Here is a 121,896-nt window from a genome sequence, read left to right as displayed (position 1 = left end):
AGGCAGAAGGAAACCCCCAAATTTGGAGCTGAATAGAACCTGTTACTAGAGATTTAATAGAGGCTTCAAGAATGAAAGAAGAAATAATAGTACAAGCAGTTGCCTTAGGACAGCTGCTGTCTAGAAAAGAAGAGAACTCCTCTGCCTTGTTTTTACTGAGCACCCATTATGTACCAGGGACGTGCTGAGAACCCAAGTGACAGCAAGGGAACTAGTCTACTGAGTGAAAGGAACTTTCCAAGTTGTCTCATTTTCAAAATAATGCTACAAAGTAGGTATGATTATCAGTATGATTGTGCCATGTTATAGATGAAAAAAACTGAGGTTCAGAACAATGAAGTGACTTGCCCAGGATCCCACAGCTGGTGCGGGGTGGAAGTGGATGGAGTTTGAACCCATGTCTGCCTGACTCCAAATGTCTCTTTTAAAAAAAAATTATTTACTTTTAGACACAGGGGAAGGGAGGGAGAAAGAGAGGAAGAGAAACATCATTGTGAGGTCGCCTCTCACGCAACCCCCACTGGGGGCCTGGCCTGCATGCAACCTGGGCATGTGTCCAGACTGGTAGTCAGACTGACGACCCTTTGGTTCACAGGCTGGTGCTCAATCCACTGGCCCACACCAGCCAGGGCTGACTCTGAGTGTCTTTAAATGCACCGTGTTTCAACAGTAGGAAAGAAAAGATGTGACAGATATGACATTCAAATTCATTCTATTTCTTCATCGTTGTTGTTTAAATAAAATTTAAATAATTGAACACCAAATGGGTACACATCCACCAAAAATATTTCTTCAAACATCTTGGAGCATATATAGCTTTGTCCTAATTTAGCATCAGTTCCTTGAAATTGATTCCCAAAGAGGAATTCCTGTGTCAAAAGGCCTAGACATTATTTAAGACTTTGATGCATATTGCCAAGTTGCTTTTTAAAAGATTTTTACTGAGTCATTGTCCTTCCAGCAATGTAGAAGAATCCATTGCTCACACTAACACAGCTTTGGTGTTACCAGTTTTTTAAACTTCAAGTTTAAAAGGTTATAAATAAGCTCTTTCAGTTTACTTAGAAGGTAGAAATTGTCCTGTGTTTATTGTGTCTCATCTGTTTCCTTCGACCATTTATTGTGTCCTTAGTCTGTTTATTACCAATTTTATGTGTCCTTCACATAACAGAAATATTAACCCATTGTGTACCAAACATTTCCTCAGTCTGAAGGTCACTTTTTACTGTTGGCTATGATTTTGGAGTAGCGTATGGGTATTTTGGGTTGTTTTTAGCAACAGAAAGTTAGAGAATGTTTTAATGTTTTATAAATAAACCTGTCCTTGTTTCCCTTGTGACTTCTTCCATTTTCCCTAATCTTAGAAAACCATTCACTCCTTCAGTGGCTTATTTTCTGTCAGGTTCAAGGGAAGATGGAAATGGCGGTGTTGCTTTGTTATCTTTTTAATAGCAGAAGAGAGAATAAGATTATTTCCTTTTTCTCTTCATCAATTTGATCCTTCTTGACTCACTTTTTGTTTTAGTATCTTGATACATGCTCATTGGGTGGGGAGTGGAGGCAGCAGGAAGTAATGTGTGTGTGTGTGTGTGTGTGTGTGTGTGTGTGTGTGTGCATCCCCAAAGGTCCAGAAGAATAAGTACTGCAGAATATTAACACTTGGTTATTTCTGGTTGATGAGAACAGGGCTGGGGTGGGTTTGTTATTATGCCTGCCCAGCACCCCTCCCTATTTCCTTTGGGCCAGATACCCCTCTTCATTCCTTGTGACTCTGGTGTGGCTGCCCACGGCAGTACATTTGCCCAATATAGTCCCTGATTACCCTGGCAACAGTCTTGGGGGCCAAATGCAGGCATCCAGCAGAGTCCTCCCCTGAGCATACAGTTCTCCTTCTGCTGGGTTTCCCGGGAAAGCTGGGGCTGCCTCACACCCTGTTTCCTGCCAGGCAGAGATCACTCTGCAGAGGAAAGGAAGCCAGTGTGCAGAGACATCGAGACGCGGAAAGAGGAGAGAAAGCAAATGCCGTGAGTACTGGTGCCTCCGCTTCCAGTCTCCAAGATCTCCCAAGATCTTGATCCTGCTGTTTTTCTTTCAATCTTGTGCCAGCTGTTGTGAGCCATCGGTTCCTCTGGCTTTGGTTGGGTTTCTGTTCCTTGGCAAATGAAGGAATCTGGTCAGCGGCAAAAATGGTCTGATGTGTGTTTTTAGTATTTTATGTAAATTTCTTGCAATGATCATGTATTACTTGTTTAGTAGAAATACTTTTTAAAAGAAAAAAATGTGTTTGCTAGAAAAAAGAAAGCATAAGTACCCCCCCAAACTTGCTTAAAAGTAGGCAAAATGTGAATAAAACCGGAGTGTAAAAATCATACAAGTCCTCAGGAGGATGGAGGCCACCTTTCACCTTGAGAATGTTAATGAGATAAACAGGAATTTGAGTGAGACAACCTCAGTTCAGGGGGTATGTTGGGTGGGTGTAGGGAGTGGAGATTAGGGGCTCAGCCCTGGGCACAAAGTATGTTTTTTCATGGACTAGATAGTTTGAGATACCAAGATTTGGGAGAGGAAAATTGCCCCTTAGCCCTGACCCTGGACAAATCAGGTCCCTTGTCTGAGCTACACTAAGTCTAGCTCTGATATTTTGAATCCCTAGAGACACTTCACATCCATCATCTCAGAATTTTCAGGAGAATTGAGTCGGTCATCAACATTCCCATATTCCAGATGAAGAAACTGAGGCTCAGACAGGTAAAGAGTGACCTAGGTAATTCGATCTCTAAGGCCTTTTTAGGAGCCTCAGCCATCTCCCTCACTCATCTGCACACTGGACATAATAAATGGACCGCCCTCTGACACAGTCCAGAGAATTAAGAGGAGAAGGCCAGTTGAAACTGAGTTGCAGTAAGCATTGTCTTCTTCCCATCTCCAGCCGGAATTCAGGAAGGGGGAGAGGGCACCGGGAGGTGACTGAGGTGGAGTGGGGCTGGGGTCTGAGGCAGTGTGCCCCCCTTGCTGGTCACAGTCCAGCCCTACCCCCACTTCCTGCGAGCTGCTCCCCCTTCCTTCGCTGCACACCAAATTTCTTCCCAAGGAAGGCCTTGCGAAAGAGGACCTCGGTCAGGTCCCTTGGCCGCCTGCCTGCCGCCCCAGGAGCGGTGGGGGCCCCTCCGCTCCAGCCATCAGCCCCTGGCGCCTGTCCAGTCACGTGGCACTTGGTCCTCTCTCCAGCTTCCTCCAGGATCCTTATTTAACTCCGCCAACTGCCCCTTGCCTCCCTAGCCCGTCCTTCTGGGCACCACCCTGAGGTGTAGGGAATTGGGGCGTCAGCTCTGCCTTGCTGAGGGAGGTCCCTTATTTTTTCCACTTGTCAAGTGGGATCGCCACCCGTTACGACCGCCTCGATTCTCTTCATTGCCTCTTCTTTCCCTACTTACTGCCCCATCGCCCCGTCCTCGACAGTCTCCTGAGCCCTGTGAGGGACCCAGCTCCCTCCCGGGCACCGGGGTGGGGGTGGTGGCGAGGGGCGGGGAAAGGGGCCGCTGGGCCCTACGGGCGCTCCCGGAGCCGTCGGACAGAAGCGCTACGAGGACGGAGGGAGACGGGCCAGCCGCCGGCGTCGGCCAGACCTGCGCTCGCATTCGGCTCTGCCTCTGACCAACTGCTGATTTTGAACCCTCCATCTCCTTGGGCCTCAGGTTGCCTCCTCTGTGAAATGGGGGTCCTACGGGAGGCAAAGAGCGGGAGGGCCCGGCGGAGGGTCTGACCTGTGCCAGGGGCGCCCCCCCCCCCCGCCCCGCGCGCCTCTCCCCAGCCGGGGAGCCTCGCCTCGCCTGCGGGTTCCTCGTCCCCGTCCCTCCGCCCCAGGCTCCTCCTCTACTGACATCAGAGCCGCAGGCGGGCGGGGGGAGCCAGCTGAGCCCAGCCGAGCCCCAGCGAGAGAGCGGGCGGGCGGCGGACCGTGGCGGGATCTCAGGGTCAGCCGCCTCCAGCCTCCCGACCAGCCCCGCGGCGGGGCAGCCACAGGTACAGCCGCGGGACCGTCCCGCCTTCGCCTTGCACGTCTGGGAGGGCGGCCGGACCCCGCGGCCGCTGGATGCCCTCCCCCAAGGATGAGAGGGAGTGCTAGGGTGGGCTGGACTCTGGACGGGCAGGGCTGGGTGGGCCTTTTCCCGTGACCGCTGCCCCAGACACAGCAGGTGTCAGGCGGGCTGGTGGGGAACTGACTGGATAAATAGAGGAAGGTGGGGAGGGCTGTGTGCGCGTGTGCGCGCGCGTGCGAGCAGCTGGGCCCGAATGGAAGGACCGGGCATTTGAAGGTAGAGATGTGTGGGGGCCGGGTTGGGGGTGTGCTAATGTTAGCACAGGCATGCGGATCATATGCAGAGTAGTGGTGTGCTGGTGTGTAAGTGTACCCTTATGGGCGGGGATGTCTGGGAATCAGTGTTTTTGTTGCAGATATGTGTCCAGGTGCTGTGCATGCTGGTATCTGGCTCAAAAGATCGTACGGGGGGCGGTATATGGTTGTGTACTGAGGATGTTTGAAGTAAGGCGTGTAATTTGTTGGGGTTCGGTTTGGAGTGTAGGAGCTTCTAGGGTGTACAGGAACTGGAGGGTAAAGGGTATGAGTGAATCTGGGATATCCGGTATACAGGTGAGGGATATGTGTGTGTTTCTGGGTGTCATCTGGTCTAGGTATACACAGATGTGTGCTGCAGGGTGTGAGAGGGATCTGTGGGAGTGATATTTAGGTGTGAGGCTGTCTGGGGGATTATGTGTTTGGACATATGTGCTGATGTTTGGGTGTACCGATATTACAGGGTGTCAGGGCTTCTGAGTACGGAGGGTGCTGGATCTGAAGGCAGGTGTTTGCACTCAGAGGTGTGGGTGGGGCTTGAGGTGGTGTGTCTGGGTGCAGGGATATGTAAGGAACTATGGGGGTTGTATATATGAGACCTCCAGGTGGATTTGAAAACTCTGCCTCTAGAGCTTACCATCAAGTCTAATTTCCTGAAGGGGTGGCTGGTGCTGAGGTCCCACCATGGCCTGCCACTGCTGCATACCAGGCCAGGCCCCCATGAAAAGGAGGTGCCATCAAAAGAGAAGGATCTCACACCAGGAACTCTAGTCAGAGCACCTTCCCCACGTTCTTCTGCAAAGGAAAGGGAGAAGGAAAGTGCCCTCTCTGAAGTCACACAGCATGCTGAGCTCTGTTTTAACCTCACCCTTTGTGAGCCTGGGATGGGGTTGCGAGGCTTTGTTTTCTGAATGGGCCCCAGTAAGGCTGCACATTAGAAGGACCAGTGGAGGGCAGTCTTTCCAATATAGGAAGGAGCCCTCTAAGGCTTTTGCTCTTAGAAAACTTTGTTGGGGCCCTAGTGAGGGGTCATTTGGGAAACTCTAGACAGAGCTCCTGCTCATTGCCAGCCTCTGTCTCCCCATTCACCATCTGATAAATGGAGAAAGCACTCCCACCCTCTCCTGCTGAGGTCTCAGTGGAGTAAGGTATAGGCCAGATCAGAGTAAGGTGAAGTTTCTGACTCTGATCGAGAGGGGATAGGCTGGGTGGGACCATTTCTCAGACTGCTGAGAGCCAGATAGGGAGTCAGGTGGGAGGGGGAAAGTAGGAATCCTGGTGAGCTCCAGCTGTGGCTGCTGTTGCCGTGGCAACAGTAAAGAACGAGCTATTTAAAAACGTGGCTGAGATATTGCTGGAAGCCCAGGCTGCCGGAAGCCTGATTTTCGAGAGGCTGGGCGGTGTGAAGAAGGAGGAGGGAGACGCCCCTGCAATTCCCGGGGCGGGGCTGGAACGTTGCTGGTTCTGGGGACAGGGGATCCTCCTGGGCTTTGTGCTTCTACAAGCTGCTCTGGGGTCTTTTCTGTTGTCCTTTGAGAGGCCAGAGTCTCCTGGGGTATTTGGATTTAGAGAGGGAGAAACTGGGAGGTAAGCTGAATAAAATGAATGAATGAGTGAATGACTTCGTTGAAGAATTTTGCTGCTGCCATGAAGAATTTTCCTCTAGCCATAAGAATTTGCTAAATGAATAAATGACTGAATGTTTGTTGAGTTATTTTGTCATGTAAACGAATCAGAGAATGAAAAAATGCAAGCTGAATGACTGAACAGGTCTACCAGTAAGTTACCACATAGAAGTTTGAGCCCTACTGAGTTTTATCCCTCCATTTCCCTTTCCAGGAGCCCTGGCTACGGCCAGGGGGCAGTGGGCCATGCCTGGGGCAGTGGAAGGCCCCAGCTGGAAGCAGGCGGAGGACATTAGGGACATTTACGACTTCCGTGATGTTCTGGGAACGTGAGTCTCAGGGCAGGAGAGAACGGGGGCTGTCCCTGAGCTGAGGGGCGAGGTTGGGAAGGTCCTTACTCTTGGACTTGGCTAGCCGGGGAGGCTGAGTCCAGGGTGGTGCTTCCTCTGGCCAGTTAATCACTACTTCCTGTTTCCTATAGCCCAGGCCCTCTGGCAGCCTTGCCATGGCCAATACTGGCTTTTCATTTCTGGTGACAGTGGATGGAACCGGAGCTGCTCTTGTCACAGCTTTGGGTTCCTATGAAAAGAAGGAAGTAGGGAAGAGTGAAGGAGTCAGTTTATTCAACTCGTTTCCAAGAGCTGGGAGTTCTGGCCTACGTCTAGGGATGGATGCTGGCCAAGGCTCTGTTCTTAGTGCTGGGAGTCCAGAAAAAGCTGAAACCTAGTCTTTGCCCTCATGTTGATCCCAGACATGTGAGGGAGACAGACACATGGAAAATGACAGCAGGGTACATGGTAAGCTCCAATTAAAGAAGGGAATGAGGATTCCTTAGAGCCCAGATAGAGCAGTGGCTTCTGCCGGGGGGAACACTTTATGGAGAAGGAAGCATTAGAGCTGGGTATTGAAGGATGAGTAGGAGTGCACTTGTCAGAGAAAGAGGAGGACATTCCAGGCAGAAAGATAGCATAAGCAAAGGCTTAGAGGTGTAATTTGTGTGGAAAGGGGTAGAGTCAGGTGGAGCTTATAGTCAGAGGCTGGGAAAGAAAGGGGAACTGGTCATGCAAGGCCTTGAAAGCCAAGCCGTGGAAGCTGGACTTTATCCCACGGGCCATAGAAAGATGTTGAAGACTTTTTCGCAAGTTTGCAATTCAGGACAGTTACTCTGGCCCTGGTAAGGAGGGTAAACTGGAGAGGGACAGGACTGAAAACCAGCAATGAGGCTACACAGTCACGAGCTATTTTGATGACTGAGATTTCACCATGGGAGATGCTTTTGACTTATGACCTCTTATCTAAAAGTAACAGAAGGAATACTCTAGCCCTGGCTGGTGTGGCTCAGTGGATTGAGCCCCGGCCTGCAAACAAAAGGTCACCAGTTTGATTCTCAGTCAGGGCACATGCCTGGGTTGTGGGCCAGGTCCCTAGTTGGGGGCATGCGACAGGCAACCGATGAATCTTATGCACTCTCTTTAAAAGTAAATAAATAAAAGTAAATAAAATCTTTATAGTGTAGTAAACCCTCCTTAATCAGTGAATTTCAGTGCAACTGAGTTTAATTTGTTCCTTTCTAAGAGCCTGTTATAAAGCACTGCTTCTCAAACTTCAGTGAGCATACACATCATCCAAGGATCTTGTTAAAATGCAGATTCTGGTTTAGTAGGTCTGGGGTGGGGCCTGAGATTGTGCATTTCTAAACAGTTCCTAGGTGATGCTGATGGTATTTAAAGGTTCTCAAGGGTGTTAAATTAGTCACGAATCAAATTGGCTTTAGCAGAAAAAGAAATCAATCAAGCACATAATAAAAAAAACCCAGGGTGTGAACTTCAGGCATGGCTGGACCCAGGGGCTCACATGATGTTATCAGGAAATTGTCTTGGACCATTTCCCCGATTTCCTTTGTGCTGGCCTCTTTCTCGACCAGGTTCTCCCCAAGTGGTGGCAAAGATGATTACCATAAACCCCAGGTTTACATTCTACCAGCTTAGCACAAAAGAGTACCTCATTTTCAAAGTGCCAATAAACTGGCTTGCATCACATGACCCCATTATTGTGGCCAGGGCACAGACTATTCTGATTGGCACCAGAGGATGGATTGAGTGATGAAGGGAGGCTCATCCCACCTCCTTTGGTCCTGAGGTGGTCACACAACCCACAGGGAAAAGAGGAAAGGCTGGAGGAAATTTGGGGTTCCAGTTCATTGCCTCATGAATCCCCTCTCCATGCAGGGGGGCCTTCTCAGAGGTAATCCTGGCAGAGGATAAAAGGACTCAGAAGTTGGTGGCCATCAAGTGCATCGCCAAGAAGGCTCTGGAGGGCAAGGAAGGCAGCATGGAAAATGAGATCGCTGTGCTGCACAAGTGCGTGAGCCATAGCCTGCACTTGCCCAGGCTGACCCTGCCCTGACCCTTCCCATTCTCATCCAACCCCTGCTTCGGGCAAATCATCTAACCTCTCTGAGCTTCAAATTATTCACTGATAAAATGGGGTAATAATCTCCACTTGTCAAGGTTGTGACAAGCATTAGCAACCCTTTATTTCAAGTGCCGGGCACAATAGCTAACATGACAGATGTCATTGATATGTCATTGCTTATTTACAGAGGTTTAATCTGTTCAATCAGGTCTGAAGGTCAATCCTTGAACAGGGCTTGAAATCATGCATCTCAACTGGTGGTATTGCTAGACATGCCTTGTTCCCCCATGTAATAAACCTCTCAGCAAATTTGAAAATGCCTATGTGCTAACTAACTAAGTCAGCACCACCTGGTCTATGAATTGTTCATGCCGATATGAAACTTGCTGCCTCACTGGAAAGTTTATAGAGAATCTTCACTTTCAGTCTCTTTCCTGAGCTTTCCAACCATCCTGCAGGGACGAAACGATCATTTCCACTATTGGTGGTAGGGGTGGGGGAACTGAGGCTCAGAGAAGGCAGAGGACTTGTCCAGGGTCACATGGCAAGTCTATGGCAAAGCCATCTTCCATCAAGGTCAGTACCGTCATGGTTAGTTTACTGAGTATTTACGATGTGCCAGGCACTATATGAAGCATCTTACTTACTTACCTGTTTATTATGTCATGCGATCCTCACCCCAGTTCTTTGAGGGAAGTACTATCATTGGCTTCATATTATAGATGAAGAAACTGAAGCTCAGAGAAGTTACACTCAATTCAGTGAGTACTCGTGACCCCCTCCTCTGCCCCAGGTGCTGGAGGAACAGTGGTGAGCAGGATAAAGCCCCTGGTCTTGTGCAGGCTGACAGATTTATCAACACAGAAAAAAAATTTAAATCATACTGATCAGCACTGCGAGGTGAAACACTTGCCCCCAAATAGCACATGGCAGAGGCAGGTTTGGGCCCAGGTCTAGTTACTAAGAGTCTAGTGTTTACCTCTGTGCTCTCCACCTTGGAACACGTTGTAATCAATTGTGGTACCTCAGCTTTTTGCCTTTGGGATCCAGATCCTTGGTGCGTCCTACCCAGGATCTGAGGCGGTGGTCCTTCAAGGTGAGGGTGGGAAGGGAGCTGAACTGTTCTCAGCTCTGAACCACCTCTTTTCTCCACTCAGGATTAAGCACCCCAACATTGTCGCCCTGGATGACATCTATGAGAGTGGGGGCCACCTCTACCTCATCATGCAGCTGTGAGTAGCCCACCTGCATCTGACCCTTCCTCACACCTCTCCCTGCCACGCCCTCCCTACCTTTCCTGCTTCTCTTGCTTCTTTGGCCAGACTGTCCTGTCCCTTGCTGCAGGGTGTCAGGAGGGGAGCTGTTTGACCGCATCGTGGAAAAAGGTTTCTACACGGAGCGGGATGCCAGCCGCCTTATATTTCAGGTGCTGGATGCTGTCAAGTATCTGCACGACCTGGGCATCGTACACCGGGACCTCAAGGTGGGGTGTGAGGGTGTGGTGACCTGGGGCACCCAGGGATGAGGGCTCTGCACACTCCTCACTGTGTGGCCTTGGGTAACTCTCACCCCCTCTCTGAACCTTCGCTTCCCATCTACAAAGAGGAGCTTGTAAACTTTAAATTGCCTCCTCCCACTCTGGTTCGGGCATGCAAATGGAAACAAAGGTGAACTCTACTGTCATGTCATCCAAGTAATATCTTGTGTCTTTTTCTGATAATAAAAGTCCCACTTGCTCTTTGTAGAAAACTTGGATGTTGTAGCACATCTCATTCCAGTCTAGAAGACCAGATCTGGGGTGAGACAGAACTGAGTTTGAATCCTGACCCTGTTACTCCCTAAGTGTAGGTTTTCAGGCAAGTCACTAGGTATAGACTTTCCTCTCAAGACATCAGTTTCCTCATCTTAAGGTAGGGATGTGGTAAGACCAAAGTGAAAGCAAGTGCTAGTCAAGTTGGGGCACACAGTAGGTGTTCCAAAATTATTTCTTTAGGGTTTCGCAATAAACACCTGAGGTTTATAGAAAATTCCCTCCCACATCTTCGTAGCCCTGTCCTTTCTGAAACTTTTAACCTCCTTGAGAACTTCCTTGAGTTTCTTGTGATAGTATCTGTGAAGCCACAGCGGCTTTTGGGGTCCCATTGTTTCCCAGGGGTGCTTGGGGAAACAGAAGGTTTGGACAGCCTCTGACTGTGCCTTCCCCTCCCTCCCGCCCTTTAAGCCAGAGAATCTGCTGTACTACAGCCTGGAGGAAGACTCCAAGATCATGATCTCCGACTTTGGCCTCTCCAAAATGGAGGACCCCAGCAGTGTACTCTCCACGGCCTGTGGGACCCCGGGATACGTGGGTGCGGAAGGACCTGGGCTGAGGCCATGGGAGGGGGAGGAACCAGGAGCTGCAGGGCAGATCTGTCACCACCATGTCCTCTTCCCCCACAGCCCCTGAGGTCCTGGCACAGAAGCCCTACAGCAAGGCAGTGGATTGCTGGTCCATCGGAGTCATCGCCTACATCCTGTGAGTGGGGGCTCCGCCACTGGGGTGTATGGTTCCAGACTTCTCTCCCCTACTCTGTGTTCTCTTCCTCCCCTCTGCTATTTCTTCCTTCCTGCCATCTACATTTTTATCTACCAATTAATGGCTAATATTACTTCATTCAATAGATACTATGTTTCAGGCACTGTACCTAGCACTGAAGATTTAGCAGAGAACAAAATAAAGTTTCTGCCCTCAGGAAGCAGACATTCTAGTAGGCGAGAGAAAAGTAAATAAACAAGTAAATAAATCCATAAAATATTGTCCGGTGGTTAAAAAAGTACTATGAAGAAAAATGAAGTAGGGTAGAGAGAGGGGAATGGATGCCATTTTAGATGAAAAGGTTAGGGAAGTCCTCTCTAAGGAGGTGACATTTGACTGGCATCCTGAATGAAGTGAGGGAGCCAGACATAAACACCAAGTGCAAAGGCCCTGAGGAAGAAAACATGGTGACATATTAAGGAACAGAAAGTGGAGCTGGACAAGAGTGAATAAGGCAGAGAGGGGTAGATCTACCAAACCCCCTTTGTAAAAGGGAGAACTCTTTCCTGTGGGTCTTGCCTGACCCCTGGGACTGCCCTAAAGCTCCATTGGGAGCCAGTGTGTACACGGAAAATGGAAATGAGGATGAGTTTCTCCCTGCCCAGGCTCTGCGGTTACCCCCCCTTCTATGACGAGAATGATGCCAAACTCTTTGAACAGATTTTGAAGGCCGAGTACGAGTTTGACTCTCCTTACTGGGACGACATCTCTGACTCTGGTATTTGGGGCTTTGCCTTCTTCCCCTGGGCCCTGCCTCTAGTGCTTTCCTCACGCTTTGGGGGCCTCCTCACTGCCTTCCTTCAGTCGGCTCCCCGGCCCGAGACTAAGAGCTGTCTGAGGCACCCACCCCAGTTCCTCCCTCTGCCTGGCCCTGATCTGAGAAACCTGTAGGTATTCATTCATTCTGCCTTCAAACATAGTATTTTTGAAAATACTTCCCCCATGGACTTCCTAATGCCTAAAATACCACATAAGTTTTCATGTGTCCTTTTGTGCCTCCTAGTAGGAGGCAACCCTGTGAAACCCTTATTAATCATTTACACATCAGTGTGAATGCACTGAGTAGAACCTTTTCTAAGAACAAGTTTTTCTTAAGGGAAAAAGGAGACAGCTGGAAGGCTGGGGTGGATGGAGGGCTTAGAGAAGAGAACACGTCGGGTGGGGCGGTGCATGGACAGGTCTGGCCTCCCGTCTTGCTTGGATACCAGGCCAGACCTGAGGAGGTAGGTTCTGCTTTGGGGCTGTCTGCAGGCACTGCCATGCTCTTTCCGTCTTTGCTTTTGTCTTGGGGGTTCAGCCAAAGACTTCATCCGGCACTTAATGGAAAAGGATCCAGAAAAGAGGTTCACCTGTGAGCAGGCCTTGCAGCACCCATGGTGAGAACTCTGATGACCTGTGAACTGGGGTGGGGCCCAGGGCCCCAGTCCTGCTCTGCCTTCACAGAGAAACTTCCACACACCCTTACCCTAGGATTGCAGGAGATACAGCTCTGGATAAGAATATTCACCAGTCGGTGAGCGAGCAGATCAAGAAGAACTTTGCCAAGAGCAAGTGGAAGGTGAGCCCATGTCCCTAGTCCTGGGTCCCAGCCTACCCAGAACTCCTCCGCACCCCCAACCAGGCCTTAGCTTGCACAATACCTAGCACCAAGTTGGGCACAAAGTAACTGCTCAAGAATGCTTACTGAAGAAATTCTTTCTTTTTAAAGATTTTACTTATTTTTTAGAGAGGGGAAGGGAGACAAAGAGAGGGAGACATCGATCAATTGCTTCTTGCACTCCCTGAACTGGGGAGCTGCTCTGCAACCCAGGCATGTGCCTTGACAGGGAATTGAAGCAGTGATCTTTTACTTTGAGGGACAATGCCCACCAAGCAATGCAGGCCAGGGCCGAAGAACCTGTTTCATCCATTCATTCAATGCTCCCTATCACCTACTGTATTCCAGTGAGGGTTCCTGACCTCCAAATCTAGAGGGAGAACAGTGTATAATTCTTAAGGAGACATCAAATCCAACCCACAGGGTCCTAGAAGGGGCATAAAGACCTGGCAGCTGGGTAGGAATTAGCCAGGCACAGTAGAATAATGTCTAAGGCAGAGAGGACCAATGTACAAAGGGCCAAGGGCAAGAGAGTGTGGCCATCCAAGGATGTGCCAGCGCTAAGCCTGACTGGACTGGAAGGGCTTTGGGGGCAGTGGGGACTGAGTGACTGAGGCAGGAGCCCAGGCTGGATATGCAAATAGGGGCCAGGCTGCTCAGGGTCTCAAGTGCCACAATGGGGCCCTGACTTAATCATGATGATTGAGCCCCAGGATTTTCAGCAGGAACTTGCCCTTTAGAAAAGGCTCTCAACCAACAGAGAGAGGCACAGAGAGAAGGCCAAGTCCCCTTAGGAGGCTGTGGCAGAGGTGCGGGCAGGAGACTGAAGGCTGGACCAGAACAGGGGCAACAGTAACAGAGAACAGTGGCTGATGTAGGAGTTGGTTAGGAGGTAGAATTGACAAGAACTGACGACAGAATGGATGTTGGGCTAGGGATGTCAAGGCTGGCCCCAGATTTTGGTTGAAGAGAGGGTGGACAGTGGTACCGTCACTGAGATGGAGATCCCAGGGGCATAAACTTATCTTTGGGGGATGACTCTGGTTTTGGATATGGTGAACGTGAGGAGTGGATGGGGACATCTACTTGGAGATACTGAGTAATATACAAAATCTGGGCAAGTTACTTAACCTCCCTGTGCCTGTTTCCTCCTTTGACAGGGATGATACTAACAGGACTCCCCCCAGAGATGTCTGTGAAAATTAAATGAATTAGTATGTAAAGTGCTTAGAATGATGCCTGACACAATACTATAGTTTGCTATCATGTGAATATGAATTAATTATATATAAAAAGCTACATAGCCCTGGCTGGTATGGCTCAGTGGATTGAGTGCTGGCCTGTGAACTGAAGGACTGCCAATCTGATTCCTGGTCAGGGCACATGCCTGGGTGGTGGGCCAGGTGCCCGGCTAGAGGTGTGCAAGAGGCAACCAATCTGTTTCTCTGAAACACTGATGTTTCTCTCCCTTTCCCTCTCTAAAAAAAAATAAAAAATTGAAAAAGTTATGTATCTGTTAATATATACTATTTATATATGTGCATATATATATATATATATATAATATGGCTGCATTTAATAAAGCCTTGCAGATATTTCAGGTGGTTTTAGGGGATCAATCTTTAATACCTAAAAAAAGAAGGAACCACTGCAAGAATTGCCCTGCCAGACACTGCCCCATGGTCTCCCACTTTTTCAAAAGTCCCTTCTTCCCCCTCTCCCCACAGCAAGCCTTCAATGCCACGGCTGTGGTGCGGCACATGAGGAAGCTACATCTGGGCACCAGCCAGGAAGGGCAGGGACAGACTGCGAGCCATGGGGAGTTGCTGACACCAGCAGCTGGGGGTGAGGACCAGGGCTCTGTGGAGGGGCGTGCGTGGTCCATGAGGAGGCGACCAGGTTGGAGTGGAGGGTCTGCTTCCACAGCCAAGTTTGTTTTCTCTTCTCATGTAGGGTCAGCAGCTGGCTGCTGCTGTCGAGACTGCTGTGTGGAGCCGGGCCCGGAAATGTCCCCCAGACTGCCCCCTCACCTCTAGGACGCTGGATCCAGGGTCAGGATCCCCTGTGTGGGGGAGATGGGGGCAGCCTACTCCCCTTCCCTCCTTGAACTGGGGTTACCCTGCCCTACCCCACCCTTTCCCTACCACGCCTCCACTGCATTTTCCATACAAATGTTTCTATTTTATTGTTCCTTCTTGTAATAAAGGGAAGAGGATAAAACCACAGGTACCTTTGTCTGACCAGATAACCCCCACCCCACACTATTGTGCAAATTGCTCAGTTTGAGGGTTCCTGCCCCCTGAGGTAGTTGCATGGACCCCTCTTCCCAACATGAGGCTGGATGGAGAATAATGGGTAATAGAGGGAAAAGGTATTGGGAGAATCCCTTTGTCCGGTGCCTCCCACCTAGTCTTCAGGCCCTGTGGATCTCTTTCTGCGCTTTGCTGGTGGCTCATGGTAGAGATGGCGCAGGTCAGCACTGAAGAGCACCTGGGGACAGGGGGAAGTCTGTGTTGGGAGAAGGTACACTGAGGTTAGGGAGAGTGGGGCCAGTGGTAGTGTGAGGGGACACAGAGTTCCTAGGGAGCAGGCCCAGGATAATGCAAGTCCACTAGAGTCAGGGCTGGGAACAAAGGGTAGAAAATCCTTTAGGGTCACCTGGGTCAGGGCTGGGGGAGAAGTTCTATGCGGTCTGGACTGAGGAAGAGAGAAAGCATAGGTATACTCACTGCTTGGGCCCAGCCAGCATAAGGGCCCCACAGGCTCCGGAAAAAGTTTCCTAAATCAAAAGTAACAAAGCAAAATAAATTTTGCCCCTCCCACTCCCATCCACAGGGGTGGGGTTTTCGGGAGAGGTGTGAGAAGTTCCCATTGACTCAGTCTACTGTCAGCCTTGGCATCTCCCCATTTACCCAGTTCCTTGTTGGCCCGGGGGCTTGGACCCTTGGCCTGGGTTGTGGTAGGATGCCAGCTGTAGTCACGCTGGGCGATCTGCCACATGTGGACATCCACGGGCACGGCCTGGGGCTTGTTTAGGGACATCAAGCAGATGCAGTCAGCCACCTTTGTGATGAACACAAAGTGAGCCACAGAGGAGGAATGATAGGATCCAGGCAGCATCCTCTTTCTAGCCCCAAAGCCAGCTACTTCCTCCTCCACTTTGAGGTTACTATTATTCTATAATCTCAATATATGTCATATATTAGTAATTTTCAAAATGCTGTGATGAGATTGCTTCTACATGAACATCTATGTAGGCCAGGTTCTCATCACAACCTGAAAAGAAGCTCGTACTATATTTCATTTTGCAGACAAGAAAACTGAGGTTCTGAAGGGTGAAGGAACTTGGCCCAAGTTACATGGCTAGGAAGAAGCAGAACAAAGATTTAATGTTAGAGTGAAGTTCAGAGCCCATTAAAAACAGTTCCTTAAGTAAAAATTCATTTCTTAAACTACAGAGAAGTATACAGAAGAAAACAATAACTGCCAGATTCCCAATTATCTTGATTCTAGCTAACCCTGTTAAGATTGAACAAAAAGATTTATAAGTACATATAATTTCAAGAAAGAATAAAATGAAAAGTAGAAATATCTTCCAATTTGTCTTCCCAAAGGTAACCACTACTGTTTCCTGTGGTTCCTTCTAGAAATTTCTGCATACATATAGCAGTGTATGGATGTACCTGACCTTTCTACAAATGCATTCAAAGGGCAGTGTCCTATACACCCATTTTGCATTTTCCCTAATAAAATATCTGCTTGTATCCTTTTTCCTTCTTGCTCCACCTTCAGAAGCTGAGCCTGCACCCAGCTCTCAGGTCTGCCTTGTTACCCTCTACATGGGTAGTAGCCTGCACCCAGCTCTCAGGCCTACTCTGTTACTTTCTACATGGGTGGTAAGGGTAGCTCCTACCCCACTGAGGCCTCACCTTGGTACCCACCCCAGGAAGGGTGCAGAGGGCCCTGTGGGCCTCTTCGTAGGGGGCCTTGCGCAGCTGCTGAAGCCAGGGAAGCCCGCCGTATTCTTCAAGGATGGTTCGGGCACTGGCACTCACGAAGCGGGCACGGTACCCAAGGCCCAGCTTCCTGAGCTGAGCCTCCACCTCTGGCCCTGGGGGGGGGAGTTCGGGTAGGGAAGGAAGCAGGTGTCAGGTACCTTCAAATCCTTTATGTCCTTAAGCTAGTGCGAGCCTTCCATGCCAAATGAATGCTCTCCCTTAGCACCCTTTTCCCACGTCACTATTTTTTGGAGATACTTGTCTCTGTAAAAACTTGTCTCAGTTAGTTAGAGCATTGTCCCCAGATGCCAAGGTTGCAGGTTTGATCTGGGTCAGGGCACATACAAGATACAACCAATAAATGCATAAATAAGAGGAACAACAAATCAATGTCTCTCTCTTAAAAAACAAAACAAAACTTGCTTCACAGGGTTGCTGTGAAGAATGTATGTTCTTGGACACAAAACTGTTGGGTTCACTATGGAGACAGCAACTTGAATTTTCTGCATATTTCTCATATACCAAGCACTGTGCTAGGTGCAGTATGTGCATTCCTTTACCTAACCCTGTGGCAACTCTGATAGGTTATTCTCCCATTCAACAGATGAAGAAACAGGCACAGAAAGGGTAAATAAGTACCAGAGCCAAGATTCAGACTCAGGCAGTCTGTTTCTAGAACACATGTGCAGCAGTTCTCTCTATGGAGCATGCCTGTACTTTTCCCTCCCCGAAAAGCACATTTTTCTTGCCTCTTTCTCCTAAGCTCCAAGCACCCTTATTTTGCCTCTGGAACTTGTTCCCTGAGCTCATTTCTTATACAGCTCACTTGTTCTACCTCTGTGACTTTTTCTTTTAAAGATTTTATTTATTTTTAGAGCGAGGGGGAGGGAAGGAGGAAGAGAGGGAGAGAAACATCAGTGTGTGGTTGCCTCTCTTGCACCCCCTGCTGGGGACCTGGCCCACAACCCAGGCATGTGCCCTTGACTGGGCATTGAACTGGCAGCCCTTTGGTTCACAGGCCTGTACTCAATCCACTGAGCAACACTAGTCAGGTACCTCTGTGACTTTCTAAATAATTTCTCTTAAAAAAAAAAAACAAACACGTGCATTTAACCCCAAAGTACTGTACATTAAATATGGATGTTTTTCTGAAGTGGCATTAAACCATGGGGCAAAAAGCACAGAGTAGTGAAGTCATTTCAGGGACAGATAGGGAGGGTAAGGTATGACTGGGACTGATCAGACAAAGCAGGGTGATTCTGGATGAGGACAGGCTTTGGGAAGGCAGGAAACTTTGAGATGGGAGATGAGGACCATGGGAGAACTAAATAGACCTTGAAAGCTGTTAGTGAGCCTTGGGGCAGAGACCCATTTACTCACCAGCCAGGGCCTGTAGGCTGGGGAAGCCATGGTAGGTGACATCATCAAGCTGGACAAGTCGAGGTCCGAAGGCCTGGCAGAGCCGCTCTACCATGCCAGTGATGCGGGCAATGTTGTTGTTGGAGGAACAGATGAAAGAGAAAAGGCACTCGATGGGGTCCTGTTGTAGGAGTCGAACACCTGGAGGTAGGAAAAGCAGGGGTAGGAGAAGGATCTGCTGTCAATAGTGACTTCTGCTCACCTTCAGATCTTAGGCACCAGAGGGAATCCCCTGATTCTGAAGGTGAATCAGAATCACCCAGGGGAATGAGAGACAGCACTGGTAAGGAAAGCAACACCAGAGCTCTCATTCCTCACAGCATGTTCAGAAATGGGTCATCGTCAAATTCCACAGATAAAAAAGCCACAATGTAAGCACTATAAGGGTAGGGATTTGTGTCCATTTTGTTCACTGCTGTATTCCCAGCGCCATAGCAGATGCTCTGTAATATTTATGGAATGAATGATGTCACCTGCTCTCAATCACACAGACTCCATGATGGTGATCAGCAGGACAATAATAATAGTAAAAATAACTACTATGTGTCAGGCACTATTCTAAACACTGCACATGTATTAGCTCCTTTAATACTCATAAAATCCTATGAGGTAGATATAGTCCCCATTTTACAGATGGTGGAACTGAATAACCTAACCAAACTATGAGAACCCCAACCCCTGCCCCAGGTTCTGTACTCACCTTGGAATTTCTGAGCCACCTCTTGGAAGTGGGAGTCCACACAACTCCAATGGCTATATAGTTGAGCCAGGCTGACATCCAGCTGCAGGTACTGGCGTAGGGCCTCCAACTCTTCTCCCGTGGGCTTCCCAGTCTGGCCTTTTCCCCCTCGGTACACAGTGCAGTAGAGCTTCTCCTCAGTCTGGGTCAGTGTCCATACCTGGTCGGCCAGCACACCACTCCAGTGTGCAGGGTTTTGCTCCCTCCACCTGAGCCCCCACATACAGGGCAGCTGTAATACTCAGTTTCCCTTCCTGCACCCTTTGGGGCCCTCCCATCTTACAACCTCTCCACATACAAAACTGATTAATGAACTACAAAATAAAAGTGCTTCAGTTATGTCATTTATCCTTACAATAATACTGCACAGGCTTACTACGTCCACTTTATAAAAGAGGTAATAGGCGACAACCATCTTTCCACCCCTCCAACAATTACCGGATTGTTAAACATTAAAAAATGGAGCTAACAGGCTCTACAACCGTGCCTCCGTTTCCTCTTTTGTACCCTAAGGTTTCTTCCATTACACCCAACATTCCCTTGCACCCCAGGCCTGCAGTGCTGAGGAGTCAGGAGCCACGGTCACTCACCGGAAGGATTGTCCGGAAGCCAGAACCAAGTCCAGGCGTAGTTCAGAGCGTGGACAGGGGATGGAAGCCCATAGAGACGGAACAGAGTATAGTGTACGATGTCCCATGCTACCGAGCAAAAGAGAGCAGGCTAATATTTCCTTATCAGTCTCCGCCCCATAATGGCCACAGCCACTCAGAACCAGCTCAACACGCCACCAACAGACCACTCCCACCAAGATCGAGAACTTGAAGGCTTACCCAAGTTCTTAATCTGTTTGAAGTCTGCCCAATCTCATTTAATTCCTCCACTTCCCGCAGGCCCCGCCCCTCAGTCGTCACTAAAGGCGCGTTCCTTCCCTTCGGTCCCACGTCCTGCCCTAAACCTCCCCTCCTCCACGACCCCAGGGTGCTCGCTCCCCTACTACTGTACCACCAGGTTGCCGTAAGAGGTATCTGCAAACATACTCTTCCGGCTTCTCCGGAGCCAGACCTCGCTCTTACAGGAAGCAGGGCTCAGGCCCGGTTTATTGAATCCAGAGGTAGCCAATCCGCGTGGAAATTAGAGGCGCCAATGAAAACGGGCGCGGCTGGGGTGGGTGGGTCTTCTCTCGGCTCCGCGGCGGTTAGCGCGCGCTGGGCTCGCTGCGGGTTCGCTCTGGGCCTTTCCTTTGCCCTAGGTAGGCCGGCTTGTCCCCACAGACCCGGTTCAGAGTGCGCCCTCGGGCCCCTGTCATCATGGCCTGAGGTCCTCTGAGCCCTAAATTCCTCACGCTTGCCTACCCACCCAACCAAATCCAATCCCTCGCCATTTTCAGAGAGCCCTTCTCCCCCGAGCCTCTCCAGTCTGCTATTCGCCCACCTCAGCCCTCCTCCCATAAACCCCTGTTCACAGAGAATCCAACGGGCCCCGAGCGCAGCTCCGGCCCACCCAGCCCCTGCGAAGACTCTCCACAGCGTCTGCCTCCTGGGGATTCTGTCTTCGCGCTCACCTTCGTAGGCCTCCTCAGACTTCACTCCTGAGGCCTGACTCCTCAGATCGTCCAGCCTGGCCCGTCGCCTGCACCTGTGTCTCTGGTCTCAGCTTTCCTTCAGTACTCCGCCACCTAACACTGACGAGCTGAAGACGGCCTGTAGAGGGGCTTTCTCTGGGAGTGGGAAAGGCAATTCAGAATGCAAGGGAAGTGTGTGGCCCTGAGGCAGCCCGTCTGCCCAGCCCCGTTGCCAGGGCGGGCTGCCAGGCCCAGGAGAGATGTATTATGTCATGGCTTCTCTTCTGGAGAAACTCGCAAAAAGCTAGGAGACCTGCACCTTTTTCTGGGTGATTTTTTAAACTTTCTACCATAGTGATTTTTGGTTGCCTTATTAGATTGCAAATTCCTTAGGGGCAAGAGTTGCAGCTGATTTATCTTTGTGCCTCCCACACACTACCTAGTGGGGAGTACCAGGAATTTGGTATCGTCAGTCAAATGCAGTGGTTATCTCAGTTATACTCCCTCAGTGGCTCTGAGACCCTTGGTAACTGCTCCCTGTGATTGTCTCATCCACTGGCACATCAGCCCACAGGTACCTAGCACTTGGAAGGCTTTCCTTCAATGAATGCTTGAATCGGAAAAGAAGGTGCCAGGATTGGGAATGAAGAGAAATCCTCTACATTCCTGCTCAGTCCCCAGTTAAGAAGGGGAAGGTCACTCACAACTACAGTGACTCTGAAGCACTTTGACCATCATCCTACTGGCAAAGAACTGAAAGTATCTGAAGTTCATGAAAGAATGGGCAGTAGACTCTTCCTCCAGCAGTTCAGCATAGTTACGGTTAAAGAGTCAGCTCTGCAGACAAACAGACCTGAGTTAAAATCCTAGCTCTACCACTTCCTAATTGTGAGAACTTAAGCAAGTTAATTTTTCAAACCTGTGACTGTGCAGATAACCTACCAATTATTAACTTCCCCTATAGTTAATGTGAAGATTACATGAAACTGTATCTAAAAGTGCTCAGTACAGGTACAGTCGCTCAGTAAGTGCATGGGAAATGGGAGCGGTCCTATTATCTTTGCTGTTGTCTTACAAATGCAGTATGAACAGCAGCCTGCAACCACTTGGGCCCAATTATGTGCCATCCCTGGGGGCAAAACCTCCCTTTGCTCTGGAAGAAGGCAAGAACAAAGAATTCCAAACAATTTATTTTGTAAGAATCAATATATTTTCTTCTTTTGAAATAAATACAAACCAGCTTGAAAGGTGGGGAAATCAATGGGAAGAGGGGAAGAGGGGACAGGCCCCAGTCTTTTTAGTACCAAATGACTCTGGCGCGACCCGGAAACGCAGTTACAAATGAGAATAATTTAAATTCTCCGCTAATTACAATATTTACAACAGCAGGGGAGGGGGGTCACCTAGTGCCCCTCTTCTGGGCTGGACAGACATCAATCCCACTGTTAGGCTGGGCAATGCCTGTTCACCTCACCACCTGCACGGCCTCAGGCCACTAGGCAGTTATGGATTCTGGCATGAGCAGGCACAGGTGGTGGGATGGCCTGTTTTATGCAGTGTCCTAACCTTGGCCCACCACCCTGCACTACAATGCTATGAGGTCTCTGGAGCTTTCTGGCCTGTGGGACCTCCTCTTTCTTTGCACAGAGCCACCATGGGCCCTTGGAGTGTTCTGTACAGTCCAGCTGCACTCAGGGCAGGAGGGACCTCCCCCACCCAACTTCCCCTGAGACTGGCCCCAAGACCAGGAATGAGTCAGTGCAGAGGCCGGTGCCACTCCAGGACAGTGAACAAAAAGGAGAGAGGTGGCAGGGCACTGTAGGTTGGGCTGTGCTGGGCAGTATCAGTCACTATCACTGGTCTCGCTGCTCTGCTCACCCTGGACCTTGCTGCGGTGCTGCAGAGCCCTATGATAGGCGATCTGCACTGACTTGCGGATGTTAGACTTGCGGCCCTCCAGCATCTTCTCCTTGTCGAGGTCCTGGTTCACACCCAGAGGAACCAGCTTAGTTCTAGGCAGCCACTGCCTATAAGATGAGGTGAGGAATAAGTCAGTCATCTCTAGGAGAGCAACAAGCACCAGCCTTCCTCACTCCATTCATTCAAAAATACCTCTTGAAAGCCAGGCTGTGGTGGGTACGGGGGTTACAGAGACCAAGAGACATAGTCCCTGCCCTCAAAGTGCTCACAGGAGGAGCCCTGACCTAACCTGAAAAAGGTACCCTGTCCCATAGGCTGCAGGCAGTCTTTACTGATATTAAATATCCTCTGCAGACAAACAAAAAGATTATGTATGTAAATGAGACAACAGGGATTCAGAATCTGAATGTTTATGCCTGCTTTATCCCCATCCTGTCACTATGGAGGTAGAAGTGGGAAAACTCAGAGTCTGGGTGGAGAACTACTTTCATATTTGTCACAGTCACCGATGGTCCTTTGTTTTCCAGCTATGGTGTTTGTGAGCTGCTGCCCACTCAGTCACTCAGACTCATGGCCAACACAACAGTTTTGCTCAAAGATCTAAGTCCCTCTCCAATGATTTGTGATAGCTTAGTCTGACTGTTGAAAGAATTTCCTGGCAGCCTATCCCCATACCCAGGGTTGTATTTGTGGATGTAAGTCACCAAATACCCCCTTCTCCCTTACCAGGTTCTCTTGTTGTCAAAGAAGAGGACGAGGTAGAGATGCTCTCGGGCTTCCTGGGTCATCTGCTCCCCAAGTTTCAGCACCTCCAGTGGGGGCACAGGAATGGGAACCCCATGGTGGAACATACCTTCCCGGGGCATCTTTGGATCAATGATCTGAAGGAGTAATAAGACCTTGGTTTTGTTCAGGCCCTTTCTTCCCCACGAATTTGGAGACTCCTTTGCAGTGGGGACATAGAAAGGTTATTATGCCTCCAGGACTGCAATGTTGACCTTCCTGAACTATTTCAGAGCCCAAGGGGTAAAGAAAAGGGAGAGATGAATAAACTAATTGGGGACCTCTGTCTATCTGCCAAAGACCCTTGTACTCTGCAGCTCAGCAAAACAGTAAAAGTCTGGTAATTGTGAGTCTGCATTCTGGGGTTGACAGGCAAGGGATATGACAAGAAAAGCAGAAGCCTACCAGAGCTGGGTATGATGGATACCCTCGGCATTTGGCCCACACCAGGTCCAGAGCATCCAGAGGGGAGTCCTCATCCTCCGACAGCCAGCCAGTTCCCCGACCCAGACTCTTCCTAACCACTTCACAGGAATGGGAGAGAGGGGGCAGATCAGCAGACAGGGGGCTGGCAAGGCCCGGATACTGGGCCCCCAGCATCCCTGGCCTTGGGTAACAGTACTTACTGCTGTGGCCCACACTGCGGCCAGTGCCCACGGAGTAGGCCTCATTCTCAGTGCCTGAGGTATCTTCACTGCTATCCTCTGGAAACGTGCCCCGAGAAAAGGAGGGCTTGCCCCTGCCTTGTTTTGAGGGTGTTGTGCTGTAGACAAGACAAGGGGAGCTTAGCTCAAAGGAGAAGGGTGGAGAATGGTGTGGTGGGGTGTCCTTTCTTTTTTAAACCCTTAGCACCTAAAACTTTTGGAAAGCAAAAGTCACTTAAAGAATTTCAAATCCAAATGCCCTCTTTTGGGACTAGGCAATAATTTGACTGATGTGGGTTGGATTTAGCAGTGGCGGTGTTGAATGCATGCCCTGTCTAAAAGCAATACTGGCCAGATTTGCCAGATCTAATTTTTAAAAAATTAGAGGAGTTTTATGTGGCATTTCTGGATTCATTAAAAAGAAAAAAATACCCCACCATGCTGGCCAAACAAAGTATGTCTTCGGCCAAATCCAGGCCACAGAAGGCATCAGTTTATACCCTCTGCTCTAAAACATCAGGTGAACCCAGTATGGTTCCTCCATTCCATTATGGTGAAATTCACATCTATTCCATTATTTTGCAGAGAACCTTGGGTTTGAGCCATCTTAATCTAGGCTGAGATGGCTGCTGCCCCATCTCCCATAGGGAAACCCAGAAGAGCAACCCAGAGGCAGGCTTTGATCTGGAGGGCTGGTACCTGGTTCGGTCTGAGGCAGCACTGCTGCTGCTACTGCTGCTGGACTCAGAGTCTGAGCTGCTCCGGGGAAGGCTGCAGTCATTACGATATACCAAGAAGCTCTTCTTCACTGGCTGGTTTCCACTGCTGAAGCCATTGGCTGGTAAGTCTTGGTTGGGGGGAGGAGGAGGGGGAGGAGGGAAGGAATCGGTCAGGAAGATGTAGATCAGAGATGGCATAGGGGTCAGAGGTACTTAGAGCCTTGCTTCCCCTTCTGTGCTGGAAAATTCCTCCAACCTTGGCCAGCAGAGCTAGCTCTGGGCAGTGTCCACCACAGTTGGCCACAGTTCTGCCCCACCCCTTACACTTCCCTTGGCAGTTATAGACCTTAGGACACACAAGGCTTAAAGGGCAGGAGATCCCCAAAGGAGGGTGAAAAGAGAAGAAGTGAAGTGATACAATGGAGGGGGCCCTGGATGGGAATCTAGCTGGATCAGTGTCTTTGGGTTTCAGTTTCCCAGTCTGTAAAATGAGGGGATTGAATTAAAGGATTCCTAAGGGCCCTTCTAGCTTTGACATATTATGGGCAAATGAAGGGATAGGTGGAAGTTATGTTGGGAAGGATGGCAGCTTTGCTCACTCTCTTGGGGGACTGGGTGATGGTGAGGCTCACCCATTGGGGGATCTTCTGTGGATTTATCACTGTCGCTGTCTGAGCTCGAACTGGGCCGGGGGCTCCTACCCCGCTTGCGCTGACGGAGGGAGCCCATGATGGGGAGCTGGGGGGGCCCCACAGGACTGCCTCCATGGCTGGGGGTCATCTGGCTCTCCCGGTTTTTGGGGGGCCGGCCCGGCCTCTTGGGCGGTCCAGCTGTCTTCGGGTTCTTTTTGGAGAACAGAACTGAGGTTCTCCTGCCCACCTCATGTGCGGGGGTTGAGGACATGTTGGGACCCAGGCCTGGAGCAGAGAAAGAGAGAAGGAGAGTTCGTGAGGGGCCTGATGTGGGAAAGGTAAATGTCCAGGATATGCCCTGGGTGTATAGGACCATTATTCCAGCTATTGTTGGGGAGATGAGTTGGGGATCATGGAACTGGGAACGGTGTTTCTTACACAAATAGCCACAGAGGCAGCTAAGAGGCCCCTGACTGGGGAATGAGGGAGAAAGTACAGCTAGCTATACAGGAAAGACCTCTGCCTAGGGGATGGCAGGGGCTAAGTGTGTGCTTCAGAGTCAAAGTCTGATTTGTTTTGGGGTCCACCTTGCTATGGGGTTCAGACCTTTGCTTGTCTCCTGGCTGCTGCTCTCCTCAGCGGCACTGTCTGTCTGCCCATCTTTGTCACAGGCTGCTGGGTGGGGTGTCAGGCTGCCCCGGATAGAGGGGCCATGACGGTCAGGCCCATCCCTTCCAGTTTCCCGCTGATGGGCAAGCTTCCGCCGCAGTGCTGTCATCTCTTTCTTGATCATCTTTGCTCGCCGTGAGCGGCCCACACTCTGCTTGCTGGCATTCACTTCATCCAACCGCTCCAGCAACAACTTCAGCTGCTCTTCCACTGGCAGGTGCTTCTGATTCTCCAGCAGGACCAGCCGTTCTTCCTCCGCTGCTAGGGGGCGATGAGGGGAAAAGATCAGACTCAGGGCAGTTCTCTGGGCCCCTTAAATCTTGAACAGTCAGCAAGAAACCCACTCTTCTCCCCTCAGTTTCCCACCAGAAACAGCCATAATATAGCAGCACCAAGAAGTGGACTGGCAGACATTGCTATCCATTCACCGAATCTGGCTTCCTGGGGAAAGCTTGCCACTGCTCAGCCTAACTGCTTCCTGCCTATACTGCCTGCTCCCAGGGTGGGACTTTTGCAAAACTGTTCATCCTTAGCATTGGCCTCTATGTGTGTGTGACTCATCACCCACCATCTTCAGTGTGGTGTGGGGCCTCTTCTCCAGTCAGGTCGTGGGGGACATGCATGCCCGTCTCAAAGTCGATGCCCATTTTTTCTGCCTGGCGCCTGGCCTGGCGGAGCACAGCACCACCCTGCTCACGGAGCCGCACTGCTGCCCGGTAGAAGATGGTGTCCTTGGCGTTATACTTGAGGCAGTTGCTGACGATGAGGTTGAAGTCTTCCTCAAAATCATCAAAGTTCAGGTAGCGGTAAGCCTCCAAGTTCTGCTTCATGGTGAAAAAGTCCATGGGCTTTTTGATGTGGTCTAGATAGTCAGGTACCTAGGAGAGCAGGGTAGGTGTGGCTAAGTGGAGATATGCTTCTCATTCCCCCTGAACCTCTGCTCCTAACGCCACCCCTTGAAAAGCATCCAGTAACCTCCTCCCACCACAGAGGTAGGCATATAGCACAGAGGAAAGGAGGGGTGGATTCAGTCTTGACTTTACCAGTCACAAGCTGTGTGACCTTAGCAAGTCTCTTAACCTCTCTGGGCCTTCTTTTCCTGGCCTGGAAAAAGTGATAAAATTACTGCTAAATCCTCCTCCTAGAGCCATATGAGGCTTCAATAAGGAAACAGCTAAGGGTGTCCTCTGGAAATAACACCACCTTGCATTCCTATAGCTCATTTTTGCTTATCATTAAAACTTATAAGGAGGCTACTGCCTCAGGCCTCTCATTTTATACTTTTTAGAGAGAAGAGTCTGTCAGTCAGGACCTTTAGGTGCTGAACCTTCTAAAGTCTCCGTTCTAGGGTTCAGCACCCTGAAAGTGTCTTCCTGCCTTGTGATTATTCATTTGGCAGACTCAGTCCCTGCCTCTGGGGAGAGAATTCAGATTGCCTCCCATTCTGGGCCCTTGGGGGATGACAGGGACAAGACAGAGTCCAGGTAATACATGTAACTCCAGTTGTCCTGGAGCTCCAGGGCCACCAGCCCCTCTTTTCAAGGTCCTGTCCTAGTCCCTGGCCCAGACCTGCAGCAGGGGTCCAATTGGGAGAGGAACAGAAAGAAGGCGGAGTGAGGGGAAGGGATTCTTACTTCGTCCAATTCGGTTACCTCAGACAGAGGGACCGGCTCGCTGAAGATGTTGCCTGTGTCCTTCTCTTGGAGCTGCTCCAAGGTTTTGCGAAGGAGGATGAGGAAAGGGGTTAGCTGCATCTCCATGGCAATCTGCTGGACCTTGATCTAACAGAGAAAGGCTCAATCAGCCAGGCCCAGGTCAGTCCTCCCTTGGCAGGGAGGTCTGAGGAGATGGTCGCAGCTGGTATAGAAATTTCCTTCTTTCCCACCCCCAATAGCTGGGTGTACTAACTCAGGTCTACCTTCTACAAGGCACCACCCAGTGAAACAACAACTACTCTGGCCTTTCCCTTCTTAATTGAACTTACAGCACTAGTTACCTATATCAAATAATTCGGAGTTCCATTCATACTCTCCTGTGACAGTCTGCTTCTCAGGTGGGCCCAAGAGCACACTGTGCACCAGGAGACCTGACTCCAACATCAGCCTTGTTGGTTACTGGCTAGGTGACACATGCTTTTCCTTCTCCCGGATATGTTCTTTCCTCTTTAAAATACAGCTGGCCCAGGAGTACTCACCGTCTCCCTTTTGAGTTTCTCTCGCTTGCGGATCAGCTCCACCAGCAGCCGAGCCCGCTCTAGGTCATGTCGGAGTCGCTGCCAGGACTTGAGTTGTTCTTTGAGGGCCCAGTTCTTATCCTCAGAATCTCTCTGTAGAAGCAAAAAGGGGTCAGGAGATGATAAGGGAGCCAAAGGAAAGGCTAGAGGGGAGGACAGACCAGGAAACTTGGGTTCAGGTAAAGCCAAAGGAGGGTGCACACGAATTTACTGGCAGGTTTGCCAGCTCCAGTGGGAGCCCCTCAACCTAAGTGTCTCCTATGTCAAAGCTTGGTATACACTTGTGGAATGAATGGATGAACACACAGGAACAGTACCCTTCTACAAGGATAATCTGTAAGGATTTCTTCCTGGGTCTGGTTAGAAGGCTATCTTAATTAAAAAAAAACAGCTTATGCCTTCAGACATTGACTGCTATAGTCATAAATCTCAATTCTTATCCCCTGGCCCTAGTTCCCAGAGCCCACAGGGAACATGACACAGTACCCCGACTTGGTCACAGTTCCTCTGAGACTGCAAGTGTGTCTGCAGACGACGTAACAGTGGGACCCCATTCCGTGACTGCCGCTTCAGTGTCCAGTAGCTATGCAGCCTCTGCATGAACTGGCTCTTCCTTTGAATGGTTAGGCGGTTGGTGATTTTACTGAGCCTGAGAAGCAGAAAAACAAGTTTTCTTAAGTAAAACAAGGGCCTCTGGCTAGTTGAGAGTGTCTGAATGGGGCTGAATAGGGAATAAGTCTACTGTCAATGGCACCTCAGCAGACTGGAAGCCGAGCTCCCAGCACTAATCCAGATCTCTAACCCTGTTCACCAGGGGCTTAGGGAGTTTGGCTCCTAAGACCGCTCTTGTCACTACAGTCCAGAGTAGCACTTTACCCTGGGATACCCAGTTCAGACTGAGTCTTATCAGGTTTTAAGATAAAGTATAGTAGTAAACTATAGGAAATCAACTAGGGACATAAGAGAGTTAAAAATAACTGATCATGGCCCTCATTTGGACTTACTGGTGGCAGTATCTACTTTGTGACTTCTTAAGCATTTCCTTCCCCCTTTTCATTCCATTTCTCCCTTAAGAGTCAGACTATTTCTTCTATTGTGGCTGGTAGCTATTATATCCTTTCTTCATTACTTGAACCACACCATCAAATGAAGGTCAGTTTAAAATACGTTAGGTCTGCCAGATGAAAATAAAAGTTTTGGGCTCCTAATGTAAAAGTCAGGTGACCTGTTAGAGCTCATCACTTTTGGATTTTTAAAAACTTCTATATAGCTCCTACTAAGAAGAAGATAACCTAACCCTGTCACTCCACTCTCGGGGCTGTCAATCTTCCAGAGGGCTTGTTCTTCCCTTACCAACCTGTCCACCTGCTCCCCACATACCTGTGTGGTGGGATGCAGGGCACTGACACCACAGGTGCAGCTGCCCTCTTCTCTGCCAGGATCTTCCGCGCCTTCTTCATCTTGATCCGGGATTTGGCCTTGGCCTTCTTGACTTTCTCTGAACTCCAACTCTTACCCTCATCCTCCTCCTCATCCTCTTCCTCCTCACCCTCACTGTGGGACATGGCAGGCAGGCGGCGTGCTGAACCAGGTGGTGTATGGATGTCACAGTAGGCTGTCTTACGAACGCTGAATGAGGTGCCGTTGGCACCTGTCTCCCGAACTGGCTCCATCTTCATGTAAAGGCCGGCCTGCTGGGCGCACGTCACGTGGAAGGCCGTGTAGCAGTTAGCCTTGTGGCACTGGATGCAGGCCCCTGAACCCCGCTGTTTGCAAATGTAGCAGGTCAGCTTCCAGCGAGCTGGTGGGATGTGCTCAATGCTGTCAATTGGCTCCAGGAAGACTGTGTTGGCAAAGCAGACCTCAGGAATCCACAGGGCACACACCACATGGGCCCAGCGCCCGTCATCTGTCTGCTTAAAGGCACCACCCTTGTTGGGGCACAGGGCACAGTCCACAGCACGGGAGGGTGATTGTAGGCAGCGGCGGCACAGCCACTGGCCCTCAGGGATATAGGGGACACCATAGCACTCCTGGTGCACAGCCAAGTTGCACATGTCACAGAAGAGGATGACATTGCTGTTCTGGCATTCACCATCATTACAGATACAGCACACAGCATCCTCGTCCACTAGTGCATTGGGGTCGCCTTTATTGTGGCTCTCAAAGTAGGACTCCTTCTCCAGCCGGTCCATTAAGTACTCAAAGATCTCCTGCGGGATAGGACTCACACCCTCCGTCTTCCGTCTCTCATTCATGATATCCAACCAGATATAGTCCTCTTCATCCATGTCATACTCTACCTCCTCATCCAACTCCTCTGCTGACTTCTCGATGTACCTGCAGTGCACACAGGCAGCTCGGTATCATATGGCTGAGATTTTCCTCCCTTAAAGACAATGAGTTACATTTGCCAAGCACTTACTCTAAGCCCCCTATACATATGTTGTCTCACTCCACCCTTACCTATAGGTCCTATAATCATTTCTGTTTTGCAGAAAAGGAAACATAGGTTTGGAGAGGTTACTTCACCTGCCCCAGCTCCCTTTTGAGGTGGTAGAACTGGGATGTGATATTAGGCCTGCTAACTCCATACCTTATATCCTAGATGCTACACCCCTCCCTTGGAGTGCAGTGGCTCCTAAAGCGAGAAGGATGGGGCAGCTAGGACCCACTGGGATGGTCTGGATGATGGTGCAAAGAGTCAGGGGAAGGAACGTCTTCAGAAGTCACCTGAAAATTATCTATAAGTTATTTTAGCACCAGCTAGCAGTGTCCTGAATGAGCTGCTGTGGGTCTTGTCAGCCGTGCCAGCACAAGCTCAGGGCTCCCTCAAACTATAGGTACTGTGTGGTTGTCTGGTTAGTCTTGGGAGAGAACACTCAGAACAACTAAGATTTACTGAGCATTTACTGTGAGCCAGGCATTGTGCTAAGTTATCACATTTACTGTCAACATAGCCATAGGGTCAGTGTTTTTATTGCTCTAATTTTGCAAAGGAGGAAATGCAAGCTTTGAGAAGTTAATTGCCCAACACAGAAAGGTCACACAACTGGGAAGTGGCAGAGCCAGGATTCACACTCCACAGCACTCACTGGACCAGCAGAGCAGGCTCCCGTGCCCTAACCATGCTCTAGGTCACCTGGACTCTAGTACTGTAAAGCTACAGAGAGCTTCAATGGAAAGAATGGGGCTTTGGCTTCTAACAAACCTAAATTTAAATCCTGGCTCTCCCATTTTGTGACCTTCAGAACATCACTGCTGTTTTCTAAACCTGGTTTTATTGACAATAGAATTAAGATAATACTACTTATTCCCAAAGATGCTGTCAGGATTAAATGGAATTACAAAAATGAATGGGCCAAATCAAATGGCCCATAGCTGGCTGCCCATCCTCTCTCAAAGGGAATGGGGTCCTGGTGCTAAACCAGGCCAGGCAAACATAGGTTCTGGAACCATGCTTTGTATGATAGCAGGCAAGTGAGCTGACTGACCTCCCCGAGCCTCGGTTTCCTCATCTTAAAGTGATGATGCTAACATGAACCTATTTCATGTAGCTATTGTGAGCATTAAATAAGTTAATACAGGTAAAGTACTCAGGAACAGTACCTGCCATGCAGCAAGTATTCAATAAATGTTAGCTTTATTATTAGCTAACATTTGTCTTTTGCACAGCCCTGACCCACCACCTTGCTTTGTATTATACCTGTTTATGTGTTGAGCTCCTCCACTACAGGCTAGAGAGGCAAGAACCACAGAGAAATAGGTTCTCAGGGTTGTTCATTTGAAAGGTATTTTGAGGGTGGAAGAGAAGACATTAAAATGCTATGTCTATCTGAAGCAGCTTATTCCTTAGTGCTTTACCTCTTCTCCAAGGTGGCTGCAATGACCTCATCCTTGAAAAAGGGTGTGACTCAGGGCTACTGTGAACCACAAGGCCCCTTCCAGACCTTGGCAAGAGCTCTAAAACTTTTCTTTGCCGTGACACACATAACACATTTCCACAGTGCACCCAGATTACAGGCTTGCTACAGCACAGATAAGGTATGCTACGTGTCATACACAATTCCTGGCACACCACCCTCCCACTCCCCCTCAGACAGATCAGATGCAAACAAGAAAAGTGGTGTTATTAGAGAGGTGACCTCGAATCTTCTCTTTTCCAAAACTTGGGCAGTTTTGCTAACAGTAGTAATAAATTATACCCAACACACCTCCAAACTGATGGCAGTGCGCCAGCTGAGAACTGCTGCCCTGGAGAATAGCCTGGTTCCCCAGGAGGAAAGAGTGAATCTGAGTGGAGGGAGGGAGAAAGGGAGCAGAATGAGTTGGACTGAGCTGCCCATCAAAGCAAAGAGTGCCATTATGAGGGAACTGTTAGGAGAGCAGACAGGCCCCAAGAGGGGTCTCTGTGCTGGAGATGGAAATGACAGTCAGTGCCACCAGATGGAAAGCCAGAAGGAGGCGGAGCTAGGCTGGTCAGACGAAAGAATGGAAGAGGGAAAGGAGACCGGCTAACATGGGAACAGGGTAGAGAGAAAAAAGTGACATACTAAGCCAATTTACTTGGGTTCCCATAGATTCACTTTTATGAGATTTAGTGTAACATCACATGGATTATACTTTTGGTAAAAACCTTTATAAGTCTTTCTTAGAGATCAGACCTTCTGATTAGTTGGCACCAAAGACTGCACCTTAACTAACTCATCAGAATGCTCTTCTTCCCTTGGATGCCAAGATTCTTAGAGGCAAGTTGTATACTTGATTTTTGCACCATCCTTCGGCTAGCCTTTCTGTATGTAATTCTACCACCACCCTGCCCCCAATCCTTTTTTTACCTCATGTTAAAGAAATTTAGCCTATGCCTGTGACTTTATTAGGAGCCACTGTAATTACTTTTTGGGAGGAAGTGGATTGCCAAGGAACAATTAAATGAACTAAAGAAAAGGGCCATTGGAGGAGTACAAAATACAGTTGATGGACATATTGATTAGGCATGCTGAAGGATGGGTGACAAGAAAGGAACGAACAGTGGGAAAATTACCTCTGTGATTTACAAGCTGCTTTTAGGACCTTAAAAATCAGTGTTCCTTGTCTTCTACCTTTAGGCAGGCAGAAGAATAGTAAACCTACTCTACAGATGGGGTCCTAGAACACCAGAAGCCAGATGCCTTTCCCAAGGTCACACAGTGATGGAGTGGAGAGGGTCAGGAACCAGAGAAGGGATCCTTTGATAAAGTGGAAATAGTGCAGCTCTGGAGTCAGAGGAACCTAGGGTTGAATACCGGTTCAGCTACCTACCGGCATGTGACTTTTGGCATGTGTGGCCCCTTTCTGAACTGTGGTGTCCTCATCTGTTGAATGAGAACAGTATCTACCCGAGTGAGTTGTGAGAATAGTATGTGGGGGAAAAAAGAAAATTAAAAAGAGAATAACATGAAGGAGTAGTTACAGTAAATGCCACCATCATTAGCTGGAGTACTGTTCCTCTCACTGCCCTGACAGGACTAGTGTGCTCCTGTTATCCTTTATCCCTGCTACTCTCCTATCTGCTGCCTGTCTCCTCAGCCCTGTTTGACCAGCATTCCAGAGTTGGGAGGCAGAGGCGGCCTTACCGATAATAGGAAGTTGGCCGGGGAGGGGCATCAGGGGTGTCCTGCTCCAACTCCCGGTATACAACCTCTGGCAACTTGGGAGTGGTGCTGGCAGAAGCATTATGGTGGTGGTGATGGTTGGAATCCTTGCGCTTCTCCTTGTTCTTATGCTTGCCTGACTTGGGAGTTGCAGCTGGTGTCTCTGTGTTCTCTTTGTTGCTGCCATTTTCAGGGGCCTCCTCGGGGGCCTCCTCATCCTCTGACACCACATCAAGGTTGTCAAAGATGCTGATGCGATGGACACGGCCGTGCAGGTCCACCTCCACCATGCGCTGGGCCTGTGCGTAGCTCATCACCTCACGGCCCGGTGACTGTGATACCTCTGAGGGGGTGGGTGACTGCTTATTGGCTGGGCGTGACTGGCGCCCCTTCTTCTTGTGCTTGCGAAGTGGAGTCTGCTGAGGAGGTGGTGGGTTGTCGTGGTCATAATGGTACAGGTGGTACTCAATACCACTGTAACTCTTGTAGACCTTGCGGCAAGTCTCCACAGGGCACTCATATGGTGGCTTAGTTGCCCGCAAATTGTGGCAGAAAGTCTTCACGTCAAAGTCCACCCCCATGCTGTCACATCTAGAATGTACAGATGAGTTAACAGAGGCCTAGGAAGGGTTCCTGGCTACCCACTCCACTCCCTCCAACCCTTTCTCTTTTCAAGGATCCTGGCCAGCCCACCTCTACAGCATCTCTAAGTATCATCTCCTCCACACCATGGCCACTGTGTGGGCCTTCTCACCTCTTGCCTAGTTGCTCTGCCCTCTTCCTCAACCTTCTAGCCTAATCTTGCATAATGTGGTCAGAGTGATCTTTTTACCAAGTAGCAACAGTCATTTCAATCTCTGATTAAAATCTTTCTGATGTTCCCTACTTCAGGATAATATCCAAATTCCCTATGTCGACATTCAAAGGCTCTTTTCACTGTCTGGTCCTAGTCCTCCTTTCCAGACTCTTCTTTTCACCAGTTACAGCTGTGCTTCTGTCTATCTAGGGCGGCTTGCCATTTCCTGAAAGTTATAACCTCTCATTCTTGCAAGATGACCTCTATTTGGAATGCCTTCCATCCTCTCTTATTGGTGAGCTCCTACTCATTCTTCAAAACCCAGACCAAGTGTCACTTCCTTTGGTATGACTTGTCTCTCCTATGGGGAGCTGTTTTCATAGCATTCCATTCTCAGCTTTGTCTCCTCCCCACCAGACTGGAAGCTGTGCAGTGCAGGCAACAGAGCCCACCTCTATATCCCCAGTACCACAATAGCTGAATGAGATCATCAGATTTGGAGCTGAGGGAGATGGATGAAGACTAGTGTTAGCCCATGTAGAAGCCTGAATGGGTAGCCAATGATGTAGACCCAGACTCCAGCAGAAATCACTGGATCACAGAATTAGTTCACTTCTGAGGTCTTTAGGGAGAGTCTATCCCCTGGCCCTCGCAGTGGTAACAAGCCCTAAGTGTACAGACAGGAACAAGGCAATCCAGGCACACTCAATTCCTTGCTGGTCTTCAGGGCCCTCCCTTTCTCCTCTCCAGTGTTCCTGGGTGAATGAAGACAGCAGATGGCACCAACCCCCAGGAAGCCCAGCTTAGTCAGAGACTGCCCCAATTTCTCCAGGCTTAGTTGAGTTTAACAATTCAGCTAGGGGCTTGGCACCATTCCAGACAGTGCCACCCTGAGCTCCCTGACAAACAGTGACCCCTCTAGGCCTCTATCTTCCTGCAACATAACCAAGCAAGTGGGTTGCTTCAGTGTCTGTCAAAGCACCTGACTTTCACATCAGTGACGCTACTACTTCAATTCCAGCTCCCTCCTACTTCCTACCTGCTTCTGTGCCTTTAAAAACAGACCAATGGCAAGCATAAATAAGCTCTCCTCTTTCAATGATGGGTCCCTGGTGAACGCAACAGCTCTGCTGCCCTGACTCCCTGGCTTCCTAAGTAGCACAGAGCCCTGGGCAGATGTCCCGCTGGGAGTCAACGGCAGAGGCAATAGGGGAGGGAGCCGAGAACTCAGATCTGAAAGCCCGTGGGTAGGGCTCAGGGCCCAAGGGTAAGGCGGCCAAGCTCAGGGGTCTGGAGGAAGTAGGGGGCGGGAGCCGGAGGGATCAGGCCAGGCCCAGGCGGTGCCAGCAGCCCTCTCCCGGATGCGTCGACGTTTCCCTTTTGTAGAGGTGTAACAAGTTAAACAAGACTCTCCTCCTGGGGTTGACTTTGGTAGCCCCCGAAGGATACATTGTTGCCCTGAGATGCCCGCTGGGAGCGAAGTCACTGTCAGTTCTCCCGGAAGGAAGGGCCCTAGGGGCAGCTCAGTGTGCTCCCCACAAAAGTAGTCAAACCCTTCCCGTTAGCCACTCCCGCCCTGGTCCCCCGCCCGCACTCACCGGCCACCTCGAGTCCGGGCTCATGGCCGGGGCCGCCCGCCGGGGCTCCGACTTCACTTGGGGAGGCCGGCAGGGAAAGATGGGCTGGGGAGGGGGAGCTGTAACTTCGGAGACCTCAGACCTCGCCACCCCGGCCCCCTGCCGCCCCACGCTCTGGCCCCGGCTCCCTGGGATTCCCGCGCTGACCCCCTCCGCTCCCGGTCCTGCCAGCGCCCCGGTGTCCTCTCAACTCTCGGCTGCCTGTCGGTTCGAGATCCCCTAAGTTGCCCAGCGTCCGAATCCAGCACTGCCGGAACAATGGAGACTCCTGGAGGCAGCGCGGGGACTGCGGCCGCGGAGACGGTGGCGGCAAAGGAAGGGACAGCAGCGGCGGCAGAAGCGGCGGCGACGGCGTCTGCGCAGGGTAAACGTGGTGCCGAGGCGCTGCCAAGCTGCACTTTCGCCATAGATCCCCGCCCGCCAGCTGAGCCTCGAGAGACCATTCTCTGGCATTCGTAAGGGTCCCTGAACACTCCACAGGGCTTCTCTAGCACCTGTATCTTAGAGGTGAGTTTATGGAGACTGAAGTCGCAGTACTCGGGACGCGGAATTGTCAGGCCGACTGTGTCGAATCTGCGGTTGCTAACATGGGGCTGGGGTTGAGGAGCCCGCCCTTCTCCCTTCCCCCTCTGTCTCCTCCCTCCCTTCCCCCTCCCCACTGCTGGCGCCGCGGCTGCGGTAAAGACCTGGCCTTGGTCTCCTAGGAAGGCAGCGAGGCGGAGCCGGAGCTATGGGGCGGGGCTGGAGGCTTGGCCGAGAGCAAGAAGGACGTGGGTTTGAACCTAAGGAAGGTCGGTATTTAGGGACAGAGGCGGGGCGGGGCTGGAAGAGAATTAACTAGTCTATGGGGCGGGATTTGGGGGAAAGGGTGGGGCTCAGTGAAGGGGGCGGGGCCATCTCTAAAGCAGGTCTTACCATGGAGAACAGGGACTTAACCCCGGCAAATAGTGGGGCTAAACTGAAGAGTGAGCTTCAGGAAATAAAGGGCTGGGGTTTGGGTTGACCTGGAAGGTGGAGCTGGGTGGGCTAGCGAGAAAGGACAGACCTGGGAAAAGCAATCTAGGCTTCAAGGGAAGGGAAGGGGCGGGGCTTTGGAAAGGTGAAGAAACGGGACTGGACAGCAAGGAAAGGTGTGGATCCAACAGAAGGGGCCGGATTTGGGGAGGTGCAGAAGGCTGTTGGGTTATGAAAGGGCATATCTACTGTAAAATGGGATTCAGGTGCCTGGTATCTTGTAGTTTGGTGGGGAAATATATCATTGCTACGGTTTGCCACTTGGAAGATGGTCTCAAAACAGACAGCTGGTTTTAATGTAGCTAGACCACTTCGTAGCTGTGCGAACTAGGGCAAGTTGTTAAATTCTTCCTACCTCAAACTCCTTATTTGTACAACAGAGCTCGAAAGCTTTATGGTGAGTTCTTGGGGACTTTGGAGAACCTGGGTACTAGGGAGAGTTCACTTGTTAAACATGCTTGTAGCTGAGCCTCTCCAGTTTTGTCATCAAAGAGGTATGAAAGGATCTTTCAATGTTCTGCGGCAAAGCCCAAAGCACCTTGAAGCTTCCATTTTATCTTAATGCAACCTTGCATTCGACCCACTATAATGTGTGTTTTCGTATAGTGTCTTAAGAAAAAACCCAAAACAACACCCCCCATCTTTATCTTAATAAAATCGACACCCCAGCCATGGCTAGTGTAGCTCAGTAGATTGAGCGCCAGCCTGAGAACCAAAGGGTCACCAGTTTGATTCCAGTCAGAGCACATGCCTGGGTGGTGGACCAGATCCCCAGCAGGGGGCGCGCGAGAGGCAACCACACATTGATGGTTCTCTCCTTTCTCCCTTCCCCTCTGTCTAAAAATAATAAATAAAATCCTTAAAAAATAATCGACACACTCCAGGAAGAAGATTTCTGGTTAAATTCTTGGAATCTGGAGTCAAACTGGTAAGTTCTCTTCAATAAGTGACTTACTCTCTCTCTGAGCTTCAGTTTCCCCATTTGTAAAATGGAGATAAAACACAGTGCCTACCTTACAGGATTGCTGTGAGAATTAAATAGATGATGCTTGTAAGTCGTCTAGCATAGTGTGTGATATGTAATGAATACAAAAAGAAAATACTAGTTGTTTTTATTATTCTCATTCAGACAAATCAAAATAAATGAGAGCAGAGTACTACAATCATCCTAAAGTTAGCCTCTTTTGAGGTCAGGAGCCCTATTAAGAGTTGGATAAAAACTATGTGTGGCCTCTCTCTTCTCTCAGAAAAACACAAGCACAATTGTACTTGGCACTTCTCAAAGTGTTTGAAGAATGTCTAAAGAAATGATTGGATGATTGTTTAATAGGATGGTAATAAATCCTACCTGAAGCCATCCTCCCTCCTCTTGGTATACCAAGCCCTGGGTCCCCTAGTCTCCTTCCTCAAGACCCAAGAGACAGAAGTGGGGTAATTATTATTATCAGCTTTATTACTGGCATGAAGGTAGGGAGGTGGTGACAGTGCCAGGCCCATCTGTGGGTGAGGGAGTGGAGACCTTGACACCCAGCACTGATCCTCCAAGCTGGCCTCCCAATGAGTCACCGGGCTTTAGGTACCTCTGGCTTTCAGCAGAAGCAGTGGATGGGTGGGTGGCAGATTACAGGCATTGGATAAGTAGGCTTCTTAGGGTTGCTCTGGAGCTGGGGTTGAACTGGGGTTGGTAGGTGGTGGGGGGCGAGGCTGGATGTCCCTGGTTCGCATATAGGACAACAGTTGCTCTGGGATCTCTGCGAGCACATCCTTGGCTAGTCGGGCCATGCTCAACACTTGGTTCCCTGATCGGTCGACATAGTCTCGGAATGGGACGAACTAGAACAGAAACAGATAATCAGGTGTGAGTGGTGGCTAGCAGAGAGGGGAGTGGGGAAAGGGGCAGTAGGGAGGCTTCCTCTTTGACCCCTAACCTCTCTTTCTAAATATCCTCCTATCCTAGACAGCTTCCTGCTTTTGCTTTCTCTACCCATTTTTTTTTACCTTCTATTTACCCTCAGCCTACTCCAGTTTGACCTCACACAGTCTACTGAAACTGCTTTTGGTACTGTTGTCAATAGCCCCGTGTTCCCAAATTAGTCCAGTGGGTAGGACTTGTTTGTCCTCATCTTGTTTCTCTTTCCATTACATTTAACCATAATCTTCCTAGACACATCCTACTCTTGATGCACCACCCTGCTGGAGTTTCTCCTCCCTTTCTGGGTGAGCTTTTCCCCCAGCCATTCCTCTGGGGGTCTATCTGATCACTAAACCTGGTCCTTTCTCTCGATTCTCTTTCAGGATGATTTTATACACGTCTACAGTGCCTGTATCACATCTTCATTCAGTTGTTTTAGATACCTCAACTCCAGTGTGTTCACAACTGAATTCTAACCCTTTCTGCCAAATCTGCCCCTCCTTCAGTAAAATGGGACTACCACTCATCCAATTGCTTAAGTTAGAAAACTGAGAATCAACTTCTGGCCAAGATGGAGGTGTAGGCAGAAGCACTGTGCCTCCTTGCACAACCAAAATAAGGACAATTTAGAAACAAAAAAACAACCAGTACCGACAGAAAAATTGAACTGTGTGGAAGTCTGACAACCAAGAAGTTAAAGAAGAAACATTCATCCAGACCAGTAGGAGGGGTGGAGTCTGGCAGCCAAGCAGAAAGGGGTCTGGCAAAACGGTGGCTTGCGGACCCTGGGCACACAGGGAAGCAGCTGGCGGACCCAGCGAGGCGGTGGATTGTGGAGCACAGTGTGGCACACAAGGTGGCTGGCAGACTGGGCAGTCCTACATTCGCACACAGATAAATCAGGCAGAACTGAAGAGCAAGACAGACCATGCAACCCACGGTTCCAGTGTGGGGAAATAAAGCCTGAAAACATTGATTGGAAACACCTGTGGGGGTTGAGGTGCTGGGAAAAACTCCCAGCCTCACAGGAGAGTTTGTTGGAGAGACCCATAGGGTCCTAGAACGTACACAAACCCACTCACTTGGGAAGCAGCACCAGAAGGTCCCAATTTGCTTGTGGGAAGCAGAGGAAGTAACTGAAATTGGGCAGAGAGCTCAGCAAGTGGCATTGTTCCCTCTTGGGCCCCTTCCCCACACACAACATCACAACCCAGCCACTGGGTTGCCCCACATGGTGAACACCTAAGGCTCCACCCCTCAATATAACAGGTGCAACAAGACAAAAAAATGGCCCAAATGAAAACAGATCAAAGCTCCAGAAAAAATACAATTAAGTGACTAAGAGATAGCCAACCTATCAGATGCACAGTTCAAAAACACTGGTAATCAGGACACTCACAGAATTGGTTGAATTTGGTCCCAAATTAGATGAAAAAATGAAAGCTGTGCTAAGTGAAATAAAGGAAAATGTACAGGGAACCAATAGTGATGAAAAGGAAACTGGAACTCAAATCAATGGAGTGGACCAGAAGGAAGAAAGAAACATCCAATCAGAAAAGAATGAAGAAACAAGAATTCAAAAAAATGAGGAGAGGCTTAGGAACCTCCAGGACATCTTTAAATGTTCCAACATCCAAATTATAGGGATACTGGAAGGAGAAGAGGAAGAGCAACAAGTGGTAAACTTATTTGAACAAATAATAAAGGAGAACTTCCCTATTCTGGCAACGGAAATAGACTTTCAGGAAGTCCAGGAAGCTCAGAGAGTCCCAAACAAGTTAGACCCAAGGAACACACCAAGGCACATCATAATTACATTACCCAAGATGAAAGCTAGGGAGAGAATCTTAAGAGCAGCAAAAGAAAAGGAGACAGTTACCTATAAAGGAGTTCCCATAAGACTGTCATCTGACTTCTCCAAAGAGACCCTACAGGCAAGAAGGGGCTGGAAGGAAGTATTCCAAGTCATGAAATCCAAGGACCTACATCCAAGATTGCTCTATCCAGCAAAGCTTTCATTTAGAATGGAAGGGCAGATAAAGTGCTTCTCAGATAAGGTCAAGTTAAAGGAGTTCATCATCACCAAGCCCTTATTATATGAAATGTTAAAAAGACTTATCCAAGAAAAAGGTAAAAAAATGTGCACAGTAAAGTGACAACAAATTCACAACTATTAACAACTGAACCTAAAACAAAGCCAAAAACAAACTAAGCAAACAACTAGAACAGAAACAGAACCACAGAAATGGAGATCACATGGAGGGTTATCAACAGGGGAATGGGAGGAGGAGAAGGGGGGAAAAGGTACAGAGAATAAGTAGCATAGATGGTAGGTAGAAAATAGACAGAGGGAGGGTAAGAATAGTATGGGAAATATGGAAGCTAAAGAACTTATGAGACATGAACATGAACTAAACGGGGAATGTGGGTGGGAGGGGAGCAGAGTGAAGGGGAGTGAAGGGGGAAAATGGGACAATTGTAATAGCATAATTAATAAAATTTCTTGAAGCCCCTCTCATGTTCCATCACCATTTACTCAAACAGTCAGCTGTTGTAAAATTTTTCTTAAATAATATTTGAACCTGCTTCTTCCCTCTATCCTTGCTGCTTCTATTTCCAACTAGATCCCTATCATCTTACTTCTACTACTTAAAGGCTTCTTCACTAATGGGTCTACCTCCCTTCTCTCTTCCCCTGCGACAGTCTGCTCTCCATGAAGCAGAGATTCTCTTAAAATGAAATTCTGGCCATCTCACTCCCATTTGTAAAGTCATTTAAGAGCTTTCAATTTTTAAAGAACAAACCCCTAAATCTTCACCATGATCAGCAAAACCTTGGTTTCTTCTTTCTCTCAGTCATTGTGATCCTACTACCCTGGCCTCTTGCCTTTTCCATGATTGGACCAATTTTTCTGAGCCTCAGGGCCTTCACATGCTGCCCCTCTGTCTGTAATGCTTATACCTTGCTTTAGGTTTCAGCTCAAAGGTCATTTATTCATGGAAGCCTTTCCTGGCTACTCTGCCTAAGACAGGTCCCTGTTATAGGCTCTCAGTAGCATTTGCTGTTCCTCTAGAGCACTTAGCACAATCTAATGAGATATTTAGCTGTGTGATTATTACGGTTGCCTCCACTAGAGGGCAGGAGCCTTGGGGATCTCTTAGGCTATGGATCCACAGTGGCTACCACAACCTGTTTCTCACACATCTTATTCAATGAAAGCAGGAAGGCTGAAAGAGTGAGGGGGAGAAAGTTGGGTGATTAGGAAGGCAGAAGGTAAAGTGGCTGCCAACTTAGCCTCTCCTTCCCACCATGTCTTTCAGCTCCATGACTCTGTCTCCCCGGTCAGGTCTACCTGAACGATGTCCCGCTCAGCATAGCGTCCCCTGGAGGACACACGCACGTCATCACCATCCAACTCTTCCATTGCTGCAGAAAAGACACCTTCAACTGATAGGCCTCTCCTACACCAACCCAAGCTGCCCCCCTCCCTCTTAGATGACCCTTTAGAGTCATCCCGAGAATACATAATGGTTGTATAAGAATCCTACAAATATTAGGCATTGTTATGGCATTATTTTTATGCTTTCCCACATATTCCATCCTCCCAGGAATCCCAAGAGGGAAGTATGCAGATCAACACCCTCAGTTATGATGAGGAACCAGGTTTAGAAAAGGTCTGTGGTATGGCCAAGGTCCAACCCAGGCATCCATCCTATCTTTTTGGGGAGGCAGTGTGGGTGCTCAGACTCTTCCCTATCTTCCCCAGTTCTTGGTCCCACTCGTGGACAACCCCCATCCTACTCACCTTCAAACATGGCTGGTCCCACACCAACAATAATGATAGACATGGGCAGTGAGGAGGCCTGTGAGGAAGAGAGTGAATGGCTGGGGTGAGTGGCCATAATAAAAGAGGTGACTGTTGGAAGCAATTCTCTCTGTGTATGTTACATCTCTGCACATCTGCAAGCACAGGCACTGATTTTCTTTGTTCCAGACTATTTTTACAAGGACATCTGCATAACAAACAGCCTTGAAAGATATAGTGTCTTTCTTTAGACCAAAGGGTGGGTTTATTTAATGTCCAGTATAATAGAATGTCTCACACTGGAACAAAGGGTAGGCATCCCATTTGTTATAAATGCCCATTATAAAAGGTATGGGTTCCCTAAACTCAGGGTTTCTGTCCCATAATGCAGCACACTGTGGGTGCAGGTGTCATCTGGCCCTCTTCACATCATCTTGTGGGAATTGGGACTTAGAGAATAAGAGAAAATGCCAATGCTTGACAACAGTCACCTACTGCTATTGCTGAGGATAATAAAGTCCTTTGTCTCTGACCCATGAGTTTTGTATCTTCTGCCAGCAGCCATGAATCTGGCAGGCTAAGTTGTTAGCTTTCATCCCCTTCACAGTTATTATTTAATTAAACTAATTTTTTAATTCTCTACCCCTTCACAGTTATTAGAAGTAACCCCTCCCTGCCAAGCCCTCTTCCTCAGACTCACACTGACGATGGCCTCCTTGGTCTGTGTCATGTCAGAAATGACCCCATCCGTGATGATGAGCAGGACATAGTACTGGGAACCATCAGAGATTTTGGCTGCAGCCCTGGGTGAGAGGCCAAGAAAACAATCTAGCTGAAAGCCCAGAGAAGCGCCAAGGGAGACACCCTACTCCTAAAGCTCCCACAGCCAGCACGTATGTCGCAGGCAAGGATTGGGGCTTCTGAAGCTCATGCTCCTTCCACAGACTGGCTACCTCCCCCTGCCTGCCATCCTTCCAGTAACATTTGTGGGACACTTACTATGGCAGGTTTTGTGTTAAGGCATTGAAGGTACGCCATGGCAAAAAACAAATCTACCCCAGCCCTCTCAAAAGGAGGCAGACATTGATCTAAGAATCACTGGAATAGGTATAACGTTACATTTTTGACTTGTGCTGTGATAGAAAGGGACACTGTCGTGACAGTGTATGGTAGGGGATCTTAACATAGTCCAGGTCAGTGAAGGCTTATATAAGGAGACAATGTTCGAGGATGAAGGAGAAGCTAAGTGAAGGGGGGATCATTCCAGGCAGAAGGAACAGTGTGGACAAAGGCCCTGTGATGGGACTGAAGGAAGCCCACTGTATCTGGAGCCCAGAAAGTGAGAGAAGCAGAGTGGACCATGTGGCTGAGGTAGGGCAAGAGCCAGACCTCGCAGGGCTTTGTAGTTCCTGAAAAGATTTTGGTATTCATACAAGAGCATGACCAAAGGCTGAAGGCCTCCTTTCTTCCTTCTTCTCACCTATTTTGTCTGTCTCCCTCCTCCCCTCTGCTGACTGTATCCCATTTCCTGGGCAGGTGGGTTCTCAGTCAGTCTGACTGCTGCTCCCAGAACTCCTTTTCCTTCTCTTACAATCAATCTTTATATCTAACACTTTTCCATCTCTAAAGGACTTCAGAAGTAACTGAGTCCAGTCCCCTTATTTTACATATCAGAAACACAAGGCCTTGAGGCAACACAAAGGCCATGCCAGACCCAGGTCTCCTGATAGCCGTGTGAGAGTTGAAAAGGTGAAACTATATCGTCCAATAAAGTAGTTCCTAGCTACATCTGGCTATTGAAATTTAAGTGAATCAAGTTAAATAGAATTAAACATTTAGTTCCTTGTTCACTTTAGCTACAGCTCAAGGGTTCAAGTGCTCAATGTCCATAGGTGGCTGGTGGCTACCATATTGGACATCACAGATATAGAACATTTCCATCATTTCAGGAGGTTCTATTGAACTGTGCTGATATTTAAGCCTGATATCTAAAAAAATCAGAGAAAAGAATGATGAAGAATTCAAATAGCTGTGGCTCAGTTTGCCTGGTTCCTAGGGTGGGATTGTGTTATAATCTTCCTTAGCAGCCTCTGCTCTTTTTCTAAATTCTGGCCACAGTCACCCCAAGGCCTGGACTGGTATTGTTTCCTGTTACTCGTTCATTTTATAAGTATCACTGCACATCTGCTACGTGTCAGTCACCAAGCTCAGTGCTGAGCATGAAGCAGAGAATAGTATATTGTCCTGGGGGAGATGGGTGCTTACATCATTAAGATTCATTGAGGTTAGGACTTTGAGGACATGTCATTGAATGTAAGACCTGGAAATGAAGATGGCATACGAATTAGCCAGGTGAAGGTACTATTGTTGGTGGTGGGGGGGGGTACAGATGGGAAACTAAAGGGAAGGCATTCCAGATAGAGGGTTTGCATGTGCAAACCAAGACTCCAGGTGGCACATGTAGGACTGCAGAAGGGAGATGAGATTGGCACAGTGGTGAGGGCCAGAAGGGTTTGGGGATGTGGGAGGTACATCTTTGGCTTCCTGTAGTTACTTGGCATTACCAAAGCCATTTAGACTCTTGGGATGGGTGACTTGTGAAGGGAGACTACTCTGTGCCCCACTTGGCTATTGGGTGGGAAAAAAACGAACAGTCATTTGTGATCATGAGAATCACAGCTGCACACCTGATGTACATGATCTGATTTAATCCTTACCACCATTCTAAGTAGGCACATTTTTATTCCTACTTTTAAAATGAGAAAACTGAAGTTCAGAAGTGTTAAGCCATGGTCCAAGCCCATGCTTCACCAGCTGAGCCTAAAGCCTGAGCTCTTTGTGCCTTTTCTCCATTCCTAGCCTGCTCTTTGAATGCTCCTCCATTCCATATACACAGCACATTCTGATCCTAGTATGCTGTTCACCCTTTCCCAAGCTTGCCCCTTCATGCCTCTGTGCTTTTCACATGTGGTTCCTTCAGCCAGGCCTACTCTACTCCCTTCTCTAGACCCAGCATGGCAGTCTCCTCCATGAGTAGGCTGCCTTGGTTTCTCAGACTAGATTACACCCTCCCCTACTCTCCCTCTGCCTTCTAGGATACTGCCCACTGAGATAGGCTGTCTGCCCTTCCAAAGGGGGTTCTCGCAGTCCTGAAGGTACTACCTTGTGTGTCTATGGGGACCCAAGGCAACAGAATACTTGGAGCATCCATTCTACTCTATGATCTTGTGGATAAAGTTAGATGACTCTTAAGTATACTTAAAACACTTTATTTTCTAAATTAAAGCAAACATGGACACTGTGAAAACAAGGTAAAATTTGTGTGCATTTTTAAGAAAGAATTGGGGACTTCAAAGACATTTTCAGTCTGGCTGCTTTCAGCTGTGCCCCCAGGGTCCCCAGGGGGAAGCAGTCACTTGCCTTTGCTGACAGGCAACTTGCTGGAAAAGTCTGAGAAGCTCTGGCCTACAGAAGGTAATGATTTATTTATATTTCTGTCTCTTGCACCAAGGCGGGAGCTCCCAAGGGCAGAGACTAGATCTGATTCATCTGTGAGTCTCCAGTGCCCCAGCAGAGAACTGAGCACCCAGCAGATGGCCTTTGAATAGTAATAACTATAATAATAGTAACAGTAATAGCTAACAGTCTGATGATGTAGATATTATTATCAGCATTTTACAACTGAGGAAGCAGGCACAGGGAGGTTAAGAGTCTTACCCAAAGTCTTATAGCTAATGAGTGGCAGAGCAGGTGCATTAGCCAGTCTGATTCCACATCCCACATTCATGTTACATTGCCCCTCTTCTTAATGTTTATTAGATCAATGAGTGAATGAATCAGTGAACTTGTCCAAGATAATATTTGAGAAGTCTGCTTAATAACAACTAAAGAATAGGTTCAGGCTCCATTATTAAGTGAAAAAAATCAGCAGTGAAATATCACATGTAATTTGACTGCAATTATGTATGCATAAGGAGAAGATGGTCAAGAACTATATATATAAAAAAGAACTATACATACATATATATATATTACATATATATATATATATACATTTCTCCATTCTTGAAATTTTCTATAGTAATGTAATGTGTGATGTTACTTTTATAATAAAAAAACTATTATCCTTATTGTGGATTACAAAAAAAACAAATCTTTATTAGGGAAAAGAAAGTTTATGGACATATAAATCTCTCTGAAACCTTCCTACTTTTATTCTTTTTTTGCATGTTTGTTTCATCTTTTTACTTTGAAGCTTTCTGAGGTACATTGTTTTAGTTAGGGTTCTTCTACTCAGCAGCTAGTTCAATTTATTTATTTTTAAAATTTAATCAGAGAGTCTTTTTCTTTTATTAGGTGAGCTTTTCCAATTTATGTTTTTTGAAACATTTGGTTTTAGTTCTGTCATTTTATTTTACTTGCATTTAAAAAATAATTTGATATGTGATCTGGGATTTCCTCACTTTGTATACTTTTATTCTGAAAATTTGGAGTTACATATATATATTTCAAATTATAAGAGGAAGGTTATTTAGAAAGTTAGAGAGGTAGTAAAAGTGAGCCAGCTGGGCTGTGTGGACTCAGGAAACAAGTTACAGAGTCAAAAGAAGGGACTTTGGAGCTTAGAAGAGTGAAAGGCTAAGGTAATGTTCCTGGGAGAGGGATAGGGGGAGGGAATGGCACAGACATGCTCCAGAGAGGGAGCGATGCTTATATTTTTCAATCTACCATGTATTGAGCACTTACTGTGATAATAATCCTTATATTGTTATTAAATTTTAACCTTTCAATAACTCTATAAAGAAGGAGCTATTGTTTTCCATTATTACACCCATTGACAGATGAAATGGAGGCTCAAAGAGGCTAAAATTGCATAAGGTCACATGGTTAGTGAGTGGTAAGATTAGGATCACTCTCAGATCTAATATCAAATTTGTGACTTAACTGTAGGTGTTTGTCTTTCTCCCCAGACATGAGACTTGAATTTTTGTTCCCAGGGAGTGGGGGTGGGGTAGTTTGTTGATACCCTCTCTGCCCTGGAATAAGTCATTTTATAACCCCTTTATACCAAAGCCTGGCTAACACAAACTTTTACCCTCTCCCCAAAGCACAAGTTCACTAGGTGTGGTCCTAACTATCCTTGGGAGGTCATTTCCATCTCTCGGTCCTCTCATTCTTCTCAAACCCCATCCAGTTCCCTTACCTGGCCACCTGGTTGATGACAGGAGCAAAATAGGTGGGCCCATAGAGCTGCACTGTGCGCAGGCTCCGGAAGTAGCTCTCCAACACGCCCTCAATGCCCGCACAGTTGGGGTCCTCATCATTGTTGTTCTGTCAGGGAAGATGCCCTGCTGGGCTGAGCCCATGCAGGGGATGCCCAGTAGTGCTCCGATCCCAGCTCACCCTTCCTTTTTCCATCACTCTCTTTCATGCTCCCCTCCAAACTCCAGCCCTGCTACCCTCCCTGCTCTTCTACCCTATCATAACTTTCTGCTCCTCTGCAGATCCATGACCCTTTGAAGAAATGTAAGTAGAAGATATTTGTCAACTTGGGTGGGCCAGATGCCAAGGCATGGAGTGTAGGCTCTGGCCCATACCATACCAGGGGGAACTGGTGGGAGATCCGTCCCTCTGGGGGCAGCTTGGCCCCAAAGCCGTAGGCTGGGAAGAGCTTGTCACTGTCATAGTCCTGGATGATTTCTCCCACTGCCTTGAGGGCCATGGCATAGGCGCTGAGCTGGTAGGGACTCATGTAGTGCAGGGAGGTGGGCTGCAAGGGATTCCCTGTAGGGACACAGGAGCCCCAGCCTCAATGACCACCTTGCACATCCACCTGTTTATCTGCCTGTCCTTGTGTGCATCCATCCGCCTATGAATTCATCCACTCTTTACCTGTGTACTCCCTTATTATTTTACCCAATCATCAATACGTTCATTTATCCACCTGTCCACCCACCAATCCTTATACTGATCCATTGATTTATCCACCTATCTACACATTCACCCATTTGTGGGCATAAATCCCTCTGTCAGCCTACCTATCCACTCTATCCATCTGCCTATCCATTGTTCTCTTATTCATCCATCCATCGATACACACATACATACATACATTCACTTGTCCACTTGCCATTCCTCTTCCATCCATCCATATAGCCAAATTCTTCTGCCCACCCCCATTCATCCTTACGCATTCCACTCACTCACTTGCCTGTCTATCCTCATATGGATCCATCTACCTGTCCACTCATTCATTTCTCATCTACTTACCCTTTGTTGCCCCCAGTTTAAGCATCTGTCCACTTATCCACCCACATACTCATCCATGCAACCTATCGTCCTCACTCTCCAGCATCTACCTGCTCTGTTCATCTATCCACCTACCCACTCATCACTCACCACCCACTTATCTATCCATCTCTCCTTAAACTCCTATTCTCTCCCATTCATCCACTTCTTGAGCTATGCATCCATTTAACTTTCCTGATCCATTTACCCACCTATTTTTCTATACCTTCTGCCCACCTTTATACCCAATAATCTCCCCCCAATACTCCTGCCCCAGTACCAGCTGGCTGAGCTTTGCTTCAGGCCTGGGCTTCCTGGTAGGTGAACTCTTATCCCTAGCTTGGAATCCAGATCAGTGCTAAGGACTTCCTCCACATCCCACTCCCCAAACATGCCTCACCATTAGAAGCTGTGAAGTCAATGGCTACTGTGAAGTTCAGCTGGGTCCTGTCAGGAAAGTAGATGGATTGAGAAGTAAGGGACTAATACTAATGATACCAGTATTTCTCAAACACTAGTGTACATATGAATGACCCGGGGATCATGTTAAATTGTAGATTCTGATCTAGATTGTCTGGGTGGAACCTGAGTTTCTATGTTTCTAACAAACTCCCAAGTGATGCAGATGCTGATGGTCCATGGAGCACACTTTGGGTGGCAGAATTAAATGCCTACTGTGTGACAAGTATGTTACATGTAATTTAACATAACTCTTACTATATTCCTAAAGTAGTAATTAACATCTCCATGTTATATAGGAGAAAAGTGAGGATGAGAGAAGCAAAGTACCTTTCCCACTGAAGCAGAATGAGTCTATAGTCTGTCCCTCTTGCCTGGGCATAACTTTCATATGGGTCCCAGTCAGATTACTGGGTCCACCTTGGAAGACCACTAGGCTGTAATCTTAGGACCGGCTCCAAACCAACAGCTGCTGCTGCTCACCCACCCATGGCCTCACTACAGCCATGACTTCAGGGGGCTGGAAGCTGTGGATGAAGCCTCAGACTGAGAACTAAAATTGGCAACACTGTGCATTTAACAGAGCGCTTTGTGTCTTTTCAGTGTTTTCAAGTTTATCTGCATGATCTCATTGGACCCTGAACTTCATAAATAAGAAAACTAAGGCTCAGAACTGGGAGGAACTCATTGTTTTAGCCCAGAGCTTGGCCTGTGACTCACCCTCCTTTGATATAATCCACGAAAGTGAATTCTGAGTCCACAGAGAAGGAAAGCAGCGTCACCTGTGAGACAGAAGAGGCAGCCCTGCTACTTTGGAAGGGGCAGTGGGATGGCAGCAGGGACAGACACATGGTGCCAGCCCTGCTCCACCCTGTCCCACCTTGCCCAGTTTTGGAAAGGGCAAAACGGGGAAGCTGTTAGGAACATACTTAGATTTCCAAAAGTATATTAAATTGGGAAATACACCTTAGATTTAAAAAATTCTGCAAAAGAGTGAAGATAAAAAATTTCCACAGTTGAGAAAAAAGAGAGAAAAACATAATGGTGCCACTTTGTGCCCAACATTACTAATCCAAGTGATCTGTGCCCACAGCCTTTTGGTAGCCTAACTTTGTCATGCTATGTCAATACAGACAGGAAGATCCAGGGAGGGTCAGAGCTCCAGGGAGCACTCACAGTTCCCGAGTTGACGTATTTCTTCTTCTTACATTTCTTACGAGGGTTAAGTACCTACGGTGGTGGTGGAAAACAGAGGAAGAGAACTACAGACTAAGCGCTCTGGGATGGAAGGAGGACCTGGGCAACCCGGGTGGGGCTGGAGCTCTCACCTCATACACTGTAAACTGGTTCTGGGCCTTGCTCAGCTCCCGGTAGCTGGTGGTGAACTCACCAATGAAGTCGTGGCTGCAATGAGGCCAGAGGTGGGTGAGCAGTAGCTGCTGCTGGCTTGGAGCCAGCCCTAAAACCAGCTTTTTATTCTCACAGTCCCCTGCCTCTACTTGGGCTGCAGGGTATTGGGGCTGGGGCCAGAAGAGCGGCCAAGCTAAGGGGGAGAGAAGGGAAGAGGCAGCATACCAGAGAGACAAGTGAGGGGATCAGCTGTACCCAAGGCCCTGGCATCTACCATCACCCTTCCTGGTTCCCAAAGACACTTGGGGTTTCCTAGTGAATGCACTACATCTTATAGGGAACTATTTGGGTTAGTACAGAAGGAAGTTCCACCTGCCATCCCGGTCCCAGTCATACACATCAATCTTCACTGTTCTGAAATGCAAAAGATAAAGATGGGCTAGGTGTGAGTGATAAATTTTAGAGATACCCTCACCCCTTAACCATACACAAGTTATCTTCCCATTCACCCATCAGTCCTTCCATCAACATTCCTCCCCTTTGTCCATCCATCCATTCATCAGTCCATGCACAATTCCCAACTACCTACTGTCACTGCCACTACTATTATTACTATCACTGCTATTTGTACTACAGTTGCTATTCTTTTCCACTTACTGAGTCTTACTATATTCTAAGCATTGTTCTCAGAACTTTTTCAGATTGTCTCATTTAATTTATCAACCACCTTATAAAGCAAGTACTATTATTTTACTTTTTGGATAATGAAACTGAGGTACAAAAATCAGTAACTTGACTAAGTAAGGATCATAAATGAGCTGAGATTTAAACTCAGACATTCTGGTTCCAAAGACCTTGTTCTTAACTACTATGCCTAAGTCATCTCCATGTGTCCACCTATGTGTGTGGCAGTCTATTCAATTATCTCTTTATCCATCTAGCCACCCAATTACTTGTACAATTGCCAATCCAATTACATATTAATTCCTGTCTTTGTCCATCCATCTAATAATATATCTAGCCATTCACTGGCTTATTGATGCATGCAGAAATTCATCTGTCTGTCCATTCATCTATCTAACAAAATACCCATTCCTCTGATATCTGTCCATCTGATGTCCGTTATCTACATAACCAACCATTTATGTGGCCATCCGTCCTTCCATCTACCTGCCTATCTTCACACTGCCCATTTATTAGTTCATATGGTCAGCCTATCCATCTACTTATCATCCATCCATTCATCTGCCCATCCATCAATCTACCTGTCACTCCACTTATATATTCTCCAGCTTTTCCAATCATCCCTTGCTTCTCTAGCCTCCACCAATCTCATAAAGCTATCCAACAATTCACTCGTTTACTCATCCATCATCTGTCTATCCACTAATCAAGCTATTAGTCCATTTATCCATTCATCTATCTCTCCTTCTACCTACCCATCAATCCTTTTTTTTAAGACTTTTTTAAAAAGATTTTATTTATTTATCTTTAGAGGGGAAGGGAAGGAGAGAGGGAGAGAAACATCAATGTATGGTTGCCTTTCATGCATCCCCTGCTGGGAACTGGCCTGAGGGAACCGGCCTGCAACCCAGACATGTGCCCTGACTGGGAATCGAACTGCGATTGTCTGGTTTGCAGGCCCGTGCTCAATCCACTGAGCTACACCAGCCAGGGCCCATCAATCCTTTTATAATACCCACCCATATTCCTACATATCCAGTCACCAGTTTATCCATCCATCTGACAATCCATCCATGTGTCTGCTCATTCATTTGTTCATTTGCCCATCCATCCATCTATTCATCCATTCATCCATCCACTTATCTATCCATGTGGCTATCTGTTTCTCTATCCAGTCATCTCCATGTCCAAAACTGTCTCACTGAGCAGGATGCTCAAACACTGTTATGACCCTTCCACTGTGCTTCTGGGGCCCCACTCTCATTCCTTTGTCTTCATACTTCCTGGCTTATATTGAAGCAGACCTGTCATAGTCTCCATTGCACAGTGCACGCACGGGGATGCTGAAGGGCTGCCACACGGGGTTCAGTGTGTTTTTGATAACTTCTGTCTTGTGGCAGATGGTGAACCTAGAGAGGAGCAAGAGGATTATAACCTGCCTTTGGGTAGGACTGAGCCCAGAGAGAGGGCCTGATACTTTTAGAGATTCCTGGGATTCTCCCACTTATTAAGCACATATTGTGTGCTGCCTTGAGTGAATTCTGGAATCAGGTCCCAGTGGAGTCCAAGATGCCCAGCCTAAGAGCCTTAATGGTCCATGGTCACAGTGGGAGAGGTGGGGGTGCCACTGAATGGTGTAGTGACTCACGTGCCATCCTCATTGCTCCTGTAGAACACAAGGAAGGGGTCTGATTTCCCAAAGAAGTCCTTCTTGTCTAGCTTGTTTGCACACAGCTGCATGGTAGCAATGTCCTAGGGATGAAGTTGGACTATTAACCTCAAATTTCTGACAGCCTCAGACAACCCAATAAAGGGAGTTTGGAGAGAGAAGCAAACCTCCTTGGTCTAGCATGTGGCCCTTACTAACCCGACAATTGCTAAGCTCCTCTGCAGTCAGCAATATGGTCCCACACTTCTTGCCTGGTACACCCCTGGAAGTAGAAAAAGCCTCTTTGTGAGGGGGGAAGAGTAGGCAACAAGGATTGGGGTGGCCAATTTGGGATTGGGTGGGCCAAGGGATTCAATTTGCCATTTACTGCCAGTCCCCTGAGTGTGTTGCCTTCTGTCCTGCATGACTACTAGTGAGGAAGGAATAAACTTTGACTGGGGAGGGGTCTACAGTTTGGAAGGATGGGATTACTATAGTTTAGGCAAACATCTCAATAGTAGCATGGGAAAGACATAGGATTTAGAATCTTGGACAGGTTATTTCCCCTTTCTTTGGGCCCTAGTTTTTTATTCTGTGAGATGGGAATCATGACCACTGGTAGGGCTGTGAAGAGATCTGAATGAGTGCATAGAAAGAAAAACATTATAGACATGAAGGTGGTTATATTTCTCAAAGCAGACCCTGGTATCTACTATGTGCCAGACACTGTGCTAGATATGAATTAGTCAGCTGGCACTGTCCAGCTCTGCTAGACTCTAGCCTTGGGCAGCTTTCAGGAGGAGATGGGATGTCAAAGCCAACAGGAAAGTAGAGTATAATGTAGCAGTTCTGAATGAGAGAGAGAGATTTTTATCCAGACCTAGGGAAAAGGTCTGGTTCATTAGGTCAAAGATGCTGTGCTTTCAAGAGACTGTGAAGAGTGAAATAAAAAAGACAGGGGCAGCCTTAACCCATCCTGACCCATGTGTGTGAAGGACAACCATCCTCAACTTACCGTGGGTTTCCAAGCAGGCAGGGATCTTGTTGATATGGACCAGTGAACCCTGACCCTCAAAAGGATCCCAAGTGTGAGAGAGAGAAAGCTAAGTCAGGAGTGTTCTAGGTTCAAGTTCTGGCTCCAACTTGCTATGTGATAAAATGAGAATGCTGAACCATTTCTTTGGCTTCTTTGATCTCTGACTTTTTGTGCTTTAAAAAGATAAGTGTGATGAGTACAGGGATTCTTCACCTGCATATCCAGGACAAAGTCATGGATCCTACTGCCTTCTCGCTGTTTTTTGCCTCTTTGATGTTCTCCCTCACCTCCTCACCCAATGTAAATTCCAGTCAATGATTATAATCACCACCCTTTTCTCTTCTGCTTCTCTCACTTTGACATACTTATTTGGCAGAATAGCAGCCCTAGTTAAATCCAAATCTCTGCCAAACCTGTACCACACCTATGCAACTGAATACGGCCAGAGGGAAAAACACAATCATGCTAACTGGTTTCATTTTAAATGCATTGCCACAAACTTCAAGAGGGTTCTTAATCATACTATACATCCCAAGATCCTTTACTCTTCCGTTCTGATAGATGGCAGTTTCACTCCTCTACTCTCCTCAAACCTGAGAAGTCTCACCCCCCCATCCTCCCTCTCAGCCAATGACTTAGTTTCCTACTTCAGTGACAAAACTGAAGCAACCAGAAGAGAATGTCCACAGATCTACCAGCACACCTCCCCTGGCTCCAGTATCTTCACCCACACCACTGTCTTCCTACAGTTGCTATAAATGACTATCCATGCACCTAATTTATCCTTCCCCTGTGTGCTAAATTCCACATCCTCTTTCCCACATAAGGACACCACTTCAGCAATTCCCCCCTCATTTTGTTATGTCAATTTTTCAGTTAACATACAAGTGTGTATAATTTTTCTCACACTAAAAGGTTACAAAACTATTTTTGACCTCACTTTCCTTTCTAACTACCCCTCCTTTTCTCTTCTACTCTTTGCAGCAACCCCCATTGAAAGATTTCTTGACTCCCATTCTTTTCTTCATTCTTCCCTAAATCTCTCCAACTGTCAAAACTCTGCTTGTCAGAGTCACCAGTGACCTCCATCTTGCTAAATCCAATGGCCAATTTTGAATTCTCACCTTACTTGACCTGCAGAAGCATTTGACATTGTTAGTCACTTTCTCCTCCTTGATCCACGTCCTTTGCTCCCAGGACAACACCACCTTCTCTTGGTTCTCCTACTCCATTATCAGTTTTTGTTAGTCTCTTTTTCTAGTTCCAACTTCTGAAGTCTCAGTCCTTGGTCTTCTTTCTTTCTTCCTTTCTCCTCACTCCCTCGGTGAGTTCATCTAGCCTCATGGCTTTAAAGAGCAGCTAAGACTCACTTATCTTATTGCCTATTTGACATGTCCACCCAGATATCTAATAAAAATTATGAAATTCAACAAGTCAGACTGAACTCCTGATTGAATCATCCATGAACTTACTCCTCCCTTTTTTTTTTTTTTTTACCATCTCAGTTTATGGCAACTCCATTCTCCCTGTTGTGTAGGCGAAAGGCCTTGGTGTTGTCCTTAATTTCTCTTTTCCTCTTACATCCACACCCAGTCTGTCAGGAATCTGTTGGCTCCACCTTCAAGATATATCCGGAATCTGACAACTTCTTCCCTCCTTCACTACAACCACCTGGAATCGCTGTAATAGCCTTGCAGTTGCCTGCCTGCTTCTACCTTTGACTTCCCAAGATTTATTCTAAACCCAGCATCTAGCATCATCCTTTGAAAGCACTGTCAGATTGTGTCACTTCTCTGCTCAGAGCCCTCCAGTGACTCCCAACTCAGAGTAGAAGCTAAAGTCCTAACTGTGGCTATAAGGCCTTCATGGTTAACTCTCCAACTTTACTCCCTCCTTTCTTCCTCCTTGGTCCCTTCACTCCAGCCATGCTGGCCTCTTGCTGCTTTTTGAGCATATCAGGCTTTTTAGCACTGGCAGTTTCCTCTTCCTGGAACATTCCTCCTCCATATATCTGCATGGCTTACTCCCTTACTTCCTCCAGGTCATTGCTCCAAAGTTACCTCACCAAGAGGCCTACTTAACCATTTTGTTGAAATCAACTCCCACCGACCCAGCATTTCCAGTCCCCCTAATTCTGCTCTACTTAGCCTTTTCCCAATGGCACTTACTGTCTTCTAATATATTATGTAATTAACTTATTTATTATGCCGATTTTGTAGGTCTCATCTCCCTTCTATGGTGTAAGCTCATTGAGGGAAGGAACCTTTGTTTCATCCACCATTACAACCTAAGCTCTTTGAACAATGGCTGACATAGAGCATACACCCATTAATATTTGTGGAGTGGATAAATCCGTGGTGCCTAGCACAAGGGATGGCATATAAAACATGCTAATAAATATTTAGTGAGTAATGTCAATTCTAGAGGACTGGACTTAGTGAGTAGAAGCCTCCTGAAGGAGAAGGGCTTGGAAGTGGACTTTAAAGGTTAAAAGACTCAGAAAAAGAATGAGAGAGAAAAGACATGTCAAGCCTGAGATTGACTTTAGCCAAGTCCTTGAGATTGAAGTCGACCCTGAGTGTGATGGGAACCACTGAAGGTTCCTTACCAGGGGGAATCCCAGCTTCCAGTACTACTGGGTCAGCAGCGTCTTTGGGACGAAAATTTGGAGGCACCCACCCTTCCCCTTTCACCCCTTCCAGTTCAGCTCACGTGAGGGGTCGCTCTACACGGCTGCCCTGGCCTCCAATCACCTCTCCCAGGGCCAGGAACGCTTGTCCCAGGAAATCCTGCAGCGGGATATGGAGTCAGGGAGGCCTAGAGGCAGATCCCATCCCAGCCCTGGTGATCAGCCCAACCCAGCCCAGCTGCAACTACCACCACAAAGTGCCCAGGAGGCGGGACATCGCAAGAACCACTGCCCAACAAGTGCTTTAAAGGAGAGGGTGGAGACGGGGGAGGGTGTCCAAGGCAAGCTCCCCTTCTTGGTCCTGTCATTACTTAAAGCTGCTCTCCAGGTTGCCATCCCACCCCTCACCTCCACCCTTCCTACCCCTCCCGGCCGGGTTCAGCCTCACCTTCTGCAGGACCCAGCAGCATCCGAGAAGGAAGAGGAGCAGTGAGTAAGAGGCACCGGTGGGAAACTAAGGCAGGTGCAGGAGAGGAGGACCAGGAGAGTGGGTTCGGACTGAAGAAGGTGGAGTCAGGGTTGAGGGGTAGGAGGGTTCTAAAGAGGGTCATTTAAAACTCTGAGCGCTGCCTGTACGCCCAGCCCGTGAGGGGACGCTCGCTCACCGGTTTGGAAATGTTAGTTTTGGAGTCCACGTTGTACCTGGAAAGAGAGTGGAACCAGAGTGGGGCGGAGCTTGTGGGAGAGTCCTGGTTAAAATTGTAGGTGGAGGGAGAGGCGTGGACCCGAATTACACTTGGACATCCTTTGGGGCAGGAGTCAGAGTCAGAGGGGTCAGGCCTGGGGCGAGGCAGAGTCGGGGCTTTCCCGGGGCAGGGTCGTGTGGGGGGCGGGACCTAGATGGAGGTGGAGGTAAATTACCAAGCAGAGCTGTGGGCGGGATCAGGCCTAGGGCGTGAACTGGATTGGAGGTAACCTAAGGGCGGGGCCAAACTAGACGTGGGGGCGGAGCTAAGACTAGAGCGGATCCCTTCAGAGTCCACCCGAAGTGGGGCCTGGGGCGGGAGAGAAACCAGCCCTGGAGGCCAGGCGGGGGCGTGGCCAGCCGGAATTTTGGGTGGATCCAGGGCGGGGGGCGGTCCAAGCCAGAATACTGGGCGGGGCTCACACATCGAAGCGCAGATTTTGCTTTTCTTCAAAGAAATAATCAAGGACGAATTTGCGCACGAAGTCTGGATTCAGCGTGTTGTCGATCACCTCCGTCCGTCCAAACTGGATCAGGGGGTGGGGTGGGTTCCGAGAGTCAGCGCCGGACCTGCAGAGGGGGCGGTGATTCCCGGGGGCAGCTCTGGGCTGGAAGAGGACCCTCCAACTCACCTCCCGCCACTCCTGGCTGGCCCGGCTCTGCGTGGAAAGCACCACCACTGCAGGAGGGAGTGGGGGCGGGGAGGGAAGGACGTCAGGTCAGTCTGCGCCCCCTCCCCGCTCCTCAGTCGCCGCCGCACACCAAGTTCCTCCCCGCCCCGCCCTGGTGCCGCCTACTGGGGTCGGACTTGGAGAAGGTGTCGAGGTCCAGCAGGTTCCTAGAGAAAGCAACAGACAGACGGACAAAGGGTGGGTCATTCTGAAGCTCACCGCCTCGGCTCTCCCCTGAGTTGGGCACCCGGGGGAGACATGGGACTCAGATCGCACCTTCCTGCCTCATTACTACATCCAGAGGCGCTTTAGCACCCTGGACAGCGCCGGAAATCTCTGCCCAAGGACTGTACCCTGCGGCTGGACGCGTCCGTGCCCACACTGTCTCCAGGGGCCCAGGAATGAGGGTTAGCCCCAGAACTTTGTCCTCCTGGGGCCCAGGTCCTACTGGAACCCTGCTACCTTTCCCTTGAACCCGCAGGCTGAGTGAACCCTCTTTTGCGGGTGAGGCTGCTCAAGGAACCCCCCTCCCCAAACCCGGAGTCTGCATCCGCAATTTTCCAGCCCCAGATGCTTCTTTCCCCGGGGTCTGGCCCCTACCCGAGCCCCGGAGCCGGTTGGGTCTGGGGCAGTGCCCGAGCCCTCTCCCGTTGACCAGCTCACCGGCAGGACACGGTAATTTCAATCTTGGTGGCCGGGACGCTGCGCTCAGAGGTTCCGCTGAGAGACATGGCCGGTCCGGCAGCAGCGAAGGCGACGGGTAGCAGTAGTGGCGGGCCGGCCCAGGTGCCGCCGCGGCGGCTGCTGCACTCCCTCCGCCCGGTGTTCTCTCGGCCGCTCACGCCTAGACTGTGGCCGCCTGCGGCAGCGACTCCAGATGGCAACACAGCCCCGCCCCGCCCTGCGGGTGGCCCCCGCCCCATTAGAGCAGCCTTGGGCCCAGGAACCTTACTCAGACCTCAACTCTAACCCACACCTTGAGAGAATCCTTCTAGTGCGTTTCTCCCGGACCAAACCCTAGCCCCCTGCAGAGCTGTCCACGGTGCTGAAAGGCCCCCCCCCCCGTAAGTGATTGGGACCTTCCCTCTACTGGAACAGCACTCCGCCTACAATCTGCTCCATTCCCTCACTACTCTAGCCCTTCCTAGGTCGCTGAATGGGAAGGGTTATACATTTGCACTCCTTAGCTGTGTGACCTTGGACAAATTACTCAACATCTCTGTGGTTCAGTCTCTTCATTGGTAGAAAGGCAACTATATAGCATCTACTTGGGGTGTTGTACATTTTTGAAATAATCCATGCAAAGGACGTGGCACAGAGGACTGTACGCAGTAAATTCTCAAACATTTGCTGGCATTATTTACTTCCTCTGGGCATTCATACCAATGACCTCTTCTGTACCCAGTCAGAGTTCAGTGAATGGTGGCCATTAACAGCACTGTGCAAAGCCATTGCCCAGGTCTTTGAATCCTAGACTTCATGGTGTTAGAAAGGCTGTCGCTGTGAGGATGCAACCCAATCTAGGTTATGCTGTAGATGAGGTGGTGGTCGCACAGGTCCACCCTCCCCACACCAAGAGCCTCCAAGGCCTCAGAAGCCAGTCCTTCCACCACAGACAGGGTCTGCCAGTTGCCTGTACCAGAACTGAGCTGCCTCCAGAACTCGATAAAAATGAACACCCCCTCCCCACTCCATTCCCAGCTAAATGAAGACCTCAGCAACATCAAGTCTAAATTTTAGGCAGCCCTAAGAACCTGCATGGATAAACATATTCCCTAGGTGACTAGGGCCTGCTCAGGCCTGAGGACAACTGTTTCCACCCCTTAGCAGCCTATGTGTCCTGACCTCACAGACTATCGTCAGTCAGGAGTTGAGGTCTACCTCCTAAACCCTCTTCTTTCCAGCACAAGGAAGGACGATGAGAACCTTACCAGTAACTTCACAAAGACAGGAATACAATGAGGATGCCAGAGAACTGCTGTTTAGAAAGACTTTGATTTTATTTTTTTGTGTGTCAAACTGCCTATTCTCAGTGCAGGTAACCCCCTCCTCCCCAGGAAACAAGAATGGAAAGGGGGTTCCTTTCGTAAAGTCTCAGCCTCCAGAAGGCCCCAGGGAAACCCCACACAGTTCTGAGTTGGCAGAAATCCTAGCAAAGACTAGGATGGGTGGGAGGCAGTGACAAGAGGTGTGATGGTCATCAGTCAGGAAGCCAGGGGTTGGAGAACCCTGTCCTTGGCCCTGCTCAGCTGTGGGGCTGCCATGTGCATGGTAGAGGTGGGGGAGAGAGGAGACTTCCCCTGACGTTGAAGGACCCCTTGGCTGGGCATGGCTTTGATTCCACTCAGGGCTCAGGTGAGAGAGAGGCATAAAGCTGTTGTGGGCTGGCTGCTTCATAAGGCGCTGCTGCTGGTGCCCCGGAGCCCGACGCCACGGACAAACTGCTCCAACAGGCCCCCAATGGCACCAGAGGGACTGGGGGCTGCTGCCCGAAGCCCCACTGTGCTGCTATATGTAGCCAAGAAGATTGAGCGCACCTCCTGCAGCCGAGTCTCCCGTTCACTCAGGGCTGCAAGCCTGTGGAGAGGAAAGAACAACAAACATGTTATCATGGGGCAGGATCCAACATCACCCTCATGCCGCAATGCTTATTCTTCTGTCTTCACAGTGCAAGATCAACATCTGTCCTGTGGTCCCACTACCCTTATGGTTAAGGCCCCAGATATTTGACCCTGTCCCCCTCTTAAACCATTCCTCTCAGTTCTCAGGTTACTGTTCCTACCCGGAAGCAGCACCTTTTACTGGGGCACTGGCCTAACTTTCTATAGGAAACAACCATCTCTGGGTAATTTGAAAGGGCAGAGCCAAGCAGGAGGGAGTTTGCTCCAACAGCTGTTGGCTTCCATTCCTTAGTAAGAACAACCTGAGGCTCAAGTCTTACACCTAACTGTAGAGAGAGACCCTAACACCAGGCATCAGGCTTTGGCTGACCAAAGGTCTCAACTTTCTTGAGGCCTGGACCTGGAGCATCCTGGGATTAAGGTCTTGGTAGTACCCTAGAGAGGCGAGGGTCCTCCCTGGAAATGCCCAAAGCTCTAGCTATTCCTTCAGTCACTGTGGTTCCAGGTAAACAGCTAGTAAAGTGCTGGCTTTCCCAGGGGTATTCTTCTGACAACATGTACCTTTCCTTCCCTCGACTTACAGACACTGATCACAGATGGAGAACAGAAAGCCCCTCTTCTCTCCCTGCCTGGAACTGTAAGTTAAGAAGGGGAATACGTGTGTGAAGACTCAGGCTTACCAACATGTAAATTCCATATAAGGCTGTTTGACATCTTGAAGATTTTTTTTAAATTTAACTTATTTTTAGAGAAGGGAAGGGTGGGAGAAAGAGAGGGAGAGAAACATCAATCAGTTGCCTCTTGAATGTCCACAACCAGGTACCTGACCAGAAATCAAACAAGCGACCTTTCAGCTTGTGGGACAACGCCCAACCCACTGACCCACACCAGTCAGGGCTTGAAGGGTTCTTTAATGAAAGAGGCCTGAGATACCAGCCACATCCAGCTCCTGAACTAAAAGGCATGCAGTGTAGAGGTGGGAGGGACATGGGATCCAAGGACAGGTCAGGACTCAGATGGAGGGAGACAGGTGACACACCTACATTAAGATGAACCCTCATGCTCCCATCCACCTGAGCACAACTAACCCCGACTAACCTTCTCCCGAATTTCCCAGAGACCAAACGATTTGCACCCCAGGGCCTGGGGAACAGATGGAGGTATAAAAGTAAGTGACAGTCCTGGGTAAGTCTGGGGAGAACAGATCTAGGGAGAGTAGACTGGTGTGTGTTTGAGTGTGAGAGAGAGAAGAGAAAGTGGAGGAGGAGGAGGTTCTAGGCAGAAAGAAAGTCAAATAGCTCTCGTAGCAGTACTAAGAAAATGGAGCTGATACTGGATTCCTGCAATACCATGAACTCCGAAGTATCTCTTGACATTTGGGGGAGATGCATGGTCCTAGATCTTCTTTACTTTCTTAGGTTTCACACAGGCTGGAAGCCAAGTGTGCGTCTTTAGCTTCTTCCCAGAGCATATAACCAGGAGAAATTCACATTAGTAGTTTGTATTTGGATGGAACAGGCAAAGGTCCGTATGAATGCATTTCTGGGAGGCAGAAGGGGAGAAATCACAGCCTATTTAGAGACAAGAAAACTGGAGTCCAGAGAGGACATGTGATCCACTTGTGGACGCGGCAGGTAATGGGTAGATGGCTGCAGCTACCATAGTGCCGTCAGCTCTTCTCAAGGGAGGAGCTAATGGGCTCGGAGAGGTCAAAGCTGATACCCCAAGACATAGCTGGTGAGAAGAACAGCTAGGATTTGGACTAAAATATCTCTGATAATAAAGACCAAGCACTGAACTCAGATACTGTGTTATCTTACCAGAAACCAACCCTGACCCCACCCTCTCCTTGCAGTCTTGGAGGCCAAGAGATCAGGTAGAACCTGGCCCTCCCCTGGGAACCACCAGAACCAACCAGAATTCTAAGCTAGGAGCTCAGAGAGCTGCCCAAGGTATAAAGCACAGGACATGGGACTGGAGTTGCCTGTTTCAGTGGCTAAAGCCAGGTAAGTGCAGAGTGCTGTTAAGCAGGGGCAGAGATGTGTGTTCACTATAGAAATAACTTAGGTCAGTGTGGCTGAAGTAGAAAATATCTACAGAAAGGTGCAGACCACTGTCTTCTTTAATCCTTCAAAAATCTAAGACAGGGATCTTGTTTCTGGCTGTAGCTCAAGCCCCTTAAGGGCTTGGCTACAAAGCCTATGCAGGCACCAGTGGCCTCTGAAGTCCCTGGGCTACTCCCCAGCTGCAGGGCCAGGGCCAGTGAGTGCCATCCTGGAATCCCAAGGTCCAGCCCCTGCCTGCCCCAAGCAGGGATCTTCTCAACCCCCCAGACAACTTGACCCCAACCTGTCAGCACTAGCAGGTATGAGCTGGATTCTGGTGGTAGGGATGGATCCCCAGCTCCTTAAGTTCATTCATCCATGGTAGGGAGGTGATGACCCTCAGGCAGCCAGCCACAGCTGAGGAGCAGGCCAGCAGAAGCTGCCCAGGCCACCAGAGGCACTCTCCGCACTGGCATCTAGAAGCAGCAGAGCAGGAAGGGGGCGGGGGATGCACAGAGGCACATTGCCACGGAGGCAGCCACTAAAGTGTATATATTACAAGAATTAGAAGCCCAGAATTAAGACTTGGATTTTACAGACTTGGGATTTAGTATGACCATCTGATTCTCTTCTGACCACAGGCAAAAGCAGAAGACAAAAATGCGGAGGGGTAGCAAGGAACCCATGGTTCTAATGGGGAGGAGCACAGCCCTAGGGCTAACCCGGCAACATTCTGGCTCTGGTCTTCACCACACACCTACCTTCAATTCACTTCCCCACTGTGCTGCTTTCAAAGGATTCTCCTGTTAGGCAAAGCCTTGGACAGAAATAGAATGTTCTATAGTTACAGTCCAGCCAGCTTTCCCTCAGGGTGTGCCTCGAGACACCCGTGGATGGGTTTTGGAGGCCGGGGAGAGTGAACATACATTCTGATGCACTTCCTGAGCAGCCCGTACAGCCTCCTTTGTACCTCAGGGGTCCATGGGCAGTGAGGTATACTTAGCTAAGACACTGGGGTGAGGCAGGGACCCCGGCCAGCTCCCTGGGGCTGGTTGTTGCCTCGTTCCTAACTAACACTTTTAATTGCTCACCAGCTTTTGATATGGGCAGGGGAGCATCCTGTCTTCTCAAGCAAGACACTTACAGACAACGGTTAGGGAGCTCCTCCGGGAAGCTGAAAGGGAGAGAGGAGTCTGCGTGCAGGACAGCCCGTTCCTGAATACTGCCACAGCCTGTTACCATCTGCCAGCTGCCAAAGTCTGTGGAGAGAGAGGATCCGGGCAGGGAATGGTCCACTGATCTGGGACAGAGAGGAAAGAGAGGGGAGATGAGGCGGTCAGTCATATGCCTGACAGGAAGCAGTGGAGGGACGGGGGGTTGGGAGGCCATGCTTGCCCTGGGCCATGGCCACAGGGTTGTTGGTGGAGCATCTGTAAAGTCAACCACTTTCTCCAAAAGTGCAAAGACAGCTGGAGAGGCTGTGACCAAGAAAGAAGGGTACAGACTGTAAGGCAGGATCAGCTGTGAGGACAATGCTTAGTGCAAAGACTTTCAGGAGCAAAAGATCAAGAGCAAGGCATGGTGACAAGAGGTGAGCCAGCAACCAAAGCCCGGGATCAGGGCTGACAGAGCAAGTACAATCTCAACAGCACCAAAAGAAGGCGAGCAAGGCTGGATGTCCCAGGAACCGGAGAGGCAGAATCACGCCACACTTCCCAGCATGCAGCCTGGTAGGGAGGGCAACACAAACCGCAAGGATTGATGAGGTCCTTTTGGAGAGGTGGGAGAACAAGCCTCTGGGAACAGTGGAGGGTGGTGACCTAGATTAAGAGGTGCTGGGAGCCCTAGCCCACTCTGCAGCACCTTCTAGGAGCTCTAGTTTGCATTCATAAGCACACCCAGCACACTCACTGGCTATGCCCAGAGGACAGGAATGAATCAGGCAGGAAACTTGACAGCTTCATCAGGCCTTTTTCAGATGGAAGTTTGCGGGGTGCAGGGAAAGGAAAGTTGCATCGGGAATCTACCGCTGCCGCCTCCTTCCCACTCAGAACCAACCCTGCTCTGCCATCTCGGGGCAGCAGTCCAGCCAGGAGGGGTACAAGAGGAGGGGAGGAGATAGGGAACCATCACACAAAGGCCCTTCCATCAGCTACCCTGTATCCCAGCCCCCAGAGATGCATCGCCTTTGATGCTTGACCCTTTATCCTTTATTTCAAGAACAGCAGAAGGTGCTCCTGCAGGGACCCAGAAACAGAGCAGAAGCATGAATAGTGGTACTGCAGGTTGGAGACAGTGAAAAACATTCACTGACCTCAACCCACCCCGCTGGCTGACGTGAAGGGCTCCCAGTCTGAAGCAGCAGTTCCCCCACACCAGTCATACCAGGCTGATCTTATCCTCAAGCAGCTGCCACCTGAATGCAGCTCTAGCCAGGCACTGCATCTCTACTGACCCTTAACCACACCCATTTTAGAGACAGGGAAATGGCAGCCCAGACAGGTGAAGATACTTGCCCAAGGCACCACAGCTAGTGAGTATAAGAGATTTTTAAAGCCAAGTTTGATTACAAATTTGTCCTACAATAGAACCACCTTGAGACAAGGAAAAACAGATGGCTTTCTACGTTAAAGCCACCATGAATCAGAACCTCCTGTAACACAGAGACCTGCCACATTCATCACTCCCGCTAAGCTCTGGAAGGGTGTGTGACAGCAGCATTATAGATGAGAACAGGACATGGTCTGCTACTTGGTGGAAGCCCCTAGTGCCCAAGAAAGCAGGGCAGCCTTGTTTCTAGATGCAGAAACTTGGTAGGGCTCATGCAGTCTGTAAATCAAAGAGACAGGAGAGGGTAAGCCATATGCCATAGTCTGGCGCCTGCCCAGTACTTCCTCCAGGTCATGCCAAGGCCTTCAGTCAGCACCACCCGGCTGAGGTCAGCCTGGCTCCACAAACCTCATCTACTGTTAAACTTTAGGGTAGTTTCTTTCCCAGTTTTAGTGGTTTGCGGGAAAACAATTCCTAAACATCAGAACCAATGCTGAGTAGAAGGGATGCTGAGCAGAAGAGGTGGGACAGAATGAGGCAATCCTGGGGCAAGGACCGCGGGGGTTTCTTCTGCCCCAACCTTATTTATTCCCCCAGGGCTACCAGACTCACACTGCCAATGGGAAAATAGGAGACAGACGGAATGTGGTTAGAGAGGTTCTCTGCAGGGATTCCTGGTTTCCTGGGCTAGTCACTTCCCTTTACTTCCCCAGTGTCCAGCAGGTAGCACCACCAAGAAAGAACCATACCTGGAACAGTCAGGGGACAGCTGAGGGATGGAGCAGGCAGCACGGATAGCATCAGGGGACACGATCCCAGGGGACATGAAGCCATCTCAGCAAGCAGCCGTATTTTGCATCTTTTTCAAGAGTGAGCATACGGGCTTTAAGAGCAAGGGACTGTGCTAAGCACAGAAGTGCTCCTCAGTGCCAGTTTGGACTAGCTGGCTATAGGGGATACTGGAAGATGACAGGAAATAGTCACCAGAAGGGAGCACTTCCACCTGCCTGGTGAAAGGAAAACCTTTCACTAAAGGTAAAGAAAGAAAGGTAAAGGCAAGAGGAAGAAAAAGAAAGCCTTAATACATGTGTAACTCAACCACCTTTAACAAGACCCCATACTCTTTGCCTCATACCCTTACTCATGCACAAACAGTGCAGCAAAAAAGAGAGATGTCTGAGCTCCACCTCCTCTCGTATCCAGGCTAGGGAACTAGAGGGAACCTGAGACAGAGCTGCCTTCAAACTGCAGAACTGGAGCCAACGGTGCTTCTAAGGTCATCTGTTCACATCCCTGTGGCTCAGAAGGCCCAGGAGGTTGGCTTCTTGGCAACATTTCACTCCTTAGGTGGATACAGCTTAGGCTCTTTTCACAGTACCCAAGAGGGTGAAGCCTCCACCTTCCGTCTACCTCCTGCCAGATACTTGCTGTGGACCAACTCAGGCAGGTGTCGTTAGACAGTCCTTTTTGGAAGGAGGTAAAAGAATACCCATCCAAGCAGACTTGGCCCAAACCACACAGGTGAAACAAAAAGGAACAGATCTGGCCTGGTCTTTCACCTGCCCAGTGCCCTGATATGGCCCACTGCCCTCAGATATGTGACTGGTAAGAACAGGCCTTCGACCACAGCTACAGTTTACTGAACATTTGTAGGAAAGGTGAGTACTTATTATGTACCAGGTATTTCACTCTATTACCTCATTTAAACCCAAATAGATGGAGGCCAGGACCATTACTCCCACTTTAAAGAGGGGATTCAAAAAACTGAGCTCACAACTACAACAGAAGGGTGTGTAAAGCCCACACTAGAGGTGCACCTGGAGCACCCAGCTTGGGTGACTGGGGAGACTGAGCTACTGGGCCCTATAGGACACCTACTACAGAAGGCCACTCTACCAAGGCTCGGAGACGAAGCAGCTCTATCTAATACACAGAAACAATACAGGGAGGGAAGCAAAATGAGGAGACAAAGGAACATGCCCCAGATGAAAGCACAGAACAAAATTCCAGAAAAAGAACTCAATAAAATGGAGGCAAGCAGTCTACCAGATGCACAGTTCAAAACTCTGCTTATAGGATGCTCAATGAACTTATTGGAAGAATAGTGAGAACTTCAACAAAGAGACAGAATACAAGAATGGAGACAGAAAACAAAGAACCATTCAGAAATGAAGAATAACTGAAACAAAGAATATGTTACAGGAAATCAACAATACAGCAGTGAAGCAGAGGACTGAATCAGCAATTTGGAAGATAAGGGAGCAGAAAATATCCATTCAGAACAGCAAAAAGGAAAAAAATTTAAAAAACAAGGATAGTTTAAGGAGTCTCTGGGACAACTTCAAGCACACCAACATTCACATCTTCAGGGAGCTGGAAGGAGAAGACAGCACAGGAAATTGAGAACCTATTTGAAGAAATAATGACAGAACTTTCCTAACCTGGTAAAAGAAAAAAGATACATAAATCTAGGAAGCACAGATTCCCAAACAAGATGAACCCAAAGAAGCCTACACCAAGATAATTAGAAAGCCAGATTAAAGACAAAGATAGAATCTTAAAAGCAGCAAGAGAAAAAGTTACCTACAAGGGAGCCCCTAGAAAACTATCAGATGACTTCTCAACAGAAATTTTGCAGGCCAGAAGGGACTGGCATGAAATATTCAAAGTGATCAAAAGCAAGGACCTACAACTAAAATTACTCTACTCAGCAAAGGTATCATTTAGAACCAAAGGAGATATAAAGAGGTTCCCAGATGAGAAAAAGCTGAAGGAGTTCATCGCCACAAAACCACTACTACAAAGAATGCTAAAGGGTCTTCTTTAAGAAAAAAAAAAGGTTTAAAAAATATGAATAATAAAATGGCAATAAAACATATCAATATCAGATCAAAAGACACACACAGACTGAAAGTCAAGGGATGGAAAAACGTATTTCATAGAAATAGAAACAAAGAAAAAGCTGGGGAAGCAATACTTATACCAGACAAAATAGGCTTTTTAAAAGTCTGAATAAATTGTTTTTTTCAATCAAATTTATTGGGGTGACACTGGTATGCAAATCCATACAGGTTTCAAGCATAGCGCTCAATAAAACATCACCTACACCCTGCATCGTGTGCCTACCACCCCGAGCCAAGTCCTTCCCCATTTCCCCACCTCCACCCACCCTCTGGCTATCACCCCACTGTTCTGTGTGATATATGTATATATATATATATTTAATCCCTTTCATCTTCTTTCATCTTTTCGTTTAACCCCCCCAACTCCCTTCCCCTGACAGCTGTCAGTCTGTTCCACGTATGCATGCCTCTATTTCTACAGACAAAATAAGTTTTAAAACAAAGGCCGTAACAAGACAAAGAAGAACCTAGCAATCCTATTTCTGGGTATTTATCCAAAGAAACTCAAAACACTACATTGAAAAGACATATGCACCCATATATTCATTATAGCATTATTTATGATAATAATGTTTCCAAGATATGGAAACAACTTGTGTCCATCAATAGATGAATGGATAAAAAGTGGTATTTATATACAATGAAATATCACTCACATTAAAAAAATATAAAATGTAGCCATAAGCAATGATATGGATAGATTTAGAGGGTATCGTGCTGAGTGAAGTAAGTCAGACAGAGAAAGACAAGTGCCATAGGATTTCACTTGTATGTGAAATCTAAAAAGAAAAAAAGGAGCAAGCAGGCCAGAAATAGACTCATAGATATAGGAAACACTGTGATGGTTGCCAGATGGAGGGGAGCTGGGAGTGGGGAGACTGCTGAAAAAGGAAAAGGAAGTACAAACTGGCAGTTACAGACAGTCATGGGGATGTCAAGTATGGCACAGGGAATACAGTCAATACTGTAAGAATTAAGTATGACGTTAGATGGGTACTAGATTTAGCGGGGTGATCACGCTGTAAGTTATATAAATGTATAATCAATCACCGGGTTGTACACCTGAAACTAATAATATTGTATGTTAACTGTGATTAAAAAATAGAAAGTTGTTAAAAATTTAAAAACAGCCCTGGCCTGGTAGGTCAGTTGGTTAGAGCATCACCCCAATAAGCCAAGGGTGTGGGTTGATCCCTGGTCAGGGCACATACAAGAAACAACCAGTGAATGCATAAGTAAACAGAACACATTGACATTTAAACAAAAACAACAAAACCAAAAAGAGATGGTATGGTAATGCATTTAGAATCCTTCCCATCAAAAACACATCAAAATAGGCCCTGGCTGGTATGGCTCAATGGATTGAGTGCCACCCTGCAAACCAAGGGTCACTGGTTCAATTCCTAGTCAGGACATATGCCTGGGCTGTGGGGCCAGGTCCCCAGCAGGGGGTGTGTGAGAGGCAAACACACAATGATGTTTCTGTCCCTCTCTTTCTCCCTTCCTTTCCCTCTAAAAATAAACAAATATTCTCTAAAAAAAATCGTAATTACATTAGCCAAGATTAAAATGAAGGAGAGAACCCTAGAAGGAGCAAGAGAAAAGGAGACAGTTACCTACAAAGGAGTTCTCATAAGACTATCAGCTGATTTCTCAAAAGAGACCTTACAGGCAAGAAGGGGCTGGAAAGAAGTATTCCAAGTCATGAAAGGCAAGGACCTACATCCAAGATTGCTCTACCCAGAAAAGCTTTCATTTAGAATGGAAGGGCAGATAAAGTGCTTCTCAGATAAGGTCAAGTTAAAGGAGTTCATCATCACCAAGCCCTTATGAAATGTTAAACGGACTTATCCAAGAAAAAGAAGATCAAAACTATGAACAGTAAAATGATAAACTCACAACTATCAACAATAAAACCTAAAAAAACAAAAACAAAAATGAACTAAGCAAACAACTAGAACAGGAATAGATTCACAGAAATGGAGATCACGCGGAGGGTTATCAGTGGGGATGGGCAGGGGGGAGAGTGGGGGAAAGGGAGTAAGAAGCATAACTGGTAGATACAAAATAGACAGGAGGAGGTTAAGAGTAGTATGGGAAATGGAGAAGCCTAAGAACTTATATGTATGACCCATGGACATGAACTAAAGTGGAGGAGTGCTGGTGGGAGGAGAGGTGCAGGGTGGAGGGGAATAAAGGGTAGAAAAAAAATGGTACAGTTCTAATAGCATAATCAAGAAAACACATTAAAAACAAACAAGCAAATAAAATGTAACCCCCCCCCCAAAAAAACCCAAAACAAAAAAACCCCAACTCACACACATCAAAATCGGCCAAGGTTTGGCAATACGTCTAAATTTTCATTTCTAAAATTCACTTAAGTAAAACTCTCCCTTCCCCCCCCAAAGCCATATAAACCAGGCACATAAACTAAGACCTGGCAAATAAATAAACAAAAGAACCCGAGCACAGAAGGATTGTGATTTTTTCAAGTCAAAAAAACTAGAAATGGAAAATCTGGGAGTGAAACCTGGGTCTGACCAAAGGCCATGCCAGCCCTGATCTTCCTGCTAAGGGGTGGTAGAGGCCTCAGGGGTTGGTTCATTGATGGACATACCTTCCAATTGCAATAAAGCACAGAGCTTCTGATCTATGGTTGGAAAAGAGGTGTCCATGTGATCCCTGGATGTGAAAAGGAAGCAGCGTCCCAGGAGTGACCGGACACCATTAGGGAAGGTGGACAGAAGACAAAGATGGCATGTAGGAGGCAAGGGGAAAGCACCAAAGGCTGCCTTTTCCATTGGATCTCTCCATACGAACCAGTATTTTCCTTTACTGTTTAAACTATCAAGTGCCAAGTCTGAGGTCATGCTGGGAATGACTATTTAAGCTACGACCCAGAATTCTAGACTTGAGGGGACCAGATGTCTCCTATTCTACACACCTGCCCCATATCAACCTCCAAGCCCCCAGAAGACAGTCTCAAAGCCTCTATTCTACCTAAGTGAATAAGTCCAGAATGGGGTGTTAAGGTAAGAATCCTTCAGTTCAACAAGGGCCTGAATTCAGAGCAACTGACTTCAGAGATGGCTAGAATGGGTTTTCTTACACATTTGAAAAACAAACACCACTATCTCCCAGTCCAGCCTTTAACCACAGGCACAAGTGTGCATGTGTGTGTGTGACTCAACCAGGGGCCTCTGTGTTTCTGCACAAGTCCAAGGAGAGGTGTTTTGGGGGCTCCAAATTTTCTGCTCAGGTCTCAAGCTGGCAATGCCTTTAGGCTTCTCACATTCATTGCTGGTCTGGAGCTGCAGCCCCATGCAAGAACACATCATACATGGGGCAGAAACTCATGCACTGCAGAAAGCAATCTGGTTTCTCCACTTCATCAAACACAGCCTGGGACAGAGCTCACTGCTTATAATGAGCAGGCAGTAGTAGATGGTGGAGGATCTGGGAAGAGCAGCTGCCTGGGCAGCAGAATTGGTTCCTATGTTGCTACTTAGCTATTTAACCAGGCTGCTAGGTGACCCTCAGCCAAGTTCATTGGCTTTTCAGGGAGCTTGGCTTCATGCTGGGCTCAGGGATGGCACCATTCCTCCTCAAGCCTGGGCAGTACTGTGCTAGCAACTCCTGACCCCTAAGGATGTCTGACTCTGGAACATAGACCAAGGCCACATGACTGGAGCTGGGCCACTTACTAACCATGACTTGGGGAGGCATGAGCTCAGAGCAGTGGTCCTCACTCTTCTCAGCCCCCAGCCCTGTAGCTGATGAGAGATTTAACAATGGTCCAGAAATGAAGCTCAGCCAGAATCTGTGTAGCGGCAGTTGATAATGCAAAAAAGCCACCAGTCTTTCTGGTGAGGGGTATGAGTTAGGGCTGGGTAAGAAGCAGTACCCCCACAGAAGTTTCTTCCCAACCCAATACCTACTTCTTCACTTTAAACAAAGCTTTACTGATTCCTTTTAAAGGGAAGCCCTATCTTAAAAGAGAATCTGGGAATTTGGAGCACATGAAACCCAGGGAATTCACACTGTGAGAGGAATTTTGGTTGTCACAGATAGCTTTACTAAAGGGTTTCCTTCCATACAGTACCCCCTACTGCACTAAAAAGCTGATTGGCTACTGCTACCTAAGAGAGGCAAGGAAGCTAAAGACAGGATCCCTCAGGCACTTTAAGATAAAAGAGACTAAATTAATTTTAATGTTAATGGAAATACATAATTAGAATGATCCAAACCTCAATAATCTAGTCTTTCAAAACCTCTGGCAAACAGGCATCCAATCCAGAGCCTTGCTGCCTGGCCAGCCCAGCCAGGCTCCAAGTGGGCATTCCCAGAATAGCCCAGCAGAGTCATCAAACACCTCACAGCAGCCCACCTCAGGCCTTCCCAAGGCTTTGTGTCCTACTTTGGACCAGTTGTCCCAGCCTCAATTAGGCCCTGCCTGGTCCAAAGGGCTGAGGAGTCAGAGGATACCCCCACACTGCTTGGCCTCTGAGGGAGGGGCCTCAGCTGCTACCGTGGACTGGCCCTAGGAGTCTGAGCTGCACAGTCAAGTGGAGAACCACCAGTGAGGCCCAGGGAAACTAGCACAAGACTGAAAGTATGGTCTTTTGGCCAGAAGACGGGAATAATAAATAGCTGGGGTGTGGGAAGAGGTGACGGACGGCTGCCTCAGCAGGCGGACCCCCAGCAGCTGCGTAGTTATCACCAGGGCAGGGCTGCAGAAGCCAAGAGGAATCTTCTGGTTCCCTTCCCACGTGTCCAACAACACCGCACAGGCAGAAAAGGAGACAGAGATGATGAGCGAGAGCTCTGGCCCAGAAAGGCGAGGGTCACACAGTGCTGCAGCAGCCCCAGGCCTGCCCCCAGGGGGTTGGGCACGCGACTGGGGCATGGCAGTGGGCCCAGAGAGGGGAGTGAGCACAGGCAAGTGAACCTGCTGCCTTGCACGGTCTCTGCTCAGCCAATCCTGTCCCCCCAAACCTCCCGTGGGGTCAGAGGGGTTGTGGTCTCCACTGGACAGACTCACTACAGCATTGGCAGACATGTTAATGCTCCAGGTTGAAGGGCTCGCCTTCAGAGGCGAGTGTGTAAGACCCATCTGGACAGTGCAGTCCGGAGCTCTACAACTGATCTGCTCTGTCTGCATGGGGAGGAGGCTCTTCCCCATCTTCCTCCATTGCCTGCTTTTGTCCACAGAGAAAAATCAGAGGATGGCAATGAGGGGAAGAATTCCGGAAGTTTACAATTTCTCCTTGTTTCCTCCTTGGTATAGGCTTATTACAATGAAGGCCTGAAACTCTGGCAGAGCTGGGCTCAAATCCGGGGTGGACTTCAATGCTCATGCTTTTTCTGCTAAATGCCCGTTTCTCCCTAGAATTTATTAAGAACTTCTTAAGTCCTGCACTGTTTTGTTCTCTCCAGAAGAATCAGACATTCTCAAGGCTTTAGAAAACAAAGCAATTCACAGAATTCTTTCCCTAGGAGTATGACATGGAAAAAGTGGTAGGGGTTCAGCTCAGAAATGCTATCCCCAAGTGCCAGACCATCCCTCAAACCTAAGCCCCTGTGCATGCTCAGCTTCAGTCTCATCTAGGGAACAACATTCCTGCAGCAACTTCAGCCACACCTGTCCGTCACAGCTGAGCTGCGCCCATTCCCGACATGCAGAGTCTCCTGAGGTTTGCCCCAGCCATGCACATCTAGCCTAGCTCTCTATTATCTGTTCTTCTCACCGCTCCACCAACTGAGACACAGAATGAGTGCCAGAAGGGACTTGAAGGATCTAGAGTCATCTCCTTAATGAGAATGTGAGGTCCATAGGGAAGGGGGTAGGGTGGTGGGCTGAGACCTGCTGAAGTCGACAGGTGAAGGCAGCCCCAATTCGCATCACAACCACCACGCCGTCGGAATTCCCCACCTGCCAGGGCTCTGGAAGTTCCAAACCACTCTGTGAACCACCTCTTACTCTGCACCCAAACACTGACCCACCCTCCAAATATTGCGTTGGCCTGAAAATGTGTCACTTCCCTCTGGCCTCCTGGGTACACTGTGCACCAGGCCATATGCCAGGAACCCTGTCCTAAGACAGCACCGGAGGCACCATCTCAAGTGCTGGAACCCCACTTTCCAGCCTTATTAAGGCAGGGAAGGTGAGCTACCTCCAACATTAGAGGCTTGGAGCTCCTCACCTGGCTTTGGGCACCTCCAGGGGACTGCTACCTATCCTGAAAAAGTTGTCAGAATGGTTCGAGGAGGAGGAGCTGGAAGACTTGGCTTCTACCAGCCCCTGATGGGAAGGCAGGCGGTCCTCCGAGGGTTGTGGCCGGTTCCAGAGCACACTCTGGGGAGAGGATGAGTGGCTTTTCCTCCTGCAGTGGAAAGAGGAGAACTGTTGGCCAAGGGGCTGCCCCAGGTGAGCCCTACTTTTACCAAATCTCAGGGTCCAGTCTTTACTTCCAGCGGGAAAATGCCATATGGGAGTGGGCGGGCACACATCAATACTCCCTTAGACTCGGCCATGGGCAGCAAGAGCTGGGTCTTCATGGAAGGGCTGTGGCATCCAAATAATACCTACTGGCCTCAGAGCACAAGCTAGAAAACAGATCTTTAACTAACAGTTCAGTAACTGTCCCTCCCTCCAAATGTTACACAAAATCTTGAGCCGTTTTCGAGGAAAAAAAATCATCAGGTTCTCAGATTTCATCACATTTTCAAAGGAGTTGACTCAACCAAGTCGCCAATTCCCAGTCATCATCTTGTATTTACTACTTCTTGTTTTCTTCTTTCTAAACTGTCCCCCCACTTCCCAGTCCAATAACACAAGGGAGCTCCCCCAGGGAGTCCCTTTAACATTTAGCCTTCCCTCACCCAGCCCTGTCACTTCTACCTGATTTCACAGGCAGCCCCAGCCCTTCAGGCTCCTGGGCCACCACAGGCAGTGCCCCTCACCAACCAGATGGCTGGTCTCCAAGGCCCAGAAGAGACAGCAGGGCACAGAGCCGTGCTCTTAGCCTACTGTCGGAGGCCCCTTTGTTCCTGGGACTCCCTGGAGCTGGTGACCTGGGCCACAGCTGTGAGCAAGCTTAGTTCCAGCCTGGCCCCTCACCAAGCTGCTTGAGTCTGTGCTCCTGCAGTGACCAGCTCCACGGCCTCATAGGTAAAGCTCCCAGTGGCTCCTGGGGAGCTCTCCATGACCAGAGAGAAGTCGCTGCCAAGGCTGGTGGTGCTGCCACGGTCCTTTCGTCCTGAAAGAGGCCAAGGCCATCTGTTCAGCACATTATCTTCTCCCACTACTGGTCCCCCACCTCTTCCATACCATACAACGGGAGAAAGAAGCTTCTAGAAAAGAACAATTCCTGTCCCGTCCATAGTCAGAAAGAGGAACAGAGGAAGGGAAATCTGCTGGGGCCTGCGACTCACTCAGCATGCAGATATCTTCCAGGGTAAAGCCTGCATCCCGGGCTGGCAAACTCTTCCTCCTGTAAACAGAACCCAGAATGGTGAATTCCAGACCAGGCTGGGGTCTTCTTTGACCCTGCACCCCCACGCTGCTCGCCTAGGAAAGAAGCTTTGAACCCCTGGCAACTCATGGACATAAGGTCCTACCCTAGAGTGTTGCAAAATCCGAGACCCACATCTGGACCCACCAGCAAAGACTGCCTCTTTCCTTTCAGCTTGGCCCCTTAGAGGTCAAGTCTGGCCAAACACATTAGGAGCTTGAATTTGGAAGGCAAGGAAACTCAGAAAAGACACCAACTCTCATAGGAGTCCTAAAGCAACTGCCAAGCAAGACTCCTGCATTTCCCAGTCTGAGAGCAGACTCTGCTCCATGGTGATGGGCTGCAGTGGTGCAGACACAACTTACAGAAGCCCAGGGAGGGCAACTCTCCAGCCAAGCAGGAGAACTGGCTGCTTTTGCTGGGCTGCAGGGAGCTATGAGTCCTTCTGTCCTTGGGCTGGCTTTCCTACAGCAGAGCGCCCTGTTCTCCTGGCTATCAAAGACCACTCATCTGTCCCAAAACCTCTGACAGTGTGACTGCAGGCGGATCCCAGCCTGCCTCACAGGCGGAAGAGCCTCTTTACTCACTAGCCTTCACCAGGGACCCCTGCCTTGGCCTCAGAGGGAAGGCGTGGAAGGAAGGCCAGCATGCAAGCACGCAGGGGAGCAGGGCAGGGATATGATGGCAAAGGCGGCCCTGCCTGCCATAGAGTGGCCCTTCCAAGAGCGCCTTGGCACTAGTGGAGAGCAGGCTTCTCCTTACCTCTGTGTCTTCAGAGAAGAGAACTCCTCAGAGATGATATGCTTCAAAAAATTGAAGCAGAAGAAGAAAATCTGAAGAAACAAAAGAGTGGCACACGTGAAAAGACGGTCTTCTCCAGAGAGAAGAATCTAGGTGGCAGAACGCCCAGGAGAGGGCAGGCGGCCACCTGGGTCAACCCCCTGCAGGACAGCAGCCCTGTTCTGGGGACCCTGCTGGATAATGCGGTCTATAAACAGTATGTGTGGCAGAGAGAGCTTCGCAGGCCTGGGAAGTGCACTCGGCTGGGGCAAGGAAGGAAGGGATCATGTTTCTTTCCTGGGAATTCAAAAAGGTAAGCCAGGGATTTTCCAAACGCTTCAAATATAACATGTGTGATCTCAAGCTACTGAAAAGGATGAAGAGCACAGCACCTTCTCCCCTCAGCCTCTCCTAAGGACCCAGGGAGAGAGGCGAACACAGGAGGACAGCTGGGGGAGATTATTTTGAGGCAAAGAGATTGAATGAACACAAATTAAGGAACACAGCGAAAGGGGAAGGGTTAAGATTCTGTAGGGGAAATGCCCAGCAATAGAGGCTCAGGAGAAGCAGGGTTGAGGGGCAGCCAGGGTCTGGGCCCCGCTCTGCTGAGGAGCTATGACAGGCAGGAGGCGGCTCCTGACCTCCAGCCACATCCCCACCACCCCCCTCCCTTCTAGCCACTGCGCTACTCAGATGGACCCCCTTTAAATGCACAAAAGGCATAGTCATTGCAGTTTTTAAGACTCCCCAGTGATTCCTGAAGGTACGTTACATGAACCCCTCACGGTATCCCAGAGCCCCGTATGATTTTCTTAAAAAAAAAAAAAAAAAAAAGAAAAAGAAAAGAGGGTCAAGTCAGTATGAAAATGTGTTACATAAAATTAAACAGGTGTTTTCACCAAAGGCTTTTTAGTCTTTAATATGCTAATGTGTTATGAACCTCAAAGACAAGGAAGGGGAACAGAGTACTATTCACTAGTCCTCAGTTTTTTTGTTTTCATTTTTTAAAAACATCGATGGCTTTTTTTAATGATAATGTCAAATTTAATCTGCCAAATATACAAATTGGACCTGTGGAGCATGTTTTCCCTGGGTGCCACACAGCAGACAGAGGCTTCTTGAAATGATCATGGATTAAGGTGAAGAATGGGCCGGGCCGGCGGGGTGGGAATGAGGTGGGGAAGAACAGAGGGGAGGCCTTAGTCAGAGGGTGCTGGCCAGGGTTGAGCCATGACCTTCAGGGACTCAGGTGCAAAGGCTCACCTTTGCGTTAGCACCCAGCCAACAGAGATGGGCTGGTTGTCACAAGCGCGCCAGCAGCTGCCCCAGCACAACTGCCCTCTACTGCGAAATCTACTAGACAAACGGAAGCTCTTCGTACACCAACCTCCTAGGAACCCCCAGCAAAGGTTATGAGTTGTAAGAACAGCAAAAACATTCCAGTGGTTACATATGAAATGCTGTCCTGCATCCTTCACAGCCACCCCTCCCCCATCCCCCCCTGCAGCCCTCTACTATCTACCACCGCCACCTACCATCTCCCCTCACCCCCCCAACACCAGATGAAGAGGAGGCCCCAGGCCATGGGGGCTCCTCACCTGGTGGGCCTGCTGCAGCATAAAGCATCAGTCAGTGTGTCTGGAGTGTCTGGTGGAGGTAAGGGAAAAGCCTGTACCCCGAAAACCAACCCTCTTAGCTGAGGAGGGCCTCTTGCATATGCCAAGAGATGGCCAGAGTTTAAATTCAGACACCACTGGGCTAAGCCTCATCCTTTGCAGACTCTCTGAAGGCAGAATCTGACCTGCATTGGGGGTGGGGGACTTGGTATGGAGAACAGGATTGTCCTGAGAGCCAGTGAGTGTCAAAATAAGTGACTACAAAGGGGCTTTACTTGCAGATTACAGTGCCAAAGTCAATGTTTCTAACAGAGTTCACAGAGGCCTCTGAGGAACTGGCTTATGAGCTCTGCAGCTCTGGCAGATGCAGTAAGTGATTGGAAGATCTGGAAGGGGAAAGGAGAGCTATGAGGGAGGAACAAAAGGAGGCACAAGATAAGATGCCTGGAAAAGAAGGCAGCCTCAGGAGAGTGAGAAAGATGTTTCAAGAAGATAAGGGGGAACAGGAGGCAGAAGAAAAGAGCTAAGACTGCATGGTGGCTCCCACGCTGGGCATGTGGACACATTCTCTTTGTGAGACAGGAGGACCAACAGCAAGAGACTCAAGGTTAATCAATACATCACTGCAAGGTCACTCAGGTAGTAAGTGGAACAACTTGGATTCAAACTTAGGTCTGACTCTAGGTCTGTGTTTAGGGAAAACAAAGATACTAAAGAGGCAAAGACTGAGAAAAACAGCAAAAAGGATAGGTGTGGAGAGGTCAGAGCAGATGGGAAGAATGCCCTGGAGCCCAGCGGGCCCTGCCTGGTCTGGGGCTGGGCTGGCGGTGAGGAGCGGGGCAGGACCCCATTTTCACGGACAGCCCTGGGGCTTAAAAGTTGCCAAGTGGGGGTGATGAGAGTAGAGAGGGTGGGGAAGAGCATCTGGGTTTTAGCTGTAAGGATGAGGGAGATGGAAGAGGACTTGTAAATTGGTTCCAGAGCTGAGTGGAGAAAACAAAGCCAGCTGTAAGTAGGATGGCAGCAAAAGGGGAAAAGGAGGAACCCAGGAAGGTCACAGGCAGTGTGTGGGCAGTGTTATCCCCACAGGGCAGGAAAGGAGCCCAGGCTCAGAACGGGGCTGTGGTGCTGGTGCTTTTCCTGCCATACTGCCTCACCCCAGCGCACACCAGGGAGGGAACTGTGGATACCAAACTGACCGTCGTCTTGCTCCTCTTGTGGGTAAAAAAAACCCCAAGCTCTGGGAGCCCTGGCATGTGCTCGCAGACTGTGAGCGGTACCCACCTCCTCTCCTTTGCTGAGCCGATCTACCAACATGTGCCTGCAACAAAAAAGCAAGGTCACAGAGTGCAGTGCCGAGATAGGGAGGCAAAGGGGGTCCCAAGTCGCAGGGACCTCAGACACTGTCACAGAAGCCACCACACACGTCTACACAGAAACGTAGGTTCATGGCACTGACCCTGCCCCAAACCTGACATTCCCCAAAGGCTTACCCAAAGAGGAACCAATCATAGGCCACTGTTAGGTAGAGGATCTCAGCAGGCTTCAGGGACGTGTGGATGAGCCCATCCTGAAAGGGATGGGGAAGACGCGCCAAGATCAGGAAGATGCCTCCCCGAGACGAAGCCCCCTCCTCGTTCCAGGAGCTGACCCACAGCTACAAATCCAGTGGTGAGGCTGCCCAACCACCCCCACAAATAGGGTTAAACACGCCACCTCACTCCAAATCTCTACTCCCCAGAGCTATCTACTTCCTAATGCTCCTGAAGGGTATATCTCGGTATGGATCTCTGAATGCTCCCTGACCTCCCACCCAGACCATCTGTACTCACAGCCCACAAGGAAAGGCGCAGAAGAGAGATGAAGAGGGGGGTCCGATCCCAGCCTGAGATACAGTGTACTAGCAGCCCGCTGTCGTCTACTCAGGAACCCAGAAGAGAAGCAAACACAGGCTGATGAGAAGGAAACATGGCACCCCCCCGGCCTGGTGTGACAGCCAGACCACCAATTCCTGGTGGGCTTCCCCAAGTTCTTCTCCAATCTGGTCCCAGAAAGGGGTGGGTGGTGGCACCTGTCTGTCTGCAGCACCTCTTTTTTCTGGCCACAGGGTACTTTTAGGGAAGCAGTGATGCTTGGACAGTCTACTCTGCCCAAGTCATGTAAGTGGGGCTGACCTGCATGTCACTGCCCAGCATTTCTCAGGAAGGGCATTACAGGTATTTTAGGGGAAGCCAATTCACTGTACAGGGCTGTCCCAAGAACATTTAGGGTCCCTGGCTGACACCCACCAAATGTAGGTAGGCCTTCCCTAGTTCATACAACACCCAGCTCTCCAGAAGCCCCCTGAGAGGCAGTGCTGCACCAGACAGAGAATCACCGCCTAGCTCCAGGGACAGAAATGTGACTTTTTGGCAAACCTGGCCACAGTGACTAGTTCAGAGATAGGTCTCTGAGCACGAGCTCTGGGACAGAAGCAGTCTGTCTCTTCTGGGGGAGTGTGGATGGCAGGAAACAAGTCTGGAATGGTTGCCGGCCATGAAGCTAATTAGACAGTGGGTATGAAAAATGAGAAGAGACTCTTTGCGATATTTGTTAGGCACATGGCTCTGTTCTTGGGCCTCATTGGTTATATAAGCTAATGTATTTCCACTTCTTCAAGCAAGTGTAATCCCACGGAATTCCTGACTGATATCAAACGGAAAGAGCCAGCCTGCTCCAGAGACACCAAGTCCTATCCAATCAAAACAGCCAACTGGGGTGGGTGACTGGTCCTCTCTGGGCTTTTGCTTCTACCCAATAAACAGCCAGAACTGATTTTTCACTCATCTTTCTGAATTAAAAGGCCATTTTGGCCCCCCTCATACAACACTAATGCTCAAAAGTCAGCTGACCCAATGGGGTTCAGATAGTAATGAGTTCATGATTTTATTTTCCAGGGTTTTGAAGATGTGCAATAAAGCTGCCAATGGAGAAGAGAATCCCCAAATCCTCCTACCACAGAGCAAAAGAGACTTGTGTGGTCCCTGCAAACACACGTTTCAGTGTCACGACCTGGGAACACCCAGGACGTCCAATGGTTTGGGAGCTCAGGCAGAGGCAGACTCACCATCGCTGTTAATTATGGAAAGCAGCAGTTTCAGGTAGTTTTGTGTTTGTTGCACCAGGTCCCAACTCTGTTAGGGAAGAAAGATAATAGGGGTCTAGGAACAGATATTTCATTCAAACCGGGCATTGGAAGTATTTAAAAAATAAAATACCCGGAGCTCTTCATCCCAAATACCAGACAATTGGAGATTTTATTCCCCATTCTGAGACCTCCTTTCCCCTTTCCCAGCACCCTCATCCCACAGGTCCCCACACACACACACACACACAGTGACCTCTATCCCAACATGACAGTGAGGAAGCCATGCAGAAGCCTGGGCAACCCACCAGTAGCCTTCTCTGAGCCCTGGGCCCCCACAGGGCCCTCCAGGGAGCTAATAGCAGCAAACGAAGAGCCCTGAGCTGGTGGCCCTGGCTGCCAAACAGGAAGAGCCATTCCTTCATCTGCTATCACATCACAGAAACCAAGGGAAATATCAATCTTCTCATCTACTACACTTTTTCCACTTTCTACTGCTATTCACTGCATACTCTGTTTTTTGATGAATAATAAATACAGTCTGTTGGCAGACAGACTCTTTTACAACAGAAGGCTCATAAGGTGGAAGATGAAAAATGGGCAAAGGCTGTAAAGAGACTAGGACCTCTGTTCTAGCTCAAGTAAGAGGACCAGATGCTCTTAGAAATAGTCCACTCGTAATCTGGAATTCCATGGAGGGGCTTGACCCAGTTCTGCAGCCCCCTTCCCCGCAGTGGGGGCAGCCTCTCCACATAGCTGCTTATCAGTGTCTAGGGCTGTGCAGGGTGGGTGGAGAATGCCAGTGAGCGAGCACTTCCCCAGGGGGAGGGTGAAGACAGCACCTGAAATTGGCATGGTTTTCCCAGGAACTGAAAACAGGCTCATTTATCTGACCCTCCCGCAGCCTCTGGAGAGTTCTGACCCACTTTCTGCAGCTCCAGAGATGGCGCTGCAATGCCGCACTAATGAAGCCATTACCTGTAGTGGCACAGGGGTCTCTCCACTCATCTGGCTCAAACGTGCCACACACACCATTGCCAATAGATTCCCTCAAAGCCATGATTCTCACGGGGGGGGGGGGGGAGCAGGAGGCAAGAACTATGCAACACAAAGCCCAGGGAAGTCAGGTGGGCTGGGGGAAGATGCATCGATCAGGTGTGGCCACCCGACCAAGGACTGAATTGCGCAGCCTCAGTTACGGTGGTTATTCCAAGGGGACCCTGACAACCAGGGAGATGCAGCAAATTCACAACGAGCCTAGTCCTGGGTAGGAGCCACAGGTTGGGGAGTGATGGGACGGTAGAGGCCCAAGGGCACAGAACCAAGCTGAGCTGAAACATTAACTCAGTCCTGCCAAACTTAGAAGTTCAAGCTTGTATTGCATGTTACACTGCAGAGACTTTTCCTATAATACTAAAGAAACAGAGGTGTGTAGATTGCAGAAGGTGAGGAAGACCTGAGAAATACATTAAAACCTCATCTGACTCTCTTATCCGACACTCTGTGAAAAAGTCTCTCAGTGCAGAGTTGGGCACCTTGCCTCTGCTTTATGTTTCTATGCCCGGAGTACTTGTTCCCCCAGATGGCACACTCCTCATGCAAAGGCCCAACCCGTTACGTTCTCTACAGAGTCGTCTTCTGTGGTTGCTAGTCACTACCTCTACTGTGCAGGTGACAGTTATGTTGTCGCTTCTTTTCCTAGATCAAGCCCAGTGATGGCAGAAACCACTTTGGCATCTCTGCATCCCCACAGGCTTAGTGCTTAGGTACTAGGACACACCTGTAGAATGTTCCTTCGCTGCCTCTTCACTGTTAGGGGCTAGCTTGAGGAGAAGACACTGCAAGGGGTCTTACGGCACAGAAAGAAAAAGCAGACCTCTACAGAACTTGGTCTAATCGCAGGGAAGGCAGCAAGACCCACACAAGTATCGCCAGCGCTCCCACTGTGAGCATCCCTAAGGGCCTGGCCCGAGGGCACAGCTGTGAATGACAACTCAGGCCTCACGGGGCTGCAGCCGAGGGAAGGCACAGTGGACTGTCGCAGGTGTGCAGACTGAAAGGAGACCTCTACGATGCTGCAGGACTGTGTCATTGTAAGACGTGCCTGTTCCATGGGGACCAGTAGGGAAGGCTTCTTGGAGGTGGCAACATGCATACAAGAAGAGGGGAGGGAAAGCAGACAAGTGTATCTGGCAGTGAGAATAGCATGAGAAAACCTGGAAAGCACTCTTCCCGAAGGGGCTGAAAGGTGGCCAGTGTGGCTAGAGGAGAGGATGGCCAGTCTCAAGAACAAGGACAGGATATGAGGAAATGGATGGGCCACATAAGGGTCCTTGGACTCTATTCTGAGGAAAATGGTAAAAGTCAGTGGTGGGTTTTAGAGAAGGGGATGACAGTGATGACCTTGCGCCATGATCTGAGTATTGCTACCTGAGAGGCCCTAGTCAAGTGCTTTACATTCACTGTTTCCAGTTGCCCCTCCGTGTGCCCTGCGTTCGTTCAGGCAGGAGATTCACTGAGATGACTGTGGCCTGAACTAGGCTGAGAGATGGAGGCAAGAAAGACTGGAGGGTTTCACCAGGGACAGAGATTCAGAGAACTGATGGGACCTGACCATGGATGTGGGGGGAAGAAAAGCACCCACATTTCAAATCTGAGCACCCAGGTAAATGGTGCCCTGGGGCACTTAGGCCCTTCTGGGGGTGCTATGGGTTGTAGCCAATTCCATTTTAGATAGCCTGAGTTTGAGGTGGCTGCATGGAGGGATTCTTGAGGAAGATGATGGAGATGCAGATTGCCAAGAGAGGCAGTGGGCTAATGGAGTGACTGATGAATGAGATCACCCGGGAAGATGAGGAGTGAGCAGAGTCCTGGACCCCCATGCTGAAGGGACGGAAAGGCCAGAACCTACACCTGGCTGAGGAAGAGGATGGTAGGAGGCCTAGTAAGACCAATGAGCAACCGGAGAGGCAGGACTCTTGGGAGGAAGCCCTGCCCTTCTACTTTTGTGTCTGGAATGTTATTAGTGTTCACTCCCTTGAGTTAGCTAGCTAGTAGCCTAGTTCTTAATTATCGTCATTAAAATACGCATTTCAGTTAAGAGGACACTTTGAAACAGTAATCATACTTGAACCTCGCCATGACACTGAAACAGGTGTTGTCAACTCTACTTTCAGAGACAAGTGAGGACATTTGCTCAAGGCCACAGAGCCCTGCAAGAAAGGCTGAGTAAGATGGGGCCTGGATCCAGGGCTTATATAAGACACGACTCCTTTTTAGAGAGAAAACGTCCTTGGCAGTGTCACTGAACCCCTACAGTTGCATCTTGTTTAGTAAGTAGTTTATCAGATCCAGTTTGCATCTACATAAGGAGAAAGAATATGCCACAAGGGAGAATAAGTGTGACTCGACACCTGCATACAGTACGATCAGAAGGAAGCAGGGCCCCTAGATCTGTTCCTTCCCCAGGCTTCTGGGGCACGACAAACGACTGGCCTGCTCTCCTTCCTAAAACTCCCTCTTGTAGAAACACCTGCATAGGGAAGACCTGACACCAATCTTAACTCGTTCACTCAGTCATGAAGCTCCTGCTTTGTGACTAAGGGCTAAATGTACAAGATAAAATGAGATAAGCACAGCCTCTACCTTTAAGACCACTTGCTACCTGGAGAACAAAAGCCAAGGTCCTATGGGAGCACATAGATGCTTAACAAGTGAGTGGGGCCTCTCTGAGACCTCAGGGCTGGATGGGAACTGTCCAGACATGGAGGAGGAGGAAGAGGGAAACAGGATGTTTTCAAGGTAGTCACTGGCTCGGCCTTTCCAGCTCTAGGCTCTGTGCATTTCTGTGCTGCGGATGCACAGCCCATGGTTCCCCAACCTCCAGGAGCTCAGTCTACTGGAGACCGGGGGGTAGCAGATCTCTAAATCAGTGACCACAGCCTAGTGGAAAATTCCATGATAGATATGCCCAGGGGGTCAATGGGAATGCAGATAAAGACACCTGACCCTGGGGATGGGGGATAAAAGATATCAGGGAACTCTTCCAGGAATGAACACCCAGGCCAAATCCTGAAGGCAGTGGCTCAGCCAGACAAGAGGAGGCTGGGAGGTGGCATCCAGACAGAAGCAACAGATGTGGGGAAGGTGGTGGGAGAACAAGGCTACTTGTCCTGGCTGGAGCAAGTGGCCAGGAGATGGCTGACAGCCTTTGGGCTTGTACAGAGGACTAAACACAGCAGAGAGATAGATCCATCCAGTGAGGCTGAGGCCTCTTCCACGGTAGATGGCGACAAAGAGGAGCACAATGGAAATAATTTTAAAGTTTCTATAATCAAATGGGGTCAGGCAAGCTCTACACTTCCCCTGGCAGAACACACATTTAAAAGGAAAAAATGAAAAATCACTAAAGCTCAGGGCTAGAAAGCAGCCACCATGAGGTTCTCTGGAAAAAGAACCCCCTGGTGGATGCAAATCTTCGAGTGAGTCACGTTCAGAAAGCTTGTATTTTCTGGGCCAAGAGCAAATCAGAAGAGAGAGTTAAACAGACAAGCAGCTCCTTTTTCCCTAGGCTGTGAAAGGTCAAAGGGCACCAGCCAGGCCTTCAGGTATCTGCACGACGGACTCGTGGGGCAGGCACCAATGGTCCTCTTGTCTCCTTCCCTTACTCTGCCCTGCTAGAGTCAGGCCCCTCACCTGATACTGGCTCCAGTCAATGTTTAGAGAGCAAGTCAGGAAGTCGGGGATGCTCAGTGGGGCATCGACGTAGTCCTGGGGACAGAAAAGACACCTGTGAGATGCAGGCTGGCCACGAGGAGAAGCCATGGTGTCAGGGCAGGTTGTGGCCCTGAAGGTGTGGCTACCACAGGCAGGCATGATGTTCCTCCACAGCGCTTGCCTTCTCCGGGCCTGATGCCTCTGCTACCCTGGGGGCGAGAGCTTACAAATGAAAGGGACCAGATACTGCTGCCAAGCAGAGCTTTTCGGTTGGCCATTGGACCGTTTATCACTGAGACAGATGTAAGTGACCTGCATGCAGCCTCCAGCAGGCTCCTGTGGCCTGCTCCCCCCGGCTGGGGAAGGGACAGATTGCTGGTCCCCCTCTGGACACAGACAGTGGGGCAAAGAAGAAGAACTTTTTCTACCTTGTCCCTGGAAATTCCTTTAAAGAAAGGGAGAAACTAGAGGGAGAAAGTCAAGTCTATATGATGAGAATGTAAACATTTATATACAAGACAAGAGAGAGAGAAAATGATGAGACTCATTCAGGGAAGAGAAAAGAAAGAAAAAGGGTAGTTGTTTTCTCCAAAATGACTGCTAGCTGTTCTCCACAGTCTCCCTTTACAAAGAAACACTAAGACCCAAGATGACAAATGTTATTGTTCATACCTGCTTCCAGTTAAAAATGAGCCCTTCAGCCATGTAATCCCGATCCTTATATTCTTTGAAAAATTCACAGCCTGGAAAAGAAGGGCAGAGTTATGACACCACTCTTCCCAGCCCAGTTGCCTGAGATGCTGAGGGCCCGAAGTGGCCACAGCTCACGCACTCCTCCACACCAACAGGCTCCAGATGAAGCCACAGCTAACTTGACGCATGTGTGTGGGGAGGGGGAGGCAGAAAGGGAATAAAATGGGCAGGTGAGAGACAGGGAACAAGCCTCCTGAGCTCCTCTGGTTCCTACTTACATGTCTTCCCAAGGACGTACGACCTGCCTGCATACCTCTCTGTATCTCTCCCCATCTGCACTCACTGGTTATTTGGTCACTTTGTTTCAGGTCCCTTTGTCCTACACGCCCCTGAAGTGCCAACAGCCAGCAAACAGAAAGCATGGCTTACCACCTGAGCCCTGTCAGCACCATCTCAGCAATTTATGCAGTTACAGAAGATCACTCCCCTCTGCTCTGATACCAACCCTGCAGGCTTTTGGTGAGGACTGAGCACTGTGACATCCCGGAAAGGACCACAGACAGTGCCCGAAAGGACAGGTGCTCAGGAGACATGCCCGTCTCCAACGAACCTGGCCAAGAGGTACTTTGCTGGATAAATTTTACAAAACTCCACTAAGGTAAACCCTCAGGAATATGGACAGGAACAGTGGAGAGAAAGTGCTTAAGCAACACTCCCCGCTTCAAAATCTTGGCTTTTTGCTTTGCTCTGTGACTGGGAACACTTTGTTTAAACTCTCTAAGCTTTGATTTTCTCATTTGTAACACAGTTAAGAATAAAATAAAATTACACACACGAAACACCTAGCAGAGCACTGGTACAAACGGCATTCAAATGGCAGCACACTACTATCACCACACTGTGGCAACAAGAGCCCACCGTGCCAGCCCTGCAGCTTACAGCCGCCTGCTGGTTCAGACAGAGTGAGGCTTGCTCTCACACCTTGGCACCGTGAGCACCCGTGGGCCGCTGGGGCTTCAGGCCACAGGGACGGGGAAGAGGCACTTTGAAAGTAGCTTCTTGCAGTGATTCTCAGTTCCTCAGCCAGGGCCAACACAAACTGGAGGGCACATGGCTTTGGCCCTAGGTCCCACTTTGGTGAGGTCCCCAAAGGCAAAACAGTTGTCCAAATTCCCTGCAAGTGTCCACGAGCCAAAAAGTTTACATGGAATTCTCCAGCTACTACTCTAGGGTCAAGTTCCTGTCTGAGGCCCAAGGAAGAAAGAGGTTCCTCTGGAGAAGGAGGCCTGGAGACGTGGGCCGTGCGTTCTGTAGGCTGAGCTCTCACCCCACACGCACTTTTGCACTCGAACCCCCCAAACCTCATTTCTGCCTCAGACGGCAGGGAACAACCCTCAGCTCTAACACTTCAGACTATTCTTGGGTGCCTCCTTGGGAGAAAGAAGAAATGTAAGTATCAGATAAAGGTACTGAGCTGTGAGCACAGGTTAAGAAGACATCAATTATCTCTCAGAGCTCCTGTGAAGTGCTGTTTTCTCAAACTCGAGCTGCTCAAATCAACACTGTAGACTCTAGGATGAGCTCTGAGCAGCCGATGATGCAGAAGCAATTTTTTGGTGAGAAACAAATAGAATTAAAATAGACTTAGTACCCAGGGCAATTTCTAACATTCATTATCTGAACAGATTTCTGAACCTACTGAGAGGCCAAGAAATGGGACTGAGTGAAGGGAGAACAGCCACATTCAAAGAGGAAGCAAATCAGACTCAGGCTTGGAGTTTCTGGTCCATCTATTTCGGTGCCCTGAAGGAAGTGCTCCCAGAGCACTTCTCGCTTTCAAGGGTCCGTCTAAGCCCAAGTTGGTTTGATAACTAGAACCAGTATCACTGTAGTTCCTGTCTGTGCCTCAAGTCATTGGAGGGCTTAAATGTGGCCCTGAAACCTTCGCAAAGCCCATTTCAGTGACCTGGTTTGGATAATGGTAAGTTTGTCATGCCCCCGAATTCCCACCTTTTAAAAATCCTCTATCAAGGGCATGCTTATTGATTTTGGATGGAGGGAAAGAAAGGGGGAGAGTGAGGGAGGAAAACATCGATGTGAGAAACATCAATCAACTGCCTTGCACACACTCCAACCAGGGTCGGAATCTACAACCCAGCATATGCTCTAAGGATTGAACCCACAACCTTTTGGTTTACAAAACGACGCTCCAACCAGCTGAGCCACCCTGGCCAAGGCTCTTTTCCTTTTTATGAAGTAATACAAGCATGTGAAGAAATTCAAGAACTTAAGTATAGAAAGTAAAAAGTGCTGTTCCCATCCCCTCACCTGCATGTGCAACGACGACTCCCCAGCCCTTGCCTTTGTTTTCACGGATCCCTCCCACCTTCCCCTTGATGTAGAAACTATCACATGTAGTATATAAACATTCTGGGAAGAACCAGAAAAATTTCACAGAGCATATCATCTCACGATTTTACAATGATTTCCTTCTCCACCTTTCGTGTAAGTACTTTTTCCCTTATGTAGTTGAAATTGTAGCCTTGACTGCTGTGGCTCAGTGGACTAAGCGTCAGCCTACAATCTGAAAAGCTGCTGGTTTGATTCCTAGTCAGGGCGCATGCCTGGGGTGTGGGCCAGGCCCCCCAGTTGGGGACATGCAAGAGGCAACCAGTAACTGTTTCTCTCCCGCTCTCCCCTCTCTCTAAAAATAAATAAATAAATTCTTTAAAAAAAAAAAAAGTTGTACCAGTCATCCTTTCTGATTCATGGGGGATACATTCCAAGACCCCCAGTAGATGCCTGAAACCACACATGGTACTGAACCCTATATGTACTGTTTTTCCTACACGTACGTACACTTTACAGCTCTTCGTTGGCACGTCTACGTGGCCAGCATCCCTACTCCTATGCTTTGGGGCCATAATTAAGTAAAATAAGGGTCACGTGAACACACATAATTAAGTAAAATAAGGGTCACTTGACCCCACGACAGTCGATCTGAGAGCTGAGAGGGCTACTGAGTGGCTGATGGTCAGGTACAGCATGAACAGCGTGGGAAGGCTGCACAGAGAGATGGTTCACATCCCGAGCACAACAGAGCATGACAGCATGGGGTTTCGCTGTGCTACTCAGGATGGCACACAATTTAAAACTTGGGAAGTATTTCTGGAATCTTCCATATATTCAGACCCTGGTTAACCACGGATAACCAAAACTGTGGAAAATGAAATTGCAAATCAGGGAGGACTACTTTATATATAATTTTGTATCCTGCTTAGCCTCTTAAGCACTGTTTCATGTCAAAAAATTAAAGCATCTTTCTGACTATGCAATATTTCATTCTACTATCAATGGCTGTACCATCATTTAGGTAATTATTCTGATCAATGACATCTCCCACGTTTTGCTAGTACAAACAGATATTGTCATGAACATCTTTACCTCCAAGTTAGCTGCGTTATGGCCTAATGAATAACTGAGTCAAACACAGGGTGTTAATACTTCGGGAGTCGTAACAAGCTGCCAAACTATGGCAGAAAGGATATTGTGCTACTGTTCTGGAGCAGTGGTTTTCAAACTTCTAGAGAACTATTTTTTTTTGTAAGTAAATACTACTTAGAACCTAAATATAAACAAAGAAAGTGATGCTCGGTTCCTCAGGCAACGTGGACCTTTCCTGTTCCACACAGTACTTCCATCTGCGAAGTGTCCTCAAAGCGTCTCCTGGGAGTTGGGAGCCTGCTCTGAAAGCCAGATCCACCTGGCAGTTCCAGTGAAGGTGCCATGGTTGAGACACTCCTGTCACAGTGCAGCTCTGACGCTGTCAAGCTCATGGCATCGCCATTACGTTTGCATCTGCCCAAAGTGGCTTTTAGGGAAGAGGAGCCTCTCTAAGCTTTCTCCCCCATGTACCCATCATCATGAGGCCTGGTGTTTATGAACACCTGTTAGGGACGGGTCTGGCACTTGCCTGAAATAAGCACCATTATCTTCAATTTATGGAGGATGAAACCGATGCTCAGAAAGGTTTTAAAGGACTTGTTCAAGGATACACAGTGCTATGGCTGGGACTCAAGCCCAGCTCTGCAAGGCACCAAATGCTAAGCTGGCAGAGAAGAGTGAAGAGACTCTGGTGGAAGTCACTGTAAGAGTACCAGGCTACCTGGGGTCACCAGCTTATAATGATGAGGATACGCTCTCCCTGCCAGGCACTAGATGAACTTGCAATTCTAGTGAGAAGGCCTCCTGGGTATACAGCAAACTGCTGTCACTGGCCTGCCCTTGCTAATGGCTATGTGGCTACAACATGAGGAGACAAGGTCCAGCACAGGACCGAAGGCAGATGCTGGTGCTGAGAAGCAGGAGACACATTTCAAGGAGAAAGAGTACATTTCCTGCTGTTTGTTGACAGTCTTACACTACTGTTAGGGCTCACTGGCCTCCTTGCTGAACAAACAGGTATTGCCAGAAACGTATGTGTCATCATCTGGGCCAATACAGCTTTAGTATCCAGTGCAGAGAATATTGCCCTGGCTATAGGCTGCACACACGTCTACACACTGAAGACAAAGGCAGCTGGCTCTGTGCACAGCGATGTGCTCCGCAATGTGGTGAGGCCACCACCAACTACGTACAACTGGGGGCAGAGCAATTATATTCTTCTACCACCAGAACAGTCCTGTCTGGGCCAACCTACCATGATTAGTTGCTGACCTGCAGCACTAACAATGTCACTTTATACTTTGCCCATACGGAGCACTTTGATAAATGTGATCTCATCCAATCTTGACAACGAAATGCTGAGCTAAGCCTTTCTCAGTTCCAAATGATACCTGAGAAAACTTGAGGCTGGGAGAGATGAAGTAATTCGCCCAAGGTTGTGGCTGTGAGTACCTGAGCCGGGACTCAACCCTGGGACCCCCTCCAAGGGGGAAGCCCCTTTCAGGACAGTGCCCTGCCCTGAGTGGGAAAGCCTAGACTGGGAGCCCCAGTATGCTCCAATGACTGACATGAGATCCTCCCGGAAAAGCCCTGGGACACTTACATACCTAGGTACAAAAGGCCTGCTGATGGCCTCCGAGGGTCCCCAGCCCTTGGAAGCCTGTCACTTGACTAGACCCTGAAAGGAGCTCCCTACCTGGATACGGGATGGAGAGGAGAGTGAAGTCGGCATAGCGCTGGGCTTTGTCCACCTTCTCAGAGGAGGTTACACTACAAGACAGGACACAATGTGTTATGGCACCACAACACACACACACCATTCCCCAATGAGCATCGTAACAAGTTCAGTGAACCTCTTGCTCCAGAAACTACTCTTCAGAGTTACAAATGGTACCCTTCAGCAGTGCTTACTTTGAACAATTAAAAAGTGTAACTATCCCCTACCCTAACTTATTAAGCCAGAGAGGTTCTTTCCCTTTAACACTGCAGCAGCGACAACCAGAACCTAAGGCTGCAGAACAACCGTCCACCTAGGTCCCACAGATGAAGGCAGCACAGGATGACCGGAGTACGGAGTCAGGTGAGAGCCAAATAACTCTGGGGGACTCTCGCCTCGACACTCTGAGGACACTCCTGAACAAGGGGACAAATAGCACCCAGAAGGTAAAGAATTAGGACTGTTCTGACAGATGGAGGAAGGGATAAGGGACTAGTCAGATATCTGCAGAGAGCTAAATGGTAACTTAGCCTCAGTCTGCCATTATTTTCTAGGAAAACCGCAGCACAATTAAAAGTCAGTATTATAAAAAAATTAATAAAATTTCAGAGTAATTTCAAAACCCTCACCCAGGCTCCAGTTTTTTCTTTTGTCTTATCACTTGAAGATTTAGTTCATATGTGGAAAAAATACACTGGTCCTTTTGTTCCATTTTTTAAAAAAGCTCTAATCTATGAAAAATGGTGTAGAACTTGGAGCCAAAGGCAAATCTTCCTGGGCGTCTAAGAGAAGGCGGCAGCACAGCACAGGCTCCCCGGCTCCCTCAGTTTCTATCTGGATGACCTTGGGCAAGCAACTTAACCTCTCTGTGCTTTTGTTTCTCGCCTGCAAGAGGGAGTGACACTAGAACCTGTATTACAGGGCTGTTTGAAGACACTATAAAAGGATGACAGAAAGCCCTCTGCGCAAGGCCTGGCACGTGATGAGCCCTCGGTAACTGCTGAGTACTATCACCAACCTGAACACAGGCCTGTGAACACCTGCCTCTGCCCATTTCATGGCGGGTGCCCTGTACTTACTTCATGCCAAACTTCACCTTCTTGTTCTCTACCATCAGGTCACAGATGTACTTGACTGACAGGTACCGAAGCAGCTTGATGTCATAGCCTCTGACCTTATCAAAAAGATGTGTGTCGGAACTTCTGAAACAGAGCCAGAGGGAGAAGTTGCGCTACACATTCATTCAGAAAACTCTGAGGGGTGGGGCGCACGTTCAAGGTAGCACAGATGTCACCGGCAAGAACTTGTCTCCCTTCTCCAGAAGATGGAGAACGGGGAAGACAGGAAAACAGGTTCTGGAGAAGGTGCAGAGAAGGTGACTTTCTGAGTGATTACCCCCAACTCTGGGATGCATTTCAAAGAAGCAATTTGCAGCCCTGAACCAGGAAAAGGCTTTCTGGCTCAGCTTGACAATAAGCCAGAAGACTGAAGATAATCTCCGAGTTCTAAAAAGCAGCAAGCTGGTGGCTGATAGAGTCTTTGAGTTTCCATTAGAATTTTTATCCCTCCACCTTTTATGACCATTTTTAGCCACAGCTTGCTCAGAACATAACAGATTGAAATTCTTGATGGGAGATGGACTTTTTAAAGCTATCTTATCAACGGATCATGAAATACTACCAAGTGAATTCCTTCTACTCAGCAGGCCTATGAAGCGAGGAGAAAGATTCAATTTTCCTAATCCACAGACAGCCTTGTGATCAGTCACACAGATTAAGGCAAAAGTAGAATGAGTAAACAGTCACCATTAATTTTTTTTTAAATGCTCACTGCTTAGCTGTGTCCCTAGCAGTCTCCTAGCCAAGAACAGTGCATGTAGTGGAAGACGGCTGGGCTGAGGCAGAGGTCGGCTGACCTTGGGGAAAGAGTCAAACATTCCTGAGCACGAGCCACAGCTGCTGCTCTTGGAACTAACAGGCAGAACCCTGGGCACAGCAAGATGCCTTTCAGGGACTGAGCCATGATTTTGGGCAGCTGATTTTACTAGGGTGCTCACGTGCATCCCAAAGATACTCGATACCAGTTAAAAGACTTTCCATGTGGCACAGACCATGCAAAAAAAGCTTTTCCAAAGTACCGTATCATGTTTTCTAAAAACATTTTGAAAGCAGGTCTGAAGAGTGTGAACTAGCCTGTTTAAGGGGCTGAAAAATCCGTGTTCGTATCAAGCACTCTCATGGCACCAATCACACAGCTGCAGAGCTTCTAGCTGCTGCATCTTTCACGTGGGTACTAAAGCCCTTGCTCTGTGCCTCAGCACCAGGTGTGCTGTGTGACACCTGGCAGGCAGGCCAGCCAGCCATCGCTACATGGCCACACCCTGGAGACAGTAGGGCTTAAAGACGGACACAAATGCCTGGGCCTTGTCTCTGACTGTGGTACCAGGGACCCAGGGCTGGGACATTATCTCTGGGATCCTGATGTGTGGCAGGGTGAAGAAAGGCTGCTCAAATGTTCAATAAAGCCAGCTTTGGTGTGAAGCTACAGGACGCACTTCAACAACCCCATTGCATGAACTTGGCAGGGGGAATAAGTGTGCGAACCCACTCACCTGGACCAGGGATGAATCAACACTGTCAGTGTGAAAATGGCTGCCGCTGGTCGGTCAGACACCCCGACCCACAAGCCCAGACCCACAACAATCAGGCACTGACCGAAGAGCACAGTCCTCCTCTGTGACGTCCTCTGTGTCTGCCCAGGCATCATCTGCACCCCCTGCCAGAGAAACCCGTCGGTCAGCATGGAGGTGGCGGCATGGCGCTACACCCAGGGTAGCCGGTCTCCTGGCCAGTCTTCCTCTCCTTGCCCACCGGCTCCCTCCCTTACCAGCAGCTCTCGTGTCTTTTTACCACAGATGCCCCATGTGCTGGTGGTCTTCTATCCCAAACATCTCCTCAAATGATAAAATGCAGCTCCTAGTCTCTCCCCAGCTTGTTCGCACCCTCCACCGTGGCTGGGGGTAGCTATTCTCTGTGATGGGGCTCTTGTTCTTAGTCCCAGAGGACACAGCTGAACACCCACTCACCTGAGAAAATATAGTTGTAGCCAGTGCGTCCATACAGCTCCCCCCAGCCTGCCAGTGTGGCTGATCTGCAAATATGCTGGGACAGAAACATATTTTTCAGGGTCAGATGGTTTTCTAAGATTGTTTGTTTTTGTTCTCCTCTGCTTTATTGAAACATAACTGACACATGACATTGTGTAAGTTTAAGGTGGACAATACATTGATTTGATACCTTACATACTGCAAAATCGTTACCACCATAGTGTTAACTAACACCTCCATCACCTCACATAATCAGCATTTCTTTTTTGTGGTAAAAACACTTAAGATCCTCTCTGTGATTTTCAAGCATTACATCATTAACTATAAATCGCCACACTACACATTACATCCACACAGAACTTCTTTGTCTCATAACTGGAAGTGATGACACAGTTGGTTTTCTGAAGTATGCTGTGTGGAAGGTACACTTGTACCCATCCGATTCCTCCAGGTCAGCAAGATGAGCCCTGGAGCATCACAGTACGTGCACTGGCACGAAGGCCACAGCAATTGATCTGAAATGGATCTAGAATTTAATCTACAGCCTCTGTCAAGGGGATGCCTGCCCCAATGAATGGCACTGGAGTGTTACTAACTGTAATGGACAGATCTGCTGGGTGTCACACGTGTACACGTGTACAATTTGGTTGTTATCACATGTGTGTGTGTGCTGGGCACGGTACTAAAACATTCACACCATCTTTTCACTGAATTTGCACAGTGAGCCCACGAGGCAGATGCGGCAAGTGGCACATACTGTTGCTACCTCACAGATGGAGGCAGGAACAGGGTGCTGAAGTAACGTGTAAGGTCACTTACAAGGAAGAGGTGTGCTGAGATCTGATCTAGACCCACCTACCTCCCAAGCCCGTGTGCTTATGGTTACTTGGAACTGTTTAGTGCTGGGTGAGCAACCTTTGAAGCAGGAGGCCCAATCATGGGCAAGATGTTTGGAAATTACAGTAAACCTTCTCTCTCCCCTGTATCAAGCAAATGTAGTAGCTGAAGATGAGTTTACATATTTTTTTACTCTTTTCCTCATCACTGAAGAAGCATTTTGAGAGCTAGAATTCTAGAAATGAGGCAAGTGGCAATATACCTAATTTTAAGGCTCCATCTTTAAATTAAATTGTGTTTGATGAGATCCAGTAGGGTTGGGGAATGGCAGGCGATATCTGGTGATGGGGAAGCAAACTAGCCCACACTTTAGCTAAAGGCCAAGGGTGGTAGTCAGGGTGGCTGGGAGATTACACTGGAGAAGGGAGAAGCTACGAAGTGGCCGAGTGGGGGTGAAACCATTTCCGAATGGGTCACACAGCCTGGCAACGCAAAGTGAGTCCTGAAAAACCACAAAGCACTACCCTCTTTCTCTACCTGTGACATAATGGAAGGAAATAGTTTTGTTGCTCCAGGAAAGGGTTGTGAGTGGGAACTTCTAGCATTCTGAGATGGTGGCAGCCTCAGGGAGCAGGCAGGTAATAGAAAAGCCACCTGGCTATAACCAGGGCAGGGTGGGGTGCTTTTTCCATGTGGCCAGCAAGAACGGATTTGTGGAAAAGATGTACTGAAAGAATGACCTGGGCTGGCATTCCTGCTGGCTTAAGCAGGATGAACTCTGACAGGGGCTACTTAACTTTTTCTAAGTCCAAAAGCATTTTGAAAACCTGATGAAAATAAACTTTTTCCAGACAAAAATGTACACCACCCCAGGTTACCTACATTTCAGGGATTTCTGGACTCTCCTCCCAAGTACATCCATGGACTCATCTCCAGCCCTTGTTAAGGGCCCCTGCGCTAAGGTGACCAGCCAATAATGAGGAGCAGCAAAGTAGAGAGCTGTAGCAGGGAAGCGTCAATCCCCAGGTTGAGGACCCCCAAGACCCTGATGGTAAAGCGGAGATCCCGATTCCTGAAAGCAAGACAGTGGGGAGCATGTGGCCGTTTCAGTTCTACTGGCATGTGTTATGCCCACGCTTCCCCACTGCTTAAACTGCTGGCACTAAATCTCATTCTTCTTTGCCTTTTTTCTGTTAAATATTCTCAGAGCAGACACACCCCTTTTTCGTGGTTGAGCACTGATCATTTCTCGAATTTTTGAAGGTTCAGATACCTCCTTCTGCTCCCAGTTCTCCCACATCCCTTTGATTTGTCCTTGTCTTTTGTAACTGAGGGTAAGAGCAGGTGAGCTGGCCAACTCCCCAAGTGGGCACCGACCTCTGCAGGAAGGTCCTGGGTTGGTGCCTGCAGGAGGCTGTACCCCTGCAGGGCCTAACTCCTGAGCCCTGCTCCCTGGCCTCATGGCTCCAACTCATAACCCATCATTTCTATACTTTCATTGAAATAAAATAAATGAAAATGGAAACAAATGAAAAGCTGGAGTAGCCATACTTATACCTGACAAAACAGACTTTAAAACAAAGACTGTAACAAGAGACAAAGGAGGACTCAGCAATTCCACTTCTGGGTATTTATCTGGAGAAACCCAAAACACTGCACCCACATGTCCACTACAGTATTATTTACAATAGCCAAGTATAGGGGCAACCTACATGTCTTTCAACAGATGAACTGATAAAGTGGTGCACATATACAATTATGACTCAGCCATAAAAAAGAATGAAACCTTGCCATCTCCAACAATATGAATGAACCTAGAAGGTACTGTGCTGAGTGAAAAGTCAGACAGAGAAGACAGATGCTATATGAATCACGTACATGTGGAATCTAAAAACAAAAGAAATGAACAAGCAGGCCAGAAACAGACTCATAGATACAGAGAACATTCTGACGGCTGGAGGATGGGAGAAGGATTGAGGGACTGGGTGAAAAAAGTGAAGGGACTGAGAAGTACAGATTGGTAGTTACAGAACAGTCCCAGGGATGGAAAGTACAGCACAGAACACAGAGTCAACAGTACTGTAATAATTATGTATGGTGTCAGGTGGGTACTAGATTTATCAGTGTTCACTCTGTAAGTTACATAAATGTCTAATCACTGGGTTGCATACCTGGAACTAATAGAATATTGTAAATCAACTATAGTTGAAAAAATGTTTTTAAAAGTTAAAAAAAAACCCCAAAGGTTCTCTTTCTCTCTAAAAAAACAAACAAACAAAAAAACCCGAAAAACCCCCATATGCCCTGGCTGATGTGGTTCAGTGGATTGAGTGCTAGTCTGCCAACCGAAAAGTCACTGGTTTAATTCCTGGTCAGGGCACACGCCTGGGCTGTGGGCCAGGTCGCCAGTTGCGGGACATACGAGAGGCAATCAGTCGATGTATTCCTCACAAATTGACGTTTCTCTCCCTCTTTCTCCCTCCCTTCTTCTCTCTCTAAAAATAAATAAAATCTTTAAAATCACATGCATACACACAAAAGATATACACTTCCAGTTATACAGTAAGTCACAGGATGTGATGTGCAGTATGATGACTAGAGTTAATAATATTGTACTGCATACTTGAAAGTGGTTAAAGCATAGATTTTAAAATTTTCATCACAAGAAAAATTGTGACTGTGTGGTAAAGGATGGTAACTAGACTTATTGTGGTGATTATTTTGCAATGTACACAAGTACTGAGTCATTATGTTGAACATCTGAAACGAATATAATTGACAGTGTCAACTATACCTCAATTTAAATAAATAAATAAATAAATAAAATCAAACATTTAGTTCCATACTTGCACTAGCCACACTGAACTGAGCTTTTGAAGCAGGAAGCAAGCAATTACCGTACCCCCTTCTGCAATGCAACCGGGCAGAGGCAGGTGCTTCTGGAGTAACGTTGGCAGGCGCACTGCCATCACTGCACTAGTAACCAAGTGCCTGCCGAGTGCCACACATCTCTGAGGACAACATCCCTACTTCACAACAGAAGACATTCTTGTGCCTTTCCCAATCTCCCTCTCAATCACTGGTTCACTTGCCGGCCTTCCTTACTCGAGGACAAGGAGTGTCTTCTTCATCTCTGTCCCCTGAGAAGCTAGCATGGGGCCACTACTGCTTTATCCAAGAGCAAGCTTAACCTTCCTGTTAAGCTTGCACTTACAAGCCGGGCGAGCACTTTACCAGGTGCTGGGAAGACAGCCGTTATATAGAGCCTCTGCCCTCAGAGAGATTACAGCAGAGAGGAAATGACAGATGTTCAGACATACAATTAGACTAAAGCACATGTAAGTAGGTATTAGTGAACACCAATTGAGTCGGGGAAGCTAATGGGTATAAAGTGGTATCATACTGCCTGGACAAGAAGGTGCAAAGGAAGAAAGCAGGATAAACAGAAAAGCCCTCATAAAGATTAAAGAATGCCAAGGCCTCCTCAGAATAATCCCTCCAACTCATCACCCTCCCTCTGAAATCCGCTGGCTTCAGGCTCATTGTTCACAGGACTGCTTAGCATTGTAAGTGCTAACGATCTGTCATTTAGCAACCCCACCAGACTAAGCTATTCAGTGTGGCATTTCCCAAATGCATTCAGGCAAGTTCCTTAGTCATGGCCTGCAGACAAGAGTAAGAAATACCAGACCTAACAAAGTTACATGACTGCCTCTGCTACAGGACTTCTCAGAGCCTTTACTGTGTCAACATACATGTATAAATGTATGTTATGTAACTGCAGCTTGGGGATCAGGTCAAACCTAGTATGCAGTATTTCTCATTCTTGTTGAACAGGGAATGATTTTCACATGTCCTTAAACTAGTATTCTATGAGAATGGTCCCCAACCTTTTTGGCACCGAGGACAGGTTTCATGGAAGACAGTTTTTTCACAGACTAGGATGGATGTGGAGCATGGCTTTATAGCCTGCGACCAGATGCAGCTCAATTGTCACTTGCCCCTCACTGGTAAGGTTTTGATATGAGTCTGTAAGCAACTGATTTATTACGGTCTCTGGACAGACTAACCTCTCTGCTAACGATGATCTGCATGTGCAGCCGCTCCCCAGCACCAGCATCATCGCCTCAGCTCCACCTCAGATCACCAGGCATTAGATTTTCGTAAGGAGCAGCGTAACCTAGATCCTCGCATGCGCAGTCCACAGCAGGGTTCATGCTCCTATGAGAATCTAATGCTGCTGCCGTGGCTATAAATATAGCTGAAGTTTCACTCCCTCACCTGCCACTCACCTCCTCCTGCACAGCCTGGTTCCTAACAGGCCACAGACCCAATACCCCTGTTCTATGGAACACACTAAGAAACACTGGTGTGAGTATTTTCTGTATAGTTTCTAGGGACAAGCCCTGTGCACCATAGAGCAGTGATCTTTAAACTAGAGTTTTGGTAACATCCAGAACATGAAAACTTTCCAAAGGGGAAAACAAATACCTTTAAGATGATCACTTTTGGGTATTTAATTTCCATACACACTTTCCCCTAAAATTAACCTGCCCAAGAAAGCCCTTGGCTAAATTTCCCTTCCTACCTCCCCTTTCACATGTACCTTTCTCCCATTTTACAAAAGAGACACAGTGGGACAGAAACAAGCCTCAGATCTCTCCTCCCCACTGCCTTGCCCACCCCTGCCCTGGCTCTCAACCACTCGCGCTGGGTGCCTACAACTGGAGTCTGTAAGCCACAGGTGTGTAAGCTACGCAGCATGCACTCAGACATCTGCTCAATGCCTAAAGAGACTGCATCCTTGTTGCCCTCACTGCCTCTAGGCTCTCTACTTTCAGTCCACTCTTCCTGGACCAACTTCTTCAAAATGCTACTTTCATCCCATATTTGTCTGCTCAAGAATTGCAGTGGCTCTCCTGGCAAATAAAAACACACCGGTTAGCATTTAGCCTCCTGCATACACTCCCTCCCATCCTCTGCTCTAACATGTACCTTCCGATCCAGTCAGGGAGGTCTCCTGGCCGCTCTTGTTCCTGCCTCCATACCTTTTTCCACACTGCATCACCTGCTTGGAACACCCTCTCACCTCTTCCTGCTGATTAGTATTCTGCTCATCTTTCAATGCTCTCAAGCTAAGTCCTGCTCACTTAATGAGGCCAACAGTCCACTGGTCCACATTGTTGTCCCTCTTTGGTGAGTTCCTCTTAAACCACACCATTGGACTCTAAATTACAGTGTGGTAGGCTGAAGAAATTTGGGGGACATCAATTACACCAAAGAATTGTAACAAGGTAGGTAAAATGAGACCATATGAGGAATCCAAATTAACAACAGTTTGGCTAATACTTGACCAAATTAACAACTAGAACATAAGCTCCACGAGGGTAAAAATTTTTATCTATTTTAAAATATTTATTTATTTTTAGAGAGGGAAAGGGAAGGAGAAAGAGAGGGAGAGAAACACCTGTGTGTGTTTGCCTCTTGTGTGCTCCATACCGGGGACCTGGCTCACAACCCAGGCTTGTGCCCTGAATGGGAATTGAACTGATGACCCTTTGGTTCTCAGGCAGGCGTTCTATCCACTGAGCCACACCAGCCAGTTCGTCTGTTTTATATGTATATAAAATAATGTAACTTAAGGCTTGAAACAGTGCCTGGAACATAGCACACATTCAGTAAATACTTGATTCCCACACTTTGCATTAAGCCAGTTACCCCAGAAGAGGGTCTCAGGGAGTGTGCGGCTATGGCATGATCTTACCTTGCCTTTGAACAGGATCACTGGGCAGACAAACCGTCCTCTGCACCTGGCTGTCTTGCTGCGGTTAACAAGGTCTTGCAATTTGCTCACTTGCACAGTGCTCTGAAACCTGAAGCATGGACAAGAGAGGCAGGTCAGGCGGGTTCGTAAGTGGGCATGTGTGCGTGTGTGTGTGTTTTCGCAAAGACTCCAGGCTAGGTTTGCATGTATGTGTGAATAGAATACTCATGGGAAATTCAATAAGTGCTCTAATTCCTAAGTCCTAAATCATGGATATAAGGTTTTCAGGAAAGAAGTGCTCTATCATAGGTATTAAAATTTAAGTCATCCCGATTTCAGAAACTTTAAGATAAAAAAAAGTGAGCTACTCTGAAGACATGGTATATAAAATACAGAAATATACACAGCAAACTGAATGTTATTACCAGTCTTTTCCTCTCACACTAAGACAACAAGTGCTCTGAGAATCCTCTGGAATTCATAGGGTCATTTTTGTTGGAACAAAGGAGGTGAAAGACAAGCTATTTTTGGCATTAAGAAGCATAGTAGTTATTACACTGGTTTGGTAAGGGAGCTTTTAGAACATGAGTCAGGTTTAGAAATGAGTTTCAGCAAGTCACACCCCATCGAATCGTATCAAATCAGCAGACCTCTAAAATAAGGGTCTACTCTCATAAATTCACCTATTGATCCTTAGTAAAAGGCTCCAAATCAACCAGTCAGAGCTTCTGGTTCCAAAAGAAACAAGAAGCAGGAAAGTTAGAGTGGGAAGCTATCCAGCTATGCAGAATAACCAAGCAGAAGGGAGGGAAGACTCTTATGTTCCCTACTTACAAGGGTAGAGCTTCCAGGTCAAGTCCTAGAGTCTTTCATCCCACGCCATATTACTTCTAGGGATCTGCATATTATTTCAAGGCACATGTACACAAATAATTACTTCAGAATGATTAAGTTCAGTGACCCCTACATATCTGTGGTAGCTTTTTAAGTATGGGTACTGTCGGCATTAAGAAAAACACTAAATCTTTTTTAAGACTAAAAGAATACAGTCGTCCCTCATTATATCACGGTTTGTTTATTTCGGCCTCACTGTAAAACCCACAATACAGTGAGGCCACAATAAGTGAACTGCGAAATAGTGAGGGACAACTGTATATCTCACTGGTGAGTACCCATAGAGAATTTTACATGTTAAAATTACATAGGTATAAGAGTGTAGAAAGTGTTTAAGAGCATATGAAGTGTTTATGAGAGTGTGGGAAAGGTTAATAAGAGAGTGGGAAAGGTTTATAGGAGTGTGGGAAGGGTTTATAAAACCTTAATATATATATATATAAATAATAAAATAAATATAATGCCGCTACTTCACAGATTTTTACCTATCACAGGGGTTTCTGGAACATAACTCCTGTGATAGGCGAGGGATCACTGTATATATATCTCCACCAAACTGGCATAGTTAAGAGATGGTAAAGGGGCTGCTTTAAGAAGATGAAGAAAGAGGGAAACACAGGTATAAAGGAAAAAAATGACAATGAATGAGTACCTATCAATAGTAATCTTAAATGTAAGTGGATTAAATGGTCCAATCAAAAGACATAGGGTAGCTGAATGGGTAAGAAAAGAGGACCCACATATATGCTGCCCATAAGAGATCTACTTAGAACAAAAGATCTACTAAAAGTTAAAAGATGGAAAAGAATATTCCAAACAACAGACATGATAAAAGAAACCTGAGTCCTGGCTGGTATGGCTCAGTGGATTGACTGCTGGCCTGCAAACCAAAGGGTCGCGGGTTCAATTCCCAGTCAGGGCACATGCCTGGGTTTGAAGGCCAGGTCAGATCCCCAATAGGGGGCATGTGAGAGGCAACCACACACTGATTGTTTCTCTCTCTCTCTCCCTTTCCCCTCTGTCTGAAATAAATAGGTAAAATCTTAGGGAGATCCGGCCAAAATGAAGGCGTAGGTAGAAACCCTTTTGCTTCCTTGCACAACCAAAAGGAGGATAACAACTAATCTAAAATCAATAAACAACCAGAAGTGCCAGAAAAATCAAACTGCATGGAACTCTAACAATCAAGGAATTAAAAAAAAAATCAACCAGAACAACCAGACTGGCAGCTCTGTAGTGCAGGGAAGAGCGGTGTTGCTCGGCCTGGGGGGAATACGTAAGGCCCCACCCCCTTACAACTTATCAGCTGCACCACGAAAAAGACATGACCCAAAGGAAAGAACACAGCAAAACTTCAGAAAGAGAACTAAGTGATGAGGAGGTAGCCAACCTATCTGATGGAGAATTTAAAGCCCTGGTAATCAAAATGCTCACGGATCTAATGGAGATTAGTTGAAAAATGAAAAAACAAATGAAAGATATCCAAAGTCAAATAATGCAAAATATTCAGGGAACCAACAGTGACAGGAAGGAAACCAGGACTCAAAGCAACAATTTGGAACAAAAGGAAGAAATAAACATCCATCTGGAACAGACTGAAGAAACAAGAATTTTAAAAAGTGAAGAGAGACTTACAAACCTCTGGGACAACCTGAAACGTTCCAATATCTGAATCATAGGGGTGCCAGAAGGAGAAGGACAGCAGCAAGAAATTGAAAACTTACTTGAACAAATAATGAAGGAAAACTTTCCCAATCTGGCAAAGGAAACAGACTTCCAGGAAGTCCAGGAAGCTAAGAGTCCCAAAGAAATTAGAGTCAAAGAGGAACACTCCAAGGCACATCATCATTAAGCTACCAAGATTAAAGATAAGGAGAGAATCTTAAAAGCAGCAAGAGATAAGGGAACAGTCACCTACAAAGGAGTACCCATCAGATTGTCAGCTGATTTCTCAAAAGAGACCTTACAGGCAGGTGAGAAGGGGTTAGAAAGAAGTATTCCAAGTCATGAGTGCAAGGACCTACATCCAAGATTACACTATGCAGCAAAGCTTGCATTTAGAATGGAAGGGCAGATAAAATGTTACCCAGATAAGGTCAAGTTAAAGGAGTTCATCATCACCAAGCCATTATTACATGAAATGTTAAAGGGACTTAGCTAAGAAGATCAAAACTATGAACAATAAAATGACAACAAACTCACAACTATCAAGAAATGAACCTAAAAGAAAAACAAAAACTAAGCAAACTGGAACAGGAACAGAATCAGAGAAATGAACACATGGAGGGATTTCAGTGGGGAGGGGGAAGGGAGGAATTGGGGGGGGGAGATACAGGGAAGAAGCATAATCAGTAGGCATAAAATAGATGGGGAGAGATAAAAAATGGTATAGGAAGCAGAGGACTCAAAGAACTTATATGTACAACCCATGGACATGAACTAAGAGGAGGAGGAATGCTGGAGGGTTGGCGGGAAAGGATGGAGGAGGGATGATAAAGGGGGAAAATTGGGAAAACTGTAATAGTATAATCAATAAAAAATACTAAAAAAATCCCTGATTCATTAAGGGAGGCACATTTGTCTCTGGCTATAAATAAATCTGTGAAATAAAAAAAAAAAAAAAAAAAAGTAAAATCTTTTTAAAAAAAAGGGTAAGGTAACAATACTTATATCAAACAAAATAGATTTCAAAACAAAGGCCATAAAAAGACAAAAAGCACTTTATAATACTTACATAATAATCCATCAAAAAGATATAACCCTTGTAAACATATATGTACCTGACATAGCAGCACCCAAGTATATTAGGAAAATCTTGGAGGACTTCATGAAACATACTGACAGCAACACACTCATAGTAGGGAATTTTAACACCCTATTGTCAACAATGGATACATCTTCCAAGCAAAGAATTAACAAGGATGTTGTGTCAATGAATAATACTCTAGGTCAAATGGACTTAATTGATACATACAGAACCTTTTACCCCAAAGAAACAAAATACACATTCTTTTCAAATGCACATGGAACATTTTCAATGAGAGACCACATGACAGGACACAAAACAAGCCTCAACAAATTCAAGAAAATTGAAATCCTATCAAGCATCTTCTCAGAACATAATGACTTGAAACTAGAAAGCAACCTCAAGAAAAAAACTCAAACATTCAAATTCATGGAGACTGAATAACATACTATTGAATAATGAACAGGTTAACAATGAGATCAAAGAAGAAATCAAAAAGTTTCTGGAAACAAATGAAATGAACACAAAACAGCCCAAAACCTAAGGGACATAGCAAAGGCAGTCCTGAGAGGGAAGTTTCATAGCAATACAAGCAAACCAAAGAAGATAGAAAAATCTCAAATAAACCTAACCCAACATCTACAAGAACTACAGGAAAAACAACAAAGCTCAGAGTGAGGAGAAGGAAATAATCAAAATCAGAGCAGAAATAAATGACATAGAGACTAAAGAACAATTCAAAGGATCGATAAATACAGGAGGTGGTTCTTTGAAAAGATAACAAAATTGATGAGTCTTTAACCAGACTCATCAAGAAAAAAAAGAGGATCCATAAGTAAAATCAGAAATAAAAGAGAAATTACATTTGATAGCACAGAAATACAAAGGATTGTAAGAAATTACTATGAAGAACTGTATGTCAAGAAATTTGACAACCTAAGGGAAATGGACAAATTTCTAGAAATATATAATCTTCCAAAACTGAATCAAGAGGAAGCAGAAAGCCTGAATAGACTGATAACAACTAAGAGCTAAGTCCTATTTTTTCAACCCATTCCAAAAAATTCAAGAAGAGAGAAGACTCCCAAACTCATTTTACAAAACCAGTATTACTCTAATTCCAAAACCAGGTAGAGACACAACAAAGAAAAAACTATACGCTAACATCACTGATGAACAGAGATGCTAAAATCCTCAACAAAATAATGGCAAACCAGATCCTACAATACATTAAAGAGATCACACCATGATCAAGTGGGATTCATCCCAAGGATGCAAGGATGGCACAATATTCACAAATCAATAGATGTAATACATCACACAAAATGAAGGACAAAAATCACATGATCATATCAACTGATGCTGAAAAAGCATTTGATCAAGTATAGCACCCATTTATGATAAAAAACCCTCAGCCAAGTGAGAATAGAGGGAGCATGCCTTAACATAATAAAGGCCATATACGAGAAACCTACACACTCAACAAAACCAATAATCATACTCAACGGGCAAAAACTGAAAGCTTTCCCACTAAGATCAGGAACAAGACAAAGGTGTCCACTTTCACCACTTCTACTCAACATAGTATTGGAAGTTCCAGACACAGCAATCAGACAAGAAATAGAAATAAAAGCCATCCAAATTGGAAAGGAGGAGGCAAAACTGTCATTATTTGCAGATGCCATGACAGTGCACACAGAAAACCTTATAGGCTCCACAAAAAAAAAACTACTCGACCTTACAGGTGAATCTGGCAAAATAGCGGAATACAAAGTCAATATTCAGAAATCGAAGGCATTTTTGTATATTGCCTACACCAACAATGAACTATCAGAAAGAGAAACTAGGGGAAAAAAATCCCATTTACTATAACAACAAGAAAAATAAAGTACTTAGGAATAAACTTAACCAAGGAGGTAAAAGACCTGTACTGGGAAAACTATAGAATGCTAAAGAAAGAAATTAAGGAAGATACAAATCAATGGAAGTATATACTTTGTTCATAAAGTGGAAGAATGATCATCATTAAAATGTCCATACTACCCAAAGCAATCTAAAGACTCAATGTAATCCCTATTAAAATACCAATGATATATTTCACAGATTCAGAATATTTCAAAAATTTATATGGAACCCAAAATGACCCCAAATAGCCTCAGTAATCTTGAGAAGAACAAAGTAGGAGGGATCACAACACCTGATGCCAAAGTATACTGTAAGTTACTGTAATCAAAACAATCTGGTATTGGCATAAGACCAGACACATAGATCAATGGAACAGAATAAAGAACCCAGAAATAAACTCATGTCTCTATGGCCAATTAATATTTGACAAAGGAGGCAGGAGCATAAAATGCAGTAAAAACATCCTCTTCAATAAATGGTGTTGGGAGAACTGAAATGGTACCTGCAAAAAAATGAAACTAGACCACCAAGTTACACCATACACCAGAAAAAACGCAAAATGGATAAAAGACTTATTAAAACATCGAAACAAAAAGGGAACTAATGTATGGGAAAACATTACTTGCCAATGATATCTCAGATAAGGGTTTGATATCCAAAATACATAAGAACTCACATAACTCTACTCCAGGAAGACAAAAAATGGACAAAGGACCTAAATAGACACTTCTCCAAGCAGGACATACAGAGGGCCCAGAGACATATGAAGGAATGCTCAGCATCATTAGCCATCAGAGAGATGCAAATTGAAACCACAATGAGATACCACCTCACACCAGTCAGAATGGCCATCATAAACAAATCAACAAAAAGTGCTGGTGAGGTTGTGGAGAAGAGGAAACCCTAGTGCACCACTGGTGGGAATGCAGACTGGTGCAGTCACTCTGGAAAACATAAGGAATTTCCTAAAAAAAAAAACGAAAAATGGTATATCCTCTTGAACCAGAGATTCCACTGCTGGGATTACACCCTAAGAATCCTGAAACACTAATTCAAAAAAACCTATACACCCCAGGATTCATTGCAGCATTTTTTATAATAACTAAGTGCTGGAAACAGCCTAAGTGCCCATCAGTAAATGAGTGGATCAAAAAACTGTGGTACATTTACACAGTGAAATACTATGCAGCAGAAAGGAACTCCTACTTTTTGCAACAGCATGGATGGAGCTGGAGAGTATTATGCTAAGTGAAATAAGCTGGTAGTGAAAGACAACTACCATATGATCTCACCTATAAGAGGAACCTAATGAACAAAATAAACTAATGAGCAAAATAGAACTGGAGGCATGGAAAACAAGGAACAGACTGACAGCAACTACAGGGGAGGCAGGAGGGGGATAAGGGTGGAAAGAAGGGGAAGGGACTGGTCAAGGAACATGTATGAATGACCCATGGACATGGACAACAGTTTGGGGGTTGACAGTTGGAGGAGGGCGGGGTAGAGAGACCAACTGGGAAAACTGAAATAAAAAAAAATAAAATAAAAACAGATAAATACTACGTCTTTTTAAAACATTGCTGATTTCTTAGTAACTCTTCACAGATATATTCTCAAGCCAGTTACTAAAAATATTACTATCCAGTAGGGGTTTGACATTAAAGTCAAAAGGGGTCTTCGAATAAAACCCAGAGTAACAGTTCGATCTTGGAAAGAGAACAAGGAGGATGTGGTAAAGGAAGAGGATTTATAGTTTACAGTGTATTTTTCTAAAGGTCTGATTTAAGATGTTACTTTTGAAATCCTTTTTTCCCCTTTTTTGAAGAATGGCAAACTTGAAGAAGGCGGGGTAGCACAGACCAAGCAGCCAGGCTCTAGAAAACACTTGGTTCACTGAAAACCAAGTTCTGTCACCTTCTCTCCACTGAGGTTCTCCATGACAGAAAAAAGCACCTCACTACAAAGGAATTGCCTAATTAAACTCAGAGGCCATTAGAATACAAAGGAGAGCACAGACAATCCTGTTCATAGCAGTCTTCTACCTTCTGGAGGCCCCAGGCCATTTTCACAGATCTCATCAGCACTGTCTGATGCAACTGACTCTCCCTTAGCTCACACCAGCAGTTCCCTCTGAGCTCTAAATGCCTCCAGACCACACGTGATTCTTCCAGGTGAGTCCTTCCATTGAGCAAAACCTTCCACAAAACAAAGGTGAAGAACATGCCAGTATTTCCCTCGAAGGGGTTCTATGCAGCCTTTTAATGTAAAAGCAAGCACACTTACACTTGTCAGGCTAGTTGATGATTTATTTTCCCGGTTCTCCAACTCAACAAGGCAATTCAGTTTCTGTTCCCAGTTCCTGTTTTTATTTTTATTGTCTCTTGGCCTCAGGATCTTCTTGCAGTGCTACACACTGTACTGTGTCTGGCACATGATGCTCATATTTCAATGAGTAGGTTTGTGTATTTGTCTGTCTTGAAAGGCTTAGTCCCTAAGCTATGGAATCTGCTGCTATCTCTAGGTAGAGTGTCAGAATTGAGTTGAATTGTAGGATACCCAACTGGTTGGTGTCTTGAGAATTCACGGTGTGGAGAAACCCCTGACCTTCCCCACACATGAGGGAGATGGGTGCATAATTTTAACCACTGCCGCCCAATGCCTCATCTGTACTTCCCTAATTCTGGTTCTTGTTACACTGTCACTGCTTACTTACTGGTCTGTGCTACCCACTAGAACTAAGGATAGGGACTTTATCTAGCTGGTAAGACTTCCAAATGGATCTGTGGGGTCTGCCACATGGCAGGATCTCAATGAAAACTTGTTGGTAAACATGTGTCTTGGCCAGCCTTGGCTAATAATTTAGTTGATTAGTTATCATCCCAATATGATGAGGTTGTGGGTTCTAGCCCTGGTCAGGGCACATAAGATCAACCAATGAAGGCATAAACAAGTGGAACAACAAACCAATGTTTCACTCTCTCCCCCACCCCCTGCCCTTTCTCTCTAAAGTTAATAAATAAAAATTTAAATAAACATCTGTCTTGACTGTTCAGACATCTCTATCCAGGCTTCTATTCCCAAGCGATGGGTTAAGCACACCTAACCGATTCCTGCATCCAGTTCTACCCTATGTAACGCAGTCTAGTTAGTGTCATATTAACGCCAAAGCTGGATATGCAAAGCAAAAATTTCTACTTCTTACCACCTAAATGTGCATATACTCCCTTCTTGTGAATGAACAGGCTTAACTCACTCAGTATCACTTCAAGGCCCTGAAGGCAATGAAAAGTAAAAACAAACTCCAATAAAAATTCCAGGTTTAGGGATGTACCACAGTAGCCCTGGCCTGGAAGGTAAGACCCTGCTAGGTGAGGTGGACGGTGATGACAGAAAAAAAGGCAGAGAGGTGGACAGAGCAGGGTGAGGAAGACCTAGCTGTGAACCCCACTCTGCTATCTACGTCAGTGGGTGTCGACTTCTCCTGTACAATGGAAGTGATTCTGTCTTTTTCACTAGGTGGTTGCAGGCCTTGAGTCAGTTAATGTGTGAAACTCCAACATATGCCAAAGCGCAGGCACTTGACAAATGTTAGTTTCCTTCTCCTTAAGGGCTGGATTTAAACAGAACTAGTTACTTCCTTCCCAGAAAAGCTTCTGCAAGGCAACCGAGACTGAATTCCTTATAGTACTGCTGCTACAGGGTGGTTTGGCATTACCTGGGAGCTTGTTAGAAAATGCAGATGCTCAGTCTGCACACTAGGCCCACTAACTCAGACTCTGCCTTGTTACTAGAGCTCCAGGTGATTCACACACAGAATCAAGTTAGAAGAGCACCACTTTGACTACAGCTGAGCTTAGTATCATAATGCAGTTGTGAGATTTTACAATGCAGTCAGCACTGAAGAGGGTTGGAAGGAGAGCAACGGCAAGGAGAAAGACCTCTTGTTCAGAAACTTTAGTTTCAGCGCTTATAGAAGGTGAGTTGACTTAACTCTGGAAGTCAGGAAGACAGAGGAACCATAAATAATAGGACCACAGGGAAGCCCAATTCTTTAGGCTTGGAGCTCCCTGGAGTTCCTAAGTTATACAACTAAGGGTATGATGCAATCTGTATAATCTACATACAATTTATTTTTCTAATACATTGACTTTTCTCAGTGAACCCCACCACAAGCTCAAGAGATGGCACACTTACGTACACCCCACTTTTACATGAGAAAACTAAGGCTTAGTCCTTGAACTCCTCCAAACTGGCTGTTCTGCTTCAAAGCCTTCTTTGGCTCCTGGTGGCCCATGGCAGTGGCTCTCAGACTACAGCATATGTAGAACTGACCTAGGGAGCTCTCTGAGACTAGATTTTGCAAGTTCTGATTCAGGAGCCCTAGAATCTGATTTTAATGAGTGTTTAGGGTATACTGGGAAATAAAACTACTAACACCCACAGGTCCAAACTCTTTGGCCTGATGATCAAGACCCTATACAAACTGGTCCCAGAGGACATTTCAGGGACACTCCTACTCATCCTTCTAATTAGAGCTAAAAAGGATCTCTATCATGGGGTCTTCCCAAACACACACATGCACACCCTACACTGCTGGTATGCCGACAACAGCACCCCTCAAACCTTAATGTGCATACAAACCACTGGGGAATCTTGCTATGCTGTGATTTTGATTGATTCAGTGGCTATGGAGCTCGAGATTCAGAGTCTCTAGCCAGTTCCTGGGTGCACTCATGGGCATGCCATGGGTTTGGATGGCCTGCTACACTTTGCAGCATAACTCCTGCAGTGCTCATCCTAACACTACATTACGAGGCCAAGATTTCACAGATGTTATTGAAAACAGCTCCTAGAATTCCCTTAAAATCAGCAGCAAGCAGGGAGACTGGGGAAATAAACTTTGAAATCAACATAAAGCATTTTCAAGAGCCCCAATGCTGTGATTATTTTTTGGTGTCTGCTACAATTTTACTGCTACCATTTACTGACCACCTGTAAGCTGCAGCCCATGCCAGGTGCTTTATGTCTGCTAGGCCCTAAATAAATGGTAGCTCTTATTTCTAATTCTTACAACAAACATTCCAGGCTTGCAATAGCCACGATCATCATCAGGGACTGCACAAGTCACTTTTCTAAAGAGGTGTACTTACCAATAAGAAAAGTAACAAGTTAAATAATCTGCCAAAGTTTATTGCTGGTTAGTTACCCAGCCAGCAAGTCGCATGTGGGTAACTCAATCATGAGCATGCTCTTGATTGAGCATATAAACTCAATCAACCAGACTCTAGACCACAGTCAGGCTCTTAGGCATGTGGACACAGAACACCTTTCACTCACTCACATATTCTCTAAAAAAAAGGACACTGAGGTTCAGAGGGGTCAGGTATGAGCTGCTATAGGGTGGGAGTGAAGGAGAAGTCCAGGGCTGTGACTCCCAACTCCTGTTCTATTCCACGCTGCCTTGCCAATCTTACATATCAAACCCTGAAATGAATGATGATGCGGATAAGGATTAACACCTGGGGAAAGTGAGTTGCCCCAGCCTAGCGCCCCACCCAGCTGTAGACCTCCTGACTCTGAGGACGAGCTGTTAAGGCCTCCCCAGACAGGTGCACTCTGGTCACATAATGCTCACGTGTCTTTCTCCTTCTCAGAACTTTCGTACTCCAGGAACACAATGTGCTGGGGGTAGTGGCCACAGATGTCCCCATTCACATTTTGGATCACACTATAACAGTAGTCTCGGCCAAACAGCTCCAGACATCTCTTCTCAATGCGCTCAACCTGCACAGAAGACAAGACCTGGGCATTAAGAAGATTCTGGGGCTCTGTGTGTGAGAATTAGGGAGTTCGTGACCTGAAGAAGTCACTGGGAATGACATGTGCTGCTGTGATTATTATTCAATGCCAGGAAAAGACCTATTGCTGGGTCACAGGTCCTAAATGTATAGTTCATTAACCAATATGTGGTATACTTTGGGAGGGTCTTGAACCCCCTTATGTTGCAGTGAAACTGGAGAGGATTACTGCTTTCATTAGATTGTCAAAGGAGTGCACAACCCATAAAGCATTAAGAACTCCTGCTCTTGCTTAGTTTACTTTAACTGAACTAATCCCTTATCTTCCCTTGGCTCCAGATTCTTTCCCATTCTCCAGCCATAGACCAATGCTTAGAAGCTCTATTGAAGGAACAGCTCCCCTTAAAATTGCTCATTTTATTCACAGTTAAGGGAAAGGCCCACTAAAACAGGCCTAAGACCTGTAACATCATGAGAAGTCTGCAAAAATTCAGGAGGCTTAGAGAGGCTTTAAGGCTGGTGCAGTGAAAAAGTCAGGGACAACTTACGATAACCATAATCTTCAAGGGTGTGTAAGATGAAAAAAGGGCCCAGTAAAACCACTCACCTTCTTCAGCCCATGAAGAGTAATGGGGAGAAAAAAAAATCACTAGCAGCTGAAACTTGGAGTCCTCCAAGTTTAAGGAGTTTCATTAGGAAGCCTGTTTAAAAACTGCAAACTCCAGGTTCTTACCCTCAGAAATTATGACTTAGGATTGGATGGGACCAATAAATCTTAATTTTTATCAAGCACCTTAGACAATATGGAAACAAGTGGTCCTCAGACTAAGCTCTAAAAATACTTGGTGGTATGGAGAGTGTAAAAGTGCCATCATGACCAGAGGCTTTCCTGGGTTACTCCAGAGACTAACAGATGCCAACTGAGGTATGTCGCAGCACAGGTAACTTCTGGGACCCAACCAGAGTTTCGTGACCCAGGATGGAACAGAATCCCACTGGAAAACCTAATGCTAAACTTGCTAAAATCTCATGCGGGGAATGAGAGATGGGTCACTGCATGGTTAACAAGATTGCCATCAGACTGTCAGAGAGTGCCTAGGATGGCAATGGCTTAACCAGACTGGAAGCCTTCCAAGTCTAGAAATAAGGAGGTTAAAGGGAATCCCAAGCACAGAAAAAAGAGGAACTGAGACCTGCCTTTGATAAAGGAACAGAAGGAGTGCGGTCTATCTTCCTGCTCTACAGGGGAAGGAAAGGGCTGGGTCTAAGTTTAGTGTCTTGCCTTATAGGAGTGTAAGGAGGCAACACAGTTCATCTCTTGGCTCCATTCTGTCCCACTACTCCAGCCCCTTCATTCCGACCTCTGTATTAAATGAAGTATTAAATGGAGAAATACGCTAAGCTTTTTTCTTTTTTTTTTTTAATTCCAAGCTTTTATCTCCCTCCCTCCTCTCTCCTCAGGCAGGGGAGTAAGTCACCTCAGCCCCTCCTCTCTAGTCTCTGAACAAGGCCCCTCACTGTGATCTTTGACCTCCAAACCCCTTCTCTAAAACCAAAAGGACGTCCTTCCTCGCCTGTCTGACGTCGGTTCCTCCTTTTTCCGTTTTTAAACCCAACCCTTACTCTCCCGATCCAGTTCCTAGGAACTCCCCTCTCTCCTTCCTCTGACCCCTAACTTCAGCCTTTCCGCTGTTACTTTCCAAGCCAGGACCTTCTCCTGCTCGTCAGGCCTCCGAGCACACCTTAGAACCGCCAGTCCCGCTGCAGTCCTTGGCTCGGTACTGAGTCCGGGAGAATTCCTCCAGCAGCTCTCCGAGACCGGGCTCCTGCGGCGGCGGGTGGCCCGAAGAAGTCGAGGACCACACGGAGGCGGCAGCGGCGGCCCGAGCGCCAGCCATGGCCCAGCCTCCGAATCCCTTCGGCGTCCCGCGTCCCCCTCAGCGCTACTCAACTCGGCCCATGGCACCTGGGGATACGGACTCCAAGCCCGGAACTTTAAGCACCGCTTTAGCCTCCGCCTTCCGCTTCCACTTCCGGCCCCGCCCCACCATACCGGATGTTTACCTCTGCACTGGCCAATCGAAGCCCGGGACTCGCGCCTTGCCTCTCGACTACCGGCCCACCAGACGACGCGGAACGATCCAAATGGTCTCGGGGGCGGGGCCGGGACCACCCGCGGAAAACTAGTGCTCCGCCCCACGGGGGTTTCCCTTGGGGAAGCCGGGCTAAACCATTGGGACTGGGGGTGGGACAGTGAGGGAAGCAGAAGGAAGGAACCATGGGAAAGAAGCAGAGTAAGAGTGAATAAACCATTGCAGGGAGAGGAGGAAACTATAGTAGGCAACTGGTGTTGGCAACCACAGTAATAATAATAAGACTAAAACGGCAATTCATGGGGCACTCTGCTTTCACTGCTCCTTACAACGTAACGTCCCTGTGATTTTGTAGTGCTCCTATCATCTGCCTATTTTATTGAAGAAGAAACCCACATGCATAACTGGCTTGAAATTCTATGACTGAAAAGCCCCATATTTTTCTTTTTTCCCAATGGTCTTGATAAGAAAGGCCAAACGTGTAAAAAAAAAAAAATTACAAGAGTTTATATGACCCAAACTGGAAACAATTGCCGGGAAGCAAGATCTCAAATGTCCAGATAATGGACAGTTTTGCGGTTTCTTCTCTGCATTTGAAATTATGGAATGAATTTAAGGAAGACTATCTGAAAGTGGAAGAAAGCAGGGCAGGAGCTGGATTACAGGATAGTTGATAAGATTATGTGCTCCGTTGAGGGTGATTACACTTATTTTAAAGCTGTGTTAACCTAGATGTACAATAACAATGGATAGGGCTTGCTCAAGCAAAGATAAATCTTTGACTAAAAAGTCATATGCCCACCATGAACTTCACACTTAGTGATTTCTGATCAGATCACCCTGTGAGGTTCTTTCTGTAGAATCCCTTTTTTCATGCATACTGGAATACTGCAAACATTCACAGAAGTGGAAAAAAATAGAATAACAAATCCTCATGTATCCATTAGCCAGTTTGAACAATAATCAACATCTGCCATTCTATATGTTTAATCAATCCCCATCCAGTAGAATTATTTTAAAGCAACTCTCATTATTTCATCTGTGAATACTTCAATATTTATATCTGGTGGATTAAGTAAAAAAATGTTTAAAGAAGACAATATAAGACTTTTAAAATTTTATTTTTAGAGAGAGGAGACAGCAGGGAGAAAGAGAGGAAGAGAAACATCAATGCACAAGAGATACATCAATTGGTTGCCTCTTGCACGCCCAGGCATGTGCCCTGCCTGGGAATTAAACCAGCAACCTTTTGGTTTGCGGGCTGGTGCTCAGTCCACTGAGCCAGACCAGCCAGAGCCTGAGGAAGGCAATGTAGGTAATACAAACAAACCACTGATACAAACAAACTTTATGAATTTATGTGATACAAACTTAGTGAAGTGGGTAGTCTTCGTTCCCAAGGGTCCAGAAAACTAAAATGGGATACAAGGCAGAAAGCTTTTATTTGATAGGGAACAGGATCAAGGCAAATAAAAATAGAAAATGAATTGTTACTGGACAGAGGACCTGGCCCTGAGCAGGTCTCCCTAGGTCCAGTTGGTAGTGTGTGGATTCTTGACTTCGTGTAGGAAAGATTTTGTTACTGAACAGCAAGTGGGGGCCAGCTGCCCACTGCCACCCTCTAGGCAAAACTCTGAGGGCAGAGGTTTGGTGAAAAAGGAAAGGAGTCTTCATTAAAAGCTACACAGTTTGTGAATTACAGCTTTCCACATGTGCTAGTCACTTAAGCCTATCATCTTTTTAACTGTTGAGTTCCAGCTTTAATCACGGAAGCCTATCAATTTATGCTAAAATCTTTAATTCATGTGTTCCCTTATCATACCCCCTGTTTTTTTAAAATTTCATTTCTATTTTACTTTTGAGATATGCGTACTAATGAAACAATTAAAATCCACATATAAACCTGAAAAGTTGTTTCAAAGAATATAAAACAAAATTTCTAAGTAACTAGGAGGAATTATGTGTTCAAAAAGCAAAGATTTTACATCCTTAGTGTGAAACATTTAAACCTGTAGAAAATTTTTGGTTGCATTTATTTGAGCCAAACTGTCACAAGCAGTTATCTCAAGGAATTGAGAAATGCTGCCCCCTGTTAGTTTTTAGTCACTTTATGTTTATAAGATTAATTTACAAACTAAAACAACATAAGATGCAAAAGCTACACAATTTTGAAAGAATGGCAGGCTTCTGCCTCAGAGCCTGTCCACTCTAGAACACCTAAAGGAAGATAACCTTGCCACCCTTGCCAGGCCAGACCAATCCTAGGCTGTGCCCAGAGTTCCTTCTCCATTTAAAATACCATCCGTTGGGAAATGCAGGCAGCTACAGCATGATCAGCCACACATCCTCGAGGAAGAGCAAGAGAGCCAGTTTCTGCCTTCCTTCTGTTTAAATCTTCTGGCCCGTAATTCCCTGTGCACTGGAGGCTTCTTAGGCAATCTTGTCCTAGGCTGTTTACCATTACAATCTCCTCCTATGACCCCCCGCTACTCTTCCTCAGTAATCTGATCAAATCTCTCTGTATCAATTTCACAACTTGAATCCAGGTGACTACGAAGGTACGTTTATTAAAGATGGGGATAGTGAAACAAGGAAAGGCTGATGAAAAGATAAAGCCAGTGCCATTTGTATTGTGGTGCCATTTGCTGAGCAGACCTATGACACTGTTAAACATGTAGTCATTTTTCTCTTCTGAGTTTATATTTCCAGGACTGGAAAAACAAGAATAGAAGATGATTAACCACTCCCCACAGCTGAGGGGAAAAGATAACATTGGAGTAAACTGCAGTTTACACCAAACTAAAACCTCCTGTGGTGCAATGCCCCCAACAGCCCAGCAGCCACACAACAGCGCTCCCACGCCCTTTGTAATTCAATAAAATCTCAAACCCCAATCCCTCAGGGCCAGCATAATTCTCCACACCTGGCCTCTTTCTTCTCTTGGAAAGTGAATATGACTTTGCTGTCTGCATTTTCCTCTTCCTGTGAATTCCTTCACAGCCCCTATGGACAGCCACCCTAACAGCTCAGAATGGAAGAAGCAACAGGAGAGCCTAGGCTGGGCTGCCTTAGCTCACTGGGAAGTCAGAGAAAAGGGGGCCTAGGGACAGGTTCAGGGGATTAGCCTGGGAAGATTTGTCCATCGTTGCCTGGTTGCAAGTCTAGTGGGGACCCCTAAAGTTTGGGACGCATCCTTGTGGGAGAACAAGTGAGGGAAGAAGAGGGGGAAGAGAATGTCGTGAGCTGCTCCCTAGAGGGAGACCATGCACATGCACTGGGTCCTTTGTCTCGAGGCTTCTCTCTCTCTGTCGCTCTCTCTCTCTCACAGGTGGGAATTTTAGGGCAGGGGTCCACAGAATATTCTTCAGTTTTCCAGGTGGGCTCTTTCAGGGTCATGATCTTGCTGATTGTTCAGTGCCAATTCAGGGAGTCATTCATTGCAGCTGGTCCTGGTGAAGCTCATCTGGTTTTGCTGCTTCTCTGGGCCTGGACCTGAAATACAACTGAGGCTCAGATGTTATTTCTAGGGAAGTGAGCTTTTGCATCAGGCTATAAATTACTTGGCCAGTTTATTCAGCTATCATTCTCAGTTTCCCTATTCCACTTGCTGAGGAATTTTCTTAGCTTCTTACTATTCTGTCTCAGAATAAAGAACAAGGAATTAAGTAGATTTATGTGTGATGTCATGTTTCAGTCAATGGTGGAACTAATATATGACAGTGGTCTCATAAGATTAATATGGGGCTAAAAAATTTCTCTCACTCAGTGGAATAGCCTTTGTAGCCCTTGTACTGTAGTGTACTGGATTCCACGAATACCACTGTGTCACAAATCCCCGTGTATTCTGTACCATAACATGCTGTGCAGGTTTGTAGCTTAGGAGCTGTAGGGAAACAAAGCCTGTCACTCTAAAATATGTCTACTAGGCATAAGGATTAATTGAGGCTGCTTAATTTTAAGGATCAGTAGATAGGGGAGAAGCTCTAAATACCAAGTATAAATTATCCCTTATAAGACATTTACATTTGTAAGGGAAATCTCCATTTGCTTTACTAGAGTGATGACCTTATCTCTAGAAACTCATTGATGTATTGTAGAAGACAGTGACTTAAACTGCATAATAAAAACCATCAACAAAAGGAAAACCAACTGTTCAAATGTTCACAAATGATACATCAGATAAAGGGTTAATATTTAAAATATGTAGAGATCTGATACAATTTACCACCAAAAACCTACAAAAAAATCACATGTGAAAAATGGGCAGAGAATTTGAACCGCCGTTTCTTGAAAGAGGACATACAGGTGGCCAACAGACACATGAAAAGATGGTCAGGATCACTAATTATCAGGGAAATGCAAGTCAAAACCACAATGAGAAAAGGGAATTGTGTACTACTGGTGGGACTGTAAATTAGCGCAGCCACTATGGAAAACAGTATGGAGGTTTCTCAAAAAAAAAAAAAAAAAATAGAGCTGCCTGTAATTCCACATCTGGGCATTTATCTGAAGAAAATAAAAACAGTAATTCAGAAAGATATATGCCTCCCTATGTATGTTCATTGCAACGTTACTAGCAATGGCCAAGATATGAAAGCAACCTAAATATTCATCAGTAGATGAGTGGATAAAGAGGTGATATACATACATTATGGAATATGTCTGAACAATAAAAAAGAATGAAATCTTGCCATTTATGACAACCTGGATAGGCCTAGGGGGTATCATACTAAGGAAAATAAGTCACACAAAGAAAAAAATAACATGATTTCACTTATATGAAATCTAAAAAACAAACAAAAATATCAGGTGAATAAACAAAACAAAACAGAAACAGAAACAGTTGATGGCTGTCAAAAGGAAAGAGAGGTGGAGGCGTGGGAACCTCCCATAGCTGACTCCCCCCTACCTTCAAGATCACCTTCGGTCTTCAGAGGAAGATGGTGTTGAGGTGGTGACTTTAGCCATTGTGGCAAGTTGTCCGTTTTCTTGGGTCTTTCCGATGTATACAGGAGGTATGCATGTTATTAAGCTTTTGTTTGGTGTTCTTCTGTTAATGTGTCTTTTATTATAGGGATGTCTAAGTCAAGACCTCAAAAGGGTAGAGGAAAAAAAATTATCTTCTCCTACAAAGCAGTATAACCTTGACCATGCAAGAGGCCTGATAAAAAAATATATCGATATTAGTCCTGACCAGTGTGGCTCAGTAGGTTGGGCATCATTTTGCAAAGTGAACGGTTGACAGTTTGATTCCCTGTGAGGGTACATATGAGAGGCAACCTGATCAATGTTTCTCTCCCTCTCTTTCTCCCTCCCTTTTCCCCTCTTGCCCTCTCTATAAAAATAACTAACTAAAATCTTTAAAGCACACTTATAACACACTAATATTGGTGTTAGTGTGGCTCTCAGTTATCGTTACATCTTCAGGTCTAAGTGTAGTATGCACAAGAGATAACATTAGGCTTGTATTCTTGGAGCTGGTTACATTTTTCTGTTCTCTTTTGTCATTCCAGTCAAAGAGAATATAGCTTATTAGGGACACAATAATAATTGTTAGTAACAAAATGGCATCTATGGCACTTGAAGAGTGCTCCTGAGCCAGAGTCTTGTGCAAACCAGCTAGAATACCAGGGATACTTCTTTAAACCAGATGGCTTGTTTATGTATTTCGTGTATTTCATGTGACTATGTCTCCACTTCCCCAGAAGTGTTTATCTAGCGAACTTGCTCCAGAGAAACTGAGACATTGGAAATCAGGGAAAACTTTGCTAGGGGCAGAAAGAACTACAGGATCACCTGCATCATAGCAAATCCAACAGCTAACTTACCTCCTTTATAATGGCCTCATAGTGTGAGCAATGGCATTATCTTTCTAAGCCAGGGCAAAACAGAAAATGGAGAAAAAGAATCATAAAGACTTCCAGAGTGTAAGAATTAGGAAAAAGAGGGTCAGAGACACAAGGTGGAATGAAAAGAAACACTCTTCATCTGACTTCTTGGGAGGAAGCTTTCTTCTTTGAAGTTAGCTACTTTTTTTCCTAATCGATTAGGTCTTGAGGTCTCCCACGTTTGGACAGGACCAGATGTCAGGTGGAGCCGTCCTCAGTTGTGAAGTATGCACCAAGATTCGACACTGTAATTTGGCAGTGGAGTCAGTGGTCAGAAGTACTTGTTTGGACCCTTTTCATGAATCTACATTCCAAAGCATCAAAGTAAAAAAATAACTAACTGTAAGTGACAAAAGACTTAAAAATGTCTGTGGTTGGAGATTGGATGAGAATTTATAGTAATGAAATTGATAAAGAAATTTAGCTATTTCTGTGACATACAACATTTGAAAATAATAACTGGAGTTATGCCTGATAACTTTATACCAAGATATAACAGATTTTTAGAAATTTTATGAAATTTCTGGAATGCTTTTTTTATCATTAAGGGTTTTTTAAATTGTTGTTCAAGTACAATTGTCTCCATTCTCCCCCCACAATTCCCCCCACCCCAGCCATCCCTACCTCCCTCCCCTAATCCCACCCCTCTTGGTTTTGTCCGCGTGTCCTTTATAAATGTGGAACACTTATTTTTAATGACAAACTTATACAAATATAAACTAAGAGAGTTAAACATCACATTTTATTTAAAAATGCTTCCTATGTAAATTAGCATCTCAAATAAACCTAATTAGTTTAAATGTCTCTTTTTATAGAGACAGAGAACAAATCTGAGATGTTCCAGGGACTCTCTGTAAAATCCCAAAGTTAGTTAGAAGTAAAAAAAAAACAAAACAAAAAACACCAACCTTCGCTTAGATTTTGATTTTGGGGAAGTCTGTAAAAAATACTC

The 121,896-nt window shown here is 47.3% G+C and overlaps 5 protein-coding genes across 40 annotated transcripts; 1 reads left to right on the top strand and 4 right to left on the bottom strand.

Annotated features, from left to right (window-relative positions):
• The first annotated feature begins 1,936 nt into the window (after window positions 1–1,936).
• Window positions 1,937–14,791, top strand: CAMK1 (calcium/calmodulin dependent protein kinase I). Of its 6 annotated transcripts, none has more exons than XM_053669098.1 (12): window positions 1,960–2,024; window positions 6,194–6,308; window positions 8,208–8,339; window positions 9,552–9,626; window positions 9,739–9,877; window positions 10,616–10,742; window positions 10,834–10,909; window positions 11,575–11,687; window positions 12,267–12,345; window positions 12,440–12,527; window positions 14,294–14,411; window positions 14,520–14,791. In XM_053669098.1, the coding sequence occupies exons 2-12, from the start codon at window positions 6,226–6,228 to the stop codon at window positions 14,600–14,602; spliced, it is 1,113 nt and encodes a 370-aa protein (XP_053525073.1). In that variant the 5' UTR covers window positions 1,960–2,024; window positions 6,194–6,225; the 3' UTR covers window positions 14,603–14,791. The 6 variants fall into 6 exon arrangements, with proteins under 6 accessions (XP_036990518.2, XP_053525073.1, XP_036990517.2 ...); XM_037134627.2 differs by lacking the exon at window positions 1,960–2,024 and adding an exon at window positions 3,941–4,023; XM_053669097.1 differs by lacking the exon at window positions 1,960–2,024 and adding an exon at window positions 4,057–4,127.
• On the bottom strand, window positions 14,726–20,500 carry OGG1 (8-oxoguanine DNA glycosylase). 14 transcript variants are annotated; one of them, XM_053669100.1, is made up of 8 exons: window positions 20,284–20,500; window positions 19,313–19,420; window positions 18,684–18,931; window positions 17,945–18,124; window positions 16,496–16,677; window positions 15,479–15,629; window positions 15,296–15,345; window positions 14,726–15,056 (listed from the first exon to the last, which is right to left on the bottom strand). In XM_053669100.1, the coding sequence occupies exons 2-8, from the start codon at window positions 19,417–19,419 to the stop codon at window positions 14,973–14,975; spliced, it is 1,002 nt and encodes a 333-aa protein (XP_053525075.1). In that variant the 5' UTR covers window position 19,420; window positions 20,284–20,500; the 3' UTR covers window positions 14,726–14,972. The 14 variants fall into 14 exon arrangements, with proteins under 14 accessions (XP_053525075.1, XP_036990525.1, XP_036990524.1 ...); XM_037134630.2 differs by lacking the exon at window positions 20,284–20,500 and adding an exon at window positions 19,760–19,821; XM_037134629.2 differs by lacking the exon at window positions 20,284–20,500 and adding an exon at window positions 19,725–19,796.
• Window positions 20,501–21,456: 956 nt separating this feature from the next.
• BRPF1 (bromodomain and PHD finger containing 1) lies at window positions 21,457–36,331 on the bottom strand. 11 transcript variants are annotated; one of them, XM_037134612.2, is made up of 14 exons: window positions 36,097–36,329; window positions 33,499–34,107; window positions 29,264–30,223; window positions 28,370–28,532; window positions 27,845–27,976; window positions 27,285–27,431; window positions 26,219–26,528; window positions 25,588–25,911; window positions 24,982–25,266; window positions 24,330–24,477; window positions 23,613–23,749; window positions 23,392–23,510; window positions 22,930–23,084; window positions 21,457–22,310 (listed from the first exon to the last, which is right to left on the bottom strand). In XM_037134612.2, exons 2-14 carry the CDS (start codon window positions 34,095–34,097, stop codon window positions 22,127–22,129), a joined length of 3,663 nt encoding a protein of 1,220 aa, XP_036990507.1. In that variant the 5' UTR covers window positions 34,098–34,107; window positions 36,097–36,329; the 3' UTR covers window positions 21,457–22,126. The 11 variants fall into 11 exon arrangements, with proteins under 11 accessions (XP_036990507.1, XP_036990508.1, XP_036990509.1 ...); XM_037134613.2 differs by having other exon boundaries at window positions 25,588–25,908; XM_037134614.2 differs by having other exon boundaries at window positions 27,303–27,431.
• Window positions 36,332–38,610: 2,279 nt separating this feature from the next.
• CPNE9 (copine family member 9) lies at window positions 38,611–58,921 on the bottom strand. The gene is made up of 21 exons (XM_037134621.2): window positions 58,854–58,921; window positions 58,317–58,357; window positions 58,152–58,198; window positions 57,943–58,046; window positions 57,440–57,476; window positions 57,223–57,225; window positions 56,858–56,934; window positions 53,329–53,392; window positions 53,110–53,213; window positions 52,766–52,870; window positions 51,150–51,191; window positions 50,756–50,831; window positions 50,604–50,657; window positions 50,148–50,209; window positions 49,369–49,415; window positions 48,283–48,464; window positions 47,884–48,011; window positions 43,381–43,483; window positions 42,681–42,738; window positions 42,228–42,301; window positions 38,611–38,796 (listed from the first exon to the last, which is right to left on the bottom strand). The coding sequence occupies exons 1-21, from the start codon at window positions 58,919–58,921 to the stop codon at window positions 38,611–38,613; spliced, it is 1,662 nt and encodes a 553-aa protein (XP_036990516.1).
• A 1,250-nt stretch (window positions 58,922–60,171) lies between these two features.
• Window positions 60,172–114,989, bottom strand: MTMR14 (myotubularin related protein 14). 8 transcript variants are annotated; one of them, XM_053669228.1, is made up of 20 exons: window positions 114,706–114,989; window positions 112,801–112,949; window positions 101,621–101,729; window positions 94,999–95,074; window positions 94,628–94,688; window positions 92,993–93,115; window positions 91,893–91,966; window positions 86,732–86,802; window positions 86,039–86,113; window positions 81,326–81,392; window positions 80,052–80,137; window positions 79,713–79,789; window positions 79,504–79,540; window positions 76,586–76,656; window positions 75,744–75,802; window positions 75,430–75,568; window positions 74,513–74,692; window positions 64,001–64,156; window positions 63,618–63,673; window positions 60,694–60,767 (listed from the first exon to the last, which is right to left on the bottom strand). In XM_053669228.1, exons 1-19 carry the CDS (start codon window positions 114,859–114,861, stop codon window positions 63,625–63,627), a joined length of 1,815 nt encoding a protein of 604 aa, XP_053525203.1. In that variant the 5' UTR covers window positions 114,862–114,989; the 3' UTR covers window positions 60,694–60,767; window positions 63,618–63,624. The 8 variants fall into 8 exon arrangements, with proteins under 8 accessions (XP_036990562.2, XP_036990561.2, XP_036990563.2 ...); XM_037134667.2 differs by lacking the exon at window positions 63,618–63,673 and having other exon boundaries at window positions 60,172–60,767; window positions 92,993–93,112; XM_037134666.2 differs by lacking the exon at window positions 63,618–63,673 and having other exon boundaries at window positions 60,172–60,767; window positions 114,706–114,988.
• Window positions 114,990–121,896: the final 6,907 nt, after the last annotated feature.

Source organism: Artibeus jamaicensis, unplaced genomic scaffold, assembly GCF_021234435.1.
Source record: "Artibeus jamaicensis isolate MK-2021 breed Jamaican fruit bat unplaced genomic scaffold, CSHL_Jam_final contig_519, whole genome shotgun sequence".
Lineage (NCBI taxonomy): Eukaryota > Metazoa > Chordata > Mammalia > Chiroptera > Phyllostomidae > Artibeus > Artibeus jamaicensis.
The sequence above is the reverse complement of the archived record's forward strand: the minus strand, read 5'-3'. Positions and strand labels throughout refer to the sequence as shown.

Coding starts and splice junctions, on each gene's coding strand:
- OGG1 (XM_053669100.1), bottom strand. CDS start 19,419: ATGGGACATCGTACACTATACTCTGTTCCGTCTCTATGGGCTTCCATC. Junction 18,932..19,312: donor GCTTCCGGACAATCCTTCCG/GTGAGTGACCGT, acceptor GTGGGGGCTCAG/GTGGAGGGAGCAAAACCCTG. Junction 16,678..17,944: donor CAGCCTACAGGCCCTGGCTG/GTGAGTAAATGG, acceptor TCCCCCCCCCAG/GGCCAGAGGTGGAGGCTCAG.
- MTMR14 (XM_037134666.2), bottom strand. CDS start 114,861: ATGGCTGGCGCTCGGGCCGCCGCTGCCGCCTCCGTGTGGTCCTCGACT. Junction 86,803..91,892: donor CCTCTCCATCCCGTATCCAG/GTAGGGAGCTCC, acceptor CTTCTTTTCCAG/GCTGTGAATTTTTCAAAGAA. Junction 74,693..75,429: donor GCACAGACTCAAGCAGCTTG/GTGAGGGGCCAG, acceptor TTTCCACTGCAG/GAGGAAAAGCCACTCATCCT.
- CAMK1 (XM_037134623.2), top strand. CDS start 6,226: ATGCCTGGGGCAGTGGAAGGCCCCAGCTGGAAGCAGGCGGAGGACATT. Junction 6,309..8,207: donor TTCCGTGATGTTCTGGGAAC/GTGAGTCTCAGG, acceptor CTCTCCATGCAG/GGGGGCCTTCTCAGAGGTAA. Junction 11,688..12,266: donor GGACGACATCTCTGACTCTG/GTATTTGGGGCT, acceptor TTGGGGGTTCAG/CCAAAGACTTCATCCGGCAC.
- CPNE9 (XM_037134621.2), bottom strand. CDS start 58,921: ATGTCTCTCAGCGGAACCTCTGAGCGCAGCGTCCCGGCCACCAAGATT. Junction 53,214..53,328: donor AGGAGCTTAGCAATTGTCGG/GTTAGTAAGGGC, acceptor CTTCATCCCTAG/GACATTGCTACCATGCAGCT. Junction 43,484..47,883: donor GTCATCAACCAGGTGGCCAG/GTAAGGGAACTG, acceptor CCTCTCACCCAG/GGCTGCAGCCAAAATCTCTG.
- BRPF1 (XM_037134609.2), bottom strand. CDS start 34,097: ATGGGGGTGGACTTTGACGTGAAGACTTTCTGCCACAATTTGCGGGCA. Junction 27,432..27,844: donor AGAAACTCAAAAGGGAGACG/GTGAGTACTCCT, acceptor TTTCTCTGTTAG/ATCAAGGTCCAGCAGATTGC. Junction 23,085..23,391: donor ATCCATCATACCCAGCTCTG/GTAGGCTTCTGC, acceptor TTACTCCTTCAG/ATCATTGATCCAAAGATGCC.